Source organism: Lissotriton vulgaris, chromosome 11 (assembly GCF_964263255.1).
Source record: "Lissotriton vulgaris chromosome 11, aLisVul1.2, whole genome shotgun sequence".
Classification (NCBI taxonomy): domain Eukaryota; kingdom Metazoa; phylum Chordata; class Amphibia; order Caudata; family Salamandridae; genus Lissotriton; species Lissotriton vulgaris.
In genome coordinates this window covers 68,911,448-69,055,626 of record NC_141699.1, presented here as the reverse complement: position 1 = coordinate 69,055,626, position 144,179 = coordinate 68,911,448, and positions in this window count along the sequence as shown.

The following is a 144,179-nucleotide window of genomic DNA, read 5'->3' as shown; positions in this document are numbered from 1 at the left end:
CTAGGTCATCCTGTTCTAGGATGGCTATCAGGATAGGAATGGTGGGGTGTCTGCCCCTTTTTAGCCCCCTTGCAATGCACAAGGCACTCAAGTCTTTGTGGCTAAGTTTGTCATAGCTGGAAGCTGCCTTGGTGGGGTCAACTACCGCAGGGACAGAGCTGGGAGCTCCACCTGCGTCATACATGACTGCTAGTGAGGTGTAAGTGGTGCACTTACCTACACTAAGTGTTTTCCTACTGTACCTTGCTAGTGAGTTGTAGTCAGGGTGTGCTAATCCCTTTTATCTACAACTACTAGGTTCAGTAGAACTTAATATGCTAAGCTTTTGATTTATATGTACCTAAGGTACTTGATGTGATCTTTCAATTTGATAAAAGATTGCAATGGTAAAACAACAGCAAGCTCAAATCCGCACCGCTGCGCACCAATGTGAGAAGTTGGCCTGATATATGATGTTTCCAATTCTGGAACCACCTTGTATCAGTCCAAACAACCCTTATGGTGTCTGGTTGTAAGTCAACCTTATTAGACAAGCTATCCTAGGGGTAGCATGGACTAAGCAGCCTTAAAGGTTTAACTTAAGAGGTCGTGTTAAGCGAGCTGTTTTACCACATACAATCCTGTAATATCAAATGAAAGGACACCACACAAGTATATATTATAAAAATATATGTGTTTATTTCTAAAATAATCCCCAGTACTCTTTATGAGCAAAGGGGCACAAGCGTTAAATCAAAAGCACAGTATAACATACAAAGTTGCACAATTATGGATGAGGGCGGGTGGCCACTCAAACCATATATTAAGAAAGTGGTATAAGAGATACCAATCGAACAGTGGTTAGGCCTAGGGCCTAGGGAATCGCTGGGAGCAGTCGGGACTAGCAATGCTGAAGTCGGGAAAAGCCCGCGGGATTCGGGTGCAGCACGTAAAGTGCGGCTTGCACCAATGCAATGTCAATGGTGCGTAAAAGTTACACAAAGTTAGTTTAAAGATACTTCCGCTGAACCTAGAGGAACAAAACTTAAGACACAGACCCTAGAGGTGTGTACCAGTGTAGGGACACCGGCGTTGCAATGTTACCTCACCCACAGGAAGCGGGTGCACAGGGTCGAAGTGGCGTCGGGTTTTGACACGCAGGCTCTTGGTGCTTGGAGCTGAAGATGCTGCAGGCGATGGGAAGCAGAAGTGTCCGGTGTGATCCAAGGGTGGATAGAAGTCGAGAAGTATCTGAAAGCAGAGGGGACAGAGTCTGGGCCACTCAGCAGTGACCAGGGTGGAACCAGGACGGAACCAGGCAATGTCGGGCGCAATCAGATGGTTGTCGAGGAGCTTCTCTCTGCTGTCACGTGGGCTCTGGGGCATCTGCGACGTCCAGGAGCAGGTCACGATCTGTCCCACGCAGGCTCTCGCCGTCAGCGCCGTCGGCTTCAAGATTGGAGCAAACAACTCTTGTGAAGTAGTGTGGCTCACTGGTTAGAGGCGGCAGACCCGAGAGCAGAGGACAGCCCGGGACCAGGGTTCGATTCCCGGCGCGGCAGGTTCCTGGACCAGGGTCAGCGGACTCGATAATTCTCTCGCCTCGGTGCCCACTCTGATCAGCGATCACACTCGGCAACTCTGGGCATTAGCTTGCCTCATCTTCACTAACGGCCCCACCAGACCGCCGGGGATGCCTGGTCTCACCCTGGAGATACCCATTAGGGACCATCTCTCAGGGAAGCCAGGAAGGGTTTCGCAGCGGTCGAAGCGCGGAGATACTCCCCCGGGAGTGATTCTAGCGCTATATAAACACGCAATTAAATTAAATTAAATTAAATTGGCAAAAGCAATCCACGCGGAACTGGGTGATTGCTTTTCACTCGGACCAGGAGGGTCAGAGCGGGTGCTCCTTTTCACAGGAGCTGGTGCAAATCTAGAGCAACCAGAAAAGCAGGTTGGTTTAAGTTTTTCGTCGGCACAGGGGCCACAAGCCAGCTGGCAAGTGACCGGGCCAACGCGTCGAGCCAACACAAGCAGAAGGGCCCCACGCAGCACTCGAGTGTGGAGGGGGTGGCTTCGGTGCAAGAGCAGCTCAGGGTTGGGGCTTCTCAAACCTCGGTGTACAGCTTCGAGGGTCACTCGTGGGCTGCACAGTCAGCATCTCGTGGCCTTTTCAAGATGGCGTGCCCCACGCTTCCGGTCGCCTCCACGGGTCTCAGCTCTGCATAGACTGTGGTTCGGGTTGGAGGAAGGCAGGCAAGCTTGATCTCGTCGATCTCTGTCGCTCCAGTTCCGGCGGGAACTGCAACAAAGCAAGGGTCGAGGTGCTGGATGGTGCCTGTTTGCACAGGGTGGTCACTCCTTGATCACAAGGGAGATTCTTCAGTCTTCTACGTTGAGTAGGATGTCGAAGGGTCCAGAGTTTCGTTTCTTATGTTTCTTCAGGATAATCTGAGCTGCATTGGCACTGCTCCCACTCTTATTCGAATCTGGTGGGCTGGATTACCTGCTAGGTCCCCTCCTATGGGTGGGACCCAGGAAGGGGGTGGATACACCCCTTTCCTTTGATCCAGGCCACGCTGGGACAGGGGCTGGTGTGCCCCAGAACCGGTTTGGCCGGATCCTGCAAGGGGCAGCCTTGTGCTCCCCAGGCAGTGTCTGGTTTCTTTCAAACCTCCCTGCTACAATCCACTATCTCCTGTCTGGGGTGGTGTAACACCGCCCTGCGACAGGAAACCCTTTGTCCAAGCCACCATTTGCTGAGTTTCGGTCAGCAGCAGGAGGCCAGACCCGTGTCTGTGGCAGAAGCATCCATTTTGTGGATCTGAGGCTCTTTTTAAAATCAACCGCGTTTCAGTAAAGTAACATGTCTTCTCCCTCTAGAGGGGTAAGAATGCTATCCCCGTCGACAGGACTGTCGAGGGGATAGTATTCCAAATCGTATGACACCTTACACGACATGTTTTGATAAAGCCAAACCAAAGTTACAATATAACCGCGAGGATTATAATGCACTTAATAGTATATGGTATGGCATTATCCCGGATCAGCTTAGGGAGTCGTTCCCGACAGCTGCAGACAGGCTCAGCTCATGCTAGAGCTCCATCTCACATTAAACCACGCACTCTGCCTCCAAGATTGATAAGGCCTTCCATAGGAGTGACTCACAGGTTTCTATGTGTCCAGATATAGGTTTAGATATAGGTATACTATATCTAAGCAAGGGGTGATTACACCAACTTGCCCCAGCTGAGTGATCAGCCAGTTGTGTCAATTTAAGAACCAGCCAGGGGTGGCAAAAGATATGCTGCAGCCCCTGGTAGGCCTTGGTGGTACCTATGCCCTGAGCACCTATAGTGCATGGTACAGGGGCTGACAAGGAGTCCATTTCCAATTGTGGTATGTACCTATAGCACATGTATTATGAATTTAGAGAGAGAACAGCAGGCTGGGGGTCTGATTAGCAGGCCCACAGCCTCAGTAAGTCGAAAACCAGTGAAGCAAAAAGCAAAAATTGGGGTGACCATAGGATAGCAGACCCTACTCTCCTACAGGTATAAGTTGTTATTCCATAGAACCTGGGTGGAGTTACAAAATCCTGTTTGGGTATAGTTTGCTATTTCATTGGCACTGGGTGGAGTTAGTTTGTAATTCCGTTGGCATTGGGTTGAGTTACAAAATCCTGCTTGACTATAGGTTGTTAATCTGTTGCCACTGAGTGGATATACAAGACCCTGTTTGGGTATGGTTTGGTATACCGTTGGCACTGGGTGGAGTTACAGGATAATATTAAGGTATAGTTTGTCATTCCGTTGACACTGAGCGGAGTTACAAGATCATGCTTGTGTATAGCTTTTTTTTCCGTTGGCACTGGGGGGAGTTACCAGATCCTGTTTGGGTATAGTTTGTCATTCCGTTGGCACTGGGCGGAGTTACAAGATCCTGCCTGGGTATAGTTTGTTATTTGATTGTCACGGGTGGAGTTATAAGATCCTGTTTGGGTATAGTTCATTATTCTGTTTGCACTGGGTAGAGCTACAGGATCCTGTTTGGGTATACTTTGTTGTTCCATAGGACCTGGGTGGAGTTACAAGATCCTATTTGGATATAGTTATTCCGTTGACTCTGAGTGGAGTTAAAAGATCATGCTTGGGTATAGTTTGTTATTCCCTTGGCACTGGTTGGAGTTACAAGATCCTGTTTGGGTATAGCTTGTAATTGTATAGCTTGTAATTCGGTTGGCACTGGGTGGAGTTTCAAGATCCTGTTTGGGTATACTTTTTTATTCTGTTGACACTGATTGTAGTTACAAGATCCTATTTGGGTATAGTTTGTTATTCCGTTGGCACTTGATGGAGTTACAAGACTCTGTTTGGGTATAGTTTGTCATTCCATAGGACCTGGGTGGAGTTACAAGTTCCTGTTTGGGTATAGCTTGTAATTCGTTTGGCACTGGGTGGTGTTTCAAGATCCTGTTTGGGTATACTTTTTTATTCTGTTGACACTGATCGTAGTTACAAGATCCTATTTGGGTATAGTTTGTTATTCCGTTGGCACTTGATGGAGTTACAAGACTCTGTTTGGGTATAGTTTGTCATTCCATAGGCAACTCTAAATGGGAGCTCAGAGGGAAAATTGGACTGGGTCGCCCTCCACTCAAACATAAACCAACAGCAAAAGACCCTGTCCACAGGACGTTAATTGTGTCAGTTACTTAAATAATAGAACAGTCTGTGCATACTGATAACTATTATCATCCCCTACATATTTTTTATATTCGTAAGGGGACAGTTCACTGCACCTCGCCCATAGGTTTCTAAATTCAAGCTAAAAGGCCAATCTTCCTTGACAGATACACAGAACACCATGTAGATAATTTCTGACACCTCTAATCAGTACCGGACATCCACACCATCAGTGTTGGACCAAGTTCCACTTAGAAAAAATGTGCAAGAAACGAATGACACCTCACGGAAACACCACCAACGGGGTAACTGGTATGTAATCTTCAGACAGGCCCCTGTCTCATCATTGGTAGTCATCCGATTCTCAAAGAAAGAAGAGGGAAAGTGTCCAAAACAAACAACCAAAACGTGCAACAAACAGTGGAAGCAGAAAGCATCTTCTAGTGACAAACAAAAACATAAATTAGTGCATAAAACTCAGCATTCAATTCCCTTCAATAACTTTATTCATAGATAAATGAATGTCTGCTGTTGAGATAAAAAGGCTGGTAGCTATTCATGCATACCATTACCTATTGCCAATGCCGACATGTTTCAGTGCCACAACAATTTTGGCAGATTCATCAGGGCTGTACTATATACTGCCACTCCAGTCTTGGACACTTGTTCTGTGTTAACCAGAGACAGCCTGACTGCTCATACCGGCTGCCTGGGAATCAAAGGAGATGCAGAAGTACTCCTAACGTGAGTCTCCGCCTTCACTTAGCTTCTAGCAATCGTGAAATCGTGTATCGAGCGCCTCGTCTCGTTCTAACGATACACGATTTCACGATTATGAAGGGAATTGAATGCTGAGTTTTATGCACTAATTTATGTTTTTGTTTGTCACTAGCAGATGCTTTCTGCTTCCACTGTTTGTTGCACGTTTTGGCTGTTTGTTTTGGACACTTTCCCTCTTCTTTCTTTGAGAATCGGATGACAACCGATGATGAGACAGGGGCCTGTCTGGAGATTACATACCAGTTACCCCGTTGGTGGTGTTTCCGTGAGGTGTCATTCGTTTCTTGCACATTTTTTCTAAGTAGAACTTGGTCCAACACTGATGGTGTGGATGTCCGGTACTGATTAGAGGTGTCAGACATTTTCTACATGGTGTTCTGTGTATCTGTCAAGGAAGATTGGCCTTTTAGCTTGAATTTAGAAACCTATGGGCGAGGTGCAGTGAACTGTCCCCTTACGAATATAAAAAATATGTAGGGGATGATAATAGTTATCAGTATGCACAGACTGCTCTATTATTTAAGTAACTGACACAATTAACGTCCTGTGGACAGGGTCTTTTGCTGTTGGTTTTTGTCATTCCATAGGACCTGGGTGGAGTTACAAGTTCCTGTTTGGGTATAGTTTGTAATTCTATTGGCAAAGGGTGGAGTTACAAGATCCTGTTTGGGTATACTTTTTTATTTAGTTGAAACTGGATAGAGTTACAAGATTCTATTTGGGTATAGTTTTTTATTCCAGTGGGACTTGATGGAGTTACAAGATCCTGTTTGGGTATAGTTTGTCATTCCATAGGACCTGGGTGGAGTTACAAGATCGTGTTTGGGTATAGTTTGTAATATCATTGACACTTGGTGGAGTTACACATTCCTATTTGAGTATAGGTTGTAATTCCATTGGCCCTGGTGGAGTTACAAGATCCTGTTTGGGAATATTTTGTTATTCCATTAATGTTGGGTGGAGATAAATGATCCTGTTTGGGTATAGTTTGTTATTCTGTTGGCACTTGGTGGAGTTACAAGATCCTGTTTGTGTATATTTTGTCATTCTATAGGACCTGGGTGGAGTTACAAGATCCTGTTTGTGTATAGTTTGTTATTCCGTTGGCACTGGGTGGAGTTACAAGATCCTGTTTGTGTATAGTTTGTTATTCTGTTGGCACTGGGTGGAGGTAAATGATCCTGTTTGGGTATACTTTTTTATTCTGTTGGCACTGGGCGAGTTACAAGATCCTGTTTGGGTATAGTTTGTTATTTCGTTGGCGCTGGGTCGAGTTACAAGATCTTTTTTGGGTGTTGTTTGTCATTGCATAGGACCTGGGTGGAGTTACAAGATCCTGTTTGGGTATAGTTTTTAATTCAGTTGGTGGAGTTACTAGATCCTGCTTGGGTATATTTTGTTATTCTGTTGGCAACAGGTGGAGTTACAAGATCCTGTTTGGGTATAGTTTGTTATTCTGTTGGCACTGGGTGGCGATAAAGATCCTGTTTTCATATAGTTTGTTATTCTATTGGCACTAGAGGGAGTTTAAGTTCCTATTTGGGTACAGTTTGTAATTTCATTGGCCCTGGTGGAGTTACAAGATCCTGTTTGGGAATATTTTGTTATTCCATTGATGTTGGGTGGAGATAAATGATCCTGTTTGCGTATAGTTTGTTATTCTGTTGGCACTGGGTGGAGTTACAAGATCCTGTTTGGGTATAGTTTGTTAATCTGTTAGCACTGGGTGGAGGTAAATGATCCTGTTTGCGTATAGTTTGTTATTCTGTTGGCACCGGGCGAGTTACAAGATCCTGTTTGGGTATAGTTTGTTATTCTGTTGGCACTGGGTGGAGGTAAATGATCCTGTTTGCTTATAGTTTGTTATTCTGTTGGCACCGCGTGGAGTTACAAGATCCTGTTTGGGTATATTTTGTCATTCCATAGGACCTGGGTGGAGTTACAAGATCCTATTTGTGTATTGTTTGTTATTCCGTTGGCACTGGGTGGAGTTACAAGTTCCTGTTTGGGTATAGTTTGTTATTCTGTTGGCACTGGGTGGAGGTAAATGATCCTGTTTGGGTATACTTTTTTATTCTGTTGGCACCGGGCGAGTTACAAGATCCTGTTTGGGTATAGTTTGTTATTTCGTTGGCGCTGGGTGGAGTTACAAGATCTTTTTGGGGTATTGTTTGTCATTGCATAGGACCTGGGTGGAGTTACAAGATACTGTTTGGGTATAGTTTTTAATTCAGTTGGTGGAGTTACAAGATCCTGCTTGGGTATAGTTTGTTATTCTGTTGGCACTGGGTGGAGATAAAGATCCTGTTTTCATATAGTTTGTTATTCTATTGGCACTAGAGGGAGTTCAAGTTCCTATTTGGGTACAGTTTGTAATTCCATTGGCCCTGGTGGAGTTACAAGATCCTGTTTGGGAATATTTTGTTATTCCATTGATGTTGGGTGGAGATAAATGATCCTGTTTCCGTATAGTTTGTTATTCTGTTGGCTCTGGGTGGAGTTACAAGATCCTGTTTGGGTATAGTTTGTTAATCTGTTAGCACTTGGTGGAGGTAAATGATCCTGTTTGCGTATAGTTTGTTATTCTGTTGGCACTGGGTGGAGTTACAAGATCCTGTTTGGGTATACTTTTTTATTCTGTTGGCACCGGGCGAGGTACAAGATCCTGTTTGGGTATAGTTTGTTATTCTATTGGCACTAGAGGGAGTTCAAGTTCCTATTTGGGTACAGTTTGTAGTTTCATTGGGACTGGGTGGAGTTACAAGACCCTGCTTGTTTGAGTATAGTTTTTAATTCAGTTGGCACTGGGTGGAGTTACACGATCCTGTTTGAGTATAGTTTTTAATTCAGTTGACACTGGGTGGAGTTACAAGACCCTGTTTGGGTATAGTTTTTAATTCAGTTGGCACTGGGTGGAGTTACACGATCCTGTTTGGGTATATTTTGTTATTCCGTTGATGCTAGGTGGTATGACGAGACTGTATATGAGTGAAGTGAGTTACACTATTAGTGCTGGGTGGAGTTTGGAGACCTGTATGGATGCAGGGTGTAAATGTTTGGGGGCTGGGTGGAGTTAGGAATACGCTTAGCTGAATTAACATGTAAAAATGTTTCAAGTATTCATGACTGAGTATTAAAGCTGTTCTTGCCTCCATAAAAGAATAGGCCAGAGATGATCATAAAATATGTGTGATAGTAGAAAAGATTTTTTGTATTTCATTTGCACAAGCTCCAACTTCTAGAGCCTTATATTGTCCGAAGAAAGCATTATTTTAAGAATGGCGTTTTTAGCAGGATTAGATTTCTCGGTCTCAGATTCTTCAGTTAACAAATTATGGCCACTTATTCTGGTACATAAGACGTCATAAGTGACTTTCCTCAAGCTCATTTCTGGTTATTAAAATTTTAAGACATCTGCATGCCCTCTGGTTCAGACTTAGTTTTCTCTCATATCCAAAGTATTGTAGAAACACTTGAGACGCCCCCTTTCCAGATTGCGCTTTGCAGACACTAGAAACGACTTTTTGTCACTGACAAGGAAGTTGGTCCAAATCCATTGCTTTGCACAGAAAGATACGTTGGAGGCAGCGCGCTTCTCAGTAATAAGAAGTGCACTGTACCATCTTCACGCGGTACCAGTGTTACACACTATGAAGTTGCTGTATTGTAGCACCCTGGGTGTTCGTTTTATAATAAGTACATGTTGGTGCGATCCTTCTATAGGCGAGTGCTGGCTACCTGGCTCAGAAGTACTTAATGCAGCATGGGAAGCGTTAGGGTAACAAGGATGCCGCGGACCCCGGTGCAAGCAAGGAAAATGGCACCTTTTACAGCTGCTCGGGTAATAAAATACAGCATTTTTCGTGATTCAATGGGCCCCTGAGGCCTCACTGCATCTGCTGCACCAATGGTGGCTACCCCTCCGAAAGGAAGGAGGCTTTGGGGTACAGACACCTTCACAACCATGCACTGCCTGAACTAGGGATGGGGAGTCTTTCTTCGCTTTCCGTTGTCTGACAATGGAAACATGTGCAACTATCCGACACCACCATTTTGCCGAAGTTTGTTGATAACTCCGGAAGGTATTTGCCAATGGAGAAAACAGACTTCACCAGGCCCCTCCCACTCGCAGGCTGCATGACTCCGCCCCAGTGCATATTTGGCATCCTCTTCGCAGTGGCCTTTCTTAAATTCCTGTATATTTCACCCCTTCCAGTTATGATTCAGAGGTGCAGTCACAGGACAGAAGGCTCCCAGATGCTTCCGCCCCCGCCTGGACCAACTTACTCTCCAGCTACAAACGCTTCTCCAGACGCTCTTCGTAAGAGGGGTGCAGTCAGGCTGGACTGGGAACTTAAAACAGCCCTGGCAAAAATAATAAATTCGGCCCCCATGTGCAAACATGCTCATGTACGCGCTAGAGCCAGAGCAAGTCCTTCAAAGTTGCGTGGGATCGCGTCATGTGCCACCCCCCCCCCCCCCCCCCCCCTCCCCCTCCTGGGGCTCCAGCCTCCCGGGGATGGCCCGCCTGCCCGACTCTCCTGTCCGGCCATGATATACCTTTCAATAAAATCTTTAAATCAAAAAAAAAAAAAAAAAACTTCGATTCTTAAGACTGACCTCTGACCCTCTGCATATGGAAGTCGTCATCCTAAGGTGACGGAGGAATGAATGAAGGATTTTCTAGAGAGTTCCGGTTTGATTACACTGATTTGTAGCATTGGTATAGCGCCTCCTTCCCCTGACAGACGCGTCGAGGTGTGTTGTGTGACTGACTGGCAAAGCTTTGGCCTGTAGACTGTACTATGAGGAAGAGTGCTGGTGTGGCGCGTGACTCGGAGGCTCGCCCGCTCTTCTTATTGGCCCTCCAGCAGAAATATGCAAATTGTCCTGATGCCTTTTACATTTTATTTAATCGGACAAATCGAGGTAATGTCTATAAAAAGTGTACATTACTGGACTTGGATAAGCGCTTCAAAGCCAGGCCTGGCACAAAGGGGCACTTACGGATTTAAACTATGGGCGAATATTGCATCCTTTGCGGCCAGTTTTGAGTAAACTCTTTCACGTGGTCCAAGGGCAACATATGATTAATGCAGTTATCAAACAATATTCACATTATTTCCCTAGATCTCGGGGACCCTGAGTTTACATGGAGTACGGGGAGGAGTCAAGCCAATCAAAAACGGGAAGAGGGGTGGGGGTTATAAATGAATCTTTTGCTTGGAGGCAGGGTCGGATTGGGATCACAATTCGGCCCGGGCACTGACGAAAAAAGTGGCCCACATTCAAGAGGCGTGGCCCATATTTAAGGGGCGTGGCCCACATTCAAGGGGCGTGCCCTTTCATGAAACACCATTTGCACAGACAAGGAATGAAAGTGGGAGGATACTGTTCTTGCACATGACACAGGGCCAAGGTGACAATGGCCTACATGCTGAGCAACTAAAAAAAATAGCAAGGCCCCTTTTTGTCACAAAATTATTCCAGCCCTCCAGCACAGGAGCACCTGAAAAGCAGCAAAGCCCCTGCTATTACTAACCTACTCAGCCCTCCCCAGACCTTCAGCTCAGGAGCACATGAACAGAGGTAAGGCCCCTGCAATTAGTAAATTAATCAGCCCTCCAGGCCTTGGGAAAATGTCCTGGCAGGGGAGCACAAAACACAGCTTTCTGGGTCATCCAAGGTAGCCAGGTAGCCAGGTAGCCAGGGGGGAGGCTGAGGTGAAGCTGGTGCATGGGAAGTGCCTTCCCTGTGTGTTCTGGCAGTTTGAGTGTTTAACATTTACTGTAGTATTACCCTTGTACCTGTGTATGGTACCCTTTTGTAACTTGCACACGTCACTTTTCTCTTGTAACACACGGTTTGCTACCTCTCACATTTGTTTGCTTTAGATACTTGCACAAGTGCTACCATTGCCTACGTAACGTTTGTTCTTGTGCTGGAGTGTCTGCCATTAATTGCAGTATTATACCTTTACTTGTACTTTGTACGCTTTTGTAACCTGCACACATATCTCTTTTTCCTCCTGTAATGTATCGTTTGCTCCTCTTGTATTTTGGTTGCTCACTATTGTCACTTTTGATTCATGTAACTTAACGTTTGCTTTTGTAATTTGTCCACTTATAATTTTCTCCTCATGTATTATTGCTGTTCCTAGTGTGAAGCGCTCTGACACCTTCGGGTAAAGTCTGCGCTATATAAAATTGCATAAATAAATAAATAAAACAAAAAAAATCCAAACATCACCAGGCCCCCACAGCAAGACCCATTCTTCCTCGCCCACTATGCCCTGATTGTGAAGGTCTGTGGGCGAGGTGTTAAGACCAACACCGTTTCTGGGCTGCGTGGGAGCCAGGGGGCCGAGGTGCAAATGGCTCAAAGGCCTGAGAAACACCTGGCCCCCAGGGAGGCCGATTATTGCAAACAATCACCCCTCCCCATCCCAGCCTCAGCTTGATTGCAGCTGACAATCGCTGTCTGGCCGCACAGCGAGGCTGCTTTCATTTTCTCAGTCTCCGTCTCCGTGCACTCTGTGGGCCGGTTTTTTTTTCTCCCCTTTCCTAGTCCACTCTCTGTGGACTGGGACAGGGGAGAAAAAAAACGGCCCACAGAGGGCACGGAGGCACCGGCCCTTCGGCCCATTCCCGAATGCCCGCCTTGCCAATCCGCCCCTGCTTGGAGGGAGAAAAGTAAACAGGTAGAGTGTCTGCTGTGCAAATATGCATAACTACCCTGACAGTAACGTCCTTCCGATGGAAGAACTCCTGATCGCAGAGATACAGCGCTTCGAAGGCTAAACAAGGCACGTGGGGGAGAAGATTTCTTTATTTAGAGGTCTTATAAACAGGGACATCCTAAGGAATTTGGGGGCCCAGGGCCAAACGGATTTTGAGGGCCCCTGTTCAGAACAGTTTTGAATTTCTGATCCTGTTTCAGCGCTACTATGCCATCTTTGACCAGGTCACTGAAAATGCACAGACTCACTCATCCAAATTCTAATTGTGTTTATTTCTAAAATACAGGGACAGTGATGTGTGTTTTCAATACTGTACCACAACAGCAGCTTACAAATATTACTGCAAAAAACCTCTCGAGACCCCCTCCCATTTCTCATACATGGGGTCTGGTTTTGATCTAAAAGAAAAATATTTATGGATGTTTGATGAAACTTAAACACGACATTTGTCTGAAAAATGCCCGTAATAGACTCTCACACATCACCCACATTAAACATAAATTAAAAGTAAACTGTATTTAAAAGAATTTGTTTAAAAATTAATTAGTCAAAGTCATCAGGGCAAGACTCTGAAGAACAGCACTGGCTCTGTAAGGGGGCCACTTGAAAGGCTGGGGCCCTGGGCAAGAGCCCACTTTGCCCATACGTTAAAACGTCTCTGCTTATAAAGCACTCAGCTACTCCATTGGGGTTTATAGCGGTAAAAACGTAAAGGTAGGTCTATCCCTGTCCCACTAATTTAGAACAGCCCGGTCCTTATCTGTTTTCAGAAGATCTTCAATAATGGACAATTTCTCAGAGATTCAGCGAGGGGATTCCATAGCGTAGTGCCCTGAAGCGCAAAAGACCGGCCTACCATACTTGTGCGTCCGACAAAAGGGACAATGCACGCAAAAGTTCCATAGAACAGAGGGTCTGAGAAGGTTGGTAGGCTTTCACAAATTCTTGCAGATATTGTGGGCCAACCTCTGCTCTTGGTTTGTGCACACATCACAAGGTTTTGAAATGAATTCTCTTCTCCCACTGTGAGCCAGTGGAGTTCCCGTGGAAGCCCGAGGCTGTGGCACTTTTCTGGAGTCTATAGAGCATCCTCGCCGCCGAGTTTTGGACCACCTGCAACTGTTTAATGGAGGCTTTATCCGCTCCCAGATATATTACGTTGCTGTAATCCAGCCTTGACATAATAAGTGCCTGAATCACCGTCCTTTAATCTGGGAATCGTAGCTGCCAAATAATTTTCGGCAGCCATTTAAGGACAGCGAAGCATTTGGCGGCCACCTTCGTCACTTGTGGTTTCATGAACAATTTGTCATCCAACGTATGCCCAGATTCTTCACCTTGGACTCTGGCACCGAAAGAGGACCCCTACTTCCTGGCCAATGTTGTGGACCCCAAAGGGAAGGATTTTTTTCCAGTACCAGTACCTCGGTCTTATCTCCGTTGAGCTTGAGTGAATGGTTATTCATCCACTCTGCGACCAATCCCAGAAAGGAGTTCAAGACCTCTGACTTGTGTCTCCGCGCAGATGACAATGAGAAGATGATTGCATGTCATCTGCATATGAGAATAAAGTGTGACCACAATTTTCCTCCAAGTCCGCAAATGGGCGAACATAGATGTTGAATAGTGCCAGACTTAGGGACGATCCTTGGGGAACTCCTTCCAGTCAGGGGGTGCCACTTGGAGGAGACAGTGGCTGAAAACACCTTAAACATCTGGTCCCTTAGGAAGAATGTCATCCAAGAAAGGTCTGCTCCCTGAAGTCCCAACTCAGCCAGCATCTTCAAGAAAGTTGCATCAGACACAGTGTCGAATACTGCACTGAGCTCGAGTAATATCAGTGCAGCTGTCTTGTCCCATCTAGGAGTCTTCTAAGATGTTCTGTGACTCCTAGCAGGGCAGACTTGGTACTGTGCCCCCTCCTAAACCCTGATTGGGAAGGGTGAAGGCAGTCTTTGGTCTCCATAATTCTTGAGAGTTGTCTATTGACATGTTTCTCCATTATCTGAGCCATAATGGGAAGTATAGACCAATTATTCTGGACCAATTATTCCGGTCTAGATTAAATTTCTTCAAAAGGGGCTAGACCATGGCATGTTTCCATGCCTGTGGCATCTGTCCCTGCTCTAAAGATCAATTGAGGAACCCTACCAGGAACTACAGATTGCCCGACTCTAGGACACTCATTTTGGCAACACGAATGGGGTCTCTGGGTGAGCCTGATCTGATTGTTGTTTCTATTTATTTATTTGTATTGAATGCATTTTTATAAAAGGCGGACTTTACCCGAAGGTGTCAGAGCACTGTTCCCCGAGGTACTACATGGCGGGGAACCTTCTTACCGTCCTGTATTTAAGGCCATTTGAATATCCACCAACCTTTTGAGAAAGAAACATGCCAGTTCCTCACACTGAGACTGCGTCAGCACTGGCACTGGAGGTATCCTATTGGAACCAGAGAGGTCCTTCACCACTCCGAAGAGAGTTTTTGAACAATTATTAGCCGCATTAATTTGGTTCAAATAAGACATGGCCCGGCCTGCTCCTCCTAGTCTATGACCGTTTTAGGGTTGATTTATATCTAGGCTTACTCGCCGCATCAAATCCAATCCTCCAAGGTCTCCACAGGTCCTTACATCTCGACTTCTCTATCTACAATGCCTCTGAAAACCAGGAGGCTGGCGGATGGGATCTGAGCTATATCTAGTGTATCCCGCAACCAGTCATTAATTATGGGCCGACCCAGCTCCACTCCTTGCATCAATCTGGGCAGTGGATTCCCTAATTGACTATTAAGGCCTGTGATGTCTAATCTCGACCACAGCCTCAGCTTGCTCTGAGGCCTATCCCCACTCTAAGCGGTCCATTACCTGTTCACAGTGAGAAATGTACCATATAGGGATCTGACCACACTGGTGGCATAGCAGGACCCTCGTCCAATGATTTTATATATATATTTATTTCCGAAGTTTTATATAGCGCGAACTTAACCCGAAGGTTTCAGGTATCAGAGCGCTTTACATGAGAAGCAGTTGCGTTACGCAAGGGCACATTCATTTTTGGTAGGCACTGGGAGATTAAGTGATTTGCCCAGAATCCCAGGATGTTGAGCTGAGACTCGAACCCGGTTCCCCAGCGCCAAGGTCGGCCGCACGGGACCCACGTCGGGCATACCCTGCCAATTTAGGGCGAACAATGCTAACGCAACAAGATGATGGCCAGAGTGCTGAAACTTTTTAACCACTCAACCCCGTTTGCCCCTACTCGCTGCGCCACTGGATTCAAGCTAGCCGGGCTGAGGGGGGTGATACCCCGAAACCGATCCCAGGATGCTTGTTTCTGGTCCAAGGGGGAACCTGGCCTGGCAATTCGGGCTGGACGGTTCCGATGGGGACCTGGGTCAGAACGGATTTGTATATGGCTGGGTCTAAATGGGGGTGGCGTGGTGAGCAAAATACCGATGGATTAAACCCAGATCTGTGACTGGGAGTAAGTGTTTGACAAGTTTCACCACTTCGTCCATATTTTATTTTGAGATGTTGTTATGGTGCTATGATGCCATTGTGGTGACAAGATAAAACGTGATTTGTAAACGTCACCAGGAAACCGAGCAGGGCATTGGGGAACACGATAAAACCCATACCTTTTATGTGTGCTTAAAATGGCATAAAAACAGAACCAATAGAATTCCAACTGTTTGGAATTCGTCATTTACGTAAAACATGTAATCGTAGTAATATCCCAGAAATAATTCTGCCGGGTGACGTAATTCCCATGAATTATGAGTGTGGAAGCAGCTGCTGTTTGCGCGGGCCCGTGTGATCGTGTGTGGTTATAACTTGTTTCATGGAGATTTTTTTATATTGCATTTCGCTATTTGTTCCAAATCGAGTTAAGGGAAATATTTTTACAGCGTTTGTCTATATACATAACTGGTGAAAATAAACTTTTGGGTGTTTCTAATAGGCCGAAAGTGCCAACTACAGCTGTTCAGATTTTCTTTACCCTCAACAAGAAAAAACCCTCAAGGGGTGGGGGAGGGGTGTCTTGAAACTATCTCTTGTTTTGTTCTGTTTCGGCTTTGCCCTCAAAACATTCCACGCCCTAAAATTCCGCCCTGGGAGCAGGTATGGCACCCATTAGGGGGGGATTAGCCGCTCTGTCCCACCCCTGCCCGGGCACTGCCCGTGGGAAACCAGACTGTGGTATGCGGCCCTGGGTGTGTCAAAGGTGTGCGTGTCAAGGGGCGTGGGGGGAGGGAGTGCTTCTAGCGCCTCAATAGCGCACGCATAGACACAGCCACACACCTCCCCCTACCAGCGATCCATCCCGGTGCGCACAGACAGGCGCATCCGGCTCTCCTCGAAGCACCCACGGCACAGAAACTGCTAAGACAGCAGGCCACGTACATGTCCAGAGAGGCCTAACTCACACACACACATAAACACACAGAGTGCATAATACAAGCAACACTATATGCAAAACACACCGCCATACACACAGAGTGCATAATACAAGCAACACTAGATACAAAACACACCGCGGCACACATACAGAGTGCATAATACAAGCAACACTAGATACAAAACACCCCGCCGCACACACAGAGTGCATAATACAAGCAACACTAGATACAAAACACACGGCCGCACACACAGAGTGCATAATACAAGCAAATCCTATATGCACAACACACCGCCGCACACACAGACTGCATAATACAAGCAACACTATATGCAAAACACACCGCCACACACACAGAGTGCGTAATACAAGCAAATCCTACATGCAAAACACACCGGCACACACACAGAGTGCATAATACAAGCAACACTAGATACAAAACACACCGGGGCACACACACAGAGTGCATAATACAAGCAACACTAGATACAAAACACACCGCCACACACACAGAGTGCCACACACACAGAGTGCATAATACAAGCAAATCCTACATGCAAAACACACTGGCACACACACAGAGTGCATAATACAAGCAACACTAGATACAAAACACACCGCCGCACACACAGAGTACGTAATACAAGCGAATCCTACATGCAAAACACACCGCCGCACACACACAGAGTGCATAATACAAGCAAATCCTATATGCAATACACACCGCCGCACACACAGAGTACGTAATACAAGCGAATCCTACATGCAAAACACACCGCCGTACACACACAGAGTGCGTAATACAAGCAAATTCTACATGCAAAACACACCACCGCACACACAGAGTGCATAATACAAGCAACTCATACATGCAAAAAACACCGCTGCACACACAGAGTGCATTATACAAGCAACACTATATGCAAAACACACCGCCACACACACAGAGTGCGTAATACAAGCAAATCCTACATGCAAAACACACCGCCACACACACAGAGTGCGTAATACAAGCAAATCCTACATGCCAAACACACCGGCACACACACAGAGTGCATACTACAAGCAACACTAGATACAAAACACACTGCTGCACACACAGAGTGCGTAATACAAGCAAATCCTACATGCAAAACACACCGCCGCACACACAGAGTGCGTGATACAAGCAAATCCTACATGCAAAACACATCGCTGCACACACAGAGTGCATAATACAAGCAACACTTTATACAAAACACACTGACACACACAGAGTGTGTAATACAAGCAAATCCTATATGCAATACACACCGCCGCACACACAGAGTACATAATACAAGCAAATCCTACATGCAAAACACACCGCCGTACACACACAGAGTGCGTAATACAAGCAAATTCTACATGCAAAACACACCACCGCACACACAGAGTGCATAATACAAGCAACTCATACATGCAAAAAACACCGCTGCACACACAGAGTGCATTATACAAGCAACACTATATGCAAAACACACCGCCACACACACAGAGTGCGTAATACAAGCAAATCCTACATGCAAAACACACCGCCACACACACAGAGTGCGTAATACAAGCAAATCCTACATGCAAAACACACCGGCACACACACAGAGTGCATACTACAAGCAACACTAGATACAAAACACACTGCTGCACACACAGAGTGCGTAATACAAGCAAATCCTACATGCAAAACACACCGCCGCACACACAGAGTGCGTGATACAAGCAAATCCTACATGCAAAACACATCGCTGCACACACAGAGTGCATAATACAAGCAACACTTTATACAAAACACACTGACACACACAGAGTGTGTAATACAAGCAAATCCTATATGCAATACACACCGCCGCACACACAGAGTACATAATACAAGCAAATCCTACATGCAAAACACACCGCCGTACACACACAGAGTGCGTAATACAAGCAAATTCTACAAGCAAAACACACCACCGCACACACAGAGTGCATAATACAAGCAACTCATACATGCAAAAAACACCGCTGCACACACAGAGTGCATAATACAAGCAACACTATATGCAAAACACACCGCCACACACACAGAGTGCGTAATACAAGCAAATCCTACATGCAAAACACACCGCCACACACACAGAGTGCGTAATACAAGCAAATCCTACATGCAAAACACACCGGCACACACACAGAGTGCATACTACAAGCAACACTAGATACAAAACACACTGCCGCACACACAGAGTGCGTAATACAAGCAAATCCTACATGCAAAACACACCGCCGCACACACAGAGTGCATGATACAAGCAAATCCTACATGCAAAACACATCGCTGCACACACAGAGTGCATAATACAAGCAACACTATATGCAAAACACACCGCCACACACACAGAGTGCGTAATACAAGCAAATCCTACATGCAAAACACACCGCCACACACACAGAGTGCGTAATACAAGCAAATCCTACATGCAAAACACACCGGCACACACACAGAGTGCATACTACAAGCAACACTAGATACAAAACACACTGCCGCACACACAGAGTGCGTAATACAAGCAAATCCTACATGCAAAACACACCGCCGCACACACAGAGTGCATGATACAAGCAAATCCTACATGCAAAACACATCGCTGCACACACAGAGTGCATAATACAAGCAACACTTTATACAAAACACACTGACACACACAGAGTGCGTAATACAAGCAAATCCTACATGCAAAACACACCGCTGCACACATCCTACATGTAAAACACACCGAAACACAAACAGTGCATAATATAAGCTACACTAGATGCAAAACACGCCGCCACACACACACTGAGTGCGTAATACGAGCAAATCCTACATGCAAAACACATTGCCGCACACACAGAGTGCATAATACAAGCAACACTTTATGCAAAACACACTGACACACACAGAGTGCGTAATACAAGCAAATCCTACATGCAAAACACACCGCTGCACACACAGAGTGCGTAATCCAAGCACATCCTACATGTAAAACAGACCGACACACAAACAGTGCATAATATAAGCAACACTCGATGCAAAACACACCACATTCACAACCAGAGATGGATCACCCTGCTACAGTGATCTGCTCCTCCCAGGTCATTATCAGCTCTGGTTCTAGTCCTGGAGCTTAGTCTAATGGCTTCATGCATTCTGAGTATTGTAGTCTTCATTTGCTTCCATTCCACAAATTAGACTAACACATCTGAAATTCATGATTTGTAGGAGAAATGCTCAGGCTGGAGACAGTGTCCACAATGACCCGAGTGAGGTGAGCATTCTACACCCTGACAATAGAATTGGCTCTTTCCCACATAACCACCACACGCAAACATAAATATACGGCATATCCCTCTGTATATAAGCATTTATTTGGACTATAGCTATGTACTTGCATATGTCTCTTGCTTTTTATAAATTTGAATAATAATTATGTGTTTAAAAATATAGATATTCTTTAGTTCTACTTAAAAATTGTACATATTACTTATAGTTACATTATTCTATGTTTTAAGATGTATATAAGTGACTGCATAAATAAGTAAATCTTTTATCTTAACTATTTATCTACAATTGCTTCACTATTGAATTACAAAAAATAAAAACAAATTAATTTAAAGTACAATAACACTTGCAAGCCAAAGTTTATTAAACACAACTTTAATCTACATATATTACCTTCCTTATGCATATATATACCTTCCATGTACTTATGTATCTATATATTTATGACTTTTCTTCTAATTCATCATACAACGCACTTCCCTATTTTTCATCAACTCTCTGACTCATCTCAAACCTCATTCTACTACTCTTTCCAATGCACTACCCTATTTCTTACCCTATGTGTCTATCAATATATCCTCTACCTCCACTGTCTAATTCATCCCAAACCCCATACTCCTACTATGATCCCCAGAATAACCCTTTCTAAACTCTTCCTTCATCCTCCCCTCCTTACATCATCTCATACCTCTTCCATTATGCAGATCACCTAAACAAGCCTTTCTAAACTCTTCCCTCTGACTCTGCCCCCTCCGCCTCTCCTTTACTCATCCCATACCCCCTCCTTCTGCAATATACTCCAAAAAACAAAACACATTCAAGACCCTTTCCTTCTCTATCCCTCCACTGTCCCTTTTCAATCCAAAGAACAGACTAACATGTCCACCACTCAAATTAATTTCATATTTCCCTATACTAACTCCCCACTAATTGTGTTTGGTTTCTAGAGTAGCGTGCTACTAACTGAAAAGCTCTTTAACACCTCATCAGTGGTGCCAAGCACTATAAAAATACAAACCTTTTTCCTCTTCTGTCACTCCACTATCCTTCGCAATCCAAATAACAGACTTACATATCCACCGCTCAAATTACTTTCATATTTCACTATACTAATTCACAACTAATTCTTTATGGGTTCTGAGTGTAGCATGCTATTCACAGAAAAAGCGCTTTTGACGCCTTGTCAGGAGTGGTAAGTGCTATATAAATGCAATTAAAATATATTTTCAAATACACACAATACGACATGTGGCATGACACCTTCATTCAATAGTGGCTTTTTAACAAGAAGCACTTTGCATTACTGGACTTGTATTTTCACAGTCACATTTAAAAGTAGTGGCAGAGCTCTCAAATGTCCCAGATTCATGGGAGTAGTTCATGTAGTCCAGGTTCTTTTTTTAAAATTCTGGAATCACTGATCACGTTCAGTTAATAAAAAATCCGAACTACAAGTCCCAGAATGCAAATAATAAAAATGGACTGGGCAAACTTCCCACACCTAGAAATAGAAAAATTGAGAGCCCTATAAGGGCTTAAAAGTCCCCATGTGTAAAGTGTATTGGCTAAACAGCCATGCCTGGCTTAATGTATCACATTTGTCACAGGACAACTTAGCAGGTCTCCCTGTGAAGAAAAAAGGAGTGTCCTTTTCGGACAGTGATGTGCTAGCTTCTGTCTCTTATCGTCATCAGCTCCATTGCCCACCTAAAGCTAAGCAGGCCTCTGGATGCTAAAAGGAAGCAGCCTGGATAATGCTTTAATTCCAGTCCCATATTGCACCAAGCATATCTTTAAACATAGAATGAAACGATGACTGATCCCTATCAATACACAACTATTCCAGCCTAGGCTTTCCTTTTGCACATCATTTATTTCATGTGTGGCTGAGTGACTGGCTCAATTAAACCAAACAATGACTATATATTTTGTTTGTGGAGTTTTATATAGTGTGAACTAGACCCGAAGGTATTAGAGCGCTTTACATGAGCACCATTTTTGTTACAAATACATTAATTTTTGTTAGGCACGGGGAGATTAAGTGATTTGCCCAGAATCACAGAATGTTGAGTGTCCCTGCCGAGACTCGAACCCGGTTACCCAGATCCAAAGTTGACCGCCCTAACCGTAAGGCCACATTCTCTCCCCATGACTATGAATGGAAGGAGGGTGCTGGGATGTGAGGGTGGGAGCACACTGCCTCTCATCCCAGCAATTAATTTGTCCCAATGCATCATGGTAAATGCAGTGCATGTTAACACTTACTTCAGTAGTAGTCTTTAATTTTTCACACATGTTGGTACAGCTTGTGCTGTGTAATGGTTATGAATAGTTTGTTGGGGGAGATGTCCTATGTCGTTCAGTTATCTAATGAATCCATTCAACTAGTTTTATGTGTGGAAGGGGAAATGGAAACTCCTCCCCCAAGATTTGTTTTAATAAATGGGACTCAAATATTAATTTTCATGAAAATTTCCCCAACACATTGGCTAAAAAAGTGCAGGCTTTCATGGATACTTTTTTACCAAATTGCTAGCAGTAGTGGAAGCGATGTCACACACCTTTTAATCCCAATGCAGCCCTACCACGTTTCTCAGGTCCATTGTGATGTGATTCTCCAGTCAAGGTTTTTTTCTTTAAATTCTGGGACTTGTAGTCTTGTTTATTTCATTATAAAACAGGACTACAAATTCCAGAATTCAAAGGAAAAAAACCAGGACTGAAGCAGCTCATCACACACAGACCTGGAAAACTTAGCAGCTATGCTGATGTCATGAAAGGGTTAACCCCTCAAATCCCCTCAACCATTTCTGTTTGGAGCTGAGGGCCTCCGGGAAGGAGGAGAAGAGGAAAACAAAGATTGTAAGCTGACTCCAGTCCATTTTACTTTCTATGTCTGCTTTCATGCCCCCTGACATGGGTGGTGGCAGCAAAGACAGACCTCTCCAGTTTCCCAGGTCCTGGTGGGAGTAGCTCATCCAGTCCAGGATTTTTTGCTTTGCATTCTGGTGCTTGTAGTCCTGTTTGCGCTATTATAAAATCACGACTGTAGGGTAAAAACCCGGAAATCATAACCTACTCACCCATGGGCAGGGAAATGTGAGAGCTTTGCCGGAGGACTAGTCAGTGCAATGAGCTTATACCACTTGGTGCCTTAAATTGATGTCAAAGTGGATTTGACTGACTGACAAGTAGAAAAATGCAAAAAGTATTCCAGTACTTCAGACTCTGGCACAGTACCCAGAAGCAATACTTCTCAATTACAAATTGTGCACGTGCCTTTCTTATGTTTATGAGCAGCTACCATGGGGCTGCTAGGCCCTGCCATGTATCCCAGTCCATGTGTGAATAGTTGCTCGAGTTCAGATTTTTTTCTATGCATTCTGCACATGTAGTCTTGTTTATTCCATTATAAAACCTGAACTGCAAGTCCCAGAATTCCGAGAAAGAAACCTGGAGCTGAGCAGCTCATCATGCACCTGGGAACCAGACAGTAACTGCTGCTTTAGGGGCTTGCTGACTTGAAGAGCCATAGGCCCAGCCAGTCCCAAAGGGTGCTCATTGGCGTCCAGAGAACCTATTGTGATGCAATGTCAACATCATGCTTGAAACCTCCATCTGGAGCGGGCATTTTAGCCAACACTACATTGCATTATGTGACGTTTAATTTTGACTTTTAACATTGCAAGCACTGACTTAGAAAATATGCTTGCTAAAATGACAAGCATGCCTGAAGTTTTCAACTACATGATGGCCCATGTGGCAAGTTTATCTGCGGGGGAGGTGAGGCATTGTGAGACTCCAGGGGGCAGATTTACAAGCCCCTTGCGACACTTTTACGCCGCTGTTGCGTCACTTTTGTGACGCAGTGGCGGCGTAAACAATGCGCCACATTGCGACTTATTTACAACGTGACGCATCTAGGCAGATGCGTCACGTTGTAAAGCCCTGCGCCACATGAAACCTTCAGTTTTACGACGCTGCTGCGTCAAATCCTTACGCCTGCTTGAAGCAGGCGTAAGGAGTGACGCACCATGTTATGTATGGGTGGCCCCTGTGCATTGCAGGAGTTGCATCGTGCTTGCGACGCGACTCCAGCAATGCGCCGCCCATACGCCACAAGATGCATCACGCATCTTCTCTTCCTGGCACCATGGTGCGCCGCATTGTAAATGCGGCGCATCTGCGGTGGCGCAAGGAGGGGATTGCATGACGCATCTGTTCTGGCGCATCCCTGCTGATTTGCAGAGATGCGCCAGAACATGTAAATATGCCCCCAGGTTTTTTGTTGCCTGTACGACCACTACAACCCTGGGACTAAGGTAGGGTTGCCACCTTTTTTCTGCTGGCTTCCATAAAAAAACACTGGCCAATCTGGTGAAAAACGGTCAAGGTGGCAACCCTTATGCTGAGTCTTGTCAGATAACATTTCAGCTTGTTGTTTTACCTCTCCCCAGGGCTCTAGCCACTGGGTGACAAAGTATTAGCTTGCTCTGTAGCGGAGCTCAGTGGATGGTGCAAGCCTAAGAGGAAGGAACTCTACACTTGCTAAGACCCATATGTGAGCACTTTATCCCGTCCCTGTTTTTCTTTGCGTCATGGTACTGGCAGTCCTGAATTTATGTTATGATACAAACAAATGGGACTGGCCTTACTAGTCGCACGTGGTCCTGAGAAACGTGGTCTTGCGCCTATGCTTCACCCCGCGCTCCGTGTGGCTCTCTTTCATCTGTTTGCTTCCCTGCCCGCTCTGGGTTGGACTGGCCTACATAAGACCTGCCAACCCACACCGTGCCACTGTGTAACACACAATATCGGCTCCCATCACACTGTCTCCCGACATCACACGGTGGCAGATAAAACGAGCTGAAAAACACTGTAAATAAGGATTTCAGCTTTGTGATGACCAGGACAGATGACGACAGACGCTGGACACTAGGACCCTGTGGGTCACAGGGTGGTGACCAGGTCACCGGACACCACTTCCTGTCGGGGGACAGGAAAGGACATTATGCAGCAGGACGAGGACGAGGACAGGCGTGCCATGACAGACTGATGAGCGAACGAAATAAAGAAGCATAAGTGCACCTACCAGAATTGTGTCTCGAGTGATTACTGACCGTCGGGTACACGACATCTGGCGACGAAGGACGGATCCGGTCCCTGCGTGCAGGAAGCCAGAAATCGCAGTTTTAAAACCAGGAGCCCACCCTGGATCGCGTTGCGGCCAAGAAGAAGAGGGAAGAGTGAAGCGCCGTCCAGCCATCAGCAGCGACGTGGGAGCCCACCCCGACCGCCGCAAAAGAAAAGAACAACAGAGCCGGTAAGCGCTAGCGCGAAGAGCGCGAAGAGCGCGAAGTTTGAAGAGCTCAAAGCCAGCGCGAGCTCTCGCGAGAGTCTCGGCGGCCATATTGGGGCCAGGCGTGGGAGCCAATCAAAACGAAGAATAAGCGCGGCGGCCATTTTGAAGTCAGGCAGCGCCCGGATTGGCCAAGAAGTCTTGCGAGAGTCTCGGCGGCCATCTTAGAGTCAGGCGCGAGAGCCAATAAGGAAGCAGGAAAGTTGGGCGGCCATCTTAGAGTCAGGAAAAGATCGAAAACAAAGGAAAAAGCGCCGATTACAAAGAAAAAGGAATAAAAAAGGGCAGATTAGAAAGAAAAAAGGAATAAAAGCGCAGGCAAAGACAAAAGAAAGAAAATAAAGCATAAACAAAGAGAGAAAATAAAAGAAAGACTGAAAGAAATCAAAGAAAAAGTGTCACCACAAAAGAAGAACAATAAAGAAAGAACAAAGGAAATATCAGGAGAAATAACTAGAAACAAAAGAGTCTAGAGAAAATGCCAGACACAAAATCGCAGAGTGCACAATTCCGCAGACCAGTGCCTTTCGTCGTATCGGAACCACAAGTGGGCATCCGGTGGGAAAAGTGGATCATAAAATTTGAACGGTACCTGAAGGCGACTGACGTGGTAGATGAGAAAAAGTTGGATCTACTGTTAAACCTAGTGGGGGATGAGGTGGAGGACCTCCTCATAACATTACCACCGAGTGAATTAGAAACCTACGACAAATTAAAAAAGTGTCTGACTGCCAAGTTCGACCCGCAAAGAAACGTCGACTTTGAGAGATATTCTTTCCACATGGCATATCAGCAGCCAGAAGAGTCAATGGATGACTTCGCAACGAGGCTGAGAAAGCTAGTAGCATATTGCGAATTTGAAAAGTACGACAACGAGCAGGCACTTCGTCTCAAAATGATAGAAGGCTGCCGAGACACGGAATTTCGCACAAGACTATTAAAAGAACCGATCACCTTGGAGAAAATTCTTGACCTTGCGAGGGCAGAAGCAAGAGCGATGATACAAGCGAAACAGATGGATCGAAAGGGAGAACAAATACATAGAATGACAGACACCGGCAAGAAAGGGAACTGGAAAGGAGGACACAAGGAACAAGCGGCGAAGAAACAAAGTTCCCAATGCTACAGATGCGGCCTGGAATTCCCTCACAGAGGACCATGCCCAGCATTTGGCCAAACATGCAGAAAATGCAACAGAAGCAACCATTTCGCCACTATGTGCCAAGGTGGACAATTCAAGAGTGAACGTGGCAGACCAGGAAAACCAAGAACAACAACAACAAAACATGTAAGGCACATGGACGCGACGGAGAGGAGCTCGTCGGGGGAATCAGAAGAAGAAGAGGAAGAAATAACAAGAAAAGTAGAACGCCTATATCTCATGACCACGGATGAAGAGCATGAAGAAGAACATATCAGGCTAATAGACAGGAAGTCAATAAAGAAGACGGATTGGGTGACAATTGAAGTAGGGCCACATCAAACAAAATTTGTACTGGACAGCGGAGCCACGTGCAACATCATGTGTGCCACCGAGGCTTTGAACTGCCAACGTCCATTAAGGGGCGTGAAAACATCGCAGGACATCCGCACCAGACTCAGCAAGCTTTATTTTTTGGAGGAGGAGTGGGCTTTGGGGCAGGGGGGGAAATGTGCCTCTTATGTACTTCTTGGCACGAGGTCCCGCCCCCTCCAAGACCCTGCACCCTCCTCACAGAGTGAGATTTTTGTTCAAGTTGGCAGGTCTGCTACAGGGTATTCAGGCAAAGCCTGAAAGGCTGGTCTGACAGGTCAGTGTGTGGGCCGTTTTTTTGGCTGTTTGTGGGCTTGTGTTATCGTCTGTTGGGCCGGTTTTTACTGTCGATTTCCCTGATATTAAAACAAACGTTGCCTGCAGCAAGCTCAAATCAATGCAGTCTTCCATGCCTTGCTAAACATGTACATAGCATGTCTTTATAAGTTCAAAACTGCCCTCATTTGCACACATTGGACACTTATATAGCTAGTTAATTCACTAATAAAGACCGCTTTATTTTGCGGCCTATTTTTTGTACCAGTCCGACCCTGAGGCTATGATCCATGTTGCTCTCTCTCGCTTGTGTGCTTCTCTCTCCCCCATGTTCTGTGTTGCTCTCACCAGTATGTTTTTTAATGTGCGCCTGTACTGTCCTCTCCCTCCTGTGCCTCTCCCCTGCCCTCCTTGTTATTCCCTCTCTCTTTTCCCTTGCCTCCTCCCAAACACCCCAGCTCGCTCCTCTGATGACCACTTATTCCACCTCTGTTTTTAGGTCGAGCCTGGACAGCGCATATGCTGCGAAGCATACTGTATTCGGGTACGGACTTGAAGCTCCGCCCACTCTCTCCCATATTTTTAATTGGCTTTCGTAATTTTCCTTTGTAAAGGTTGGCTTCTGATTCGTTAATAGGCTTGCTAGTCCCTCCTTAGTACCGCCTTGTCTTCATTTGTAACCTCCCACGAGGACTGGCCTTTTACTTGTCTAGTTACACATATGTTATCACATATGTTGTCAGCACTATTTTCTTTAATGATTTTCTCCTGCAGCACAACATGGGCAGCGTGCTGCACTGCTTACCACAATCTTACAATATTGAAAAAATAGACTGCAGCGAAATGCCATGAAGAAAAGAAAGTTGCGGCTCGGCCAAATCTATTTCTTCAATATTGTAAGCTTTTAGTAAGCAGCGGCTGCTTACAATAATCTAACAATATTGAAAAAATCAACTTTGGAGAGCTGCACCTTTCTTTTAATTGGCACGGCTCTCTGTAGCTGACTCCTCCTCCTCCCCGTTCGCTCCTCTCTTCCACTGCAACAGGAAGCAATACAATAGGTCTCGCACTTGCGAGAGTTTTAACCAATTGGCATTGTAAATGACAATGCTTTGTATTTATCTGTTTTAAAAACAAACACATAAATAAAATGCATTGCCATATACAATGACAATACCTTAAACTCTCGCAAATGCGAGACCTATTGCATTGCAAATGCTTGTTATTGTTGGAGGGCCATGCAGCAATTTACTGACGGCCTTCACACTTTAGATTTAAAACCACTTTGACACTTTCCCATCCTTCTCATATAGGCAAATAAAAAACATGGCGCCTGCGCCACGTGCATACAAAATGTCCCTGGACACGTCACCCAGGCCTTTTTTTGCTGCTTGCGTAATTTCGATGCTGTACTGACGTTAGCAGGGCCTATGGGACTCAAAGCGAGGCCTTTGGCTTTGCCAAGGCTTGTTATCTGCCTTGCTTGCTTCTCCCAGTTAGCGCGCTAGGCGCTCCAGCTCGCAGCCAATGAGGAGATTGTATCAACAAAGCGCCGTGATACCAGACTAATGCTACAAGCACAACAAACAAATGCATTAATATCATGACGTGTTCAGAGGGTTGCCATGGTTTCCTTCCATGGAGTCACGCGGACTCACGCACCTGATAACAATAATGTGGTGACAGATGAGCCTAGGACTGGAAGCGCTGCATCCTGATGCAGTGAAGTGGGTGGCAAACCTGTACCGCATAACTGTGTCACATAGTAACACCGCCTGATACACAAGGAACGTCACACACCGAACTGCCCTTTGCAGCTTACGTCATACTCTTTCATAAAAGACCAGTGACTAGTGCGTCATCTTATCCGCCATGGCGGAACGAAAGGTCGAGTATAAAATTAAAATATTAATAATAATAAGACGTGTTTATTGTTGGTAGTCCTTCGCACACAGACCTCTGCGGCAGGCGCACAACCGACTGAGTTATGTCAATTTCAAAATCACATTTGTTAGGAAAAACATTTTTGTATGCGGTCTCAGTGGCAGATAAAAATATAAAAGTCTTTTTTTAAAATCATACTAATATAGCGAGGGCTTAATACTTCCGTCTGTCGCTTCTATGCGCTGTAAATAACGTAGAAACACAAACAGGGCAGTTGGTCGCCTGGCTTCGTTTCAGAGCATCTTCTGTCTCGCTCACCACCCGTGGTTGGAAGTCTGAAACAGAAAAAAATGACACCGTAAAGCCTTGCACTCGTTATTATCAAGGGCCTAACACTGGATGCGTTTTCACCAGCCCTCCGGTGAGAGACGAGAGGCAGGTGAGAGGGTAATAGTGAAAATTAGGAACAACTCGGATTCAGACTACCCACAGTGCCGCACAATTATAGGAGATGGGTGGAAGCAGTAGGTAGAAAGAGAGGGGATGTTATAGAGGGGGGGGGGGGAGTTTGAGAAAGAGTGACTGAGGATGATGGGGGGCCGAGGGAAGCGTGGAGAATGCCGGAGATGATGGGAACAAAAGGGGGTGGTGATGGACGGAGCATCTGAACCAATCAAACATTCGAACCCAGTCAACAGATCTGGGTTTAATCCATCACCGTTCTTTAGCCCACTCTGCCACCCCAGTTCAGACATGGCCATATGCAAATCAGTCTGACCCTGTGCCTCATGGGAACCGTCCAGCCCGAACTGCCAAGCCATGCCTTCCCATGACCGGAAACAAGCTTCCGAGGACCGGTTTCTGGCATTACAGCCGTCTTCAGCCAGGCTTGCTTGAATCCAGTGGCAAAGTGAGCAAGGGACTCACGTCTGAGCATACCCTGCCACACTTATGGCAGCCAAAAGCGGTACAAAAGGGGGTGGTGATGGACGGAGCATCTGAACCAATCAAACAATCACACCCAGTCAACAGATCTGGGTTTAATCCATCACTGTTCTTTAGCCCACTCTGCCACCCTAGTTCAGACATGGCCATATGCAAATCAGTCTGACCCTGTGCCCTTCCTAGGACCAGTTTCTGGCATTACAGCCATCTTCAGCCAGGCTTGCTTGAATCCAGTGGTAAAGTGAGCAAGGGACTCACGTCTGAGCATACCCTGCCAATTTATGGCGACAAAAGCGGTACAAAAGGGGGTGGTGATGGACGGAGCATCTGAACCAATCAAACACTCACACCCAGTCAACAGATCTGGGTATAATCCATCACCGTTCTTTAGCCCACTCTGCCACCCCAGTTCAGACATGGCCATATGCAAATCAGTCTGACCCTGTGCCTCATGGGAACAGTCCAGCCCGAACTGCCAAGCCATGCCTTCCCTGGACCGGACTCAAGCTTCCTAGGACCGGTTTCTGATGAGTGGAAGCAGGAAAGAGTGAGAGAGAGACCCCAAGGAAAGGTGGAGAACATTCTTTTTTTATACTTATTTTTTAATATAGTACTGCAGATTTTATCACAATAATTAGCATTTACAATTCTCATAATCTGCCCATAGGACCATTTCTGCATGCGGGGTGTACCAAGGTTTACTCACCCTGGCTCCATTTGTGTGCAGTAGTGTTCATTAAAATCCGAATGCAGGAATTACAGAAGAAAGAAGGATTTAAAAGGAGAAAACAAACCAACATCTGGCAGCAGTGACTGGCGACGGTATTTCTCTAAAAACACAATTACCAGATATTTTGTTCATTTGCGGGGCCGGGTATCTGCCTCCCGCTCGAGGGGTATTTGGTCGGTAAATAGGGTGAAAAAACAATATTCTTAACTCTGCACCAGTGCCACCCTTTCCTTCCTTTGATGTAACTTCCAAGAGACTCGTTCTAGTTCTTTCGCAGCCTCATCATTTCAGAACTGAAGCATTTTCAATATTATATCCAACGGTAGTTGTTGCTTATTTATCTCATGCAACGAACAACCATTGACAAAGCCAATAGTCCTGACTTGTTGTAGGTGTAAGGTTACTTGTTGTATTATATATCTGGATGCAATGATAGAAGCAGCAAAATAACAGCTGGAGGGCACATTAAGCTAAGCACAGATTTTTACCTGGCGTGATTTTAAGCCACACCCTTAAGTACATTGACCACACCCCTTTGGGAGACCCCCACTTTTTTCATCCCACTTAAACCCCTGGGGAGATGATACATTCAGAGACATAGACAAAAGAAGAAAGAGGGAGAGACCCCAAGAAATGGGTGGCGGCTTGAGCGGGAGAGTCCTTAGGGTAAGGATGGAGCGAAAGTGAGAGATAAAGTGGAATCGACAGGTGGACGCGAGAGGGAGGCCAAAAGCTTAAGGGGTGGATTAGCCTCTGGGAGGGGTTCGCTCTGAAGTAGGCACTTGTTTAAGGTGAGGTATGGGGAGGTGTCCCTATTAGGAGTGAGCAAGTCTGTAGGCCAGGGAGGGAGATCCGTGATTGGCCTTTGTGAAATTTTGGAACTGATGGCTGGCCTAGGGCCGTGAACTGGTGGTTGGACTCGGGCCGTGAACTGGTGGCTGGCCTAGGGCCGTGACCTGGTGGTTGGACTCGGGCCGTGAACTGGTGGCTGGCCTAGGGCCGTGACCTGGTGGTTGGACTCGGGCCGTGAACTGGTGGCTGGCCTAGGGCCGTGACCTGGTGGTTGGACTCGGGCCTTGAACTGGTGGCTGGCCTAGGGCCGTGACCTGGTGGCTGGCCTAGGGCCGTGACCTGGTGGTTGGACTCGGGCTGTGAACTGGTGGTAGGCCTCATACTTCTCAACTGTTTACACTCCAAGGAAGATAAAGTCAGACATTTAGGAGGGCGATCCCAATAAAGTCAATGGCAGTAAATCATATTTCAAGGGTGATGAGTTTTGAGGCAAGAGCTGCTGACGTCTATGAGGACATTTTGCTTGTTGAGACTGGGAATAAATTCAAAAGGGGTGAAACCTTTCAATCCTGGAGTAGAGGTGCGAGCTAAAGTTAAGCCGCGGTTGGAGTGAAAGCCGGAACAGACCATGGCCCATGTTAGTGCTGCTAGTAGGACTTCGTTACGGTGGGACCTGCTGGCTAGCCTTGGTTATGGGTCAGAATAGGCAGTAGACCTTGGTTAAGAAAGTGGAATATCTTGGTTATGGTTGAGATTCAACTGTAACTCTTTCTTGTGTTGGGAGCTGGTGGTAGGCTTTGGTTAGGGTTAAGATGCTAATGAGCCTCATTAGGGTAAGATGTGCTGCTTTGTCTTGGTCAGCCTGAACTTTCTTGTATGCTTAGTCCTGGTTAGAGCTGGTGGCAGGCCTTGTTTAGGGGTAAGATGCTGGTGATGCTTGGTTAGGGTAAGATATGGTGGGTGACCATGGTTAATGTGAGAGCTACTTATATGCTAGGGCCTGGTTAGAGCTGGAGGTAGGCGTTGATTCGGGTTAAGATGCTGATGAGCCTCATTAGGGTAGGTAATGCTGGTTTGTCTTGGTTCAGAAAAGGGGGTGGTGATGGACAGAGTTTCTGAATTAAGCAGAATACTCCAACCCAGTCAACAGATCAGGGCTTGATCCATCACCGTTTTTTAGCTCACTGCACCATCCCAGCTCAGAACCTGGCTACATGCAAATTAGTCTGTCCCTGTCCCAGTGCATCATGGGAACAGGGCAAACCAAACTACCAAGCCAATTCTTTCACTGGGAAGGAAACAAGCTTCCGGGGACCGGTTTCTGGCATTACAGCCGTCATCGGCCCGGCTTGCTTGAATCCTGATGGTGCAATGAGCAAGGGACTCACATCTGAGCATACCCTTCCACGCTTATGGTGGACAAAACGATTCAGAAAAGGGGGTGGTGATGGACAGAGTTTCTGAAATAAGCAGAATACTCCTACCCAGTCAACAGATCAGGGCTTGATCCATCACCGTTTTTTAGCTCACTGCACCATCCCAGCTCAGAACCTGGCTACATGCAAATTAGTCTGTCCCTGTCCCAGTGCATCATGGGAACAGGGCAAACCAAACTACCAAGCCAATTCTTTCACTGGGAAGGAAACAAGCTTCCGGGGACCGGTTTCTGGCATTACAGCCGTCATCGGCCCGGCTTGCTTGAATCCTGATGGTGCAATGAGCAAGGGACTCACATCTGAGCATACCCTTCCACGCTTATGGTGGACAAAACGATTCAGAAAAGGGGGTGGTGATGGGCAGGCCTTGTTTAGGGGTAAGATGTTGGTGATGCTTGGTTAGGGTAAGATATGGTGGGTGACCATGGTTAATGTGAGAGCTACTTATATGCTAGGGCCTGGTTAGAGCTGGAGGTAGGCGTTGATTAGGGTTAAGATGCTGATGAGCCTCATTAGGGTAGGTAATGCTGGTTTGTCTTGGTTAGCCCGACACCTGCTTGTATGCTTAGTCCTGTTGAAGCGGGTGGTAGGCTTTGTTTAGTGTTAAGCTGCTGGCAATGCTTGGTTAGGGTAAGATATGGTGGATGGCCTTGGTTAATGTGAGAGCTACTTGTATGGTTGGTGCTGATTAGAGCTGGTGGTAGGCCTTGTTTAGGGCTGAGATTCTGGTGAGCCTCGGTTAGGGTAAGATATGCTTGTAGACATTGGTTAGCGTCAGACCTGGTCAAATGCTTGGTCCTGGTTAAAGCTTGTGGTCAAACTTGATTAGGGTTGCAGCTGCTGGTAGGCTTTGGTTTAGGACAACACATATTGATATGCAAAAGAAACAATTGATGGACGGAATGCTGGACAATGCAAACATTCACCCCAGTCACAAAGATCTGGGTTTAATCAGGAAGAAGCTGAAGACCTGGCTGTTCGAGCAGTAGCGGCTCCCCCCCCCCCCCCCCCCCCCCAGCGCCTTGAGACCCTACGGGTATGTAGCGCGCTTTATAAGTGTCACTGATTGATTGATTGAATCCATCATTCTTTTGCTCACCACACCACCCCAGTTTGGACCAACCCGTATGCAAATCAGTCTTGACCCTCTTCCTTATGGGAACAGTCCAGCTGAACTTACCACCCGGCGAGAACGCTTAGATCATCCAGCAAGTCTCTCCTAAGTGTCCCTAGGGTACGTACAGCCAGAAACGGTGACAGGGCATTTAGCAAAACAGCTCCTGAAGCCTGGAACTCTCTGCCCCTCCAGATTAGGACAGAACCAGATTACCTGAGATTCCGCAGACAGCTAAAAACCTGGCTCTTCTAGCCCTGCCTATTGCCCTGTTCTGGGTCTCTGTCTGGAGGTTCTCTGCAAGCGCTCTGAGACCTTCGGGTGATTTATGCGCTATATAAATGCAAATGGAAAATGGAAATGGAAATGGAACTGCCAAGTCAGGTCCTCCCTGGACTCTAAACAAGCATCCTAGGACCGGATTCAGGTCATCACCCTTCATCAGCCAGGCTAGCTTGAATCCAGTGGTGTAGGGAGCACGGGGCCCACGTCTGGGCATGGCCGGGCAGGGCAGTTAGTCCTAGTTAGATGTGGGAGTCCCCGGGAGCTTGTTGTGGGGATCAAGTGGAGCAGTAGGCCCTGGTTCTGGTGAGAGCTGGTGGAAGCTAGGTCTTGGTTAGTTCAAGAGATGGTGTTAAGCCTTGGCCGGGGGTACATTTGAGTCTACGCTGGTTAGGCGTGAGTCAATGGTACCTTGTTGTGTGAGAGCTGCTAGTGATAGGCCTTCTTTAGGCCAGAGGCTGCTGGTAGGCCTTGGTTAAGGGTGAGAGTCGGCAGATCCTCCTGGTTAGGAGTGGGAGTCCCTGGTAGCTTGTTGTGGGGATCAAGGGGGGCAGTAGGCACTGATTCTGGTTAGAGTTGGTGGAAGCTAGGTCTTGGTTAGTGCAAGAGATGGTGTTAAGTCTTGGCCGGGGGTACATTTGAGTATACGCTAGTTAGGTGTGAGTTAACGGTATCTGGTTGTGTGAGAGCCGCTAGTAATGGGCCTTCCTTAGGCCAGAGGCTGCGGTTAGGCCTCGGTTAGGGGTGAGAGCTAGCAGTTTGTCCTGTGTAGGAGTAAGAGTCCGGGTCGCTTGTAGTGGTGAGGGGGGCAGTGACAGGTCTTCCTTCGTGGTGTTAACTGAAGGGTGCTGGGCATTCTTCGTGGGTGACACACAGACCTGCAATAAAGTGTACCAGTATATATATATATATATATATATATATATATATATATATATATATATATATATATATATATATATATATATATATACACACACACACGCACACACAGGGGAAGCCTCCTCCCGCCAGAGCCCGGGAGCCCGTCCTGCCCCCGCCACCGGTTCCTCGAAGGCGCGCCTGGGCTCGGCGCCACAGGTGTGACGGGCCGTGTATTTCAGGAATGGCAGAAGCTGGCACGGCTCCGGCGGTGACTCAGACCGGCTCACCCGCCCTGACAAGATCAGAGTGAACACAGCCAAAGACAAACACGCTTCCTTCTCAGAGAGGCAGCTCCCGTGACAGGCACGCATGGCAAGGCTTGCTCTGGCTGCCAGGCCCTGCCACTCCCGCTCCCAGGCTGGGCACGGAGGGCGCGGCCCGCCTGGTTTCCAGGAACCCAGCTGGCACGCAGAGGCGCGTGCTGCGGGGCCATGCAGCCCAAGGCTGCTAGGGCCAGGGGGCACGACAAGGGCACAAGATGGCGGTGCTGCTCAGGCCTGGGCTCGCACTGCTCTGGGCACGACTGTGAACGCTGGGAGCTGGCCTTAGGGCTAGTGGGCTAAGGTCAGGGTGTAATTGTGACGTCAGGGGTGGACTGTAAAACAACTACCAAGAAATGCCCTTGAAAGTTAATAAACCAGCATTGCCACCGTCCCAACTTTAAGAGCCATCAACGTGCACTAGTCCATAAGGAAATATACAATTTTCTCAACTTCTGTGGGCATTGTACCCATAAGGCAAGAAACCGTATGAATCATGTGATACACTGTTTGCATCAACAACCCATGGAAACTGCTGGAAGCCATTCAGGTGTCTGAGCTCCTGTGAGCACGTCCGCCGCCCTACCAGCACGTAGGCCTCTCTGGCAACCTGTGTGGCACAGGTGGTACGCAGAGGCACTACCTGTCCAACCAGTCTGAACCCAGCCTTTCTGTGGCTGGGCTTGGGTGAAGCTGGAATGCTGCTCCCCCACCTTCCCGCGAGGCCTCCTTGCGCCCGCCACATGAAGACGTGGCAGCTGACACAGTTTTTCTGGTCTACTTTAGGTCTCTACTTTTTAGGTCCGACCCAGCCTCGTGTTTCTGTTTTTTAAAAACATGACAAAAATAGATTCACACATATATGCATAGAAGGCCTTTCGGTCAGCTCTAATCGCCTATTGGTCTGCTCAAGTGTCATTCAGATTTTGCTTCTTCCCACCACAGCCTAAAGCATGGGGTGACGGGTCAGAAAACTTCAGCCATTGGCTGTCTGCACTGTGAGTGAAGAGTGCGTGCTCAACCTCCTAAAAAGTACTCCATTTCAACCCCTAGGCTGGTAGGCCTAGCTCTGTTTTTGTTTCTGTTTGCATTACATTTATATATTTATCCAATGTATCAATATTTTTGCTTTTTATTATTTTTGCAGTTTTAATATCTATTCTATATTTTTAATAAATAAATAAAAAACATAGCATTGTGCTGCATAAAAGTCTGTTATGTTTGTTATCTATGTTGTTAACATTTGCTGTTGTGGGGTACTCTGACTCAGATGCTCTACAATCTACATCCCCATCCCCATGCTCTACATCTACAGCCACATCTCCAGCCACCTGAGAGACCTGCACTGGCTCCCCGTCAGCAAGAGGAGGACGTTCAGACTCCTCACCCACGCACACAAGGCTCTCCACGACCAGGGCCCCAAGTACCTCAACAACCGCCTGACCTTCTACACGCCCACCCGCCAGCTACGGTCGACCAGCCTCGCCCTCGCCGCCGTTCCATGCATCCGCAGAGCCACCGCCGGAGGAAGATCCTTCTCACACCTGGCAGCCAAGACATGGAACTCCCTCCCCATCCACCTTCGGCTGACCCAGGACCATCTAACCTTCAGGAAGCTACTCAAGACTTGGCTCTTCGAACAGTAGCGGACCCCTCTCCCCCAGCGCCTTGAGACCCTTCCGGGTGAGTAGCGCGCTATACAAATGTCATGATTGATTGATTGATTGGTTATGTTTGATGTGAACATTTACTGTTGTAAAGCGCTCTGCTACCTTCCGGTCTAGTTAGCGCTATATAAAACTCTCAAATAAGTGAATAAATAAATTGCAAGTTTGCTAAAGCCAGACCTATTGTCTATGCCAACGCTTGTTAGCATTGTTTGCAGCTATAAACTTTTCTGCTCTTACTAGCACATTTATTTGGTTACCACTATGTAATAAGAGGCCTTGAAGGAAGTATAGGCAATTTACATGCTTTGATGTATTCATTTGCATAGGTTAACTGGGCACCTTTCAATTGCTGATTGTTGTGTTCTAGTGTTAAACTGCTACTAACTAACAAGATGAAACGTTTGCACTGATAGTATTAATTTGTATTAAAATGTTGAATAGTTTAATGCTGCTGCCACAAAATTGTGCTGCATTATGCTGCAAAACTTCACAACTTCTTGCCGCATAATTTAGTCAACACTGCTACATGATTTAGTTATCTCTTACCCCATCATTTCCAGAGGCTCTGGCTAAAAACTACAATATTGGAAACCGTGTTACAGCAGGAGACTGCTTTACTGCCTGATGGTGGACAGGGGTTACACGCCCCCGTTGTCGATGTCACGTTTCAAGTGCCTAGATGTCTCCTCTCCTAGGCGCTTCTTGTAGTTGTAACTTAAATAGGTGCCTCCATAATTGTCTCTCAGGTGGAGAAACAGCTGAACAGGACACGCTCTTTCAAACATGCACTGTCGAGTCTGTCTCCTGAACAATGAAATGAGTCATATTTGAATGACTTCAGCGCGCCCGTCTCTTAAATAATACTTATTTAATATTATATAACGGGGTGCAATCTCCCACGAAGTCGTTCTGTTGGAAATCAGACCCTGGAAGGTTAGGATCTAATTCACAATATTTGTGTAAGAGTTGTTTTTCGTGTTTTTTTTTGTTGGTGAAAGCTGACGCGAATCATAAACGTCCTCTGTTGCTTTGGTGATTAGCCAATTAACATGTTGCTTCCGTTTGTTTTTCCAAGAAAAATCTAACAATTAAAAGCTGGTTCAGCATGAACTTTCTGGAGATGTATTAAGTATCTTTGAGGACCGGAAGACGAGGTGAGTCACTTTAAGGCTTACTATCGGAGTGACAGGCTTTACGAAGGTTATCTGAGAGGCGAGCTCAGCCAGAATAAACTCTGGGGTTTTTATTCTGATTGAGCTGCGCTGCGATCATGTTCCCTGCCAGGTGTTATGTAAACAAGGCGGAGTGATATCAGGAACTGTGATCAGGCTTGTATCAGCTTACACGCAGGAGCCAATCGAAACGCAGCATCCTGGCATCGCACAACAGGCTGATTTACCATTGTTGATATTGTCCAACTCAATGGCTTTCATGTTGTCACCCTTGGAAGGATGAAAGGCCGAGTCTGCCGTACTCAGATTCGAACCAGCAACCCGCAGATGATTTATTGCATTACTGTGTTTGGTGAATTTGGTAAAGTGCCACATTTGGTCTTTTAGGCACTTGAGAACCCCTCAGAGCCAGGAGCCAGGAGACAGAAAGGGAAATGGGAATGGGTGGAGATGGCAACAGTGAGTGAGCTAGGCTGGCAGCGAGTGAGCTAGGCTGGCAGTGAAGGAGCTAGGCTGGCCGTGAAGGAGCTAGGCTGGCAGGAAGGGAGCTAGGCTGGCAGCGAGTGAGCTAGGCTGGCAGTGAAGGAGCTAGGCTAGCAGTGAGGGAGCTAGGCTGGCCGTGAAGGAGCTAGGCTGGCAGGAAGGGAGCTAGGCTGGCAGCGAGTGAGCTAGGCTGGCAGTGAAGGAGCTAGGCTAGCAGTGAGGGAGCTAGGCTGGCCGTGAAGGAGCTAGGCTGGCAGGAAGGGTGCTAGGCTGGCAGCGAGTGAGCTAGGCTGGCAGTGAAGGAGCTATGCTAGCAGTGAGGGAGCTAGGCTGGCCGTGAAGGAGCTAGGCTGGCAGGAAGGGTGCTAGGCTGGCAGCGAGTGAGCTAGGCTGGCAGTGAAGGAGCTAGGCTAGCAGTGAGGGAGCTAGGCTAGCAGTGAGGGAGCTAGGCTGGCCGTGAAGGAGCTAGGCTGGCAGGAAGGGAGCTAGGCTGGCAGTGAAGGAGCTAGGCTAGCAGTGAGGGAGCTAGGCTAGCAGTGAGGGAGCTAGGCTAGCAGTGAGGGAGCTAGGCTGGCCGTGAAGGAGCTAGGCTGGCAGGAAGAGAGCTAGGCTGGCAGGAGGAGAGCTAGGCTGGCAGCGAGGGGGCTAGGCTGGCAGTGAGGGTACGAGGTGGCAGTGTGGGCACTAGGGTGGCAGTGAAGATAGTAGTATGGCAGTGAGGATAACAGGGTGGCAGTGAGGATAACAGGGTGGCAGTAAGGGTAATAGGGTAGCACAGAGGGTAACACAGTGACTGTGAGGATAACAGGGTAGCAGTGAGGAAGACAGGGTGGCACAGAGGGTAACAAGGTGGCAGTGAGGGTAACATGGTGTAAATGAGGGTAACAGGGTGGAAGGGTGGGAGACATTGGTGCCTGACTGGAGTTGCCTGCACCTGTCTACCTTCCCCTCACAGGACCTGATTCCCAAAGGTAAACTTACACTTCTGTGTACGTTTACGATTTTTTGCAATTCACAAAGCAATTTTACAAGTAGTATCTTTACGACTGCACAGTCTCCACACTCGTGGCAGAGACTACGCACATAAAAAGATAGGGAGCCACAAAGCAATTTTACGAGCAGTATCTTTGAGTGCCTATATTTTTATGTGCAGACTCGTCGGTCATACAGATACTACTTGTGAAATTGCTTCGTGAATTGCAAAAAATCTTAAACTTACACTTACGTTTTCCTTTGTGTATCAGACAAAAGTGTCTGGAGACAGACCCTACTCTGCTCCCAGTCTTTGCCCATACATGATACATTAGCCAACAGAGCCCCAAGCTGAAGATCCGTCTCTAGGGAGAGGTTGAATGTACTTGGGACATGGACTAGGCTTCCAAGAACAGCCCCCGTCATGTCCCTAGGTCCTGTGGGATCTGAAGAGGGCCGCAGGACTCAAGGGAGTTTTCTCTGCAGGTGAAAATCCACTAACAATGTTGAAAAATTGATGTTCCAAGGCTAGGATTGCTTTGAAAGTTTGGGAATACCATCAAATATGAACATTTGTAAGCATTCCCAAACTAGAATCTGACTCATCCCACCCTGGAGACGGTGGGAGGTTTCCTCCAGCACAGGACTAGTGTAACCCTCTTTCCTGGAAGGGATGAGCACAGATCATTACGTCGGTGTGGCCGTATAGAGGAAATAGAAGCAAAATCTACAAATCACGTGATTTCCAATGGAATCCATGTGGGGACCTGCACAAGGCACAGCTTTTCATTTTGATTCCCCAAAAAATTGGTGCATTCCAAAGCAGAGTAAATCTGTGGGTGCGCAGAGAAGAGGTGTGGCGCCGCGGCCAGTGCGACTGACGCTGGAATCTGGGGATAACGGTTCGATCCCCGGTGCCGGGGGCAGATTAGCCTAGCACCATGTGACTCTGGGCAATAGCTTGCTTAATCTTCCCGACGGCCCCCAGCGCCTGGAGACCCTTACGGGTGATTGTTCGCGCTGTACAAATGTGGATTATTATTATTTATTACTATTTTTGTGAATAAGGCCTAGAACTTCCACATTCATAAGGTTTCCTGGCAGAGGTAGTCAGTCAATCCAGTTTTTCCCCTTTACATTCTGGGACTTGTAGTCCTGTTTTTCCTGTGACTGCTCGCCCCTGAGGGTGTTTGGGAAGTGCCCCACCTTCTTTTTCACCCATTACCGGATCTGACAGAGTGCAGTGACGCCTCATCGGAATGTCCGGGAAAAACTGACATTGGAAGGTATCCCTTCCTGCACATAAACAATCCTTCTCGTAACACAGACACTTTTCTTTGCACTATGGTGCATGCATGCCTGCGCTGGCGTTAGACAGCACACACTGGGCACACGCAAGCAGAGAGCAGGAATGCTGCTTATCTTTGTAAATATGCTTCAGTTCAGCTCTCTCCCTTTTACACAACACAGCACAGAGAGTATTGCGTGGATTAATCGTAAATATGCCTCTCCATTCGGTGCTTCCTTCAGGCATGTGCACTTAGCACAGGTGTATAAACCTCTTGATTTTAATGCACATCACAAGCAAATAGTATTCTTTTTTTAAAATTTTTATTTGAACCTTATGAGTCGTGCAATCAAGTACAGGTACGGGCCTACAACCTTCTCGGCCGGCCGTGAAACAAGGTAAAAGTATAGCATCAATACGGAAAATCAGAGCAGTTCAAAAGCCGGAACGATATATGTAGCAGGAAACAACATTTGGACATACGGTCAGGTCCGAAATCAGGATAACAGAGGTTCATTTTTAATATAGAGAACTGAAAAAATGCCATACAATCACACGTGGTCCTATAACACAGCGCGCAAGTCAGGATATCCACCATTAATATAAGTACAGACGAAGTAGTGAGGTTAAGGCACACAGATCAGGAGGGACGTTGGCACAAATCCAAGGAAGAGCAAATCCCGACCCCACCCCTCAAAACAATACACGGTACAGGAACCACGAATGATGACGACACTATAAAAGGACAAAAGACTAAAGGGCCATGGAAACGAAGAACGGACAAACCCCACCCCCCTACCCCCACCCTGCACACCCGCGGAAGGCCAAGGCCTACCCCCCCAGCAGCGTGCCTGTCGCCCTAATGGAACCCGAAATTTAGAAAAGAAAGAGAGAAAAGACAAAAAGCGTTGATGGAGGAGGGCCCTCAAAGTTGCCGCCCGGCCCCGCCCCTCATCCCTGCACGTGGGGAAATTCCAAAAGCAAAATGGAGTATCACGGAGAACGTCAAATACCAAGTACATCTATTATACAATCCCAGTACTAACACACCCAAAGCAACGTCAGTTAACATGAGGGCCACCAAAACCGAAAGTGCATCATAACCTTGGCCTCGTTTAGCAACGGAACCACCCAATGACCCCTTGTCAAACAACATACAGTACTTTTTGGAGGATCTGGAGGATCCGAGCGAATCAGGCCCGAGTAATACCAAAAAAGGGGGTAGCAGCTCGAGTCCATCCAGACGTATGCAGCTGAAGTCAAAGGGCGGCAATACCAAGTCCGCGAGTGCCACAAAGTCCAAGCACAGTAGTACCATCCATAGTGAGGAAAACGCGCTGTACGGCATATGCCGCGATGTTGTTGGGGCGGTCCGAAAAGAAGAACAGCAGCGCGACCCTAAGATCAAGTTAGGCACATGTCCCAAAAAGGCACTCACTTGTACATCCGCACTGTTCAGGGAGGATGAAGCAACCAAATTTCTCGGCAGTTCCCAGAACCCAGGCGGGCACAGAGTCCTCCCCAAAAAGATTGACACGGGCACCTCGGCACTACATTGAAATCGGACTATGCCCATGCATAGCGGTGGAACCGCAATGGCGGCCAGTCGTCGATCCAGGTCACAAGCATCACGATTCAGGGACTCGCGTAGATCCGTTAGGGCGGCCAAGACATCTTTGGGTGTGGGCTCTCTTGCGTGCCACCAGCATCCCAGCTCCGTATTTACGGCAGCCGTCCGATCAGGATCCAGCCCGTGATGAGGGGTGTCAGCCGCCATCTTTGTCAAGTCGGCCCCGTCCCTCTGCACCTCACTGTAGGGAACGGCCCCAGCACCGGGCGCTGCTAAATGTACGCCCGGAACAAAATGTTTATGAGGCGGGTTCCCCCGGGAGAGTCACCAAAAGGCTAGACAAAAGACCCTACCACTCCCTGGGGGCAGCCCGCCTATATCGGGGGCGATCTTCGGTTATGTCCGGGTGCGGAGTCCGAAGAGGGGGGTCAGGAGCCACACACCCCCCTCCACTCCCATACGCCTTCCAGGCCCCCTGGGCTCTTCGACAAGGGACCGGGCCGATGCTGCCGTCAGCGGCGCTCCAAGACAACGGCACCCTCTGACCGACTCCTCACCACACAAGGCGGCCGCTGTTGTTGGAGTCGCGGCCGGCTGCCCGCCGCAATCGACACCCCGGCTTCGTCACCGCATGGGCCTCTGAGCGATGGGTGGGAAATTCTCCGGATTCACAGCACGCAGGAGTCTCAGGAGCGAGTGGTAAGTGAACACTCTCCTTCTAGTATCCAGATACACTGTTGTAGTTCAGAACGAACCGCAGGATGGGCGTGCAGGGAGATGGGGCTCACGGAGCCGAGCGGCTATGCGGCCATTTCGGTTGCTGGCTTGGCTCCTCCTCCCGCAAATAGTATTCTTATTGACACAAAGCAAAGGTACTATTGACTTAAAATTACTTTAATCTGAACAAATAGTACAGGTAAAGAAGGATGTCGAAAAATAATAATAAAGGATGAAGAATGGAAGTAAAGTATTGGGCACCAGCCCTGGCAGTGAAGTGTGCTTCTTTTTAGGTGGTTGTGCACATATGATTAAGCACTGTGTCATCACTCACAGTGCAAGACTGCCAGGGATGGAAGAGAGGGCCCAATCCCTATTCTGTATAATTTGGTGAGCTGTAGGAAAATGTGAATGACAGCTGAACAGACCAATAGATGAAGATTGCTAACCAAAACCCCTCTGCATACCTGCCAATTTTCGAATAATTTGCATCATGTGATTTTAAGGGTAACAAGGGGGTGCTACCTTGGAGGGGACGGGACCAAGGAAAGGGGGTTGGAGGTTTTTGGCCCCTAGCACGGAAGGAGCACCCACCCACCCACTGCCAACAAAAAACGAATGCCTTTGTAGTACCTTTCCTTGTGCTGGGGGGAACCTAAGTGCATTGCTACAGTGCAGAGGCTGCAGACACAAGCTGGAAACCACTACGTGCAATGGTTTCCAGATCACCTCATGGTTAACCGTGTGATGGTCTCTACCAGGGAGCATCTGATGAGTGTCAAGACTGTGCCACCGGTCACCCTCTGTGATTGGGGCTGGTCTGACTCTGTATGTAAACATGTGTCTATTTTTTTATTATGATTTTTTTTTATAGGGCATAGATTTTGGGTCCTTTGATTCGAAAATTCAACGTGGCTCCACCATAAGGATGCTAAAACTGAGACTCATGGGTGAAAATAAATAATTATCCAGCTACCAAGATGAGGGCCAGTTGAGGGCCCTGAGAATGCTCTTGGGGTGCTGAACCCCAGTTTGATTACCCTACCCTGCAGCTCTCTTAATGTGAACAAAGGCTTGGACAGAGACCAGTTTCTCGGAATTCAGCACATTTCCTCAGAATCTTAATTTTTTTTTATATTTTCCTCTCAGCTTAGCCTCCGAAGCTTTGCAAGTCGCTGACAGGGTGTTTCGCAATAGATGCAGGTATGAATATGTTTCATCTTGAAATAAACTGCATATTTTCTGTGAGGGTTTAAGGAGGGTGCCTGTTAACACCTCCGCTGCATAAGGCCAGAGAGGCACGCCTTGTTCGGTGGGAGAACTTGCTGAGTAAGCACCAAGGGTTAGGCAAATCAAAGCACGAATACACCAGATTACCACTTACATGGCAGGAATATAGGGGCCTCCTGTCCCTTCCTCAATTACTGAAGTCTGAGTAATTCCCTCCTCTAGCTTCAGGTCTCACCCTTTCCTTGGAAGCCTTTTTCACTTCCTCCTTTAGGGCCGTCTTCCCTTAAAGAATGTGCTTTCTTCCGAGTAGCAGTACTCGCGGAACACATACTAGAGCATACCGACTGCAGGCCCGTTGGATATTATCAAGGCAAGGGTCTTTCCTATACTTAGAGGGTCCGTAGCCAGGGCCAAAGAACAGTAAATTCAGACTGAACACATGATCTTGTCCTTAATACCAATCTGGTGTACACGGTCTATTTGAAACAAAGCAAATACAAAACCTTCAGAAATGTCCCCATCCACGCTTAGAGGTAAATAACTTTTATTCATATAGAGAAGGATCCATAAGGTGCATGTTTGGAATGCATAAAAGATATTTGTAGTAATGTCCTGAAGAGGCCTATAAGCAACCACAAAGGCTGAAACTTGTCAACAGTTTTATTACATGTTTCTTTTTTTTTTTTTTTTAAATCTCTTTATTCGCATCAGGTCGGTACACATAAGCATACAGTCACATAGCGTGTGGAGAAAATCAGCGATATCATTAACAAGAATACAAAATGAATCGTAGTTAGGTGTGACCAACAATATGATGAGCAGTGCAACACATTCTAGAAACTCCATTTTCCGTTTTCTAGTTCTGTCAGTAATACGCACATGTACAAAGACGATGCAAAGAGATAAACAAAATGCAAAAATCCATCAAACAGAGAAATGCCAACAAGGGAGAGAGAGCGAACAACAACACTTTGATCATGACAAGGTGGTAATAGCGGTTGCATGGGTGACCACGGGATGCCGGTGTAACCAAGAAGTGAATGTCAGCAGAACGGGTACGGCAAACGGGGAGTATTACAGGTTTCTTTCAAAGAAAAGAATGGTTACTTGCAGCTAAGAACAAGCATAAAACCTTCAAAAGTTATTCGATTTGTACATTATTTTAACGTTGTCTCAATCAGCAATCAATGAACATCGAACTCTAGATGTTGTGGTTTAAAGCACAATACAAGGACTCTTTACAAAGAAAGTTTAGTCGTTGAACTAATGTTTGTATTTATGCATCTGGATGAAGTCGTATAAAGATACAAATACACTTGTTTGAATATTACACATGATGTTTCTTGAACTATATAATGCATGAACCAGCGATAGATTACAAAGTTTAGTATGGAATACATATAGAATAATTTATGAAACAGTGACGTGATGCAGTGTTTGCCCTTGGCCTGAGAAATAGAGCGAATCTATCCCAGGGTGACAACACATTTTAAATAGCATCTTTTCGTTCTCTCCGGCTCCTCTCGCTCTCTCTCTCTCTCACACTCGATCTCCTCAAATCTGGCTTTCCTCTAAAAATCCTCCTCCTTGCCATAAATCTCTAACTCTCGCCTCTGAGGCCTCACCCCTTTCTTCCGCAGTCTGTGCTATTTTGTGAGTACTCTCTCTTCATTGAGTAGCCTTTCCTTTGTGAATAACATTTGTAGGGCAGCTCTTTTCTCTGTGTCTACTCTCCTCCGTTGATACTCTCTCTCCTCTGTGCGTATACACCCTCGTCTTCGGAGACTCTCTCTCCTTTGGGCCTATACTCTCTCGTCTTCTGATACTCTCTCTCCTCTGTGCGTACACGCCCTTGTCTTCAGAGACTCTCTCTCATTTGGGCCTATACTCTCTCGTCTTCGGATACTCTCTCTCCTCTGTGCGTATACACCCTCATCTTCGGAGACTCTCTCCTCTGGGCATATACTCTCTCGTCTTCAGATACTCTCTCTCCTCTGTGCGTATACTCTCTCGTCTTCGGATACTCTCTCTCCTCTGAGCGTATACGGCCTCGTCTTCGGAGACTCTCTCTCCTCTAGGCATATACTCTCTCGTCTTCGGATACTCTCTCTCCTCTGTGCGTATACGCCCTCATCTTCGGATACTCTCCTCTGTGCGGATATTCTCTCGTTTTTGGATACTCTCTCTCCTATGTGCGTACACGCCCCAGTCTTCGAATACTCTTTCTCCTCTGTGCGTATACTCTCTCGTCTTCGGATACTCTCTCTCCTCTGTGCGTATGGTCGCTCGCCTTCAGATAGTGTCTCTCCTCTGTGCGTATACGCCCTAGTCTTCGGATACTCTCTCTCCTCTGTGTATATACGCCCTCGTCTTCGGAGACTCTCTCTCCTTTGGGCCTATACTCTCTCGTCTTCGGATACTCTGTCTCCTCTATGCGTATACGCCCTCATCTTCGGAGACTCTCTCTCCTCTGGGCATATACTCTCTCCTCTTCAGATACTCTCTCTCCTCTGTGCGTATACTCTCTCGTCTTCGGATACTCTCTCTCCTCTGAGCGTATACGCCCTCGTCTTCGGAGACTCTCTCCTCTGGGCATATACTCTCTCGTCTTCAGATACTCTCTCTCCTCTGTGCGTATATTCTCTCGTCTTCGGATACTCTCTCTCCTCTGTGCGTATACGCCCTAGTCTTCGGAGACTCTCTCTCCTCTGGGCATATACTCTCTCGTCTTCGGATACTCTCTCTCCTCTGTGCGTATACGCCCTCATCTTCGGATACTCTCTCTGTGCGGATATTCTCTCGTTTTTGGATACTCTCTCTCCTTTGTGCGTACACGCCCCAGTCTTCGAATACTCTCTCTCCTCTGTGCGTATACTCTCTCGTCTTCGGATACTCTCTCTCCTCTGTGCGTATGGTCGCTCGCCTTCGGATAGTGTCTCTCCTCTGTGCGTATACGCCCTAGTCTTCGGATACTCTCTCTCCTCTGTGCGTATACTCTCTCGTCTTCGGATACTCTCTCTCCTCTGTGCGTATACTCATGCGTCTTCAGATCCTCTCTCTCCTGTGTGCTTATGCTCGCTCGTCTTCAGACAGTCTCTCAGTGTGCATTTGCCCTCGTCTTCGGATACTCTCTCTCCTCTGTGCGTATCAGGGCACAAGTTCTAAAAAAAGAAGTGGGGGGACTAACCTAGTTAATCAGTATGCAAGTGACATCACGGTGCGTGAACTCACGGCATGTGACTTCGCGGTGCGTGACATCATGGCACATGACATCACAGCGAGTGATATCACAGGAAGTGGCGTCATAAGAATTGACATCAGATCTTAAGCCCTCACATATATGTTTAACATGTCTATTATGAGTACATCGGAGCACATTTTGAGCATACAGGAAAACCCTCCTGATTTAGGCAGAAGATTCACACTTTTGTAAGCTACTCATAAAACAATGTTGCATTTTGATAGCGTAAACTTTCTTTACCCATTGTGCTTCTACAAGAAAAAATTGTGATATTTAAATTATTACAACGTCTCCTCAGGGGTAGTAAACTCTATATAAATGCTATTTATTTTGTGTAAATACTGGGAAAGACAAACACATCTGGCATTCTTACAGTGCATACATATCTCCTAAACAGAGCCTGACAAAGTGAAAAGCTGCCTCTCTTCAGTATGTGTTAAGTGCTAACAAGATGTGAGACTTTGTTTCCCCTCTGTTGCATTTGTATCTAGGTGTGAAACTCCTGCCTGTTCCCCATCAGGAGACTCGAACAAAAGCAGGCCTGATGACCCCTCAGAAGGGGCCTTTGTTATGGGCCCTTTAGGAGTCTTAACTAAGAAAGACCCCTCCGCACCTGCACGTTGTTGCGGATCGAAAGCAGACAACAACGTGCAGGCACTGCTGAATGTGTCCCGGTGTTTGCAAATTATACTGGTACGAATTCAGCCTGTTTTTCAGTGGGGCCCAACTTCTTGGCAGGGTGGACAGCGTCCACCCTGTGAAAATAGTGGGTGGACACCGTCCACCCGTGTGTACCCCTCACTTGTGCCCTGGTGCGTATACTCTCTTGTCTTCGGTTACTCTCTCCTCTCTGCGTATATGCCCTCATCTTCGTATACTCTCTATCCTCTGATAATGCTCTCTCCTCTGTGAGTACCATCAATAGGATGACTCTGTCTGCACTGCTTACTTTGTCCTCTGGTGTTACTCTCTGCTTTGTAAGTACCATCTATGGGACAACTCTCTCCACACTGCATGCTCTCTCTCTCCTCTTGTGATACTCTGTCCTCTATAAGTACTGATAGGGCTGAGGTTCCACATATAATTTATTCTGGCACACTCTGTGGCGAATTGGCAGTGTAGAGGGAAGAGATATACAGTAACCACTACTTACAACACAATTTGCGGGCCCAATAATTCATGACTCCTTAGAATCACAGACTCCAATTTCCAATGTAATTGATTTATTACAAAGCCAAAAGTAGTTGGACATACAGACACCTCAAGACAAGGTTGTAAAAATACATCGGAATTAATACAAAGCCGAACCTACGGGTGAAGTTGACTCGATGAAGCATGAACAGAGTGACTACTTCCAGAAACAGAAGGCAGGCAATAAGTGCCGCCAAGTCTAAGTCAGACTTCATCACCGGTTCATAAGTGAAAAGCATTAATCTATCCCTACACTATCACTAATGTGACTTCCCTACTTAGCATTTTCTCCCAGGTAAGTTAGGAAAAAGGTGTCAGCGCGTGAAGACTTCCTAAGAAATACACCCATGTTGTATTGGTCAGGTGGCATAAGCTACGGAGCACGTTCTAATGTGTAATCTTCTTCTAGTGTCTCCCGCTCTTCTCCTAGCTTCCGGGGTAAAATACAATTTCAGGCCTACAGAAATCGGCCAACATAAGAAAATGGTGTACAAGCCTCATGAAGCTACGTATAAATGGATGGTTACTGAGCATTTCTAAATTTCCACGTTACATGAGCACATCAAATACGTGAATAACTAAGTAGCATACACAGTTCGATGCACATTACAAATTAATCTGCGCTCTATCAGTACCAATTATTGGACGACTCTATCTCCCCTGGTAATACTGTTCTATGTAAGTACCACCTATGGGATGACTCTCTCCACACTGCACACGCTCTCTCTCTCTCTCTCTCCTCTCTCTCTCTCTCTCTCTCTCTCTCTCTCTCTCTCTCTCTCCTCTGGTGATACACTCTCCTCTGTGAGCTGCAGACTTCGCCTGCTGTCTCAGGACCAAGACACCACCTGGAGCTCTAACAATCCACTTCCTTCCTAATCAACAACTACCACAGCTACGGTGGACTGCACACAGCTCACTAGGTCATTTCATACGCACCAACAGCATTGTAATGCAGTGCATAACTCATTCAATGCGCCTCAAGGCCAGCCCACAGGAACCAGAGCAAACTGGGCACCATCAGTATATGCACCCCATACCTGGCCTAGAACGGCCCTTAGAGTACTGCATCGCTCTGTCAATGCGCATCATACGTAGCTCACTGCAACCCTACTTATTGTGATCAGCTTCTCAATGCGCCTCGCGCTAGGACCTTGCCCATAGTTTACCAGAACACCCCATAGCTCTGTCAAAGAGCCTCATACCAGACTCCCATCTTGCCTCACCCCAAGCAGAATTAATATTCTGGGTTTACAGACGACTCCGCCAGTGCACCTCTTATCCAACCTACACAAGCCCTTATTTGTCTTGAAAAATGGTTAGCTCTTTAATTTACCTTATACCTGATCCACAGCAAGTCTAGCACATCTGGGACTCCAGACATTTCTGTAAACGCTTGTCACGCGTGACACACATCAGACACATCTGCACACCGTAATCAATGCAGCTCGTGCCACCTCTTACTCTTCCCGTCTCCAAACAGCTTTTATTAGGGCACTGCCTCACTGTCCCAGAAAAGCTGTGCTGTTCCAGGGCCCTTTACTGATCAGCCTCTCCAAGCACCACTTCCAGTGATCCTCACAGAGCTCTGACTGCTCTGACCCTCCTTAATTTGAGCCAGTGGTTTCCGGTGCTCAGCACCAGCACTTAATTGCCAGCACCAGGGCTTATGACTGTCTGCCACATGGCAGTGGTGTCTGCCAATTTAGGTACGAGTGCAACAACTTTTGTTTATTAATTCAATTTACATTTTTAATGATTATTATTAGCGTCCAAAGCCATTCTTATAGCTTTGGAGCCCTGTAATAGTAGGAATTGTCACACTTTTAAGAGTGTGATTATTAGTAGTGTGTTGGTGCTGTCATTGGCAGTGCTGCCAGGGGCAATGGGTGGTACAAGCTCTTGTGTCCTCCTGTCGAGGGCCCTGCACTATTTTGTTGACAAAATAATCGTCTATGATGTGTGGAACATTACGCAACACAACACAACATAGCTCTTTCTTTTCCTGCCGACTCTATACAACTGGAGCCAATGGAGAGCTTTGACTCTGGATGAATTATATGTGGTGCCCCCACCCCCAGATCCCCTTTGTAGAGCCTTCATCCTCATCGGTTTCTTCAGCTGAGAGTCATGATGGAGGAGTCGGGTGCCTCTGGTCGGCAATATTCTATTCTATAGTTTTGGTAGAGCGCAAACAGCTGCCCCAGCAATGAGGCGTCCCGGCGCTAAGAACCCAGATCCTAGCCTGAGCGGAGAAACAAGGATGAAGGGAAAATTACGGGAAAGGGAATAGAAACGTTTTCACTGCTTTCCGGAATGCCGGTAGGCTTTCAATGGAGCGAATGTGTTGCGGCAAGTCATTCCACAGCTTGGCTCCAAGGAACCTGAAGGAGCGGCCGCCCATGCGGCAGAGTTTTATGCGTGGGACGCATAGAAGGTTTTGGTTAGAGGATCTTAGGTTCCGAGACGGCGCGTAGGGAGTGAGAAGTGGTCGAAGCAGAGGGGGGGTATTGAGTTTGAGGATTTTGAAGGACATAATGAGGGTCTTGAATATGATAACGACACTCACATTTTCTTGCAAAATCCTCCCTTGGTGATGTCCATCATCCAACTTACTTGGCCACAAAACTCGATAAAAAAAAACCCCTATTATCCAGACAATTCAAATCTAACTTCACTCAGACATGGCTGTCTGACCTCACCCTGCATCTCGCTCCTGAGTGAAAGTTCTTGGCCTTTTGGTTTCATCAACATCTTTCCATGAGTGTGCATATATTACTCAATCTTTAAAAGGTGCTTCTCACGCTTCATTCTCTGAAATAAGCTAACACCATTCCTAAATGTCAAGGACCTCTGTTCATTGGTTCAATTTCCTGTGATCTCTTCTATTGACTTTGGAAACTCTGCCCTGATTGGGCTTCCGAAACCGTAATGGCGCCTCTTGAAGCAGTGATATACTCAGCAGTTCGACTAACATCTGGAAAGACACAGTTTGATCACTTCCTCCCTGTGTTGAAGGATCTCCACTTGCTTCCAATAGAGGCCTGAATTGATTCCAGATTGGCTTGCACAGTTTCCTAGGTACCCTGTCTTCAACATCTGCTGTACCTTGCATGGAAAATCCTGGGATGCTTTTAAGTAATCCACCATTTTCCCATCTAAATAATATTCTTTCTACTTATCGCATTACGCTTCTTGGCTCAACGCTGTCAGGCCCTGAATCCATACACTGTGAACTGATTTCTACCCTCATCATCCTCCTCCTCACTTCCTTAGTTCTCCTGACCCGCTCTACTCTCATCGGCTCCCTCCTTGCCTCTCCTGCTCCCTCATTTCCAACCAGCCGACGTGAACCTAAAATCAACTACCAAGTACTCACTCCATTCACAAGTCACCCGACTCACTCCTTTTACCTCTTGTCCTCTCCTTTCCTTCCCACTAGTCCCTGTTTCTCCGCTCATCTGTGGATGTTGTCTCTTCAGAGTTCAAGGCCTCGGGTGAACTCACCACTTCCTGGGTTGTGACTACAATACAATCGAAGGTCTGTAGTGAAGCATGTCAGAAGACACGTGTCTTAGGGGACTTTAAGAAGTTTAGAAAACTAAATTTGGTGGAAAGGCCACCACAAATTGCATTGAAATTGTTCATTCTGGATCTCATCATTGCAAGCACCAGTGCAGTTGTTTGAGCTTAAAGCAACCGGGTAGCTGAAAGGGTAAGTAGGAGTAAGTAGCTGGTACCATGCGTGTCTACTACAATTGCTTCCATGTACAATAATTGGAAGCTACACTCATGAAGTATTCATGGGTTGTGAACTTTGGTGATGGAGGTGGGGGTGGCACATGAGCTGGAGTCACTAGGGTGGAGGAGAATAAGGAATGCCTGGTCCCATTAATGATACCTCAGTTAAAGCACTGATACTCATTATTGGGCCCGCAGGTCACATGCGTCCTGCCAGACCTTTTGTTGACGCCCTCCTAGTGGGCAGCAGCAGAGAATGAGCGCGAGCAACAGCTTACATTTTGCAACAGAGTATGTTTCTTTTTCTAAATGATTTTACAGAGTTCTGAAAACTAGACAGCAGAAGGTGTGAATTACAGTTGCAGGTCGGTTGATTTGACTGTACATCAATAGGAAGGGGGCAGCAGAAACGTATTAGGCCCTTAAATCAGGCACTGCTATAGTTTGAACTTCATTGTTTCTCTTGCCTACAATTTTGAAACCTAAAAAAAAGACATTTCATAATCGATATTCTGTTAAACAGGCGTGTTTCTGCTGCACAATGTGACACGATCCATTATTGTAATATTTGTCCCCATCCCCTTTTGGGTCGTGTTTTGGACTGGGTATTTCTTTTCATATATAGGCACGTGGCTGCTAGGTGACCCCCCACAGGTGTGACACCATCAGCCAGCAATCGTTTTCATCCAGTGGCATAAAAAAACATCTAGAACAATATCCCTGTATCTATCAGGACCGCCCGAGCCAGGTTCATTTTAGGAGAGCACAAATACACACATTTTTAAAGAACACTGGAGCAGCGTGCAGCAAAAGTCCCCTTCTGTGCTTCGAACCCAGCTTCTCGTCCTTGACTGTACCCCGCACCGCGCTCTGCTGGCGTTTGGCGCTATGCAAATACCACATATATACATGTAAATCATTTGCATCTGGTGGTTTCGCTTTTATCATTGCTAGAGTGCACTCAGGATTCCCTGCAGCTCTGGATGAAAGGCCAGGCCTGTGGGCAGTGGGTCCACTTGACAGCTTCCGGTGCACTGCGCTCATGTGGATGATAGGCCAGGCCTGTGGGCAGTGGGGCCGCTTGACAGCTTCCGGTGCACTGCGCTCACGTGCGCATCTGCTCACCAGCAGGCCTAATGAGAGTGTGATATTAGAGTCCCCCATTAAAGAGCACGGTGCCTCATAAGTGCACTGTCAGCACGTGCTCAGATGTCTCATTCCCCCTTGGGTTTCATTATTCTCACGTGCGCAGAGTTCTGAGGCGCATGCGCAGTACTATAAGCCTGGCAGAAGCCGTGGAACCAGCTGCTTCCGTGAAGCTCACTGTCCGCGTATGCGCACTTGGTGCCGAGTGAGGTGGTGAGGGTGTCCTCTGGCTGCTGGAATTACAAAATCAATAAATTAAATGTAAAGAGTAATTAATCCGCCTCACTTGAATCGAAGGAATTTCTCCACCCCACACATATAGATTTCCGACCGAAACACAGCACGGAAACTGTGTTGATGACGGTGGTTGAGGATAGGGTGACCAACTGGCATAGGTGCAAATTCAGGACGGTGAGTGTAAAAATTCAGGACAAAAGGTCAAAAGTCAGGACAAAACTTCGGGACAAAAGGTAAATTTTACAGACACGTCAAAGGTGGTCGCGCTATAGTATATAAGTAAGTAAATAGACAACCACCTAAGTACAAGTCAAAATAAGCTTATATTAGGTTGAGACAATCATGCACGTCACAGTTTTTCAGTATTAATGCACCTTGCTACCTTAGACGATTCAAAATTTGCATCTCGCTCCAGCAGGTACATTAGTCACCAGACAATGGTGAACCACATCTGAATATAAGCAGCAACCATAGCTTTGTTGAACATATTATTTAAAATACCTCAGTTCTAGAATGATGGGACAGTAAAAGAACGATAACCTGTGCTTTTTATTAACTTGTTTTTCAGCCTTCTTTAAACTTTTTTCACGTAGCAGCATAGGCGTTTTACCTTTTTTTTCTTCGAACAGATTGCCCTGCTGTACACGGAGGTAGGAGGAGGCCTCCACATGGTTTAACCCCCCCCCCCTGACTCCCCCCATTGACATTCTGTATGTGGCAATTACCTAGCATACATAATGACAATGGGCGGGTGGGGCTGCTCCTGTGCTCCAGGAGGAGCGCGAGGCGCCCCCATCAAAGAGGGACAGGGGGGGGTGAGGCCTCTCACAGGCGAGCAGTGCTGCTCCCTGTGATGGCCATAATTACGGACAAAAGGCGTCCGCAAAAGGGATCCTCACAGACAACGGACGTGAGGTCCCAATAACGGACGGTCCGTGAAATTTACGGACGGTTGGTCACCCTAGTTGAGGAGCTCAGGTCTTTCCTTGATCAAAGAGGCTCAGGGGCCACCATCCTGCTAGACCTTAGTGCAGCTTTCGACACCGTGGATCACCACACTCTCTTTCAGGGAGTCTCAAACGTCGATATCCAAGACAGAGCGCTAGAATGCTTGCATCTTTTCTGGAGAATCGTGCCTTCCAGGTTTTGCATCAGTCCTGCTGTTCAGCTAGTCTCTCTCTTAGCTGTGGGGTCCCTTAGGCTCCTTCCTGAACCCCACCTTGCTTAACCTTTACATGCTCCCCCATGCCGAGCTCGTCCGTTCATTCGGACTGTCATTGGTTTCAAAGGCCGAAGACACGCAGCTGCATGTCAATCTCTCCGGATCCCAGCTCCGATCATTGATCTCTTACTCTGTGTCTTCAGGAAGTAGTCAGCTAGATGGGTGGTGGCAAATTAAATCTTACTGAGGACAAAAAGGAAGTGATGCTCTGGGCAATAACTTTGGGAGCAACCTCCCGATCCCTCTACCTGACGTCCTGAGCAAGCTCCCTCCCGCCACAAATGCGATAAAAAGTCTTGCGATGTGGCTGGATGCCACACTCATGATGGACCATCAAGCGAAAAAGCTTGCTGACCCCTGTTATGGCATCCTACGCCTGTTGAGAAAGCTTCTCACTGTTCTTCCGCTCTCAGATAGGGTGGTTATACTGATAGCGACCATAAAGATATAGCAGGTACACATTGGGTTGTTACAGCGTGAATAAGCATGATGGTATTAACGAAGAGTAAAAGTATGTATATGAAGGATTGAAGATCTGAGGAAGAAAGTGTGGAATACAAGTGAACATGGAAGAGGGATGGTAGGCTTAGATAGGTTTTTTTTACATAGAGGGGGTTACAAACAGGATTTGAGCCTTGTGATTATACATGTCAATCATGTAGAAAAGCACAAACTGGGGAGTTGGGGATCGGGTGAGACGGGTGGTGTAATTAAAAGGTTGAAAAATGTGGGACATGGGGATTGAAACCATGGTTACGTCATTTGGGAGTGGGATAGAAGTTTACCGATGGGCACATTTTGATTTAGAAGGGGGTTTATAATACATTATAATACAAAGTTTGCGTTTTATTTTTGATTATGCATTGCATGGGGCTGATGTGTATTTTTTGATACTTGTAGATACCCCTGAGGAAGGTCTTAATTTAGACCGAAATGCATTGGGTGAAGAAAATGTGCGGTAGGAATGAAGACAGATAACGTGCCTGGATATAGGCCCGGATGGGCAATTCCAGAGTCATTCATAATGCGTGAAATGGTTGATCTTCATTTCCTTGACGTAACGGATAAAACTGGATGAACTCAGAAAATAAAATTTTGAATAACTTTGGTAACACTTCTGAGTACGTGTAGATATGTCACAAATGTGCATACAGGCTGTGCAACTCTTTTGGGACACGGAAGCTTGCAATAACTGTTTTTGTGTCAGGCTTGTTCTTGACAATTTCTTTGCAGGTTTTTTTTTTAAAATAAAAATTTATGTATGAGTAGACTGTCAGGCAGTGCTCCTCATACATGACCCACAGCAGCTCTGACAGTGCACCTCATACATGACCCACAGCAGCCTTGTCTTTTAAGAGACCTCTTTCAGCTCTGCCAGTGCACCTCATAGATGACCCACAGCAGCCGTGTCTATTCAGAGACCTCTTTCAGCTCTGCCAGTGCACCTCATACATGACCTATAGCAGCCCTGTCTATTCAGAGACCTCTTTCAGCTCTGCAAGTGCACGTCATATATGACCCACAGCATCCCTGTCTAGTCAGAGACCTCTTTCAGCTCTGCCAGTGCACCTCATAGATGACCCACAGCAGCCGTGTCTATTCAGAGACCTCTTTCAGCTCTGCCAGTGCACCTCATAGATGACCCACAGCAGCCCTGTCTATTCAGAGACCTCTTTCAGCTCTGCCAGTGCACCTCATACATGACCCACAGCAGCCCTGTCTATTCAGAGACCTCTTTCAGCTCTGCCAGTGCACCTCATACATGACCTATAGCAGCCCTGTCTATTCAGAGACCTCTTTCAGCTCTGCAAGTGCACGTCATATATGACCCACAGCATCCCTGTCTAGTCAGAGACCTCTTTCAGCTCTGCCAGTGCACCTCATACATGACCTATAGCAGCCCTGTCTATTCAGAGACCTCTTTCAGCTCTGCAAGTGCACCTCATAGATGACCCACAGCAGCCCTGTCTAGTCAGAGACCTCTTTCAGCTCTGCCAGTGCACCTCATAGATGACCCACAGCAGCCCTGTCTATTCAGAGACCTCTTTCAGCTCTGCCAGTGCACCTCATACATGACCTATAGCAGCCCTGTCTATTCAGAGACCTCTTTCAGCTCGGCAAGTGCACGTCATATATGACCCACAGCATCCCTGTCTAGTCAGAGACCTCTTTCAGCTCTGCCAGTGCACCTCATACATGACCTATAGCAGCCCTGTCTATTCAGGGACCTCTTTCAGCTCTGCCAGCGCACCTCATACATGACCTATAGCAGCTCTGTCTATTCAGAGACCTCTTTCAGCTCTGCAAGTGCACGTCATATATGACCCACAGCATCCCTGTCTAGTCAGAGACCTCTTTCAGCTCTGCCAGTGCACCTCACATATGACCCACAGCAGCCCTGTCTATTCTGAGACCTCTTTCAGCTCTGCCAGTGCACCTCATACATGACCTATAGCAGCCCTGTCTATTCAGGGACCTCTTTCAGCTCTGCCAGCGCACCTCATACATGACCTATAGCAGCCCTGTCTATTCAGAGACCTCTTTCAGCTCTGCAAGTGCACGTCATATATGACCCACAGCATCCCTGTCTAGTCAGAGACCTCTTTCAGCTCTGCCAGTGCACCTCACATATGACCCACAGCAGCCCTGTCTATTCTGAGACCTCTTGCAGCTCTACCAGTGCACCTCATAAATGACCCATGCAGCTCTACCAGTACACCTCATACATGACCCATGCAGCTCTACCAGTACACCTCATTCATGACCCACAGCAGCCCTGTCTACTCAGAGATCTCTTTCAGCCCTGCCAGTGCACCTCATACATGACCTATAGCTGCCCTGTCTGATCTAAGACCTCATGCAGCTCTGCCAATGCACCTCATACATGACCCACAGCAGCCCTGTCTATTCAGAGACCTCTTTCAGCTCTGCCAGTGCACCTCATACATGACCCACAGCAGCCCTCTCTATTTAGAGACCTCTTTCAGCTCTGCCAGTGCACCTCATACATGACCTATAGCAGCCCTGTCTATTCAGAGACCTCTTTCAGCTCTGCCAGTGCACCTCATACATGACCTATAGCAGCCCTGTCTATTCAGAGACCTCTTTGAGCTCTGCCAATGCACATCATACATGACCTATAGCAGCCCTGTCTATTCAGAGACCTCTTTCAGCTCTGCCAGTGCACCTCATAGATGACCTATACCAGTCCTGTCTATTCAGAGACTTCTTTCAGCTCTGCCAGTGCACCTCATACATGACCCAGGGCAGCCTTGTCTATTCAGAGACCTCTTGCAGCTCTGCCAGTGCACCTCATACATGACCCAGGGCAGCCTTGTCTATTCAGAGACCTCTTTCAGCTCTGCCAGTGCACCTCATAGATGACCCACAGCAGCCCTGTCTATTCAGAGACCTCTTTCAGCTCTGCCAGTGCACCTCATACATGACCCAGGGCAGCCTTGTCTATTCAGAGACCTCTTTCAGCTCTGCCAGTGCACCTCATACATGACCTATAGCAGCCCTGTCTATTCAGAGACCTCTTTCAGCTCTGCCAGTGCACCTCATACATAACCCACAGCAGCCCTGTCTATTCAGGGACCTCTTTCAGCTCTGCCAGTGCACCTCATACATAACTCAGGGCAGCCTTGTCTATTCAGAGACCTCTTGCAGCTCTGCCAGTGCACCTCATACATGACCCAGGGCAGCCTTGTCTATTCAGAGACCTCTTTCAGCTCTGCCAGTGCACCTCATAGATGACCCACAGCAGCCTTGTCTATTCAGAGACCTCTTTCAGCTCTGCCAGTGCACCTCATACATGACCTATATCAGCCCTGTCTATTCAGAGACTTCTTTCAGCTCTGCCAGTGCACCTCATAGATGACCCACAGCAGCCTTGTCTATTCAGAGACCTCTTTCAGCTCTGCCAGTGCACCTCATACATGACCTATATCAGCCCTGTCTATTCAGAGACTTCTTTCAGCTCTGCCAGTGCACCTCATACATGACCCAGGGCAGCCCTGTCTAATCTGAGACTTCTTTCAGCTCTGCCAGTGCACCTCATACATGACCCACAGCAGCCCTGTCTATTCAGGGACCTCTTTCAGCTATGCCAGCGCACCTCATACATGACCTATAGCAGCCCTGTCTATTCAGAGACCTCTTTCAGCTCTGCCAGTGCACCTCATACATGACCCACAGCAGCCCTGTCTATTCAGGGACCTCTTTCAGCTATGCCAGCGCACCTCATACATGACCTATAGCAGCCCTGTCTATTCAGAGACCTCTTTCAGCTCTGCCAGTGCACCTCATACATGACCTATAGCAGCCCTGTCTATTCAGAGACCTCTTTCAGCTCTGCCAGTACACCTCATAGATGACCCACAGCAGCCCTGTCTATTCAGAGACCTCTTGTGGCTCTGCCAATGGACCTCATACATGACCTATAGCAGCCCTGTCTATTCAGAGACCTCTTTCAGCCCTGCCAGTGCACCTCATAGATGACCCAGAGCAGCCCTGTCTAATCTGAGACCTCTTTGAGCTCTGCCAATGCACATCATACATGACCTATAGCAGCCCTGTCTATTCAGAGACCTCTTTGAGCTCTGCCAATGCACATCATACATGACCTATAGCAGCCCTGTCTATTCAGAGACCTCTTTCAGCTCTGCCAGCGCACCTCATACATGACCCACGGCAGCCCTGTCTATTCAGGGACCTCTTTCAGCTCTGCCAGCGCACCCCATACATGACCTATAGCAGCCCTGTCTATTCAGAGACCTCTTTCAGCTCTGCCAGTGCACCTCATAGATGACCCACAGCAGCCGTGTCTATTCAGAGACCTCTTTCAGCTCTGCCAGTGCACCTCATAGATGACCCACAGCAGCCCTGTCTATTCAGAGACCTCTTTCAGCTCTGCCAGTGCACCTCATACATGACCCACGGCAGCCTTGTCTATTCAGAGACCTCTTTCAGCCCTGCCAGTGCACCTCATAGATGACCCAGAGCAGCCCTGTCTATTCAGAGACCTCTTTCAGCTCTGCCAGTGCACCTCATACATGACCTATAGCAGCCCTGTCTATTCAGAGACCTCTTTCAGCTCTGCAAGTGCACGTCATATATGACCCACAGCATCCCTGTCTAGTCAGAGACCTCTTTCAGCTCTGCCAGTGCACCTCATAGATGACCCACAGCAGCCATGTCTATTCAGAGACCTCTTTCAGCTCTGCCAGTGCACCTCATAGATGACCCACAGCAGCCCTGTCTATTCAGAGACCTCTTTCAGCTCTGCCAGTGCACCTCATAGATGACCCACAGCAGCCCTGTCTATTCAGAGACCTCTTTCAGCTCTGCCAGTGCACCTCATACATGACCTATAGCAGCCCTGTCTATTCAGAGACCTCTTTCAGCTCTGCAAGTGCACCTCATAGATGACCCACAGCAGCCCTGTCTATTCAGAGACCTCTTTCAGCTCTGCCAGTGCACCTCATACATGACCTATAGCAGCCCTGTCTATTCAGAGACCTCTTTCAGCTCTGCAAGTGCACGTCATATATGACCCACAGCATCCCTGTCTAGTCAGAGACCTCTTTCAGCTCTGCCAGTGCACCTCATACATGACCTATAGCAGCCCTGTCTATTCAGAGACCTCTTTCAGCTCTGCAAGTGCACCTCATAGATGACCCACAGCAGCCCTGTCTATTCAGAGACCTCTTTCAGCTCTGCCAGTGCACCTCATACATGACCTATAGCAGCCCTGTCTATTCAGAGACCTCTTTCAGCTCTGCAAGTGCACGTCATATATGACCCACAGCATCCCTGTCTAGTCAGAGACCTCTTTCAGCTCTGCCAGTGCACCTCATACATGACCCACAGCAGCCCTCTCTATTTAGAGACCTCTTTCAGCTCTGCCAGTGCACCTCATACATGACCTATAGCAGCCCTGTCTATTCAGAGACCTCTTTCAGCTCTGCCAGTGCACCTCATACATGACCTATAGCAGCCCTGTCTATTCAGAGACCTCTTGCAGCTCTACCAATGCTCCTCATACATGACCTATAGCAGCCCTGTCTATTCAGAGACCTCTTTGAGCTCTGCCAATGCACATCATACATGACCTATAGCAGCCCTGTCTATTCAGAGACCTCTTTCAGCTCTGCCAGTGCACCTCATAGATGACCTATACCAGCCCTGTCTATTCAGAGACTTCTTTCAGCTCTGCCAGTGCACCTCATACATGACCCAGGGCAGCCTTGTCTATTCAGAGACCTCTTGCAGCTCTGCCAGTGCACCTCATACATGACCCAGGGCAGCCTTGTCTATTCAGAGACGTCTTTCAGCTCTGCCAGTGCACCTCACACATGACCCACAGCAGCCCTGTCTATTCAGAGACCTCTTTCAGCTCTGCCAGTGCACCTCATACATGACCCAGGGCAGCCTTGTCTATTCAGAGACCTCTTTCAGCTCTGCCAGTGCACCTCATACATGACCTATGGCAGCCCTGTCTATTCAGAGACCTCTTTCAGCTCTGCCAGTGCACCTCATACATAACCCACAGCAGCCCTGTCTATTCAGGGACCTCTTTCAGCTCTGCCAGTGCACCTCATACATAACTCAGGGCAGCCTTGTCTATTCAGAGACCTCTTGCAGCTCTGCCAGTGCACCTCATACATGACCCAGGGCAGCCTTGTCTATTCAGAGACCTCTTTCAGCTCTGCCAGTGCACCTCATAGATGACCCACAGCAGCCTTGTCTATTCAGAGACCTCTTTCAGCTCTGCCAGTGCACCTCATACATGACCTATATCAGCCCTGTCTATTCAGAGACTTCTTTCAGCTCTGCCAGTGCACCTCATAGATGACCCACAGCAGCCTTGTCTATTCAGAGACCTCTTTCAGCTCTGCCAGTGCACCTCATACATGACCTATATCAGCCCTGTCTATTCAGAGACTTCTTTCAGCTCTGCCAGTGCACCTCATACATGACCCAGGGCAGCCCTGTCTAATCTGAGACTTCTTTCAGCTCTGCCAGTGCACCTCATACATGACCCACAGCAGCCCTGTCTATTCAGGGACCTCTTTCAGCTATGCCAGCGCACCTCATACATGACCTATAGCAGCCCTGTCTATTCAGAGACCTCTTTCAGCTCTGCCAGTGCACCTCATACATGACCTATAGCAGCCCTGTCTATTCAGAGACCTCTTTCAGCTCTGCCAGTGCACCTCATACATGACCCACAGCAGCCCTGTCTATTCAGGGACCTCTTTCAGCTATGCCAGCGCACCTCATACATGACCTATAGCAGCCCTGTCTATTCAGAGACCTCTTTCAGCTCTGCCAGTGCACCTCATACATGACCTATAGCAGCCCTGTCTATTCAGAGACCTCTTTCAGCTCTGCCAGTACACCTCATAGATGACCCACAGCAGCCCTGTCTATTCAGAGACCTCTTGTGGCTCTGCCAATGGACCTCATACATGACCTATAGCAGCCCTGTCTATTCAGAGACCTCTTTCAGCCCTGCCAGTGCACCTCATAGATGACCCAGAGCAGCCCTGTCTAATCTGAGACCTCTTTGAGCTCTGCCAATGCACATCATACATGACCTATAGCAGCCCTGTCTATTCAGAGACCTCTTTCAGCCCTGCCAGCGCACCTCATACATGACCCACGGCAGCCCTGTCTATTCAGGGACCTCTTTCAGCTCTGCCAGCGCACCCCATACATGACCTATAGCAGCCCTGTCTATTCAGAGACCTCTTTCAGCTCTGCCAGTGCACCTCATAGATGACCCACAGCAGCCGTGTCTATTCAGAGACCTCTTTCAGCTCTGCCAGTGCACCTCATACATGACCCACAGCAGCCCTGTCTATTCAGGGACCTCTTTCAGCTATGCCAGCGCACCTCATACATGACCTATAGCAGCCCTGTCTATTCAGAGACCTCTTTCAGCTCTGCCAGTGCACCTCATACATGACCTATAGCAGCCCTGTCTATTCAGAGACCTCTTTCAGCTCTGCCAGTGCACCTCATACATGACCTATAGCAGCCCTGTCTATTCAGAGACCTCTTTCAGCTCTGCCAGTGCACCTCATAGATGACCCACAGCAGCCCTGTCTATTCAGAGACCTCTTGTGGCTCTGCCAATGGACCTCATACATGACCTATAGCAGCCCTGTCTATTCAGAGGCCTCTTTCAGCCCTGCCAGTGCACCTCATAGATGACCCAGAGCAGCCCTGTCTAATCTGAGACCTCTTTGAGCTCTGCCAATGCACATCATACATGACCTATAGCAGCCCTGTCTATTCAGAGACCTCTTTGAGCTCTGCCAATGCACATCATACATGACCTATAGCAGCCCTGTCTATTCAGAGACCTCTTTCAGCCCTGCCAGCGCACCTCATACATGACCCACGGCAGCCCTGTCTATTCAGGGACCTCTTTCAGCTCTGCCAGTGCACCCCATACATGACCTATAGCAGCCCTGTCTATTCAGAGACCTCTTTCAGCTCTGCCAGTGCACCTCATAGATGACCCACAGCAGCCGTGTCTATTCAGAGACCTCTTTCAGCTCTGCCAGTGCACCTCATAGATGACCCACAGCAGCCCTGTCTATTCAGAGACCTCTTTCAGCTCTGCCAGTGCACCTCATACATGACCTATATCAGCCCTGTCTATTCAGAGACTTCTTTCAGCTCTGCCAGTGCACCTCATACATGACCCAGGGCAGCCCTGTCTAATCTGAGACTTCTTTCAGCTCTGCCAGTGCACCTCATACATGACCCACAGCAGCCCTGTCTATTCAGGGACCTCTTTCAGCTATGCCAGCGCACCTCATACATGACCTATAGCAGCCCTGTCTATTCAGAGACCTCTTTCAGCTCTGCCAGTGCACCTCATACATGACCTATAGCAGCCCTGTCTATTCAGAGACCTCTTTCAGCTCTGCCAGTGCACCTCATACATGACCCACAGCAGCCCTGTCTATTCAGGGACCTCTTTCAGCTATGCCAGCGCACCTCATACATGACCTATAGCAGCCCTGTCTATTCAGAGACCTCTTTCAGCTCTGCCAGTGCACCTCATACATGACCTATAGCAGCCCTGTCTATTCAGAGACCTCTTTCAGCTCTGCCAGTACACCTCATAGATGACCCACAGCAGCCCTGTCTATTCAGAGACCTCTTGTGGCTCTGCCAATGGACCTCATACATGACCTATAGCAGCCCTGTCTATTCAGAGACCTCTTTCAGCCCTGCCAGTGCACCTCATAGATGACCCAGAGCAGCCCTGTCTAATCTGAGACCTCTTTGAGCTCTGCCAATGCACATCATACATGACCTATAGCAGCCCTGTCTATTCAGAGACCTCTTTGAGCTCTGCCAATGCACATCATACATGACCTATAGCAGCCCTGTCTATTCAGAGACCTCTTTCAGCCCTGCCAGCGCACCTCATACATGACCCACGGCAGCCTTGTCTATTCAGAGACTTCTTTCAGCTCTGCCAGTGCACCTCATACATGACCCAGGGCAGCCCTGTCTATTCAGAGACTTCTTTCAGCTCTGCCAGTGCACCTCATACATGACCCAGGGCAGCCCTGTCTAATCTGAGACTTCTTTCAGCTCTGCCAGCGCACCTCATACATGACCCACGGCAGCCCTGTCTATTCAGGGACCTCTTTCAGCTCTGCCAGCGCACCCCATACATGACCTATAGCAGCCCTGTCTAATCTGAGACTTCTTTCAGCTCTGCCAGTGCACCTCATACATGACCCACAGCAGCCCTGTCTATTCAGGGACCTCTTTCAGCTATGCCAGCGCACCTCATACATGACCTATAGCAGCCCTGTCTATTCAGAGACCTCTTTCAGCTCTGCCAGTGCACCTCATACATGACCTATAGCAGCCCTGTCTATTCAGAGACCTCTTTCAGCTCTGCCAGTGCACCTCATACATGACCCACAGCAGCCCTGTCTATTCAGGGACCTCTTTCAGCTATGCCAGCGCACCTCATACATGACCTATAGCAGCCCTGTCTATTCAGAGACCTCTTTCAGCTCTGCCAGTGCACCTCATACATGACCTATAGCAGCCCTGTCTATTCAGAGACCTCTTTCAGCTCTGCCAGTACACCTCATAGATGACCCACAGCAGCCCTGTCTATTCAGATACCTCTTGTGGCTCTGCCAATGGACCTCATACATGACCTATAGCAGCCCTGTCTATTCAGAGACCTCTTTCAGCCCTGCCAGTGCACCTCATAGATGACCCAGAGCAGCCCTGTCTAATCTGAGACCTCTTTGAGCTCTGCCAATGCACATCATACATGACCTATAGCAGCCCTGTCTATTCAGAGACCTCTTTCAGCCCTGCCAGCGCACCTCATACATGACCCACGGCAGCCCTGTCTATTCAGGGACCTCTTTCAGCTCTGCCAGCGCACCCCATACATGACCTATAGCAGCCCTGTCTATTCAGAGACCTCTTTCAGCTCTGCCAGTGCACCTCATAGATGACCCACAGCAGCCGTGTCTATTCAGAGACCTCTTTCAGCTCTGCCAGTGCACCTCATACATGACCCACAGCAGCCCTGTCTATTCAGGGACCTCTTTCAGCTATGCCAGCGCACCTCATACATGACCTATAGCAGCCCTGTCTATTCAGAGACCTCTTTCAGCTCTGCCAGTGCACCTCATACATGACCTATAGCAGCCCTGTCTATTCAGAGACCTCTTTCAGCTCTGCCAGTGCACCTCATACATGACCTATAGCAGCCCTGTCTATTCAGAGACCTCTTTCAGCTCTGCCAGTGCACCTCATAGATGACCCACAGCAGCCCTGTCTATTCAGAGACCTCTTGTGGCTCTGCCAATGGACCTCATACATGACCTATAGCAGCCCTGTCTATTCAGAGACCTCTTTCAGCCCTGCCAGTGCACCTCATAGATGACCCAGAGCAGCCCTGTCTAATCTGAGACCTCTTTGAGCTCTGCCAATGCACATCATACATGACCTATAGCAGCCCTGTCTATTCAGAGACCTCTTTGAGCTCTGCCAATGCACATCATACATGACCTATAGCAGCCCTGTCTATTCAGAGACCTCTTTCAGCCCTGCCAGCGCACCTCATACATGACCCACGGCAGCCCTGTCTATTCAGGGACCTCTTTCAGCTCTGCCAGTGCACCCCATACATGACCTATAGCAGCCCTGTCTATTCAGAGACCTCTTTCAGCTCTGCCAGTGCACCTCATAGATGACCCACAGCAGCCGTGTCTATTCAGAGACCTCTTTCAGCTCTGCCAGTGCACCTCATAGATGACCCACAGCACCCCTGTCTATTCAGAGACCTCTTTCAGCTCTGCCAGTGCACCTCATACATGACCTATATCAGCCCTGTCTATTCAGAGACTTCTTTCAGCTCTGCCAGTGCACCTCATACATGACCCAGGGCAGCCCTGTCTAATCTGAGACTTCTTTCAGCTCTGCCAGTGCACCTCATACATGACCCACAGCAGCCCTGTCTATTCAGGGACCTCTTTCAGCTATGCCAGCGCACCTCATACATGACCTATAGCAGCCCTGTCTATTCAGAGACCTCTTTCAGCTCTGCCAGTGCACCTCATACATGACCTATAGCAGCCCTGTCTATTCAGAGACCTCTTTCAGCTCTGCCAGTGCACCTCATACATGACCCACAGCAGCCCTGTCTATTCAGGGACCTCTTTCAGCTATGCCAGCGCACCTCATACATGACCTATAGCAGCCCTGTCTATTCAGAGACCTCTTTCAGCTCTGCCAGTGCACCTCATACATGACCTATAGCAGCCCTGTCTATTCAGAGACCTCTTTCAGCTCTGCCAGTACACCTCATAGATGACCCACAGCAGCCCTGTCTATTCAGAGACCTCTTGTGGCTCTGCCAATGGACCTCATACATGACCTATAGCAGCCCTGTCTATTCAGAGACCTCTTTCAGCCCTGCCAGTGCACCTCATAGATGACCCAGAGCAGCCCTGTCTAATCTGAGACCTCTTTGAGCTCTGCCAATGCACATCATACATGACCTATAGCAGCCCTGTCTATTCAGAGACCTCTTTGAGCTCTGCCAATGCACATCATACATGACCTATAGCAGCCCTGTCTATTCAGAGACCTCTTTCAGCCCTGCCAGCGCACCTCATACATGACCCACGGCAGCCTTGTCTATTCAGAGACTTCTTTCAGCTCTGCCAGTGCACCTCATACATGACCCAGGGCAGCCCTGTCTATTCAGAGACTTCTTTCAGCTCTGCCAGTGCACCTCATACATGACCCAGGGCAGCCCTGTCTAATCTGAGACTTCTTTCAGCTCTGCCAGCGCACCTCATACATGACCCACGGCAGCCCTGTCTATTCAGGGACCTCTTTCAGCTCTGCCAGCGCACCCCATACATGACCTATAGCAGCCCTGTCTATTCAGAGACCTCTTTCAGCTCTGCCAGTGCACCTCATAGATGACCCACAGCAGCCGTGTCTATTCAGAGACCTCTTTCAGCTCTGCCAGTGCACCTCATAGATGACCCACAGCAGCCCTGTCTATTCAGAGACCTCTTTCAGCTCTGCCAGTGCACCTCATACATGACCCACGGCAGCCTTGTCTATTCAGAGACCTCTTTCAGCCCTGCCAGTGCACCTCATAGATGACCCAGAGCAGTCCTGTCTATTCAGAGACCTCTTTCAGCTCTGCCAGTGCACCTCATACATGACCTATAGCAGCCCTGTCTATTCAGAGACCTCTTTCAGCTCTGCAAGTGCACGTCGTATATGACCCACAGCATCCCTGTCTAGTCAGAGACCTCTTTCAGCTCTGCCAGTGCACCTCATAGATGACCCACAGCAGCCGTGTCTATTCAGAGACCTCTTTCAGCTCTGCCAGTGCACCTCATAGATGACCCACAGCAGCCCTGTCTATTCAGAGACCTCTTTCAGCTCTGCCAGTGCACCTCATAGATGACCCACAGCAGCCCTGTCTATTCAGAGACCTCTTTCAGCTCTGCCAGTGCACCTCATACATGACCTATAGCAGCCCTGTCTATTCAGAGACCTCTTTCAGCTCGGCAAGTGCACGTCATATATGACCCACAGCATCCCTGTCTAGTCAGAGACCTCTTTCAGCTCTGCCAGTGCACCTCATACATGACCTATAGCAGCCCTGTCTATTCAGAGACCTCTTTCAGCTCTGCAAGTGCACCTCATAGATGACCCACAGCAGCCCTGTCTAGTCAGAGACCTCTTTCAGCTCTGCCAGTGCACCTCATACATGACCTATAGCAGCCCTGTCTATTCAGAGACCTCTTTCAGCTCTGCAAGTGCACCTCATAGATGACCCACAGCAGCCCTGTCTATTCAGAGACCTCTTTCAGCTCTGCCAGTGCACCTCATACATGACCTATAGCAGCCCTGTCTATTCAGAGACCTCTTTCAGCTCGGCAAGTGCACGTCATATATGACCCACAGCATCCCTGTCTAGTCAGAGACCTCTTTCAGCTCTGCCAGTGCACCTCATACATGACCTATAGCAGCCCTGTCTATTCAGAGACCTCTTTCAGCTCTGCAAGTGCACCTCATAGATGACCCACAGCAGCCCTGTCTATTCAGAGACCTCTTTCAGCTCTGCCAGTGCACCTCATACATGACCTATAGCAGCCCTGTCTATTCAGAGACCTCTTTCAGCTCTGCAAGTGCACGTCATATATGACCCACAGCATCCCTGTCTAGTCAGAGACCTCTTTCAGCTCTGCCAGTGCACCTCATACATGACCCACAGCAGCCCTCTCTATTTAGAGACCTCTTTCAGCTCTGCCAGTGCACCTCATACATGACCTATAGCAGCCCTGTCTATTCAGAGACCTCTTTCAGCTCTGCCAGTGCACCTCATACATGACCTATAGCAGCCCTGTCTATTCAGGGACCTCTTTCAGCTCTGCCAGCGCACCCCATACATGACCTATAGCAGCCCTGTCTATTCAGGGACCTCTTTCAGCTCTGCCAGTGCACCTCATAGATGACCTATACCAGCCCTGTCTATTCAGAGACTTCTTTCAGCTCTGCCAGTGCACCTCATACATGACCCAGGGCAGCCTTGTCTATTCAGAGACCTCTTGCAGCTCTGCCAGTGCACCTCATACATGACCCAGGGCAGCCTTGTCTATTCAGAGACCTCTTTCAGCTCTGCCAGTGCACCTCATACATGACCCACAGCAGCCCTGTCTATTCAGAGACCTCTTTCAGCTCTGCCAGTGCACCTCATACATGACCCAGGGCAGCCTTGTCTATTCAGAGACCTCTTTCAGCTCTGCCAGTGCACCTCATACATGACCTATGGCAGCCCTGTCTATTCAGAGACCTCTTTCAGCTCTGCCAGTGCACCTCATACATAACCCACAGCAGCCCTGTCTATTCAGGGACCTCTTTCAGCTCTGCCAGTGCACCTCATACATAACTCAGGGCAGCCTTGTCTATTCAGAGACCTCTTGCAGCTCTGCCAGTGCACCTCATACATGACCCAGGGCAGCCTTGTCTATTCAGAGACCTCTTTCAGCTCTGCCAGTGCACCTCATAGATGACCCACAGCAGCCTTGTCTATTCAGAGACCTCTTTCAGCTCTGCCAGTGCACCTCATACATGACCTATATCAGCCCTGTCTATTCAGAGACCTCTTTCAGCTCTGCCAGTGCACCTCATACATGACCTATATCAGCCCTGTCTATTCAGAGACCTCTTTCAGCTCTGCCAGTGCACCTCATACATAACCCACAGCAGCCCTGTCTATTCAGGGACCTCTTTCAGCTCTGCCAGTGCACCTCATACATAACTCAGGGCAGCCTTGTCTATTCAGAGACCTCTTTCAGCTCTGCCAGTGCACCTCATACATGACCTATGGCAGCCCTGTCTATTCAGAGACCTCTTTCAGCTCTGCCAGTGCACCTCATACATAACCCACAGCAGCCCTGTCTATTCAGGGACCTCTTTCAGCTCTGCCAGTGCACCTCATACATAACTCAGGGCAGCCTTGTCTATTCAGAGACCTCTTGCAGCTCTGCCAGTGCACCTCATACATGACCCAGGGCAGCCTTGTCTATTCAGAGACCTCTTTCAGCTCTGCCAGTGCACCTCATAGATGACCCACAGCAGCCCTGTCTAGTCAGAGACCTCTTTCAGCTCTGCCAGTGCACCTCATAGATGACCCACAGCAGCCTTGTCTATTCAGAGACCTCTTTCAGCTCTGCCAGTGCACCTCATACATGACCTATATCAGCCCTGTCTATTCAGAGACTTCTTTCAGCTCTGCCAGTGCACCTCATACATGACCCAGGGCAGCCCTGTCTAATCTGAGACTTCTTTCAGCTCTGCCAGTGCACCTCATACATGACCCACAGCAGCCCTGTCTATTCAGGGACCTCTTTCAGCTATGCCAGCGCACCTCATACATGACCTATAGCAGCCCTGTCTATTCAGAGACCTCTTTCAGCTCTGCCAGTGCACCTCATACATGACCTATAGCAGCCCTGTCTATTCAGAGACCTCTTTCAGCTCTGCCAGTGCACCTCATACATGACCCACAGCAGCCCTGTCTATTCAGGGACCTCTTTCAGCTATGCCAGCGCACCTCATACATGACCTATAGCAGCCCTGTCTATTCAGAGACCTCTTTCAGCTCTGCCAGTGCACCTCATACATGACCTATAGCAGCCCTGTCTATTCAGAGACCTCTTTCAGCTCTGCCAGTGCACCTCATACATGACCTATAGCAGCCCTGTCTATTCAGAGACCTCTTGTGGCTCTGCCAATGGACCTCATGCATGACCTATAGCAGCCCTGTCTATTCAGAGACCTCTTTCAGCCCTGCCAGTACACCTCATAGATGACCCACAGCAGCCCTGTCTATTCAGAGACCTCTTGTGGCTCTGCCAATGGACCTCATACATGACCTATAGCAGCCCTGTCTATTCAGAGACCTCTTTCAGCCCTGCCAGTGCACCTCATAGATGACCCAGAGCAGCCCTGTCTAATCTGAGACCTCTTTGAGCTCTGCCAATGCACATCATACATGACCTATAGCAGCCCTGTCTATTCAGAGACCTCTTTGAGCTCTGCCAATGCACATCATACATGACCCAGGGCAGCCTTGTCTATTCAGAGACCTCTTTCAGCTCTGCCAGTGCACCTCATACATGACCTATGGCAGCCCTGTCTATTCAGAGACCTCTTTCAGCCCTGCCAGCGCACCTCATACTTGACCCACGGCAGCCCTGTCTATTCAGGGACCTCTTTCAGCTCTGCCAGCGCACCCCATACATGACCTATAGCAGCCCTGTCTATTCAGAGACCTCTTTCAGCTCTGCCAGTGCACCTCATAGATGACCCACAGCAGCCGTGTCTATTCAGAGACCTCTTTCAGCTCTGCCAGTGCACCTCATAGATGACCCACAGCAGCCCTGTCTATTCAGAGACCTCTTTCAGCTCTGCCAGTGCACCTCATACATGACCCACGGCAGCCTTGTCTATTCAGAGACCTCTTTCAGCCCTGCCAGTGCACCTCATAGATGACCCAGAGCAGCCCTGTCTAATCTGAGACCTCTTTGAGCTCTGCCAATGCACATCATACATGACCTATAGCAGCCCTGTCTATTCAGAGACCTCTTTGAGCTCTGCCAATGCACATCATACATGACCTATAGCAGCCCTGTCTATTCAGAGACCTCTTTCAGCCCTGCCAGCGCACCTCATACATGACCCACGGCAGCCTTGTCTATTCAGAGACCTCTTTCAGCCCTGCCAGTGCACCTCATAGATGACCCAGAGCAGCCCTGTCTAATCTGAGACTTCTTTCAGCTCTGCCAGTGCACCTCATACATGACCCACAGCAGCCCTGTCTATTCAGGGACCTCTTTCAGCTATGCCAGCGCACCTCATACATGACCTATAGCAGCCCTGTCTATTCAGAGACCTCTTTCAGCTCTGCCAGTGCACCTCATACATGACCTATAGCAGCCCTGTCTATTCAGAGACCTCTTTCAGCTCTGCCAGTGCACCTCATACATGACCCACAGCAGCCCTGTCTATTCAGGGACCTCTTTCAGCTATGCCAGCGCACCTCATACATGACCTATAGCAGCCCTGTCTATTCAGAGACCTCTTTCAGCTCTGCCAGTGCACCTCATACATGACCTATAGCAGCCCTGTCTATTCAGAGACCTCTTTCAGCTCTGCCAGTACACCTCATAGATGACCCACAGCAGCCCTGTCTATTCAGAGACCTCTTGTGGCTCTGCCAATGGACCTCATACATGACCTATAGCAGCCCTGTCTATTCAGAGACCTCTTTCAGCCCTGCCAGTGCACCTCATAGATGACCCAGAGCAGCCCTGTCTAATCTGAGACCTCTTTGAGCTCTGCCAATGCACATCATACATGACCTATAGCAGCCCTGTCTATTCAGAGACCTCTTTCAGCCCTGCCAGCGCACCTAATACATGACCCACGGCAGCCCTGTCTATTCAGAGACCTCTTTCAGCCCTGCCAGTGCACCTCATACATGACCTATAGCAGCCCTGTCTATTCAGAGACCTCTTTCAGCTCTGCCAGTGCACCTCACACATGACCCACAGCAGCCTTGTCTATTCAGAGACCTCTTTCAGCTCTGCCAGTGCACCTCATACATGACCTATAGCAGCCCTGTCTATTCAGAGACCTCTTTCAGCTCTGCCAGTGCACCTCATAGATGACCCACAGCAGCCTTGTCTATTCAGAGACCTCTTTCAGCTCTGCCATTGCACCTCATACATGACCTATAGCAGCCCTGTCTATTCAGAGACCTCTTTCAGCTCTGCCAGTGCACCTCATACATGACCCACAGCAGCCCTGTCTATTCAGGGACCTCTTTCAGCTCTGCCAGCGCACCCCATACATGACCTATAGCAGCCCTGTCTATTCAGAGACCTCTTTCAGCTCTGCCAGTGCACCTCATAGATGACCCACAGCAGCCCTGTCTATTCAGAGACCTCTTTCAGCTCTGCCAGTGCACCTCATACATGACCCAAAGCAGCCTTGTCTATTCAGAGACCTCTTTCAGCTCTGCCAGTGCACCTCATAGATGACCCACAGCAGCCGTGTCTATTCAGAGACTTCTTTCAGCTCTGCCAGTGCACCTCATACATGACCCACAGCAGCCCTGTCTATTCAGAGACCTCTTTCAGCTCTGCCAGTGCACCTCATACATGACCCACGGCAGCCTTGTCTATTCAGAGACCTCTTTCAGCCCTGCCAGTGCACCTCATAGATGACCCACAGCAGCCTTGTCTATTCAGGGAACTCTTTTAGCTCTGCCAGTGCACCTCATACATGACCCATAGCAGCCCTGTCTAATCTGAGACCTCTTTGAGCTCTGCCAATGCACATCATACATGACCTATAGCAGCCCTGTCTATTTAGAGACCTCTTTCAGCTCTGCCAGTGCACCTCATAGATGACCCACAGCAGCCCTGTCTATTCAGGGAACTCTTTCAGCCCTGCCAGTGCACCTCACACATGACCCACAGCAGCCTTGTCTATTCAGAGACGTCTTTCAGCTCTGCCAGTGCACCTCATACATGGCCTATAGCAGCCCTGTCTATTCAGAGACCTCTTTCAGCTCTGCCAGTGCACCTCACACATGACCCACAGCAGCCTTGTCTATTCAGAGACGTCTTTCAGCTCTGCCAGTGCACCTCATACATGACCTATAGCAGCCCTGTCTATTCAGAGACCTCTTTCAGCTCTGCCAGTGCACCTCATAGATGACCCACAGCAGCCTTGTCTATTCAGAGACCTCTTTCAGCTCTGCCAGCGCACCTCATACATGACCTATAGCAGCCCTGTCTATTCAGGGACCTCTTTCAGCTCTGCCAGTGTACCTCATACATGACCTATAGCAGCCCTGTCTATTCAGAGACCTCTTTCAGCCCTGCCAGTGCACCTCATACATGACCTATAGCAGCCCTGTCTATTCAGAGACCTCTTTCAGCCCTGCCAGTGTACCTCATACATGACCCATCGCAGCCCTGTCTAGCCAGAGACCTCTTTCAGCTCTGCCAGTGCACCTCATACATGACCTATAGCAGCCCTGTCTATTCAGAGACCTCTTTGAGCTCTGCCAATGCACCTCATACATGACCTATAGCAGCCCTGTCTATTCAGAGACCTCTTTCAGCTCTGCCAGCGCACCTCATACATGACCCATCGCAGCCCTGTCTAGCCAGAGACCTCTTTCAGCTCTGCCAGTGCACCTCATAGATGACCCACAGCAGCCCTGTCTATTCAGAGACCTCTTTCAGCTCTGCCAGCACACCTCATACATGACCCATCGCAGCCCTGTCTAGCCAGAGACCTCTTTCAGCTCTGCCAGTGCACCTCATACATGACCCAAAGCAGCCGTGTCTATTCAGAGACTTCTTTCAGCTCTGCCAGTGCACCTCATAGATGACCCACAACAGCCCTGTCTATTCAGAGACCTCTTTCAGCTCTGCCAGTGCACCTCATAGATGACCCACAGCAGCCCTGTCTATTCAGAGACCTCTTTCAGCTCTGCCAGTGCACCTCATACATGACCCACAGCAGCCTTGTCTATTCAGAGACCTCTTTCAGCTCTGCAAGTGCACCTCATAGATGACCCACAGCAGCCCTGTCTAGTCAGAGACCTCTTTCAGCTCTGCCAGTGCACCTCATACATGACCTATAGCAGCCCTGTCTATTCAGAGACCTCTTTCAGCTCTGCAAGTGCACCTCATAGATGACCCACAGCAGCCCTGTCTAGTCAGAGACCTCTTTCAGCTCTGCCAGTGCACCTCATACATGACCTATAGCAGCCCTGTCTATTCAGAGACCTCTTTCAGCTCTGCAAGTGCACCTCATAGATGACCCACAGCAGCCCTGTCTATTCAGAGACCTCTTTCAGCTCTGCCAGTGCACCTCATACATGACCTATAGCAGCCCTGTCTATTCAGAGACCTCTTTCAGCTCGGCAAGTGCACGTCATATATGACCCACAGCATCCCTGTCTAGTCAGAGACCTCTTTCAGCTCTGCCAGTGCACCTCATACATGACCTATAGCAGCCCTGTCTATTCAGAGACCTCTTTCAGCTCTGCAAGTGCACCTCATAGATGACCCACAGCAGCCCTGTCTATTCAGAGACCTCTTTCAGCTCTGCCAGTGCACCTCATACATGACCTATAGCAGCCCTGTCTATTCAGAGACCTCTTTCAGCTCTGCAAGTGCACGTCATATATGACCCACAGCATCCCTGTCTAGTCAGAGACCTCTTTCAGCTCTGCCAGTGCACCTCATACATGACCCACAGCAGCCCTCTCTATTTAGAGACCTCTTTCAGCTCTGCCAGTGCACCTCATACATGACCTATAGCAGCCCTGTCTATTCAGAGACCTCTTTCAGCTCTGCCAGTGCACCTCATACATGACCTATAGCAGCCCTGTCTATTCAGGGACCTCTTTCAGCTCTGCCAGCGCACCCCATACATGACCTATAGCAGCCCTGTCTATTCAGGGACCTCTTTCAGCTCTGCCAGTGCACCTCATAGATGACCTATACCAGCCCTGTCTATTCAGAGACTTCTTTCAGCTCTGCCAGTGCACCTCATACATGACCCAGGGCAGCCTTGTCTATTCAGAGACCTCTTGCAGCTCTGCCAGTGCACCTCATACATGACCCAGGGCAGCCTTGTCTATTCAGAGACCTCTTTCAGCTCTGCCAGTGCACCTCATACATGACCCACAGCAGCCCTGTCTATTCAGAGACCTCTTTCAGCTCTGCCAGTGCACCTCATACATGACCCAGGGCAGCCTTGTCTATTCAGAGACCTCTTTCAGCTCTGCCAGTGCACCTCATACATGACCTATGGCAGCCCTGTCTATTCAGAGACCTCTTTCAGCTCTGCCAGTGCACCTCATACATAACCCACAGCAGCCCTGTCTATTCAGGGACCTCTTTCAGCTCTGCCAGTGCACCTCATACATAACTCAGGGCAGCCTTGTCTATTCAGAGACCTCTTGCAGCTCTGCCAGTGCACCTCATACATGACCCAGGGCAGCCTTGTCTATTCAGAGACCTCTTTCAGCTCTGCCAGTGCACCTCATAGATGACCCACAGCAGCCTTGTCTATTCAGAGACCTCTTTCAGCTCTGCCAGTGCACCTCATACATGACTTATATCAGCCCTGTCTATTCAGAGACCTCTTTCAGCTCTGCCAGTGCACCTCATACATGACCTATATCAGCCCTGTCTATTCAGAGACCTCTTTCAGCTCTGCCAGTGCACCTCATACATAACCCACAGCAGCCCTGTCTATTCAGGGACCTCTTTCAGCTCTGCCAGTGCACCTCATACATAACTCAGGGCAGCCTTGTCTATTCAGAGACCTCTTTCAGCTCTGCCAGTGCACCTCATACATGACCTATGGCAGCCCTGTCTATTCAGAGACCTCTTTCAGCTCTGCCAGTGCACCTCATACATAACCCACAGCAGCCCTGTCTATTCAGGGACCTCTTTCAGCTCTGCCAGTGCACCTCATACATAACTCAGGGCAGCCTTGTCTATTCAGAGACCTCTTGCAGCTCTGCCAGTGCACCTCATACATGACCCAGGGCAGCCTTGTCTATTCAGAGACCTCTTTCAGCTCTGCCAGTGCACCTCATAGATGACCCACAGCAGCCCTGTCTAGTCAGAGACCTCTTTCAGCTCTGCCAGTGCACCTCATAGATGACCCACAGCAGCCTTGTCTATTCAGAGACCTCTTTCAGCTCTGCCAGTGCACCTCATACATGACCTATATCAGCCCTGTCTATTCAGAGACTTCTTTCAGCTCTGCCAGTGCACCTCATACATGACCCAGGGCAGCCCTGTCTAATCTGAGACTTCTTTCAGCTCTGCCAGTGCACCTCATACATGACCCACAGCAGCCCTGTCTATTCAGGGACCTCTTTCAGCTATGCCAGCGCACCTCATACATGACCTATAGCAGCCCTGTCTATTCAGAGACCTCTTTCAGCTCTGCCAGTGCACCTCATACATGACCTATAGCAGCCCTGTCTATTCAGAGACCTCTTTCAGCTCTGCCAGTGCACCTCATACATGACCCACAGCAGCCCTGTCTATTCAGGGACCTCTTTCAGCTATGCCAGCGCACCTCATACATGACCTATAGCAGCCCTGTCTATTCAGAGACCTCTTTCAGCTCTGCCAGTGCACCTCATACATGACCTATAGCAGCCCTGTCTATTCAGAGACCTCTTTCAGCTCTGCCAGTGCACCTCATACATGACCTATAGCAGCCCTGTCTATTCAGAGACCTCTTGTGGCTCTGCCAATGGACCTCATGCATGACCTATAGCAGCCCTGTCTATTCAGAGACCTCTTTCAGCCCTGCCAGTACACCTCATAGATGACCCACAGCAGCCCTGTCTATTCAGAGACCTCTTGTGGCTCTGCCAATGGACCTCATACATGACCTATAGCAGCCCTGTCTATTCAGAGACCTCTTTCAGCCCTGCCAGTGCACCTCATAGATGACCCAGAGCAGCCCTGTCTAATCTGAGACCTCTTTGAGCTCTGCCAATGCACATCATACATGACCTATAGCAGCCCTGTCTATTCAGAGACCTCTTTGAGCTCTGCCAATGCACATCATACATGACCCAGGGCAGCCTTGTCTATTCAGAGACCTCTTTCAGCTCTGCCAGTGCACCTCATACATGACCTATGGCAGCCCTGTCTATTCAGAGACCTCTTTCAGCCCTGCCAGCGCACCTCATACTTGACCCACGGCAGCCCTGTCTATTCAGGGACCTCTTTCAGCTCTGCCAGCGCACCCCATACATGACCTATAGCAGCCCTGTCTATTCAGAGACCTCTTTCAGCTCTGCCAGTGCACCTCATAGATGACCCACAGCAGCCGTGTCTATTCAGAGACCTCTTTCAGCTCTGCCAGTGCACCTCATAGATGACCCACAGCAGCCCTGTCTATTCAGAGACCTCTTTCAGCTCTGCCAGTGCACCTCATACATGACCCACGGCAGCCTTGTCTATTCAGAGACCTCTTTCAGCCCTGCCAGTGCACCTCATAGATGACCCAGAGCAGCCCTGTCTAATCTGAGACCTCTTTGAGCTCTGCCAATGCACATCATACATGACCTATAGCAGCCCTGTCTATTCAGAGACCTCTTTGAGCTCTGCCAATGCACATCATACATGACCTATAGCAGCCCTGTCTATTCAGAGACCTCTTTCAGCCCTGCCAGCGCACCTCATACATGACCCACGGCAGCCTTGTCTATTCAGAGACCTCTTTCAGCCCTGCCAGTGCACCTCATAGATGACCCAGAGCAGCCCTGTCTAATCTGAGACTTCTTTCAGCTCTGCCAGTGCACCTCATACATGACCCACAGCAGCCCTGTCTATTCAGGGACCTCTTTCAGCTATGCCATCGCACCTCATACATGACCTATAGCAGCCCTGTCTATTCAGAGACCTCTTTCAGCTCTGCCAGTGCACCTCATACATGACCTATAGCAGCCCTGTCTATTCAGAGACCTCTTTCAGCTCTGCCAGTGCACCTCATACATGACCCACAGCAGCCCTGTCTATTCAGGGACCTCTTTCAGCTATGCCAGCGCACCTCATACATGACCTATAGCAGCCCTGTCTATTCAGAGACCTCTTTCAGCTCTGCCAGTGCACCTCATACATGACCTATAGCAGCCCTGTCTATTCAGAGACCTCTTTCAGCTCTGCCAGTACACCTCATAGATGACCCACAGCAGCCCTGTCTATTCAGAGACCTCTTGTGGCTCTGCCAATGGACCTCATACATGACCTATAGCAGCCCTGTCTATTCAGAGACCTCTTTCAGCCCTGCCAGTGCACCTCATAGATGACCCAGAGCAGCCCTGTCTAATCTGAGACCTCTTTGAGCTCTGCCAATGCACATCATACATGACCTATAGCAGCCCTGTCTATTCAGAGACCTCTTTCAGCCCTGCCAGCGCACCTAATACATGACCCACGGCAGCCCTGTCTATTCAGAGACCTCTTTCAGCCCTGCCAGTGCACCTCATACATGACCTATAGCAGCCCTATCTATTCAGAGACCTCTTTCAGCTCTGCCAGTGCACCTCACACATGACCCACAGCAGCCTTGTCTATTCAGAGACCTCTTTCAGCTCTGCCAGTGCACCTCATACATGACCTATAGCAGCCCTGTCTATTCAGAGACCTCTTTCAGCTCTGCCAGTGCACCTCATAGATGACCCACAGCAGCCTTGTCTATTCAGAGACCTCTTTCAGCTCTGCCATTGCACCTCATACATGACCTATAGCAGCCCTGTCTATTCAGAGACCTCTTTCAGCTCTGCCAGTGCACCTCATAGATGACCCACAGCAGCCGTGTCTATTCAGAGACCTCTTTCAGCTCTGCCAGTGCACCTCATACATGACCCACAGCAGCCCTGTCTATTCAGGGACCTCTTTCAGCTCTGCCAGCGCACCCCATACATGACCTATAGCAGCCCTGTCTATTCAGAGACCTCTTTCAGCTCTGCCAGTGCACCTCATAGATGACCCACAGCAGCCCTGTCTATTCAGAGACCTCTTTCAGCTCTGCCAGTGCACCTCATACATGACCCAAAGCAGCCTTGTCTATTCAGAGACCTCTTTCAGCTCTGCCAGTGCACCTCATAGATGACCCACAGCAGCCGTGTCTATTCAGAGACTTCTTTCAGCTCTGCCAGTGCACCTCATACATGACCCACAGCAGCCCTGTCTATTCAGAGACCTCTTTCAGCTCTGCCAGTGCACCTCATACATGACCCACGGCAGCCTTGTCTATTCAGAGACCTCTTTCAGCCCTGCCAGTGCACCTCATAGATGACCCACAGCAGCCTTGTCTATTCAGGGAACTCTTTTAGCTCTGCCAGTGCACCTCATACATGACCCATAGCAGCCCTGTCTAATCTGAGACCTCTTTGAGCTCTGCCAATGCACATCATACATGACCTATAGCAGCCCTGTCTATTTAGAGACCTCTTTCAGCTCTGCCAGTGCACCTCATAGATGACCCACAGCAGCCCTGTCTATTCAGGGAACTCTTTCAGCCCTGCCAGTGCACCTCACACATGACCCACAGCAGCCTTGTCTATTCAGAGACGTCTTTCAGCTCTGCCAGTGCACCTCATACATGGCCTATAGCAGCCCTGTCTATTCAGAGACCTCTTTCAGCTCTGCCAGTGCACCTCACACATGACCCACAGCAGCCTTGTCTATTCAGAGACGTCTTTCAGCTCTGCCAGTGCACCTCATACATGACCTATAGCAGCCCTGTCTATTCAGAGACCTCTTTCAGCTCTGCCAGTGCACCTCATAGATGACCCACAGCAGCCTTGTCTATTCAGAGACCTCTTTCAGCTCTGCCAGCGCACCTCATACATGACCTATAGCAGCCCTGTCTATTCAGGGACCTCTTTCAGCTCTGCCAGTGTACCTCATACATGACCTATAGCAGCCCTGTCTATTCAGAGACCTCTTTCAGCCCTGCCAGTGCACCTCATACATGACCTATAGCAGCCCTGTCTATTCAGAGACCTCTTTCAGCCCTGCCAGTGTACCTCATACATGACCCATCGCAGCCCTGTCTAGCCAGAGACCTCTTTCAGCTCTGCCAGTGCACCTCATACATGACCTATAGCAGCCCTGTCTATTCAGAGACCTCTTTGAGCTCTGCCAATGCACCTCATACATGACCTATAGCAGCCCTGTCTATTCAGAGACCTCTTTCAGCTCTGCCAGCGCACCTCATACATGACCCATCGCAGCCCTGTCTAGCCAGAGACCTCTTTCAGCTCTGCCAGTGCACCTCATAGATGACCCACAGCAGCCCTGTCTATTCAGAGACCTCTTTCAGCTCTGCCAGCACACCTCATACATGACCCATCGCAGCCCTGTCTAGCCAGAGACCTCTTTCAGCTCTGCCAGTGCACCTCATACATGACCCAAAGCAGCCGTGTCTATTCAGAGACTTCTTTCAGCTCTGCCAGTGCACCTCATAGATGACCCACAACAGCCCTGTCTATTCAGAGACCTCTTTCAGCTCTGCCAGCGCACCCCATACATGACCTATAGCAGCCCTGTCTATTCAGAGACCTCTTTCAGCTCTGCCAGTGCACCTCATAGATGACCCACAGCAGCCCTGTCTATTCAGAGACCTCTTTCAGCTCTGCCAGTGCACCTCATACATGACCCAAAGCAGCCTTGTCTATTCAGAGACCTCTTTCAGCTCTGCCAGTGCACCTCATAGATGACCCACAGCAGCCGTGTCTATTCAGAGACTTCTTTCAGCTCTGCCAGTGCACCTCATACATTACCCACAGCAGCCCTGTCTATTCAGAGACCTCTTTCAGCTCTGCCAGTGCACCTCATACATGACCCACGGCAGCCTTGTCTATTCAGAGACCTCTTTCAGCCCTGCCAGTGCACCTCATAGATGACCCACAGCAGCCTTGTCTATTCAGGGAACTCTTTTAGCTCTGCCAGTGCACCTCATACATGACCCATAGCAGCCCTGTCTAATCTGAGACCTCTTTGAGCTCTGCCAATGCACATCATACATGACCTATAGCAGCCCTGTCTATTTAGAGACCTCTTTCAGCTCTGCCAGTGCACCTCATAGATGACCCACAGCAGCCCTGTCTATTCAGGGAACTCTTTCAGCCCTGCCAGTGCACCTCACACATGACCCACAGCAGCCTTGTCTATTCAGAGACGTCTTTCAGCTCTGCCAGTGCACCTCATACATGGCCTATAGCAGCCCTGTCTATTCAGAGACCTCTTTCAGCTCTGCCAGTGCACCTCACACATGACCCACAGCAGCCTTGTCTATTCAGAGACGTCTTTCAGCTCTGCCAGTGCACCTCATACATGACCTATAGCAGCCCTGTCTATTCAGAGACCTCTTTCAGCTCTGCCAGTGCACCTCATAGATGACCCACAGCAGCCTTGTCTATTCAGAGACCTCTTTCAGCTCTGCCAGCGCACCTCATACATGACCTATAGCAGCCCTGTCTATTCAGGGACCTCTTTCAGCTCTGCCAGTGTACCTCATACATGACCTATAGCAGCCCTGTCTATTCAGAGACCTCTTTCAGCCCTGCCAGTGCACCTCATACATGACCTATAGCAGCCCTGTCTATTCAGAGACCTCTTTCAGCCCTGCCAGTGTACCTCATACATGACCCATCGCAGCCCTGTCTAGCCAGAGACCTCTTTCAGCTCTGCCAGTGCACCTCATACATGACCTATAGCAGCCCTGTCTATTCAGAGACCTCTTTGAGCTCTGCCAATGCACCTCATACATGACCTATAGCAGCCCTGTCTATTCAGAGACCTCTTTCAGCTCTGCCAGCGCACCTCATACATGACCCATCGCAGCCCTGTCTAGCCAGAGACCTCTTTCAGCTCTGCCAGTGCACCTCATAGATGACCCACAGCAGCCCTGTCTATTCAGAGACCTCTTTCAGCTCTGCCAGCACACCTCATACATGACCCATCGCAGCCCTGTCTAGCCAGAGACCTCTTTCAGCTCTGCCAGTGCACCTCATACATGACCCAAAGCAGCCGTGTCTATTCAGAGACTTCTTTCAGCTCTGCCAGTGCACCTCATAGATGACCCACAACAGCCCTGTCTATTCAGAGACCTCTTTCAGCTCTGCCAGTGCACCTCATAGATGACCCACAGCAGCCCTGTCTATTCAGAGACCTCTTTCAGCTCTGCCAGTGCACCTCATACATGACCCACAGCAGCCTTGTCTATTCAGAGACCTCTTTCAGCTCTGCCAGTGCACCTCATACATGACCCACAGCAGCCCTGTCTATTCAGAGACCTCTTGTGGCTCTGCCAATGGACCTCATACATGACCCACAGCAGCCCTGTCTATTCAAAGACCTCTTGCAGCTCTGCCAGTGCACCTCATACATGACCCATAACAGCCCTGTCTATTCAGAGACCTCTTTCTGCTCTGCCAGTGCACCTCATAGATGACCCACAGCAGCCCTATCTATTCAGAGACCTATTTCAGCCCTGCCAGTGCACCTCATACATGACCCACAGCAGCCTTGTCTATTCAGAGACCTCTTTCAGCCCTGCCAGTGCACCTCATACATGACCTATAGCAGCCCTGTCTATTCAGAGACCTCACACAGCTCTGCCAGTGCACCTCATAGATGACCCACAGCAGCCTTGTCTATTCAGAGACCTCTTTCAGCCCTGCCAGTGCACCTCATACATGACCTATAGCAGCCCTGTCTATTCAGAGACCTCTTTCAGCTCTGCAAGTGCACGTCATATATGACCCACAGCATCCCTGTCTAGTCAGAGACCTCTTTCAGCTCTGCCAGTGCACCTCATAGATGACCCACAGCAGCCGTGTCTATTCAGAGACCTCTTTCAGCTCTGCCAGTGCACCTCATAGATGACCCACAGCAGCCCTGTCTATTCAGAGACCTCTTTCAGCTCTGCCAGTGCACCTCATAGATGACCCACAGCAGCCCTGTCTATTCAGAGACCTCTTTCAGCTCTGCCAGTGCACCTCATACATGACCTATAGCAGCCCTGTCTATTCAGAGACCTCTTTCAGCTCGGCAAGTGCACGTCATATATGACCCACAGCATCCCTGTCTAGTCAGAGACCTCTTTCAGCTCTGCCAGTGCACCTCATACATGACCTATAGCAGCCCTGTCTATTCAGAGACCTCTTTCAGCTCTGCAAGTGCACCTCATAGATGACCCACAGCAGCCCTGTCTATTCAGAGACCTCTTTCAGCTCTGCCAGTGCACCTCATACATGACCTATAGCAGCCCTGTCTATTCAGAGACCTCTTTCAGCTCTGCAAGTGCACGTCATATATGACCCACAGCATCCCTGTCTAGTCAGAGACCTCTTTCAGCTCTGCCAGTGCACCTCATACATGACCCACAGCAGCCCTCTCTATTTAGAGACCTCTTTCAGCTCTGCCAGTGCACCTCATACATGACCTATAGCAGCCCTGTCTATTCAGAGACCTCTTTCAGCTCTGCCAGTGCACCTCATACATGACCTATAGCAGCCCTGTCTATTCAGAGACCTCTTGCAGCTCTACCAATGCTCCTCATACATGACCTATAGCAGCCCTGTCTATTCAGAGACCTCTTTGAGCTCTGCCAATGCACATCATACATGACCTATAGCAGCCCTGTCTATTCAGAGACCTCTTTCAGCTCTGCCAGTGCACCTCATAGATGACCTATACCAGCCCTGTCTATTCAGAGACTTCTTTCAGCTCTGCCAGTGCACCTCATACATGACCCAGGGCAGCCTTGTCTATTCAGAGACCTCTTGCAGCTCTGCCAGTGCACCTCATACATGACCCAGGGTAGCCTTGTCTATTCAGAGACCTCTTTCAGCTCTGCCAGTGCACCTCATACATGACCCACAGCAGCCCTGTCTATTCAGAGACCTCTTTCAGCTCTGCCAGTGCACCTCATACATGACCCAGGGCAGCCTTGTCTATTCAGAGACCTCTTTCAGCTCTGCCAGTGCACCTCATACATGACCTATGGCAGCCCTGTCTATTCAGAGACCTCTTTCAGCTCTGCCAGTGCACCTCATACATAACCCACAGCAGCCCTGTCTATTCAGGGACCTCTTTCAGCTCTGCCAGTGCACCTCATACATAACTCAGGGCAGCCTTGTCTATTCAGAGACCTCTTGCAGCTCTGCCAGTGCACCTCATACATGACCCAGGGCAGCCTTGTCTATTCAGAGACCTCTTTCAGCTCTGCCAGTGCACCTCATAGATGACCCACAGCAGCCTTGTCTATTCAGAGACCTCTTTCAGCTCTGCCAGTGCACCTCATACATGACCTATATCAGCCCTGTCTATTCAGAGACTTCTTTCAGCTCTGCCAGTGCACCTCATAGATGACCCACAGCAGCCTTGTCTATTCAGAGACCTCTTTCAGCTCTGCCAGTGCACCTCATACATGACCTATATCAGCCCTGTCTATTCAGAGACTTCTTTCAGCTCTGCCAGTGCACCTCATACATGACCCAGGGCAGCCCTGTCTAATCTGAGACTTCTTTCAGCTCTGCCAGTGCACCTCATACATGACCCACAGCAGCCCTGTCTTTTCAGGGACCTCTTTCAGCTATGCCAGCGCACCTCATACATGACCTATAGCAGCCCTGTCTATTCAGAGACCTCTTTCAGCTCTGCCAGTGCACCTCATACATGACCTATAGCAGCCCTGTCTATTCAGAGACCTCTTTCAGCTCTGCCAGTGCACCTCATACATGACCCACAGCAGCCCTGTCTATTCAGGGACCTCTTTCAGCTCTGCCAGTGCACCTCATACATGACCCAGGGCAGCCTTGTCTATTCAGAGACCTCTTGCAGCTCTGCCAGTGCACCTCATACATGACCCAGGGCAGCCTTGTCTATTCAGAGACCTCTTTCAGCTCTGCCAGTGCACCTCATAGATGACCCACAGCAGCCTTGTCTATTCAGAGACCTCTTTCAGCTCTGCCAGTGCACCTCATACATGACCTATATCAGCCCTGTCTATTCAGAGACTTCTTTCAGCTCTGCCAGTGCACCTCATAGATGACCCACAGCAGCCTTGTCTATTCAGAGACCTCTTTCAGCTCTGCCAGTGCACCTCATACATGACCTATATCAGCCCTGTCTATTCAGAGACTTCTTTCAGCTCTGCCAGTGCACCTCATACATGACCCAGGGCAGCCCTGTCTAATCTGAGACTTCTTTCAGCTCTGCCAGTGCACCTCATACATGACCCACAGCAGCCCTGTCTATTCAGGGACCTCTTTCAGCTATGCCAGCGCACCTCATACATGACCTATAGCAGCCCTGTCTATTCAGAGACCTCTTTCAGCTCTGCCAGTGCACCTCATACATGACCTATAGCAGCCCTGTCTATTCAGAGACCTCTTTCAGCTCTGCCAGTGCACCTCATACATGACCCACAGCAGCCCTGTCTATTCAGGGACCTCTTTCAGCTATGCCAGCGCACCTCATACATGACCTATAGCAGCCCTGTCTATTCAGAGACCTCTTTCAGCTCTGCCAGTGCACCTCATACATGACCCACAGCAGCCCTGTCTATTCAGGGACCTCTTTCAGCTATGCCAGCGCACCTCATACATGACCTATAGCAGCCCTGTCTATTCAGAGACCTCTTTCAGCTCTGCCAGTACACCTCATAGATGACCCAGAGCAGCCCTGTCTAATCTGAGACCTCTTTGAGCTCTGCCAATGCACATCATACATGACCTATAGCAGCCCTGTCTATTCAGAGACCTCTTTGAGCTCTGCCAATGCACATCATACATGACCTATAGCAGCCCTGTCTATTCAGAGACCTCTTTCAGCTCTGCCAGTGCACCTCATACATGACCTATAGCAGCCCTGTCTATTCAGAGACCTCTTTCAGCTCTGCCAGTGTACCTCATACATGACCTATAGCAGCCCTGTCTATTCAGAGACCTCTTTCAGCCCTGCCAGCGCACCTCATACTTGACCCACGGCAGCCCTGTCTATTCAGGGACCTCTTTCAGCTCTGCCAGCGCACCCCATACATGACCTATAGCAGACCTGTCTATTCAGAGACCTCTTTCAGCTCTGCCAGTGCACCTCACACATGACCCACAGCAGCCTTGTCTATTCAGAGACCTCTTTCAGCTCTGCCAGTGCACCTCATACATGACCTATAGCAGCCCTGTCTATTCAGAGACCTCTTACAGCTCTGCCAGTGCACCTCATAGATGACCCACAGCAGCCGTGTCTATTCAGAGACCTCTTTCAGCTCTGCCAGTGCACCTCATAGATGACCCACAGCAGCCCTGTCTATTCAGAGACCTCTTTCAGCTCTGCCAGTGCACCTCATACATGACCCACTGCAGCCTTGTCTATTCAGAGACCTCTTTCAGCCCTGCCAGTGCACCTCATACATGACCTATAGCAGCCCTGTCTATTCAGAGACCTCTTTGAGCTCTGCCAATGCACATCATACATGACCTATAGCAGCCCTGTCTATTCAGAGACCTCTTTCAGCCCTGCCAGCGCACCTCATACATGACCCACGGCAGCCTTGTCTATTCAGAGACCTCTTTCAGCCCTGCCAGTGCACCTCATAGATGACCCAGAGCAGCCCTGTCTAATCTGAGACCTCTTTGAGCTCTGCCAATGCACCTCATACATGACCTATAGCAGCCCTGTCTATTCAGAGACCTCTTTCAGCTCTGCCAGTGCACCTCACACATGACCCACAGCAGCCTTGTCTATTCAGAGACCTCTTTCAGCTCTGCCAGTGCACCTCATACATGACCTATAGCAGCCCTGTCTATTCAGAGACCTCTTTCAGCTCTGCCAGTGCACCTCATAGATGACCCACAGCAGCCCTGTCTATTCAGAGACCTCTTTCAGCTCTGCCATTGCACCTCATACATGACCTATAGCAGCCCTGTCTATTCAGAGACCTCACACAGCTCTGCCAGTGCACCTCATAGATGACCCACAGCAGCCCTGTCTATTCAGAGACCTCTTTCAGCTCTGCCATTGCACCTCATACATGACCTATAGCAGCCCTGTCTATTCAGGGACCTCTTTCAGCTCTGCCAGCGCACCCCATACATGACCTATAGCAGCCCTGTCTATTCAGAGACCTCTTTCAGCTCTGCCAGTGCACCTCATAGATGACCCACAGCAGCCCTGTCTATTCAGAGACCTCTTTCAGCTCTGCCAGTGCACCTCATAGATGACCCACAGCAGCCCTGTCTATTCAGAGACCTCTTGCAGCTCTGCCAGTGCACCTCATACATGACCCATAGCAGCCCTGTCTAGTCAGAGACCTCTTTCAGCTCTGCCAGTGCACCTCATACATGACCCAAAGCAGCCTTGTCTATTCAGAGACCTCTTTCAGCTCTGCCAGTGCACCTCATAGATGACCCACAGCAGCCGTGTCTATTCAGAGACTTCTTTCAGCTCTGCCAGTGCACCTCATACATGACCCACAGCAGCCCTGTCTATTCAGAGACCTCTTTCAGCTCTGCCAGTGCACCTCATACATGACCCACGGCAGCCTTGTCTATTCAGAGACCTCTTTCAGCCCTGCCAGTGCACCTCATAGATGACCCACAGCAGCCTTGTCTATTCAGGGAACTCTTTTAGCTCTGCCAGTGCACCTCATACATGACCCATAGCAGCCCTGTCTAATCTGAGACCTCTTTGAGCTCTGCCAATGCACATCATACATGACCTATAGCAGCCCTGTCTATTTAGAGACCTCTTTCAGCTCTGCCAGTGCACCTCATAGATGACCCACAGCAGCCCTGTCTATTCAGGGAACTCTTTCAGCCCTGCCAGTGCACCTCATACATGACCTATAGCAGCCCTGTCTATTCAGAGACCTCTTTCAGCTCTGCCAGTGCACCTCATAGATGACCCACAGCAGCCTTGTCTATTCAGAGACCTCTTTCAGCTCTGCCAGCGCACCTCATACATGACCTATAGCAGCCCTGTCTATTCAGGGACCTCTTTCAGCTCTGCCAGTGTACCTCATACATGACCTATAGCAGCCCTGTCTATTCAGAGACCTCTTTCAGCCCTGCCAGTGCACCTCATACATGACCTATAGCAGCCCTGTCTATTCAGAGACCTCTTTCAGCCCTGCCAGTGTACCTCATACATGACCCATCGCAGCCCTGTCTAGCCAGAGACCTCTTTCAGCTCTGCCAGTGCACCTCATACATGACCTATAGCAGCCCTGTCTATTCAGAGACCTCTTTGAGCTCTGCCAATGCACCTCATACATGACCTATAGCAGCCCTGTCTATTCAGAGACCTCTTTCAGCTCTGCCAGCGCACCTCATACATGACCCATCGCAGCCCTGTCTAGCCAGAGACCTCTTTCAGCTCTGCCAGTGCACCTCATAGATGACCCACAGCAGCCCTGTCTATTCAGAGACCTCTTTCAGCTCTGCCAGCGCACCTCATACATGACCCATCGCAGCCCTGTCTAGCCAGAGACCTCTTTCAGCTCTGCCAGTGCACCTCATACATGACCCAAAGCAGCCGTGTCTATTCAGAGACTTCTTTCAGCTCTGCCAGTGCACCTCATAGATGACCCACAACAGCCCTGTCTATTCAGAGACCTCTTTCAGCTCTGCCAGTGCACCTCATAGATGACCCACAGCAGCCCTGTCTATTCAGAGACCTCTTTCAGCTCTGCCAGTGCACCTCATACATGACCCACAGCAGCCTTGTCTATTCAGAGACCTCTTTCAGCTCTGCCAGTGCACCTCATACATGACCCACAGCAGCCCTGTCTATTCAGAGACCTCCTGTGGCTCTGCCAATGGACCTCATACATGACCCACAGCAGCCCTGTCTATTCAAAGACCTCTTGCAGCTCTGCCAGTGCACCTCATACATGACCCATAACAGCCCTGTCTATTCAGAGACCTCTTTCTGCTCTGCCAGTGCACCTCATAGATGACCCACAGCAGCCCTGTCTATTCAGAGACCTCTTTCAGCCCTGCCAGTGCACCTCATACATGACCCACAGCAGCCTTGTCTATTCAGAGACCTCTTTCAGCCCTACCAGTGCACCTCATACATGACCTATAGCAGCCCTGTCTATTCAGAGACCTCTTTCAGCTCTTCCAGTGCACCCCATAGATGACCCACAACAGCCCTGTCTATTCAGAGACCTCTTTCAGCTCTGCCAGTGCACCTCATATATGACCCAGAGCAGCCCTGTCTAATCTGAGACTCCTTTCAGCTCTGCCAGTGCACCTCATAGATGACCCACAACAGCCCTGTCTATTCAGAGACCTCTTGCAGCTCTGCCAGTGCACCTCATATATGACCCAGAGCAGCCCTGTCTAATCTGAGACCTCACACAGCTCTGCCAGTGTACCTCATGCATGACCCACAGCAGCCTTGTCTAATCAGAGACTTCTTTCAGCTCTGCCAGTGCACCTCATAGATGACCCACAGCAGCCGTGTCTAATCTGAGACTTCTTTCAGCTCTGCCAGTGCACCTCATACATGACCCATAGCAGCTTGTCTATTCAGAGACCTCTTGCAGCTCTGCCAGTGCACCTCATACATGACCCATAGCAGCCCTGTCTAGTCAGAGACCTCTTTCAGCTCTGCCAGTGCACCTCATAGATGACCCACAGCAGCCCTGTCTAGTCAGAGACCTCTTTCAGCTCTGCCAGTGCACCTCATAGATGACCCACAGCAGCCCTGTCTAGTCAGAGACCTCTTTCAGCTCTGCCAGTGCACCTCATAGATGAACCACAGCAGCCCTGTCTATTCAGAGACCTCTTTCAGCTCTACCAGTGCACCTCATAGATGACCCACAGCAGCCCTGTCTATTCAGAGACCTCTGGCAGCTCTGCCAGTGCACCTCATACATGACCCATAGCAGCCCTGTCTATTCAGAGACCTCTTCCAGCTCTGCCAGTGCACCTCATACATGACCCATAGCAGCCCTGTCTAATCTGAGACTTCTTTCAGCTCTGCCAGTGCACCTCATACATGACCCATAGCAGCCCTGTCTAGTCAGAGACCTTTTGCAGCTCTGCCAGTGCACCTCACACATGACCCACAGCAGCCCTGTCTAGTCAGAGACCTCTTTCAGCCCTGCCAGTGCTCCTCACACATGACCCACAGCAACCGTGTCTATTCAGAGACCTCTTTCAGCTCTGCCAGTGCACCTCATACATGACCCATAGCAGCCTTGTCTATTCAGAGACCTCTTTCAGCTCTGCCAGTGAACTTCATATATGACCCAGAGCAGCCCTGTCTAATCTGAGACCTCACACAGCTCTGCCAGTGCACCTCATAGATGAACCACAGCAGCCCTGTCTATTCAGAGACCTCTTTCAGCCCTGCCAGTGCTCCTCACACATGACCCACAGCAACCGTGTCTATTCAGAGACCTCTTTCAGCTCTGCCAGTGCACCTCATACATGACCCATAGCAGCCTTGTCTATTCAGAGACCTCTTTACCTCTGCCAGTGAACCTCATATATGACCCAGAGCAGCCCTGTCTAATCTGAGACCTCACACAGCTCTGCCAGTGCACCTCATATATGACCCAGAGCAGCCCTGTCTAATCTGAGACTCCTTTCAGCTCTGCCAGTGCACCTCATAGATGACCCACAACAGCCCTGTCTATTCAGAGACCTCTTGCAGCTCTGCCAGTGCACCTCATATATGACCCAGAGCAGCCCTGTCTAATCTGAGACCTCACACAGCTCTGCCAGTGTACCTCATGCATGACCCACAGCAGCCTTGTCTAATCAGAGACTTCTTTCAGCTCTGCCAGTGCACCTCATAGATGACCCACAGCAGCCGTGTCTAATCTGAGACTTCTTTCAGCTCTGCCAGTGCACCTCATACATGACCCATAGCAGCTTGTCTATTCAGAGACCTCTTGCAGCTCTGCCAGTGCACCTCATACATGACCCATAGCAGCCCTGTCTAGTCAGAGACCTCTTTCAGCTCTGCCAGTGCACCTCATAGATGACCCACAGCAGCCCTGTCTAGTCAGAGACCTCTTTCAGCTCTGCCAGTGCACCTCATAGATGACCCACAGCAGCCCTGTCTAGTCAGAGACCTCTTTCAGCTCTGCCAGTGCACCTCATAGATGAACCACAGCAGCCCTGTCTATTCAGAGACCTCTTTCAGCTCTACCAGTGCACCTCATAGATGACCCACAGCAGCCCTGTCTATTCAGAGACCTCTGGCAGCTCTGCCAGTGCACCTCATACATGACCCATAGCAGCCCTGTCTATTCATAGACCTCTTCCAGCTCTGCCAGTGCACCTCATACATGACCCATAGCAGCCCTGTCTAATCTGAGACTTCTTTCAGCTCTGCCAGTGCACCTCATACATGACCCATAGCAGCCCTGTCTAGTCAGAGACTTCTTTCAGCTCTGCCAGTGCACCTCATAGATGACCCACAGCAGCCGTGTCTAATCTGAGACTTCTTTCAGCTCTGCCAGTGCACCTCATACATGACCCATAGCAGCTTGTCTATTCAGAGACCTCTTTCAGCTCTGCCAGTGCACCTCATAGATGACCCACAGCAGCCCTGTCTAGTCAGAGACCTCTTTCAGCTCTGCCAGTGCACCTCATAGATGAACCACAGCAGCCCTGTCTATTCAGAGACCTCTTTCAGCTCTACCAGTGCACCTCATAGATGACCCACAGCAGCCCTGTCTATTCAGAGACCTCTGGCAGCTCTGCCAGTGCACCTCATACATGACCCATAGCAGCCCTGTCTATTCAGAGACCTCTTCCAGCTCTGCCAGTGCACCTCATACATGACCCATAGCAGCCCTGTCTAATCTGAGACTTCTTTCAGCTCTGCCAGTGCACCTCATACATGACCCATAGCAGCCCTGTCTAGTCAGAGACCTTTTGCAGCTCTGCCAGTGCACCTCACACATGACCCACAGCAGCCCTGTCTAGTCAGAGACCTCTTTCAGCCCTGCCAGTGCTCCTCACACATGACCCACAGCAACCGTGTCTATACAGAGACCTCTTTCAGCTCTGCCAGTGCACCTCATACATGACCCATAGCAGCCTTGTCTATTCAGAGACCTCTTTCAGCTCTGCCAGTGAACCTCATATATGACCCAGAGCAGCCCTGTCTAATCTGAGACCTCACACAGCTCTGCCAGTGCACCTCATAGATGAACCACAGCAGCCCTGTCTATTCAGAGACCTCTTTCAGCCCTGCCAGTGCTCCTCACACATGACCCACAGCAACCGTGTCTATTCAGAGACCTCTTTCAGCTCTGCCAGTGCTCCTCACACATGACCCACAGCAACCGTGTCTATTCAGAGACCTCTTTCAGCTCTGCCAGTGCACCTCATACATGACCCATAGCAGCCTTGTCTATTCAGAGACCTCTTTCAGCTCTGCCAGTGAACCTCATATATGACCCAGAGCAGCCCTGTCTAATCTGAGACCTCACACAGCTCTGCCAGTGCACCTCATAGATGAACCACAGCAGCCCTGTCTATTCAGAGACCTCTTTCAGCCCTGCCAGTGCTCCTCACACATGACCCACAGCAACCGTGTCTATTCAGAGACCTCTTTCAGCTCTGCCAGTGCACCTCATACATGACCCATAGCAGCCTTGTCTATTCAGAGACCTCTTTCAGCTCTGCCAGTGAACCTCATATATGACCCAGAGCAGCCCTGTCTAATCTGAGACCTCACACAGCTCTGCCAGTGCACCTCATATATGACCCAGACCAGCCCTGTCTAATCTGAGACTCCTTTCAGCTCTGCCAGTGCACCTCATAGATGACCCACAACAGCCCTGTCTATTCAGAGACCTCTTGCAGCTCTGCCAGTGCACCTCATATATGACCCAGAGCAGCCCTGTCTAATCTGAGACCTCACACAGCTCTGCCAGTGTACCTCATGCATGACCCACAGCAGCCTTGTCTAATCAGAGACTTCTTTCAGCTCTGCCAGTGCACCTCATATATGACCCAGACCAGCCCTGTCTAATCTGAGACTCCTTTCAGCTCTGCCAGTGCACCTCATACATGACCCACAGCAGCCCTGTCTATTCAGGGACCTCTTTCAGCTATGCCAGCGCACCTCATACATGACCTATAGCAGCCCTGTCTATTCAGAGACCTCTTTCAGCTCTGCCAGTGCACCTCATACATGACCTATAGCAGCCCTGTCTATTCAGAGACCTCTTTCAGCTCTGCCAGTGCACCTCATACATGACCCACAGCAGCCCTGTCTATTCAGGGACCTCTTTCAGCTATGCCAGCGCACCTCATACATGACCTATAGCAGCCCTGTCTATTCAGAGACCTCTTTCAGCTCTGCCAGTGCACCTCATACATGACCCACAGCAGCCCTGTCTATTCAGGGACCTCTTTCAGCTATGCCAGCGCACCTCATACATGACCTATAGCAGCCCTGTCTATTCAGAGACCTCTTTCAGCTCTGCCAGTACACCTCATAGATGACCCAGAGCAGCCCTGTCTAATCTGAGACCTCTTTGAGCTCTGCCAATGCACATCATACATGACCTATAGCAGCCCTGTCTATTCAGAGACCTCTTTGAGCTCTGCCAATGCACATCATACATGACCTATAGCAGCCCTGTCTATTCAGAGACCTCTTTCAGCTCTGCCAGTGCACCTCATACATGACCTATAGCAGCCCTGTCTATTCAGAGACCTCTTTCAGCTCTGCCAGTGTACCTCATACATGACCTATAGCAGCCCTGTCTATTCAGAGACCTCTTTCAGCCCTGCCAGCGCACCTCATACTTGACCCACGGCAGCCCTGTCTATTCAGGGACCTCTTTCAGCTCTGCCAGCGCACCCCATACATGACCTATAGCAGACCTGTCTATTCAGAGACCTCTTTCAGCTCTGCCAGTGCACCTCACACATGACCCACAGCAGCCTTGTCTATTCAGAGACCTCTTTCAGCTCTGCCAGTGCACCTCATACATGACCTATAGCAGCCCTGTCTATTCAGAGACCTCTTACAGCTCTGCCAGTGCACCTCATAGATGACCCACAGCAGCCGTGTCTATTCAGAGACCTCTTTCAGCTCTGCCAGTGCACCTCATAGATGACCCACAGCAGCCCTGTCTATTCAGAGACCTCTTTCAGCTCTGCCAGTGCACCTCATACATGACCCACTGCAGCCTTGTCTATTCAGAGACCTCTTTCAGCCCTGCCAGTGCACCTCATACATGACCTATAGCAGCCCTGTCTATTCAGAGACCTCTTTGAGCTCTGCCAATGCACATCATACATGACCTATAGCAGCCCTGTCTATTCAGAGACCTCTTTCAGCCCTGCCAGCGCACCTCATACATGACCCACGGCAGCCTTGTCTATTCAGAGACCTCTTTCAGCCCTGCCAGTGCACCTCATAGATGACCCAGAGCAGCCCTGTCTAATCTGAGACCTCTTTGAGCTCTGCCAATGCACCTCATACATGACCTATAGCAGCCCTGTCTATTCAGAGACCTCTTTCAGCTCTGCCAGTGCACCTCACACATGACCCACAGCAGCCTTGTCTATTCAGAGACCTCTTTCAGCTCTGCCAGTGCACCTCATACATGACCTATAGCAGCCCTGTCTATTCAGAGACCTCTTTCAGCTCTGCCAGTGCACCTCATAGATGACCCACAGCAGCCCTGTCTATTCAGAGACCTCTTTCAGCTCTGCCATTGCACCTCATACATGACCTATAGCAGCCCTGTCTATTCAGAGACCTCACACAGCTCTGCCAGTGCACCTCATAGATGACCCACAGCAGCCCTGTCTATTCAGAGACCTCTTTCAGCTCTGCCATTGCACCTCATACATGACCTATAGCAGCCCTGTCTATTCAGGGACCTCTTTCAGCTCTGCCAGCGCACCCCATACATGACCTATAGCAGCCCTGTCTATTCAGAGACCTCTTTCAGCTCTGCCAGTGCACCTCATAGATGACCCACAGCAGCCCTGTCTATTCAGAGACCTCTTTCAGCTCTGCCAGTGCACCTCATAGATGACCCACAGCAGCCCTGTCTATTCAGAGACCTCTTGCAGCTCTGCCAGTGCACCTCATACATGACCCATAGCAGCCCTGTCTAGTCAGAGACCTCTTTCAGCTCTGCCAGTGCACCTCATACATGACCCAAAGCAGCCTTGTCTATTCAGAGACCTCTTTCAGCTCTGCCAGTGCACCTCATAGATGACCCACAGCAGCCGTGTCTATTCAGAGACTTCTTTCAGCTCTGCCAGTGCACCTCATACATGACCCACAGCAGCCCTGTCTATTCAGAGACCTCTTTCAGCTCTGCCAGTGCACCTCATACATGACCCACGGCAGCCTTGTCTATTCAGAGACCTCTTTCAGCCCTGCCAGTGCACCTCATAGATGACCCACAGCAGCCTTGTCTATTCAGGGAACTCTTTTAGCTCTGCCAGTGCACCTCATACATGACCCATAGCAGCCCTGTCTAATCTGAGACCTCTTTGAGCTCTGCCAATGCACATCATACATGACCTATAGCAGCCCTGTCTATTTAGAGACCTCTTTCAGCTCTGCCAGTGCACCTCATAGATGACCCACAGCAGCCCTGTCTATTCAGGGAACTCTTTCAGCCCTGCCAGTGCACCTCATACATGACCTATAGCAGCCCTGTCTATTCAGAGACCTCTTTCAGCTCTGCCAGTGCACCTCATAGATGACCCACAGCAGCCTTGTCTATTCAGAGACCTCTTTCAGCTCTGCCAGCGCACCTCATACATGACCTATAGCAGCCCTGTCTATTCAGGGACCTCTTTCAGCTCTGCCAGTGTACCTCATACATGACCTATAGCAGCCCTGTCTATTCAGAGACCTCTTTCAGCCCTGCCAGTGCACCTCATACATGACCTATAGCAGCCCTGTCTATTCAGAGACCTCTTTCAGCCCTGCCAGTGTACCTCATACATGACCCATCGCAGCCCTGTCTAGCCAGAGACCTCTTTCAGCTCTGCCAGTGCACCTCATACATGACCTATAGCAGCCCTGTCTATTCAGAGACCTCTTTGAGCTCTGCCAATGCACCTCATACATGACCTATAGCAGCCCTGTCTATTCAGAGACCTCTTTCAGCTCTGCCAGCGCACCTCATACATGACCCATCGCAGCCCTGTCTAGCCAGAGACCTCTTTCAGCTCTGCCAGTGCACCTCATAGATGACCCACAGCAGCCCTGTCTATTCAGAGACCTCTTTCAGCTCTGCCAGCGCACCTCATACATGACCCATCGCAGCCCTGTCTAGCCAGAGACCTCTTTCAGCTCTGCCAGTGCACCTCATACATGACCCAAAGCAGCCGTGTCTATTCAGAGACTTCTTTCAGCTCTGCCAGTGCACCTCATAGATGACCCACAACAGCCCTGTCTATTCAGAGACCTCTTTCAGCTCTGCCAGTGCACCTCATAGATGACCCACAGCAGCCCTGTCTATTCAGAGACCTCTTTCAGCTCTGCCAGTGCACCTCATACATGACCCACAGCAGCCTTGTCTATTCAGAGACCTCTTTCAGCTCTGCCAGTGCACCTCATACATGACCCACAGCAGCCCTGTCTATTCAGAGACCTCCTGTGGCTCTGCCAATGGACCTCATACATGACCCACAGCAGCCCTGTCTATTCAAAGACCTCTTGCAGCTCTGCCAGTGCACCTCATACATGACCCATAACAGCCCTGTCTATTCAGAGACCTCTTTCTGCTCTGCCAGTGCACCTCATAGATGACCCACAGCAGCCCTGTCTATTCAGAGACCTCTTTCAGCCCTGCCAGTGCACCTCATACATGACCCACAGCAGCCTTGTCTATTCAGAGACCTCTTTCAGCCCTACCAGTGCACCTCATACATGACCTATAGCAGCCCTGTCTATTCAGAGACCTCTTTCAGCTCTTCCAGTGCACCCCATAGATGACCCACAACAGCCCTGTCTATTCAGAGACCTCTTTCAGCTCTGCCAGTGCACCTCATATATGACCCAGAGCAGCCCTGTCTAATCTGAGACTCCTTTCAGCTCTGCCAGTGCACCTCATAGATGACCCACAACAGCCCTGTCTATTCAGAGACCTCTTGCAGCTCTGCCAGTGCACCTCATATATGACCCAGAGCAGCCCTGTCTAATCTGAGACCTCACACAGCTCTGCCAGTGTACCTCATGCATGACCCACAGCAGCCTTGTCTAATCAGAGACTTCTTTCAGCTCTGCCAGTGCACCTCATAGATGACCCACAGCAGCCGTGTCTAATCTGAGACTTCTTTCAGCTCTGCCAGTGCACCTCATACATGACCCATAGCAGCTTGTCTATTCAGAGACCTCTTGCAGCTCTGCCAGTGCACCTCATACATGACCCATAGCAGCCCTGTCTAGTCAGAGACCTCTTTCAGCTCTGCCAGTGCACCTCATAGATGACCCACAGCAGCCCTGTCTAGTCAGAGACCTCTTTCAGCTCTGCCAGTGCACCTCATAGATGACCCACAGCAGCCCTGTCTAGTCAGAGACCTCTTTCAGCTCTGCCAGTGCACCTCATAGATGAACCACAGCAGCCCTGTCTATTCAGAGACCTCTTTCAGCTCTACCAGTGCACCTCATAGATGACCCACAGCAGCCCTGTCTATTCAGAGACCTCTGGCAGCTCTGCCAGTGCACCTCATACATGACCCATAGCAGCCCTGTCTATTCAGAGACCTCTTCCAGCTCTGCCAGTGCACCTCATACATGACCCATAGCAGCCCTGTCTAATCTGAGACTTCTTTCAGCTCTGCCAGTGCACCTCATACATGACCCATAGCAGCCCTGTCTAGTCAGAGACCTTTTGCAGCTCTGCCAGTGCACCTCACACATGACCCACAGCAGCCCTGTCTAGTCAGAGACCTCTTTCAGCCCTGCCAGTGCTCCTCACACATGACCCACAGCAACCGTGTCTATTCAGAGACCTCTTTCAGCTCTGCCAGTGCACCTCATACATGACCCATAGCAGCCTTGTCTATTCAGAGACCTCTTTCAGCTCTGCCAGTGAACTTCATATATGACCCAGAGCAGCCCTGTCTAATCTGAGACCTCACACAGCTCTGCCAGTGCACCTCATAGATGAACCACAGCAGCCCTGTCTATTCAGAGACCTCTTTCAGCCCTGCCAGTGCTCCTCACACATGACCCACAGCAACCGTGTCTATTCAGAGACCTCTTTCAGCTCTGCCAGTGCACCTCATACATGACCCATAGCAGCCTTGTCTATTCAGAGACCTCTTTACCTCTGCCAGTGAACCTCATATATGACCCAGAGCAGCCCTGTCTAATCTGAGACCTCACACAGCTCTGCCAGTGCACCTCATATATGACCCAGAGCAGCCCTGTCTAATCTGAGACTCCTTTCAGCTCTGCCAGTGCACCTCATAGATGACCCACAACAGCCCTGTCTATTCAGAGACCTCTTGCAGCTCTGCCAGTGCACCTCATATATGACCCAGAGCAGCCCTGTCTAATCTGAGACCTCACACAGCTCTGCCAGTGTACCTCATGCATGACCCACAGCAGCCTTGTCTAATCAGAGACTTCTTTCAGCTCTGCCAGTGCACCTCATAGATGACCCACAGCAGCCGTGTCTAATCTGAGACTTCTTTCAGCTCTGCCAGTGCACCTCATACATGACCCATAGCAGCTTGTCTATTCAGAGACCTCTTGCAGCTCTGCCAGTGCACCTCATACATGACCCATAGCAGCCCTGTCTAGTCAGAGACCTCTTTCAGCTCTGCCAGTGCACCTCATAGATGACCCACAGCAGCCCTGTCTAGTCAGAGACCTCTTTCAGCTCTGCCAGTGCACCTCATAGATGACCCACAGCAGCCCTGTCTAGTCAGAGACCTCTTTCAGCTCTGCCAGTGCACCTCATAGATGAACCACAGCAGCCCTGTCTATTCAGAGACCTCTTTCAGCTCTACCAGTGCACCTCATAGATGACCCACAGCAGCCCTGTCTATTCAGAGACCTCTGGCAGCTCTGCCAGTGCACCTCATACATGACCCATAGCAGCCCTGTCTATTCATAGACCTCTTCCAGCTCTGCCAGTGCACCTCATACATGACCCATAGCAGCCCTGTCTAATCTGAGACTTCTTTCAGCTCTGCCAGTGCACCTCATACATGACCCATAGCAGCCCTGTCTAGTCAGAGACTTCTTTCAGCTCTGCCAGTGCACCTCATAGATGACCCACAGCAGCCGTGTCTAATCTGAGACTTCTTTCAGCTCTGCCAGTGCACCTCATACATGACCCATAGCAGCTTGTCTATTCAGAGACCTCTTTCAGCTCTGCCAGTGCACCTCATAGATGACCCACAGCAGCCCTGTCTAGTCAGAGACCTCTTTCAGCTCTGCCAGTGCACCTCATAGATGAACCACAGCAGCCCTGTCTATTCAGAGACCTCTTTCAGCTCTACCAGTGCACCTCATAGATGACCCACAGCAGCCCTGTCTATTCAGAGACCTCTGGCAGCTCTGCCAGTGCACCTCATACATGACCCATAGCAGCCCTGTCTATTCAGAGACCTCTTCCAGCTCTGCCAGTGCACCTCATACATGACCCATAGCAGCCCTGTCTAATCTGAGACTTCTTTCAGCTCTGCCAGTGCACCTCATACATGACCCATAGCAGCCCTGTCTAGTCAGAGACCTTTTGCAGCTCTGCCAGTGCACCTCACACATGACCCACAGCAGCCCTGTCTAGTCAGAGACCTCTTTCAGCCCTGCCAGTGCTCCTCACACATGACCCACAGCAACCGTGTCTATACAGAGACCTCTTTCAGCTCTGCCAGTGCACCTCATACATGACCCATAGCAGCCTTGTCTATTCAGAGACCTCTTTCAGCTCTGCCAGTGAACCTCATATATGACCCAGAGCAGCCCTGTCTAATCTGAGACCTCACACAGCTCTGCCAGTGCACCTCATAGATGAACCACAGCAGCCCTGTCTATTCAGAGACCTCTTTCAGCCCTGCCAGTGCTCCTCACACATGACCCACAGCAACCGTGTCTATTCAGAGACCTCTTTCAGCTCTGCCAGTGCTCCTCACACATGACCCACAGCAACCGTGTCTATTCAGAGACCTCTTTCAGCTCTGCCAGTGCACCTCATACATGACCCATAGCAGCCTTGTCTATTCAGAGACCTCTTTCAGCTCTGCCAGTGAACCTCATATATGACCCAGAGCAGCCCTGTCTAATCTGAGACCTCACACAGCTCTGCCAGTGCACCTCATAGATGAACCACAGCAGCCCTGTCTATTCAGAGACCTCTTTCAGCCCTGCCAGTGCTCCTCACACATGACCCACAGCAACCGTGTCTATTCAGAGACCTCTTTCAGCTCTGCCAGTGCACCTCATACATGACCCATAGCAGCCTTGTCTATTCAGAGACCTCTTTCAGCTCTGCCAGTGAACCTCATATATGACCCAGAGCAGCCCTGTCTAATCTGAGACCTCACACAGCTCTGCCAGTGCACCTCATATATGACCCAGACCAGCCCTGTCTAATCTGAGACTCCTTTCAGCTCTGCCAGTGCACCTCATAGATGACCCACAACAGCCCTGTCTATTCAGAGACCTCTTGCAGCTCTGCCAGTGCACCTCATATATGACCCAGAGCAGCCCTGTCTAATCTGAGACCTCACACAGCTCTGCCAGTGTACCTCATGCATGACCCACAGCAGCCTTGTCTAATCAGAGACTTCTTTCAGCTCTGCCAGTGCACCTCATAGATGACCCACAGCAGCCGTGTCTAATCTGAGACTTCTTTCAGCTCTGCCAGTGCACCTCATACATGACCCATAGCAGCTTGTCTATTCAGAGACCTCTTGCAGCTCTGCCAGTGCACCTCATACATGACCCATAGCAGCCCTGTCTAGTCAGAGACCTCTTTCAGCTCTGCCAGTGCACCTCATAGATGACCCACAGCAGCCCTGTCTAGTCAGAGACCTCTTTCAGCTCTGCCAGTGCACCTCATAGATGACCCACAGCAGCCCTGTCTAGTCAGAGACCTCTTTCAGCTCTGCCAGTGCACCTCATAGATGAACCACAGCAGCCCTGTCTATTCAGAGACCTCTTTCAGCTCTACCAGTGCACCTCATAGATGACCCACAGCAGCCCTGTCTATTCAGAGACCTCTGGCAGCTCTGCCAGTGCACCTCATACATGACCCATAGCAGCCCTGTCTATTCAGAGACCTCTTCCAGCTCTGCCAGTGCACCTCATACATGACCCATAGCAGCCCTGTCTAATCTGAGACTTCTTTCAGCTCTGCCAGTGCACCTCATACATGACCCATAGCAGCCCTGTCTAGTCAGAGACTTCTTTCAGCTCTGCCAGTGCACCTCATAGATGACCCACAGCAGCCGTGTCTAATCTGAGACTTCTTTCAGCTCTGCCAGTGCACCTCATACATGACCCATAGCAGCTTGTCTATTCAGAGACCTCTTGCAGCTCTGCCAGTGCACCTCATACATGACCCATAGCAGCCCTGTCTAGTCAGAGACCTCTTTCAGCTCTGCCAGTGCACCTCATAGATGACCCACAGCAGCCCTGTCTAGTCAGAGACCTCTTTCAGCTCTGCCAGTGCACCTCATAGATGACCCACAGCAGCCCTGTCTAGTCAGAGACCTCTTTCAGCTCTGCCAGTGCACCTCATAGATGAACCACAGCAGCCCTGTCTATTCAGAGACCTCTTTCAGCTCTACCAGTGCACCTCATAGATGACCCACAGCAGCCCTGTCTATTCAGAGACCTCTGGCAGCTCTGCCAGTGCACCTCATACATGACCCATAGCAGCCCTGTCTATTCAGAGACCTCTTCCAGCTCTGCCAGTGCACCTCATACATGACCCATAGCAGCCCTGTCTAATCTGAGACTTCTTTCAGCTCTGCCAGTGCACCTCATACATGACCCATAGCAGCCCTGTCTAGTCAGAGACCTTTTGCAGCTCTGCCAGTGCACCTCACACATGACCCACAGCAGCCCTGTCTAGTCAGAGACCTCTTTCAGCCCTGCCAGTGCTCCTCACACATGACCCACAGCAACCGTGTCTATACAGAGACCTCTTTCAGCTCTGCCAGTGCACCTCATACATGACCCATAGCAGCCTTGTCTATTCAGAGACCTCTTTCAGCTCTGCCAGTGAACCTCATATATGACCCAGAGCAGCCCTGTCTAATCTGAGACCTCACACAGCTCTGCCAGTGCACCTCATAGATGAACCACAGCAGCCCTGTCTATTCAGAGACCTCTTTCAGCTCTGCCAGTGCACCTCACACATGACCCACAGCAACCGTGTCTATTCAGAGACCTCTTTCAGCTCTGCCAGTGCACCTCATACATGACCCATAGCAGCCTTGTCTATTCAGAGACCTCTTTCAGCTCTGCCAGTGAACCTCATATATGACCCAGAGCAGCCCTGTCTAATCTGAGACCTCACACAGCCCTGCCAGTGCATCTCATAGATGACCCACAGCAGCCCTGTCTATTCAAAGACCTCTTGCAGCTCTGCCAGTGCACCTCATACATGACCTATAGCAGCCCTGCCTATTCAGAGACCTCTTTCAGCTCTGGCAGTGCACCTCATACATTGACCCACAGCAGCCCTGTCTATTCTGAGACCTCTTGCAGCTCTGCCAGTGCACCTCATACATGACCCATAGCAGCTTGTCTATTCAGAGACCTCTTGCAGCTCTGCCAGTGCACCCCATACATGACCCATAGCAGCCCTGTCTAATCTGAGACCTCTTTCAGCTCTGCCAGTGCACCTCATAGATGACCCACAGCAGCCCTGTCTAGTCAGAGACCTCTTGCAGCTCTGCCAGTGCACCTCTTGCATGACCTATAGCAGCCCTGCCTATTCAGAGACCTCTTTCAGCTCTGCCAGTGCACCTCATACATGACCCATAGCAGCCCTGTCTATTCAGAGACCTCTTTCAGCTCTGCCAGTGCACCTCATAGATAACCCACAGCAGCCCTGTCTAGTCAGAGACCTCACGCAGCTCTGCCAGTGCACCTCATACATGACCTATAGCAGCCCTGTCTATTCTGAGACTTCATGCAGTGCTGCCAGTGCACATAAGACATTGTCAGAGAAGCCCTGTCTTTTCTGGTACCACATAAACTCTGCCAATGGACCTCACACATGATGGCAATGCTTCTTACTACTCCAGGATAACACACAGCTTTGTGAATGGACCTCACACATGACCCACAGCAGCCCTTCCTCTTGTGAGATCTCTCACAGCTCTTATTTGTCTGAAACCTCCTTGGCGGTGCAATTACCTGGTCCATACGCGGGCTGCACCGCTCTAGAGCTGTGCATAGCTCTGTCAATGCACCCCGCCCTGGCATCGCCCCTACTGTCAATGCACCCCGGCCTGGCATCGCCCCTACTGTCAATGCATCCCAGCATGGCATCGCCCCTTCTGTCAGTGCACCCCGGCCTGGCATCGCCCCTACTGTCAATGCACCCCAGCCTGGCACCGCCCCTCCTGTCAATGCAACCCCAGCCTGGCATCGCACCTTCTGTCAATGCACCCCGGCCTGGCATTGCCCCTCCTGTCAATGCAACCCGGCCTGGCATCGCCCCTCCTGTATATACACCCCAGCCTGGCAGCATCGCCCCTACTGTCAATGCACCCCAGACTGGCACCCCTCTCCTGTCAATGCACCCCAGCATGGCACCGCCGCTCCTGTCAATGCACCCCGGCCTGGCATCGTGCCTCCTGTCAATGCACCCCGGCCTGGCAGCATTGCCCCTCCTGTCAATGCACCCCGGCCTGGCATCGCTCCTCCTGTCAATGCACCCCAGCATGACAGCATCGCCCCTACTGTCAATGCACTCCAGCCTGGCACCGCTCCTCCTGTCAATGCACCCCGGCCTGGCATCGCCGCTCCTGTCAATGCACCCCAGACTGGCATCGCCCCTCCTGTCAATGCACCCCAGCCTGGCAGCATCGCCCCTCCTGTCAATGCACCCCGGCCTGGCATTGCCCCTCCTGTCAATACACCCCAGCCTAGCAGCATCGCCCCTCCTGTCAATGCAACCCGGCCTGGCATCGCCCCACCTGTCAATACACCTCAGCCTGGCAGCATCGCCCCTCCTGTCAATGCACCCCGGCCTGGCAGCAGCGCCCCTCCTGTCAATGCACCCCAGCCTGGTAGCTTCGCCCCTCCTGTCAATGCACCCCAGCCTGGCACCGCCCCTCCTGTCAATGCACCCCAGCCTGGCATCGCCCATCCTGTCAATGCACCCCAATCTGGCATCGCCCCTCCTGTCAATGCACCCCAGCCTGGCATCGCCCCTTCTGTCAATGCACCCCAGCCTGGCACCGCCCCTCCTGTCAATGCACCCCAGCCTGGCATCACCCCTCCTGTCGATGCACCCTAGCCTGGCATCGCCCCTCCTGTCAATGCACCCCAGCCTGGCATCGCTCCTCCTGTCAATGCACCCCGGCCTGGCATCGCCCCTCCTGGGATTGCACCGCAGCCTGGCATCGCTACTACTGTCAATGCACCTCAGCCTGGCATTGATCGCCCCTCCTGTCAATGCACCCCAGGGTGGCATCTCCACTTCTCTTAATGCACTTCGGCCTGGCATCACCCATCCTGTCAATGCACCCCTGCCTGGATCGATCACCCCTCCTGTCAATGCACCCCAGCTTGGCATCGCCCCTCCTGTCAATGCACCCCGGCCTGGCATCACCCTTCCTGTCAATGCACCCCAGCCTGGCATCGCCCCTCCTGTCAATGCACCCCAGCCTGGCATCGCCCCTCCTGTCAATGCACCCCAGCCTGGCATCGCCCCTCCTGTCGATGCACCCTAGCCTGGCATCGCCCCTCCTGTCAATGCACCAGAGCCTGGCATCGCCCCTCCTGTTGATGCACCCCAACCTGGCATCGCCCCTCCTGTCAATGCACCCCGGCCTGGCATCGCTCCTCCTGTCAATACACCCCAGCCTGGCATCGCCCCTCCTGTCAATGCATCCCAGCCTGGCACCGCTCCTCCTGTAAATGTACCCCAGCCTGGCATCGCCCCTCCTGTCGATGCACCCCAGCCTGGCATCGCCCCTCCTGTCAATACACCCCAGCCTGGAATCGCCCCTCCTGTTGATGCACCCGGCCTGGCATCGCCGCTCCTGTCAATACACCCCAGCCTGGCATCACCCCTCCTGTCAGTGCACCCCGGCCTGGCATCGCCCCTCCTGTCAATGCACCCCGGCCTGGCATTGCCCCTCCTGTCAGTGCACCCCAGCCTTGCATCGCCCCTCCTGTCGATGCACTCCAGCCTGGCATCGCCCCTCCTGTCGATGCACCCCAGCCTGGCATCGCCCCTTCTGTCAATGCACCCCAGCCTGGCATCGCCCCTCCTGTCAATGCACCCCGGCCTGGCATTGCCCCTCATGTCAGTGCACCCCAGCCTGGCATCGCCCCTCCTGTCGATGCACTCCAGCCTGGCATCGCCCCTCCTGTCGATGCACCCCAGCCTGGCATCGCCCCTTCTGCCAATGCACCCCAGCCTGGCATCACCCCTCCTGTCAATAATGCACCCCAGCCTGGCATCGCCCCTTCTGTCAGTGCACCCCAGCCTGGCATCGCCCCTCCTGTCAATAATGCACCCCAGCCTGGCATCACTCTTCCTGTCAATGCACCCCAGCCTGGCATCGCCCCTCCTGTCGATGCACCCCAGCCTGGCATCGCCCCTTCTGTCAATGCACCCCAGCCTGGCATCGCCCCTCCTGACAATGCACCCCAGCCAGGCATCGCCCCTCCTGTCGAATGGCCCCAGCCTGGCATCGCCATCCTTATGACCCAGGAGTGACTCTCTTCTTTCTACGAACACGGCTCGTGTGAAGCCTTTCTCGGTAAGAGCCGTGTTTACTGTAATTGCGGCTTGAAGTTGCCAGGGTTTCTTTTGGAGGTCTACGGAGACGGCCGGGTGGGGCTGGGGGTGAAGGGAGGAGGGGGTATATGGAGGGCGTTTGGGTGTGGAGGGAAGGGGTTGCATCTTAGCTCTGGGGGCTCAGGGGAAGGCTCCCCCCAGCTCTGGCTTCCACCCCCACACTGGTCTCAGATCTGCAGGCCCGGTTTTAATAATGCATGCAGCATTCCTCCCACCCACCCACACACTGTGCCCCCCCTTCCTTCCCTGGCATCGCCGGCTTCACACACGATGGGAAAGGGGTTTCCTAATTGATCCCAGGTGAGGCCTTGGTTTCCTCATCTGGGCAGCTACAGGAAGGACGTGACTTGTAACTGGGCCCACAGCCAGGGGCACGGGGAGGGGGTGATGGGGGCGGGGGGGTGGAGGGAGCTGCAGCCAGGGGCACAGAGAGGGTACTGCAGCGAGGGGCACAGAGAGGGTACTGCAGCCAGGGGCACAGAGAGGGCACTGCAGCCAGGGGCACAGAGAGGGCACTGCAGCGAGGGGCACAGAGAGGGTACTGCAGCCAGGGGCACAGAGAGGGTACTGGAGCCAGGGGCACAGACAGGGTACTGCAGCCAGGGGCACAAGAGAGCACTGCATCCAGGGGCACAGTGAGGGTACTGCAGCCAGGGGCACAGGGAGAGCACTGCAGGCAGAGGCAAAGAGAGGGTGCTGGAGCCTGGGGCACAGAGAGGGTACTGGAGCCAGGGGCACAGACAGGGTACTGCAGCCAGGGGCACAAGAGAGCACTGCATCCAGGGGCACAGTGAGGTGGTGATGGGGGCGGGGGAAGGGGGTACTGCAGCCAGGGGCACAGAGAGGGTACTGCAGCCAGGGGCACAGAGAGGGCACTGCAGCCAGGGGCACAGAGAGGGCACTGCAGCCAGGGGCACAGAGAGGGCACTGCAGCCAGGGGCACAGAGAGGGCACTGCAGCCAGGGGCACAGGGAGGGCACTGCAGCCAGGGGCACAGGGAGGGTACTGCAGCCAGGGGCACAGAGAGGGTACTGCAGCCAGGGGCACAGAGAGGGCACTGCAGCCAGGGGCACAGAGAGGGCACTGCAGCGAGGGGCACAGGGAGGGCACTGCAACGAGGGGCACAGGGAGGGCACTGCAGCCAGGGGCACAGAGAGGGCACTGCAGCCAGAGGCACAGAGAGGGTACTGCAGCCAGGGGCACAGAGAGGGTACTGGAGCCAGGGGCACAGAGAGGGCACTGCAGCCAGGGGCACAGAGAGGGCACTGCAGCCAGGGGCACAGAGAGGGTACTGCAGCCAGGGGCACAGAGAGGGCACTGCAACGAGGGGCACAGGGAGGGCACTGCAGCCAGGGGCACAGAGAGGGCACTGCAGCCAGGGGCACAGAGAGGGCACTGCAGCCAGGGGCACAGAGAGGGTACTGCAGCCAGGGGCACAGAGAGGGCACTGCAACGAGGGGCACAGGGAGGGCACTGCAGCCAGGGGCACAGAGAGGGCACTGCAACGAGGGGCACAGGGAGGGTACTGCAGCCAGAGGCACAGAGAGGGTACTGCAGCCAGGGGCACAGAGAGGGCACTGCAGCCAGGGGCACAGAGAGGGCACTGCAGCCAGGGGCACAGAGAGGGCACTGCAACGAGGGGCACAGGGAGGGTACTGCAGCCAGAGGCACAGAGAGGGTATTGCAGCCAGGGGCACAGAGAGGGTACTGGAGCCAGGGGCACAGAGAGGGTACTGGAGCCAGGGGCACAGAGAGGGTACTGCAGCCAGAGGCACAGAGAGGGTACTGCAGCCAGGGGCACAGAGAGGGTACTGGAGCCAAGGGCACAGAGAGGGTACTGCAGCTCGAGGCACAACGAGGGTACTGCAGCGAGGGGCACAGAGAGGGTACAGGAGCCAGAGGCACAGAGAGAGTACTGCAGCGAGGGGCACAGAGAGGGTACTGCAGCGAGGGGAACAGAGAGGGTACTGCAGCCAGATGCGTAGAGAGAGCACTGCAGCCAGAGGCACAGTGAGGGTACTGCAGCCAGGGGCACAGGGAGAGCACTGCAGCCAGGGGCACAGAGAGGGCACTGCAGCCAGGGGCACAGGGAGGGTACTGGAGCCAGAGGCAAAGAGAGGGTACTGGAGCCTGGGGCACAGAGAGGGTTCAGGAGCCAGAGGCACAGAGAGAGTACCGCAGCCAGGGGAACAGAGAGGTTACTGCAGCCAGGGGCACTGAGAAGGTCCTGCATCCAGTGGCACAGAGAGAGTACTGCAGCCAGTGACAGAGAGAGGGCACTGCATCCAGGGGCACAGAGAGGGTACCGCAGTCGGGGCACAGAGCGGGTACTGCATCCAGGGGCACAGAGAGGGTACTGCAGCCAGGGGCACAGAGAGGGTACTGAAGCCAGAGGCACAGGGAGAGTATTGCATCAAGAGGCACGGAGAGTACTGCAGCTAGGGACACGGGGAGAGTACTGCAGAGTGGCATAGAGAGTACTGCAGAGGGGCATGGAGAGTACTGCAGCTAGGGGCACAGGGAAAGTATTGCCTCGAGGGGCACGGAGAGTACTGCAGAGGGGCTTGGAGAGTACTGTAGCCAGGGGCACAGGGAGAGTAGAGCCTAGAGGGGCACGGAGAGTACTGCAGCCAGGGGCACAGGGAGAGTACTACAACGAGGGGCACAGAGAGTACTGCAGCTAGGACACAGGGAGAGTATTGAATCTAGGGGCACAAAGAGTACTGCACGGAGGGGCACAGGGAGAGTATTGCATCGAGGGGCACGTAGAGTACTGCAGCCATGGGCACAGGGGAAGTATTGCATCGAGGGGCACGGAGAGTACTGCAGCCAGGGGTGCAGGGAAAGTGCTGCATTGAGGGGAACGGAGGGTACTGCTGCCAGGGTCAGGGGGAGAGCACTGCATCGAGGGGCACGGAGATTACTGCCGCCAGGAGCACAGGGAGAGTATTGCATCGAGGGGCACGGAGAGTACTGCCGCCAGGGGCACAGGGAGAGTATTGCATCAAGGGGCACGGAGAGTACTACAGCCAGGGGCACAGGGAGAGTATTGCATCCAGGGGCACGGAGAGTACTGCAGCCAGGGGCACAGGGAGAATATTGCATCCAGGAACACGGAGAGTACTGCAGCCAGGGGCACAGGGTGAGTATTGCATCGAGGGGCATGGAGAGTACTGCAGCCAGGGGCACAGGGTGAGTATTGCATTGAGGGGCATGGAGAGTACTGCAGCCAGGGGCACAGGGAGAATATTGCATCAAGGAACACGGAGAGTACTGCAGCCAGGGGCACAGGGTGAGTATTGCATCGAGGGGCATACTGCAGCCAGGGGCACAGGGTGAGTATTGCATTGAGGGGCATGGAGAGTACTGCAGCCAGGCCCCGATATCCAGACATACTGGGACGCGATCGTGGAACTGCTAACGCGCAGCACTAATGAAAATGTGCCGCGCACGTTGGAAGCTTGCATACTAGGACTCTACAAACGCACCAAACTTAATAATGTACCAGCCAGGTTTTGGGACCTGGGACTTATCACGGCCAAGCGCCTACTCACCAAGCGCTGGAAGGCCAACACGTCCCCACATGTTCAGCACTGGTACACGTCTTTTACCAACTGGGCGCGGGCGGAAAGTACAGTGCTACACCGAGAGGAAACAGCGGGACTCAGGAAATTCCCCATTGCACAGCTCTAGGATGACGCACTGAAGTCCTTTCAGCAGGCGAGTTCGGAACGAGGGATCACCTGAGGTGGACCATATCAGAACTAGCTTCCTGGTCTAAGACACAGCGGGGACACTGGGTGCCAGTGGCTCCCCCACACCTTTCTCCCTTCTACGACATGGCCCATGCCAGGGCTTTTGCCACTTTAAAGTAATTGCACCCCGCGCATATGCATCGCACCACACTTGCAGCCCCTCACGCTCAGAATCATTGGCGCTTCTCTGTCTACCTGATACAACAGCACAGTTTCTCAACCTCCCCGTCTTCTAAGAGACAGAACTTTGTCCCACTCTTTCTGTGTGACTGGCGCGACTGTCACACCCTTGAAAGACCGCATAAACGCCCCTGAAACGGCCCCCCTCGCGCACCTGCTACTATCTCGACTCATCCCGACCTCATGTTATAAGTCCCCATCTATTGCTGCAACCCCCCCCCTGTTCTCGTACCCACAGACGCCTCAACCCCTTGAAAGCCCTTTCCTTCCCACCATCCCTTGTCACAGTTCATGTACTTATTTACACATTTACTGTATTCTGAAAAACAGGACCTATTACACGGCTAGTTGGGCACTGTGTACCATGCGAATGTGACATTGATAAACGCATCTCTGCTAATACTCACTGATTCCTCTTCGCCCACGAGACGCAAGACACGTTCCACGCAACTCGTGGGATGTGGTTGAGGAATATGCTCTACAATCGCACGCAGACAGTCCTACGTTATAACTTCCAACCCTGACCATCATAGCACCACCTGCACTGTTGGGGGGTGGTGTACATATTGAGACACCTGACATGCCGGGTACGGCTACGACAATTACTTCCCCTTACAGCCACTAGATACGACTACTCCTTTGGATTGGTGCAGCGCACCATTGCTCTAATTGTCTGCTATACCTCTTATATCGCATGTGACTGACCTGTGATTCTCATAATTCTGATTTCACTGTCTCTTATTGTCATGGATGTTAAACATAGTTGATCACGGACTGCTGGCAGTATATCCAAGTCACCGGAGATACATTATCACATAAACAACAAAAAAACGCAAAAGCCATAGGCCTGTATATTCCTCGAACTACCTACGGTATGCTGAATACATGTTTTCTTCTGTTATGTCGCCGGACCCCAGGGTTGGTGGCTACAGCGGCTGTGTTATTCCACTATTAATCCATGTACCTTATGCTGCAGACAGCCGGCCCATAGAGGTTGTAGGCTTTGAATCGTGTTATTTACAACATGTACAATAAAGGTCTTTAAAAAAAAAAAAGGAGAGTACTGCAGCCAGGGGCACAGACAGAGCATTGCATCGAGGGGCACGGAGAGTACTGCAGCCAGGGGTGCAGGGAAAGTACTGCATTGAGGGGCACGGAGGGTACTGCAGCCAGGGGCACAGGGAGAGTATTCCATCGAGGGGCACGGAGAGTACTGCAGCCAGGGGTGCAGGGAAAGTACTGCATTGAGGGGCACGGAGGGTACTGCTGCCAGGGTCACGGGGAGAGCACTTCATTGAGGGGCACGGAGAGTATTGCAGCCAGGGGCACAGGGAGAGTATTGCATCGAGGGGCACGGAGAGTACTGCAGCCAGGGGGAGAGTACTGCATCTAGGGGCACAAAGAGTACTGCACAGAGGGGCACAGGGAGAGTATTGCATTGAGGGGCACGGAGAGTACTGCAGCCAGGGGCACAGGGAGAGTATTGTATCGAGGGGCACGGAGAGTACTGTAGCCAGGGGCACAGGGAGAGTATTGTATTGAGGGGCACGGAGAGTAGTGTAGCCAGGAGCACATGGACAGTATTGCATCGAGGGGCACGGAGAGTACTGCAGCCAGGGTCAGGGGGAGAGTACTGCATCTAGGGGCACAACGAGTACTGCACAGAGGGGCACAGGGAGAGTTTTGCATCGAGGGGCATGGAGAGTACTGCAGCCAGGGGCACAGGGAGAGTAATGCTACGAGGGGCACGGAGAGTACTGCATCCAGGGGCACAGGGAGAGTATTGCATTGAGGGGCACGGAGAGTACTACAGCCAGGGGTGCAGGGAAAGTACTGCATTGAGGGGCATGGAGGGTACTGCAGCCAGGGGCACAGACAGAGCACTTCATCGAGGGGCACGGAGAGTACTGCTGTTAGGGGCACAGGGTGAGTATTGCATTGAGGGGCATGGAGAGTACTGCAGCCAGGGGCACAGACAGAGCATTGCACGAGGGGCATGGAGAGTACTGCTACCCAAGGTCAGGGGGAGAGTACTGCATCGAGGGGCATGGAGAGTACTGCAGCCATGGGCAGGGGGAGAGTACTGCATCGAGGGGCACAGAGAGTACTGCAGCCAGGGGTACAGGGTAAGTATTGCATCGAGGGGCATGGAGAGTACTGCAGCCAGGGGCACAGGGAGAGTATTGCATTGAGAGGCACGGAGAGTACTGCAGCCAGGGGCACAGGGAGGGTACTGCAGCAGGAGGCACAGGGAGAGTATTGCATCGAGGGGCACGGAGAGTACTGCAGCCAAGGGCACACAGAGAGTAAACCAGGCAGGGCACAGGGAGCGTATTGCATCGAGGGGCACTGAGAGTATTGCAGCCAGGGGCACAGGGAGATTATTGCATCGAGGGGCACGGAGAGTGCTGCTGCCACGTTCAGGGGAGAGTACTGCATCGAGGGGCACAGGGAGCGTATTGCATCGAGGGGCACGGAGAGTACTGCAGCCAGGGGCACAGGCAGAGCATTGCATCGAGGGGCACGGAGAGTACTGCAGCCAGAGGCACAGAGAGGGTACTGCAGCCAGCGGCATAGAGAGGGTAGTTCAACCAGAGGCACAGAGAGGGTGACTGCAGCGAGTGGCACAGAGAGAGTAAAGCAGGCAGGGCACAGAGAGGGTATTGCAGCCAGGGGCACAGGGAGAGTATTGCATCGAGGGGCACAGAGAGTACTGCAGCCAGAAGGCACAGGGAGAGCGTTGCATCGAGGGACACGGAGAGTACTGCAGCCAGGGGCACAGGGAGAGCATTGCATCAAGGGGCACAAAGAGTACTGCAGCCAGGAAAATTGGGTGATGGGACTATAAGCAAATCCTTTGTATGGATGTAGACAGCTTCAGCTGTCTGTTGGCAAACCAACTCAGTATGGACTTTGAGTGGGCTTTATTTTCAACTCTTGTTCATGGTTCAATGGCTTTCTTTTCTCTGTCAGTTCCAGGCTCCTGATTCATTGGGTTTCTCCCTGGTCTTGTTTTCTTCACCTGAAGGAGCATTTCAGTTCCACTATAGTTTCTTTGAATGAGCTATTGTCTTCCATTGCTGATGTCAGGACTTTGCATAGAAGTAAATGTCTCTGTCCTTCCCCTCACCCCCCCCCCCCCTTCCCGGTTTTCCCTTTCCTGCTCCTCTGCACTCTTTATTAAAGATTTGGCTTCACCCTTGTACCCACTTCCCCCATATTTTCTGCGATGACCACCCCTTGATTTATCATGGTTGGAAAACCATTCAACAATGGCCTCAAGTGCACCTGCGCAGTGGCTGCCTGCGCAGTGACTTATGCTTTTAGAAAAATCATCCCAAAGTGGCCCTCGAAGAGTGCAGGCATGTTTATCCGCTGCCTTGGAAACATTTTCCTCAAAGCAAGGTGGCCAACGTGCTTGCGCGTGCACACAAACACCCACACACACACGGGCACATCAGCAATCTAGGTAAAAACAAGTACCAGTCAAATTGATTGGTGTCATAGGCAAGGCCTATTGGCTTTGCCAATGCTTGTTTAGGCTTGATGTCAATATAGGTGGGGGTGAGACAGCAAGCAGCTCGAGCAAAAAATCAGGGACCCATAGGTCAAAGTTCACAGTCATAAATTTGCTGGTAGCTAGGCATCTCCATTTAGGCCTTGGCTAGGCTGGCCATGCGCTGTCTCTTTGGGCTTATAGCACGCAAATCCATATTCATTTGTTCCTTTGTTTGACCTTCGAAAATCCTTGCTTTTCTGTGGCGAATTGGTTATATTTATCCCTCCTTTTGGTGTTATGTTCCCTCCCATGGAGCCTGGCCCTATTACATGTAGTCTTTCCCTACTGGCCATTTATGTTAATTTTGGCGCAATATTTTTTTTTCGATTGCCTCCGCTCGTCTTTTCAAATGTTGTGTTTTTTGGCTTTCCGAACCATCGCGCTAAGCTGATAGCATTTTTGTTTCCAACAACTCCATGTTGCTTAGTGTGTTGGTTCAGATTGTCTGCTTTTCATCCAAACATGTTCACCTGATGGGAGTTTAACAATGAATGCCGTATAGATAATAAACTGTAATGTAAACATCTTCCTCAAACCACGTTCAAATGCAATTTCATTTTATTTTTTTACATTAAACTTTATAATCACTACAGGAATCTTTGCTAAAGTTACGCCGGGTCAACAGAAAGCACGTGCTGTGTGTACAACAGCCACGCATCACTTTCTATTCAAGGCAGGAAGGAAGGATTTTGAATTCATTGGGCTGCGCTGATTTTACATGTGGTGAAGTAAGTCAGTGGCAGCTGGTGTCAGGGCTGAGTGGTGAGCAGCAAAAGGAGGGATTAGAGGAGATGACATACTACATAAAAAAGAAAAGAAGAATGTTCCTTACCTTCAGCCAGCTGCAAAACGCTCTTCTGCTCCTCTGCAGACAGGCTCCCAGAATCCTCTGCAACCAATCCTGATGCTGCACTAAGCAGCATGAGAACATCATCAGGATTCTCCTGAGTGCCCTCGATTTGTGCTCCCACGGAGACTGGGAGAATGTGTCTGCTGACTCCAACCCTGCAACCCAGCTCGTGTTGGAGACACCTTTAGTGCGAATGTCAGTGTGACAGGAAGCATCAGGAGAACCAGGAAGGTCAGCAGGAGTGCCCCGGGGGCACTACACCGCCTCTACTTGTGCTGACTCTGCTCACATCTGAAGGGCGGAGCTTGGCAGAGTTAAAAAAGCCGGAAGCACCTACTGGTGGTGTGGGACGCCGAGGAAGTGAGACAAAGATAAAAATCCATGGTTCAGCGGAGCCCTAAACGAAGAGAGACGCAAACTCAGATCAATGGAACGAAAATGGAAACAACGTCCTTCCTCCCTCCATCTTAAACTACTCAGGAAAGCCAGAAACTCATACAATAAAAGTATTCTACACTCAAAAAAGACTTCTTCAAATCAGAACTAGAGAATGCCAAAAATAGACCAAAAAAAACTCTTCGAAATTCTGAAACAACAATCAAACAAACTCGCTAAATCCGCACTTGTAACTTCAACCGCACAGCTGAGTAGTGAAGAATTCTCCTCATTCTTCACAGCAAAAACAAATTCCCTCCTACTCGAACTAAGTATGGGGGCAAGCAACTCAGCTGCCTCAAAGATCACCCTAGACGTCAATCCGGTACAACATGAGCTAACCCTACCCAAGAATAACTCTCACTGGTCTACTTTCAAACTTTACGATTCCCATGACATCAGCAAAATTATCACGACTACCAAACTCAACAACCACTTCAATAACCCTGTCCCGTCAAATTGCCTACCCCACATCTACCATATCATCACCCCTCTATGGACCAAAATCATCAATGCCTCGTTAACACAAGGTCACATACCGGACTGCCTTAAAACCGGACAAGTCACCCCTATCATCAAAAAACCGACAGCTAATACCTCAGACCCCAACAACTTCCGACCAATAACCAACATTCCCATGCTAGCTAAGGTCTTGGTAAAATGTGTGCAGCATCAACTGAACAAACACATCCCAAATTTCAATCTAATGAACATCCATCAGTCAAGGTTCAGACTTGGTCATAGCACTGAAACAGCCATCCTGCATATGGTAGAGAACGCCCTCTTAGCCCAGACAGCAATAAAACCTGCCTATTAGTCCTGCTCGACCTCTCCTCAGCCTTCGACACGCTCAATCATGACAAACTCCTAAGAAGACTACAAAACAGGATGGGTCTATCTGGCACAGTCCTTCTATGGCTCAAATCTTTTCTGGAAAACAGAACACAATCATTCATGTCCAACAAGATTCTTTCACTCTCCTCACCTAACTTAGTAGGAGTACCACAAGGCTCCACCCTATCCCCCACTCTATTCAACTTATATGTCGAACCACTTAACGATCTACTACAGCAGGCGAACATCTTTTACCACATGTACGGGGATGATACCCAACTTTACATCAAGATTACCTCCATCGAAGAGATACAGACAATAAATCTAGCTCTCGAAAAAACAGTCCAGTGGTTAGCAAACAGCTTCCTCAAGCTAAACTCCCAAAAAACTGAATTCCTTCTAATCTCACCCCTCAACAACTCCCAGGAAACAAAGAAATGGACCAAAATGATCACTGCTCTGAACTGTACACCAACATTGGTGGACTCTACAATATCGCTTGGAATCACACTGGATAAGAACCTTAACATGCAAACTCACATCAACCTGATGGCTAAAAATGCTCGCTTTCACCTCAGCTATCTCAGAAAAATGAAGCCATTTATCGAAAACTCGGACCTCAAAACTGCAGTCCAGTCCTTAGTTATTTCAAGGCTGGAATACGGATGTTCTACCCTCTCAGGGCTGCCAAAAATCTCAACCGCCCCTCTAAAAGCATGTCTCAGCTAGACTCATAACAGGATCTAAGAAATTTGACCACATATCACCACACCTAAAAGCACTCAATTGGCTCCCTTACAAAGCTCGTATTCACTTAAAGATGGCTTGCATCACGCACAAGGCATTACTCCACAACACCCCACAATACCTAGCTCAGAAACTTACCTTATCTGGAGGAAACAGACACTCTAGGAGTGCAGACAATCTACTCCTGAAACCATCGCGGTTCAACAAGATCAAAACCTCCAACAGAGCATTTTCGGGAGCGGCACAGGAATCTGGAACTCACTTCCGCCATCAATCAGAAAAATCGTCTCAATACCTCTCTTCAGAAAAGAAGCAAAACTATTCCTGAAGAACAAATTCCTCACTTAAACCTGGACAATCACCACTCTAACTCACAATCTCAAAACTTAACTACATGCGCCATCCACAGATAGTTAGATGCTAAGACTTGCATAGTCTCAAAGTGACTTTTATATCTCAGAATTACTTTCTTCTCTGCTTTTACTTTGAACTAAGTTATGCTGTACTGATCACTGTTATAACATGTTTTTGTATGCCACGTGCGCACTATATGTGATATCTAATATATTGTTCATTATGTAAAGCGCTCTGATACCCTGCCTTGGGTCTGGCTAGCGCTATAGAAAACTCTACCAATAAAATAAAGAATGGAGAACCACAGCAAGAGAAATGCAAAGAAACCGGAGGAAGGAGAATAAGGAGTCAGAGGAGGAGGGAAGTCGGGACGACGGCAGGAGGATCCACGGAGGAACCGGGACGTGCTCCAAGGAAGGCCCTACGGATGAAACAGCCGGGACCCTGTCAGCGGGTCCCAGCCTCAGGCAAGTGATCGTCGAAACCGTGTGCACCGTGGTGGGGTGGTGGTGCACACAGTCAAGTTTCTCGGGTCTCTACGGACCCCCCTTGTTCTCCCCTTTTCTCTCCCCCCCCTCCCCTCTCACCAGACAACATAGCGAATCAAGAGGGAGGCAATCCTGTGACGGGGCGGGCTAGGGACGTGAACCAGGGAACCCATAATACTTCCGTCGGGAACCACCTGAATATAAAGGGCCCGGGGACAGTAAAAGTATTAGAGGTCCTCAGCAGAACTCTTCCCCCCGTTCGTTTGTTTGTTTATTTCATGGGTGGTCGGGGTACACTCCAAAAAGGGACTCAGAAGTAGAGAGTCTTATTGTTAAGGAAGGGACAGAGACATTGACCGTCTTGTATTCTTTTTACCGAGGGCACGCCCGGCGGGACACAACCCCGGAGGAAGAAAAGCAGCCGAGACAACAGTCATTGGAGGGAGCAGACGTCCCCAAGGCCAAGAAGCGAAACCAAGATCCCACGTACTCGCGGCATAATGTATCCCTGTTCTGTGAACCCTAATAAAAACCCTACTTTGCATACCGACCCAGTGCCTCGTCCGGTCTGTGGGGGGGCGTGACAGTCAGTTTGGCTGTCCTGAGATGGCCGGCCAAACCCACATGTGCACTGAAGGCAGTGCATACCACTCCCCTCCAGTGCCTGTCATACCCCTGGCCCACCCCCAAGACTCAGCACACTTAAAAGAAAGCAACAATATATGCGTACTGATTTGTGGTAAAAGCTCCATCTGTCATCCCCTGCAGGTAGGATATTTGCTGGCAGACATGCCTGACGCCTGACGCCCCTCATCTAAATTAGCATAACACACTCAGGGGTATATTTTCAAAGATCTTGTATAGGGCAGTGCAGCAAGTCATTTTGCCCTACACCAATTCAAAAGCGTAGGAATTCACTGTATTTACAAGATATGGTGCATTCCTGTCCTTTCAGTCAGCGCTCAATTAGCAACTGTGCGCCAACGCAGGCACCCTTGCACCATGTTGCAAGGGTGTCTGAGTTGTTCGTATGATTGTTTTGGGGCATAAAAGCACACCTTCAGGCACAAAAACAATCACACGAGGAATTTTCCTCTTTCTTTGTGCTGCTGAATGCAGCACACATGCCAGTTTTTGTGAAAAAGGGTGCCTTTCCTTTTGGGGCAATGGGGATCCACTGGGTGTGACCCCTATAATATTGGGGTGACCACTACGCTGCCCTGGCCAGGGTGGAGGAGATGAGGCTGAAGTGGCATTGGTTGAAGGGCCCTACATTACAGCCCTGCTATAAGCATGAATGCTTGTGTTGCTTGTGCAGCTGGGGTACACACCTGAGTTACTCCCTCACTGTCCTTGAAGGAGGGGACTGGTTCAGGCAGTGATAGGGGATCTGATATTGTCTTGGAGAGAAAGGATTTGATCTATATTTCTTGGAGGCAATCGTTATTGGGTGGACCACCACGGTTTGTTGATAGATGCAGGTGAATGTGCCTCAGATGAAGTTTCAGAAACCCTGGAGTGGGCAAGCGGTTGTGGGGGATCCAGGGTGATCTCCTGCAGCAGGAGAGACCAGATCTGTGGAACCTCCCGACATACCTGCAGCGAGGACACCGTCAACCTGGAGACGAAGAACTGCAAATAAGAAGGCAACAGGCCTTCTTCGGGTGCACACCCAGGATCTGGAACGACATTCCCATATCCATCAGGACCAGCCACCCTTCTCCAATGAGGAAAGAGCTGAAGACGCCCCTCTTTAAAGAGCACTACAACATGATGCAGTAACAGTCCATTGTCGTGCTCTCAGAACCCTGCTAGATAGTTGACCATTTCTTTGTCTTGACCCTATACAATGGTCCACTACCTTCCTGCCGGGTTCATGCTGTAGAAACACCACCTATATACTATCCTGGTCTGTACATAATACCAGAGCATCAACTAATGACCATTTCAAATTGTTGTATACTGTATGGAGCTAATGTAACTCTGTAAAATGTTTAAATAAAATAAAAAAATAAAAAAATATTTTTAAACTAATTACAATCCAAAACAGGAGCATGCACTTATTTCCAGAGCCCAGGTTAGTCTGTGCACATGGACAGACTTGGTTAGGCAGCAAGACAACAACTGTAAGCATTGCCACTGTAGGTCGGAGTGTGGTCACTCCTGGGTCAGTCCATCCCCAGAAGGCACTCCCACGCTTAGGGTTGGGGCTGGTGCACACACATGATGAATGGTCCCTAGTCACATATGCAGATATTCAAGGGCTGTCGGGCTTTGGACCGTGCACTGAGCAGGATGAAGGGTGTTTCAGGCCCGCACTGGGGGTTTGAAGGTGGAAGGCAAAGAAACCTTGGCAAAGAGGTTGAAAGGAGAGGACGGCATTGTGAGAAGTTGGCCCGATATGCAGCGTTCGCTATTCTAGCGACCACTATGCATCGGTCCAAACGACCCTTATGGTGATTGGTTGTAAGTCAACCTTAGACCAGCTATCCTAGTAGCGTGGATACGAGCAGTCTTCGGGCTAAACTCTAGAGGGCGTGTTAAGCCAGCTGTTATACCATCACATACCCCTTGAACACCAAGTGAAAGGACACCACACAAGTGTTATGAAAATAAACAGTGTATTTATTAGAATCACAACAGCCCTGTACTCTTTATGAGGACAGGGTACTAAGCACAGAACAAAACTCTTAGGAAAATACTTCAAGTGCACAATTAAAACAAGTGCCCGAGGGCACGGAAAGTTCTAGTGGTCTCGGGCGGACCCGATAAGGCAAGTCGAAAGCGAGGGACTCAGGACCCTTAAGTAAGGAGGCTATGCAGACACCGTAGTGTCAGAGTTACCTAGCTACAAGGGCTGCGGCTGCACAAGTCTTACAGGCGTCGGGGGTCTTCGCTGACGAGCCAGGAGCCGGAAGGAAGGAGTTGCTGGCCGGCGACCAGTGATGAATAGTTCGTATAGATCCAAGCCTGGATCAGAGATCGATGATACCTGAAAGCAGAGGGGACCAAGTTCGTACTACTAGCCAGTAGTCAGAGGGTACCAGGAAGGCACCGGATGGCCGTCACCTCGACTAGGTGAGTGGGCGACGCTAGGCTCTGCAGTCTCACGGACCAGGAGGCGTTGTCGGCGACCAGGATGGAGGTGCGAGCTGTCCCACGAAGATTGATGCTGTCGGCGTCGCTGGGCCCAGGATGGGGCAACAAGCCTTGGTAGATTTCAGGGCCACGTGGTGGGCCTAAAATGGCGTCTTGAGTGGACCAGGAGGGTCCGTGGTGCTCCTCTCGTAAAAAGGAGCAGAGGCTAGTCTGGAGCAACCAGACCAGCAGCGTTGGTTGTCGTTCGTCGTCAAAGGGTCACAAGCCAGCGGCTAGTGATCGGACAACGTGCTGAGCAGCGGCAGAAGGGCCCCACGCAGATCGTGGAGATGCTGGGAGACTGCACTTCGGTGCTGAAGCTGCTCAGGGTCGGGGCTTCTCGGACCCCAGAGCACTCACCAGAGAATTCCTTCGGTGGTCGTGCTGATTTAAGAAAGCGTGCAGGTTTTGATGATGGCCGGTCCCTCGAGGTCTCGTCGCACCCACAGATCTCAGCTGAGCTGACGATGTGGGTAGAGGTCAGAGGTTTTTCTGTACCTTGGCTATGGATAAAAAACCAGTTACAGCTACTTCCCTTCCCCAGTCTATATCCTTTAAAGCTTGGCACAATGTCAACCAGTTGGACCTAAAAAACCACCTGGATGATACTTGCCCGCTAATCTCGGCTAACCCCAACCTGGCCATACAACAACTCCACGACATGTTGGGACATGCCATGAATTCATTAGCCCCCATTAAGAAATTATCGAAGAACAGGTCCACCCCTACCGCACCATGGTACACGGATGAACTAAAAGCACAAAAACAACAGAACAGATACTGGGAAAGACAGTGGAGAAAGTCTTATAATCCAACAAGTAAAATCAAATACAAGGATGCTTTGGCAACATACAAAGCCATGATTATAAAGGCAAAAAAGAGTACTACATGATGCAAATTGAGCAGGCAAAGAACTCTAGCAAAAAATTATATGACATAACTAAAGTGCTCTCGGGTAATACCCCTGATCTGACCCCACCTCAAACCCAAGACATGTGTGATGCCCTGGCCGACTTCTTTTTCACGAAGGTGGATGATATTTATCAATCTTTTTTGGCTAAAATCACGCACATTAAGGTTCCCAATATTAGTCAGGAGGACTCAGAACCGACAGTAACTTCATCCTTCACTGACTTTCTACCACTGACAGAAGATCAGGTATTAAAAATTGTGTCGACAATCAAAGCTGGATCCAAGCTGGATCCTTGCCCACTATCGGCGCTCTTACCGGTGATGGACTCGATCATACCAGTCCTGACACAAGTCTGCAATTCCATTCTGCTCTCAGGGATATATCCCCTTAATCTAAAAACCACACTGCTCAAACCACTGTTAAACAAACCAGGAGCCGATAAGTCAGAACTAAAAAACTATCGACCCATTGCCAGTCTACCGTTCATGGCCAAAGTGGTGGAAAAGGCCATGAACATACAATTAACTGAGTATATAGAAACCCATAAGAAGTTAGATGACACTCAGTATGGTTTTCGGAAATACCATGGGACTGAAACTGCCCTTATTAAAGCATCCGAAGATATAAGAATAATAAGAGACCAAGGCGGTACAGCGGTGTTGGTACTGCTGGACCTTTCAGCAGCTTTCGACACGGTCGACCATAGTATTTTGGTCGACCGTGTCGGGAAAATGGGCATCTCCTCCACGGCATGAGCTCTCCTTGCTTCCTTTCTCTCTGAGAGAACGCAGGCCGTCACTCTTGGCCCTTACCAATCTGCTAAACTGTCACAACCGTGTGGGGTACCTCAAGGCTCATCCCTGAGTCCGACACTTTTTAATATCTATGTGTCGGACCTGGCCAATGTCATCAAGGCACATGGGATGAGCCTAACCTCCTACGCGGACGACACTCAATTGGTGATGGCTATAAGAGGTGATGGAGAAGAGGTAGCTAAAAGATTCCAGAGAGGACTGATGGAATTAGGTGAGTGGATGGCAGCGAATTGCCTAAAACTTAATTCGGAAAAAACCGAGGTAATGATTTTTGGACAACTCTCACCAGAATGGCCTGCCTCGTGGTGGCCCCAAACTTTTGGTGCCCCCCCCAATCCGGTGACTAAAGTAAGGAACTTAGGAATACTTTTTGATAACCATTTAAATTTCATGGACCATGCTAGCAAAGTGGCCTCTATAGCCCATCACAAACTACGCATGATTCGAAAGATAAGTCCTTATCTTCCTACCACCGCCATTAAAACTCTGGTGAGCTCACTAGTCCTGACATCCCTAGACTACTGCAATGGGCTTTTTATCAACTCCCAAGTTAGAGTTATAAAAAAACTGCAGACCATACAGAATGCAGCAGCACGTCTTATTCTGGGAATTCCTAAATTTGCTCCTCTCTCTGACGCCATTCCTAAACTACACTGGCTGACGATTCAGAACAGAGCTAGATTTAAATCACAGTGCATTGTTTACAAAGCACTAAATAAACAGGGCCCGCAGTTCCTTAAGACCATCTACGTCCTTATCAACCTATACGCTATTTGCGTTCCACCAACAGCAACCAACTAATGGTACCTCGCACCAAAACTGTGATGTGGGGAGACCGACGGTTTGTGGTAGCAGCTTCCAAACTGTGGAATACTCTACCCCAGGACATTAGAGCATGTCCCACACTACTCCAATTCCGCAAAAAATTGAAAACTTGGCTGTTCAATAAATAAGTTCTCGGTATAGAATAGTGGTCTGAGCAAGGCAGCTTAACATCAAGCTGGCAAATTAATTAGCGCCAAGACACCCTAGGGTATATGCTGCGCTTTATAAATGCCAATAAAAAAAAATAATAATAAAAAAAAAAAAAAAGAGGTGCCAGGGAGTCGGTTCTCGTCGAGCTGGGTCGTCGGATTCCTGAGGAAGGACTTGCAGCAAACCGCAGAGTTCTTAGATGGTGCACGCTGGTGCAGGGTGACTACTCCTTAGCCACAAGGGAGAAATCTTGAGAAGAGTCTCGAATGTCCTTTCGTAGAAAGTAGTTCTTGATTCAAAGATGATCTAATTTGGAAGGGTCCCCGCTCCGGCCTTTATCCTAAAGAAAGGGGTGGGTACATGACTAGGTCCTGCCCTAGGGGTGGGACCAGGAAGGGGGGTAGTTACACTCCTCTCCCCTGCCGGACTTTCCCCAGGTCAGGGGCTGCGCGCCCCTGGAACTGGTTCTAACCGGCAGATGCGTAGTGAGCACCGGGGTGCCACTCCACAGTCACCTTCCTGCAAAGCCCTACCTACCCAGAATACACAAACCCTGTCTGGGACGGTGCGAACACCGCCCCTGACAGGAAACCCTTTGTCCAAGCTCTCCTCGCTGGAAGGACTCCCAGCAGCAGGAGGTCAGACTCGTGTCTGTGGTGGCAGCATCCATTTTGTGGAGCTGAGGCTTCAGTTAACTTTAACCGGGGTTCACAGTTACGCACATGTCGTGTCCCTCTAGAAGGGTGGAATGCTAACCTCGTCGCCAGAATTGGTGAGGGGGCAGCATCCCGATTCGAATGACACCTTACTCGACATGTCTTGATAACGCTATACCGAAGTTACCGATATGATACGCGTTATCATGGAACAGCCATTGGGTCTTGGTTCCGCAAGCTGCAACCGGGCTCGGCTCGTGCCAGAGCCCGGTTCACACGATTCCACGCACTCTGCCTTCAGGATTGTTAAGGCCTGCCATAGGAGTGACTGATAGGAACTCGGGTGTCCATTTTGAGTTTAGATATAGGGATACTATACCCACAGCAACGGGCGAGTACGCCACGTTGCCCCAGCTGTCGTGCAGCCAGTTGTGTCAGATTTGGATGGCCAGCCAGGGGTGGCATAATACATGCTTAAGCCCCTGTAGGCCCTGGGTTCACCGATGCCCTGAGTTACAGGGTCTGACAGGGTGGCCCAGTTCCAATTGGGTAATGCACCTAAGGTACACGCATCAATTTAGTGAGAGAACAGCTAGGCTGTGGGTCTGATTGGCAGGCCCACAGCCCGAGAAAGTCGTAAACCAGTGAAACAAAAGCAAAAAGTCCGGGTGATCATAGGATTGCAGACCCTACTCTCCTACATGACCCCCCCCAAACGTTGGGACAATAAACTAACCTTGACCAGGTGAGTCTTCTTGTTCTAGGTGGAAATACCTGGAGAGCCCATCTGCATTGCCATGATCAGTGCCAGGTCTATGCTCCACTGTTAAGTCCATCCCCTGTAGGGAAATGGACCACCTAAGCAGTTTGGGGTTTTCACCCTTCATCTGATTTAGCCATAGGAGGGGCTTATGGTCCGTCTGAATCTTGAAATGAGTGCCAAACAAGTATGGCCTCAGTTTCTTCAGATAAACACAACAATAGTCCCTGGCAAGAAAATAAATAAGTGCCAATGAATATAGACTCAATCAGTACTATATTGGTGAAAACGTACCCAGCCGGGCAGAGGTTTTCAAAGTTTATATTTCAGTCAAGAAAAATGTCAAACATATAAACACCTTCAACAAATCACGTAGGTGGGGCACAAGCCTGTACCCAACCACGAACATACATAGACAACAACATACACAAAGGGCTTGCAAGGCAAAACCAACAGTCTCTGTGAAATTCCAATTTTGAACAGAGAATTACTTGTGGGTACCATTACATAATTATACATTGAGAGTTCCAAACGTATATGGTACACAGTGGGTCGACGACGTTTCGGACCCCCTTGCTAAATAATGGGGTCCATCATCAGGACAAAGCAATGGTTGCCTTTTTTAGTTTTAAGCCTCTTTAGCCAGAATAGTACTGGGCAGGCTCAATTAAGAGCGCGCTGGAGGTTCGTTATATCAGGAGAGTGAGAATCCGAAATGTGGGATTCAAGGGTTAATTTCACGTGTCCAAGAGTTAATTTCACGTGTCCAGGGGCGGAGGAGGATCGTTCCGCTTGTACCTTTTGAGCCGGAAATTGCCGGGAGCGCCGGATCGCGCTGGGTTCCTGGAACCAGGGGGGGAGCCGGATCAGTCGGCAATGCTGGACTTCCTGGTTCCAAGTCCAGCATTGCCGACTGATCCGGCTCCAAGCGGAACGATCCTCCTCCGCCCCTGGACACGTGAAATTAACTCTTGGACACGTGAAATTAACCCTTGAATCCCACATTTCGGATTCTCACTCTCCTGATATAACAAACCTCCAGCGCGCTCTTAATTGAGCCTGCCCAGTACTATTCTGGCTAAAGAGGCTTAAAACTAAAAAAGGCAACCATTGCTTTGTCCTGATGATGGACCCCATTATTTAGCAAGGGGGTCCGAAACGTCGTCGACCCACTGTGTACCATATACGTTTGGAACTCTCAATGTATAATTATGTAATGGTACCCACAAGTAATTCTCTGTTCAAAATTGGAATTTCACAGAGACTGTTGGTTTTGCCTTGCAAGCCCTTTGTGTATGTTGTTGTCTATGTATGTTCGTGGTTGGGTACAGGCTTGTGCCCCACCTACGTGATTTGTTGAAGGTGTTTATATGTTTGACATTTTTCTTGACTGAAATATAAACTTTGAAAACCTCTGCCCGGCTGGGTACGTTTTCACCAATATAGTACTGATTGAGTCTATATTCATTGGCACTTATTTATTTTCTTGCCAGGGACTATTGTTGTGTTTATATGATAAGCTCCCCGAGGTCCCTCGCTGATACTAATTGGGGTCCCCTTGTTGTTTAAAATAGATACTCAGTTTCTTCAGGGCCCACACCACAGCGAAGGCCTCCCTCTCTATAGCTGACAAATTTTTCTCTCTGGGGGTCAGCCGTCTGCTTATAAAAGCAATGGGCTGGTCTTGACCATCAAAATTCAGTTGAGATAGAACAGTTCCCACACCCAACTCAGAAGCATCTGTTTGGACAATGAATGGTTTGGAGTAGTCTGGACTCTTGAGGATAGGTGCCGTGCACATGGCCTGTTTTAGGTCATCGAATGCTTTTTGACAGCTCACTGTCCACTGAACCTTTTTTGGCATTTTCTTGCTCGTCAGTTCATTAAGCGGAGTCACAATCGATCCGTAATTTCTGACGAATTTCCGGTAGTAACCAGTCAGGCCCAAGAAAGCTCGAACCTGAGTCTGGGTGGTTGGAGGAGCCCAGTCCCTGATTGACTGTATCTTGCTCTCCAGTGGTTGAACCTGGCCTCCACCGACAAGGTGGCCCAAGTACACAACCTGTGTCTGCCCTATCTGGCACTTGGTAGCCTTGATAGTGAGACCTGCTGCTTGCAGAGCCTCTAACACTTTCTGCAGGTGGACCAGGTGATCCTCCCAGGTGGAGCTAAAGACAGCAATATCATTGAGATACGCCGCACAGAAGTCATCCAGCCCAGTGAGAACGTGATTCACCATCCGTTGGAAGGTGGCAGGTGCATTTTTCAAACCAAAGGGCATCACCACGAACTGATAATGCCCACCAGGGGTAGAAAATGCTGTCTTAGGCTTGGCGTCCTCAGCTAACCTGATTTGCCAATACCCAGCTGTCAGGTCAAACGTACTTAAGTAGTTGGCCGAAGCCAATCTATCGATAAGCTCGTCTGCCCTTGGTATTGGGTGGGCATCAGTCTTAGTGACTGCATTGAGACCCCTGTAGTCTACGCAGAACCTCATCTCTTTCTTACCGCCCGGGGTGTGAGGTTTCGGCACTAGAACTACGGGACTAGCCCAAGGGCTATCCGAGGGTTCAATGACTCCCAGCTCCAACATTTTCTGCACTTCAGTTTTGATGCAGTCTCTAACGTGATCGGGCTGCCTGTAGATTTTACTCTTGACGGGCAAGCTGTCCCCAGTGTCGACCTCATGGGTGCACCAATTAGTCTGACTGGGTGTTAGAGAGAACATATGCCGGAAGGATTGAAGAACCTGTTTACAATCCTCCTGTTGATGCTCAGAGAGGCTGCCGCAAAAGACAACACCATCTACCGATCCATCGTCAGGATTCTGAGTGAGCAGGTCGGGGAGAGGGTCACTCTCCTCCTCCTGTCCCTCATCTATGGCCATGAGCAAACTCATGTCCTTCCTGTCGACATATGCTTTGAGCCTGTTGACATGGAGCACCCTGTGGGGGCTCCGGGGAGTTTCAAGGTCTACCAGGTAGGTGACCTCTCCCTTTTTCTCCAGGATGGTGTAGGGCCCGGACCATTTGTCCTTGAGTGCTGCTGGGGCCACTGGCTCCAACACCCACACCTTCTGTCCGGGCTGGTAAACAGTCAAGACAGCCTTTTGGTCATGCCAAGCTTTCTGGAGTTCTTGGCTGGCCTTAAGGTTTTCGGATGCCTTCTCCATGTATTCAGCCATCCGCGAGCGGAGACCAAGCACATAGTCCACTATGCTGGTTGCAGGCTTTTTGAGAGGTCTCTCACATCCTTCCTTCACCAAACATAGGGGTCCTCGTACAGGATGCCCGTACAAAAGCTCAAAAGGGCTGTAGCCAACCCCCTTCTGTGGGACTTCTCTGTAAGCGAATAAAAGGCAGGGAATCAGGACGTCCCATCTACGCCGAAGCTTTTCAGGTAGTCCATGAATCATCCCTTTTAGGGTCCTGTTGAATCGCTCAACAAGCCCATTGCATTGTGGGTGATAGGGTGTAGTGAACTTGTAGTTGGCACCACATTCCTTCCACATAGCAGTTAAGTAGCTCGACATGAAGTTTGCACCTCTGTCAGAGACGACCTCCTTAGGGAAGCCCACTCTGGAGAATACTCCAACTAGGGCTCTCGCCACCACAGGGGCTGTAGTGGTCCTAAGGGGAATAGCTTCAGGATACCTGGTGGCATGATCCACTACCACCAGTATAAACTTGTGCCCTGATGCTGTTGGTGGTTCCATGGGACCGACGATGTCAATCCCCACCCGTTCAAAGGGCACCCCCACCACAGGCATTGGTATAAGGGGGGCCTTTGTAGCGCCACCTGACTTACCACTGGCTTGGCAGGTGACACAGGAGCGACAAAACTCCTTGGTATCTTCGTTCATATGAGGCCAGTGAAAGTGCGAGACAAGCCTGTCCCACGTCTTCGTCTGGCCTAAGTGTCCTGCTAAGGGAATCTCGTGGGGCAAGGTAAGGAGGAAACCACGCTGAGACAAGGGGATAACCAGCCTCCTGGTCATGCCAGGCTTGGGGTCTCTTGCCTCAGTGTACAGGAGTCCATCTTCCCAGTATACCTTGTGGGTACCTGTGGCGTTCCCAGCAGCCTCAGCAGCAGCCTGCTGTCTGAGGGGTTCAAGGGAAGGGCAGTCTAACTGGTCCTTTCCCAGGTCCTCTCGTGTGGGTCCCCCTGAGCCCAGAAACTCAACTTGATCAAGTTTGAGTTCTTTAGGTTCAGTTTCCCGCAATTCCTGGAGGTCAGCCTCTTCTGAGACCTGATCCTCGACCTGGGGCAAGGGGGAAGGCGAGGCCTTAACCCGACTGCTCTTCTTCTTTGGAGGTGTCTGGTCCGTTGTTCCAGGATCCAGCACCTGTTCAGTGGGGCATCGTCTGACCTGTGACCTAGTCACAGCAAGCACATGTGCTGGCAAGCCTAACATTTCCATGTGAGTCCGGTGCTCCACCTCTGTCCATTGCGATGACTCCAAATCATTGCCCAACAAACAATCCACTGGGAGGTCTGCTCTAACAACAACCTTTTTCAGGCCATTTACCCCTCCCCAGGAGAAAGCAACAATCACCATACTATGACTGGTAGTGACGTTGCTGGCATTGGTCACCAGGAAATCTGTACCTGCATGATCTGTCCAGGGTCCACAAAGTTAGGTGTCACCATGGTGACACTGGCACAAGTGTCCCTATAGGCTTGAGCCATTCTTCCATTAATTAAAGGCGTCTGTCGGTATTTGCCCAAAGTATTGGGACTGACATCGGGGGACATATCCACATCCCCCGTACAGACAAGGACAGCCTGAGTGAGCGTACCAACTAAGTTGTCACACCCCTCAGAACCCAAGGTTAACCCAACTAGTCCCTTCGGAGGCGCAGTACTACTGCTGGCTGTACTAGGGGGCACAGGTGCCTTAGGGGCTGCAGTAGCAGGAGTCTGCCCTCCTTTCTTGGTGCACTCACTAAACCAGTGAGTTTTACTTTTACAGTATTGGCACCACCTCTTCGATTGGCCTTCTTGATTCTTCTTTTTCTGGGAAGCCTGACCCCCCCCCTCTTTGGGTTGTTGGGGACCTGTCGAAGACTTCTGGTCAGTTTGTTCCCCTTTCAAATCTTTACCCTTCTGGTCTGCGTTCTTCTGACCACCCTGGTTCTGGCCCTGGTTTTGCTTAACCCTTGTTCTGACCCATCTGTCTGCCTTCTTTCCCAATTCTTGGGGAGAGGTCAGATCAGAGTCGACAAGGTGCTGATGCAACAACTGGTTCTGACAATTGTTTAAAATCTGTTCTCGCATGATCAAATTATACAATCCTGTGTAATCAGTAACCTTACTGCCCAGCAACCAGCCCTCCAAAGCCTTAGTGGCACAATCAACGAAATCAGACCAGTCCTGAGACTGAGTTTTCTGGGTATCCCTGAACAGCAACCTGTACTGCTCAGTGGTTAGGCCGAACCCATCAATCAGTGTGTTCTTCAGGACCTGGTAATTGTTAGCATCCTCGACTCTAGTAGTGAGGAGCTTATCTCTACATTTACCTTCAAAGGAGAGCCACAAGATAGCTGCCCACTGACTCGGGGGGACGCACTGTACAGTGCAGGCCCGCTCCAAAGCAGTAATCCATTTGTGGATGTCGTCCCCTTGCTTAAAGGGGGGCACTATCTTATTCAGGTGCTTAGTGTCTAAACTCCTGGGTTCCCGTGGGGGAATGCTGCCACCAGTGGGAATGGTCCCACTCAATTCTTGCTCTCTAGCAAAGGCGAGTCTTTCTTTGGCTAGGGCCAGTTCTTCCCTTTCGATCCGCAGATTGACTTCCCGCTCCTTCGCTTCGTACACTCTTCTCTGAGGGGATGTCATCCCTCTTCGAGCAGAGCCTCGAAAGCCATTGGTTCGAGCGGATCTGTTAGAGCCTCTCGACAGAGACCTAACTCGTCCACTCCCAATGTTAAGCTGGCCTGAGAGGGGCCCCAGGGGTCTCCTGGTACCATTCTCGTGCCGGCTTAAGTTGTCCCTAGTTAGCTGGCTAACCACTACTGGACCTTTGTCTGCCTCGTCCCCAGATGTCTCTGGCTCCTCTTCCTCCTCCTCGCCCTCTGCGGAGAGATGGATAAGGTCAGGGTCACCTCGGGTTCCCTCGAGGGGGGGCATATCCACTTCTGGATGAGAAGGGTCGGTGTTACCGGCCCTCCTTGCATCATAAGTCTCCAAGAGACCAATCAGAAACGGAATGGTAGGGTTTGCACCCTGTTTTAACTTCCGAGATGTACAGATCTGTCGCATCTCGTGGAAGCTAAGTGCGGCATATCTGGAGGTGACCTGTGGAAGGTCTACTGACACAAGGGGAGACTCAGAGTTTCCTCCTTTGTCTGACATGCTGCTTCTAGTGTGGTGTAAGTGATGCACCTACCTACACTATGGGTTTACCTACTGATCCCTTGCTAAGAGTTGTAGCCAAGGTGTGCTAAGCCTTGAGGAGCTACAACAGCTGGTTCAGTAGAACTCAGAGTATTCTAAGCTAAGTTATATGTACCTGGAGTACTTATGTGATCTTTCACAAGATATTCTTAGGATACGCGTGGTAAAACAACAGCAAGCTAAAATCCCAACCGCTGCTCACCAATGTGAGAAGTTGGCCCGATATGCAGCGTTCGCTATTCTAGCGACCACTATGCATCGGTCCAAACGACCCTTATGGTGATTGGTTGTAAGTCAACCTTAGACCAGCTATCCAAGTAGCGTGGATACGAGCAGTCTTCGGGCTAAACTCTAGAGGGCGTGTTAAGCCAGCTGTTATACCATCACATACCCCTTGAACACCAAGTGAAAGGACACCACACAAGTGTTATGAAAATAAACAGTGTATTTATTAGAATCACAACAGCCCTGTACTCTTTATGAGGACAGGTTACTAAGCACAGAACAAAACTCTTAGGAAAATACTTCAAGTGCACAATTAAAACAAGTGCCAGAGGGCACGGAAATTTCTAGTGGTCTCGGGCGGACCCGATAAGGCAAGTCGGAAGCGAGGGACTCAGGACCCTTAAGTAAGGAGGCTATGCAGACACCGTAGTGTCAGAGTTACCTAGCCACAAGGGCTGCGGCTGCACAAGTCTTACAGGCGTCGGGGGTCTTCGCTGACGAGCCAGGAGCCGGAAGGAAGGAGTTGCTGGCCGGCGACCAGTGATGAATAGTTCGTATAGATCCAAGCCTGGATCAGAGATCGATGATACCTGAAAGCAGAGGGGACCAAGTTCGTACTACTAGCCAGAAGTCAGAGGGTACCAGGAAGGCACCGGATGGCCGTCACCTCGACTAGGTGAGTGGGCGACGCTAGGCTCTGCAGTCTCACGGACCAGGAGGCGTTGTCGGCGACCAGGATGGAGGTGCGAGCTGTCCCACGAAGATTGATGCTGTCGGCGTCGCTGGGCCCAGGATGGGGCAACAAGCCTTGGCAGATTTCAGGGCCACGTGGTGGGCCTAAAATGGCGTCTTGAGTGGACCAGGAGGGTCCGTGGTGCTCCTCTCGTAAAAAGGAGCAGAGGCTAGTCTGGAGCAACCAGACCAGCAGCATTGGTTGTCGTTCGTCGTCAAAGGGTCACAAGCCAGCGGCTAGTGATCGGAAAACGTGCTGAGCAGCGGCAGAAGGGCCCCACGCAGATCGTGGAGATGCTGGGAGACTGCACTTCGGTGCTGAAGCTGCTCAGGGTCGGGGCTTCTCGGACCCCAGAGCACTCACCAGAGAATTCCTTCGGTGGTCGTGCTGATTTAAGAAAGCGTGCAGGTTTTGATGATGGCCGGTCCCTCGAGGTCTCGTCGCACCCACAGATCTCAGCTGAGCTGACGATGTGGGTAGAGGTCAGAGGTGCCAGGGAGTCGGTTCTCGTCGAGCTGGGTCATCGGATTCCTGAGGAAGGACTTGCAGCAAACCGCAGAGTTCTTAGATGGTGTCCGCTGGTGCAGGGTGACTACTCCTTAGCCACAAGGGAGAAATCTTGAGAAGAGTCTCGAATGTCCTTTCGTAGAAAGTAGTTCTTGATTCAAAGATGATCTAATTTGGAAGGGTCCCCGCTCCGGCCTTTATTCTAAAGAAAGGGGTGGGTACATGACTAGGTCCTGCCCTAGGGGTGGGACCAGGAAGGGGGGTAGTTACACCCCTCTCCCCTGCCGGACTTTCCCCAGGTCAGGGGCTGCGCGCCCCTGGAACTGGTTCTAACCGGCAGATGCGTAGTGAGCACCGGGGTGCCACTCCGCAGTCACCTTCCTGCAAAGCCCTACCTACCCAGAATACACAAACCCTGTCTGGGACGGTGCGAACACAGCCCCTGACAGGAAACCCTTTGTCCAAGCTCTCCTCGCTGGAAGGACTCCCAGCAGCAGGAGGTCAGACTCGTGTCTGTGGTGGCAGCATCCATTTTGTGGAGCTGAGGCTTCAGTTAACTTTAACCGGGGTTCACAGTTACGTACATGTGGTGTCCCTCTAGAAGGGTGGAATGCTAACCTCGTCACCAGAATTGGTGAGGGGGCAGCATCCCGATTCGTATGACACCTTACTCGACATGTCTTGATAACGCTATACCGAAGTTACCGATATGATACGCGTTATCATGGAACAGCCATTGGGTCTTGGTTCCGCAAGCTGCAACCGGGCTCGGCTCGTGCCAGAGCCCAGTTCACACGATTCCACGCACTCTGCCTTCAGGATTGTTAAGGCCTGCCATAGGAGTGACTGATAGGAACTCGGGTGTCCATTTTGAGTTTAGATATAGGGATACTATACCTACAGCAACGGGCGAGTAGGCCACGTTGCCCCAGCTGTCGTGCAGCCAGTTGTGTCAGATTTGGATGGCCAGCCAGGGGTGGCATAATACATGCTTCAGCCCCTGGTAGGCCCTGGGTTCACCGATGCCCTGAGTTACAGGGTCTGACAGGGTGGCCCAGTTCTAATTGGGTAATGCACCTAAGGTACACGCATCAATTTAGTGAGAGAACAGCTAGGCTGTGGGTCTGATTGGCAGGCCCACAGCCCGAGAAAGTCGTAAACCAGTGAAACAAAAGCAAAAAGTCCGGGTGATCATAGGATTGCTGACCCTACTCTCCTACAGACATGGCATCTGCCCGGCTGATGGCCAGACGTCGCAAGGAGTTTCCCAGTGCGCCCATGTGTTGCAGTGTCAAAGAAGAAGCCAGAGAGACGTGGTGGTACTATGGCCTTCGTCAGCCTGTGTGCGACATGTAAAGCATGACCTTTACGTGGTAGGAGAAACCAGCAACAGCAAAACCGTGGGGGTGAGCCACCTTGAGGGGAATAAGAGTGACACCACACACCAGTCACCCAGATAGATGGTGCTTCCTCGTGAGCTAAGGAGTGCCTAGTCCCCTTTCCCATTGAAAAAGTGAGACCTTTGAGCTGGGCTAATCCCAGGTCAGCGCCTAAATTAGTACGGATACCCAAGCAGTGCGCTACCCTAGTGGGCATCAGGGTTGCCTCTAGAATGGAAGGAAACCAGAGCTGCACTCAAACTTCTAAACAGTCTGTCCAGCATGGCATGTGTTGCACAGGTGGGCATGAGTTGACCCCAAAACACCCCCTGGACCTGCTAAAAGCTGAGTAAGAGGTCTGTCATAGCAGTCAACACTGTGCCTGGTCTGGCTCTTAGTCTGCTCTCCTGACCAGCCCTGGACCCAGGGGAAGACCCTAACTAAAGCTCCCAATCCTGGACTGCTGACCATCAGGGCAGAGGGTCTCCTGGTGGCATAGCTCCTCTCCATCACCCACCTCTGCGCTTTGTACAGGAGTGGTCCACGACTGGCCAGGAGTCCCAGGAGAGGTGACCAGCAGTCATTGAAACATCTCTGGCCTCGCTGCAGACTTCTTCCAGAAGGCGGTGCGGGTTGACGTCTTTGGAGCTAGACGCTATCTATTTCATTCACTCACCATCAGCATTTCAGCAGCTAGGGTGGGCGCAAGTGCCAGCAATTCTGGCCGCATCGCCTTTCATTTTATCTTCCAGAACACCAGAATGATCTGCAGGGTGGTAGAGTGGTCTACAGGGCCCCCAGTAACTGTACCCACTTGAGCAGTGAAGGTGTGGACAGGGGTGCAGGAACTTGTAGCTGTAGGGGGACTTCAGCAACCCTACTGGTAAAACTCCCTGGTCGAGTGTCTATATAGCTGTCCTGCAAGGGCGTCTGTTTGTACCAAGGATGAACGTTTGTGGGTTTGTGTTCATGTCCGGTGCGTGTTGAATGTTTAAGTTACCTCCTGACAAATCTTGTGTTGGGCCTGTATGTTTGCTTTACCTTGTGTTCATGTAATGTTTTGTGTGCAGGTGGGTAATTTTGCTGTGTGTTTTTGTGTTGCTTCTGCGTTGTTTCTGTCTTGTGTGTGTTCTTGTGTTGAGTGAATGTGTGTATTACCTGTATGCACGTGTTTATTTTAGTTGAGTCTGTGCATGATAAATGTGTATTGGTGGTGGGGGTCTGCGGGATTGTTTGAATTTTGTGTCGAGTGGCGTTTTCCCTTTTTGTTTGTAGATATGTGTGTAGTTGAGTATCTGTCTGATGTGTCATGGATGTGTGTTTGTGTTGTGTTCATACTTGATTTTTTTTGTGTTTGACTGCTCATGGTGATTATGCCTATTTGGGTATTACTGGTGAACTTGTGTTGTGTTTGTGCTGGATATATGATGTTAGGACGCATACATTTAGCACGCATACCATTACCACGCATTTTTTACAACGCAGGACCCATTACAACGAATGGCTTTACAACGCATTACACTACAACGCAAATACTATTACAACGCATACCATTACAACGTAAGTATAGGTAAGTATATAATATTTTAAAATAATGTAACTAATAATTATTTAAATATTTTAATTAATTATATTAATTTTTATTTAAGAATTTGTAAATATATATGTTAAAAATGCCCCTGTACCCCATAACCCAAACCTAGCCCTGAACCCTAAAATACCCCTGTACCCCATAACCCAAACCTAGCCCTGAACCCTAAAATACCCCTGTACCCCATAACCCAAACCCAGCCCTGAACCCTAAAATACCCCTGTACCCCATAACCCAAACCTAGCCCTGAACCCTGAAATACCCCTGTACCCCATAACCCAAACCTAGCCCTGAACCCTAAAATACCCCTGTACCCCATAACCCAAACCCAGCCCTGAACCCTAAAATACCCCTGTACCCCATAACCCAAACCTAGCCCTGAACCCTAAAATACCCCTGTACCCCATAACCCAAACCCAGCCCTGAACCCTAAAATACCCCTGTACCCCATAACCCAAACCCAGCCCTGAACCCTAAAATACCCCTGTATCCCATAACCCAAACCCAGCCCTGAACCCTAAAATACCCCTGTACCCCATAACCCAAACCCAGCCCTGAACCCTAAAATACCCCTGTACCCCATAACCCAAACCCAGCCCTGAACCCTAAAATACCCCTGTACCCCATAACCCAAACCTAGCCCTGAACGCTAAAATACCCCTGTACCCCATAACCCAAACCCAGCCCTGAACCCTAAAATACCCCTGTACCCCATAACCCAAACCTAGCCCTGAACTCTAAAATACCCCTGTACCCCATAACCCAAACCTAGCCCTGAACCCTAAAATACCCCTGTACCCCATAACCGAAACCCAGCCCTGAACCCTAAAATACCCCTGTACCCCATAACCCAAACCCAGCCCTGAACCCTAAAATACCCCTGTACCCCATAACCCAAACCCAGCCGTGAACCCTAAAATACCCCTGTACCCCATAACCCAAACCTAGCCCTGAACTCTAAAATACCCCTGTACCCCATAACCCAAACCTAGCCCTGAACCCTAAAATACCCCTGTACCCCATAACCCAAACCCAGCCCTGAACCCTAAAATACCCCTGTACCCCATAACCCAAACCTAGCCCTGAACCCTAAAATACCCCTGTACCCCATAACCCAAACCCAGCCCTGAACCCTAAAATACCCCTGTACCCCATAACCCAAACCCAGCCCTGAACCCTAAAATACCCCTGTACCCCATAACCTGTGGTAAATATTTGATTTACCGTCCTAATTTCTATGCAGGTAAGTACTTAAACAAAAATAACTCAATCGGAAAGAAAGACGCAGAGTCCGTGGTGTTAGAGTTCTTAGGGGTTTTATTCCTTAAAAAGGAATGGTTCTGGTACCGGATATCGGGTTCCTGACACCACTGGGGTGCAGGAAGGGATAGAGCCTACTTTATTGACATTACATTACTTTTATACTTAATATACACAATAGAAGTCAATGCAGAAGGCGTAACAGCTGAGAGAAACAAGATAAGAGTACACATGTGTTAGCAATACGTAATCAGAAGGCGTGAACTAAGGCGTGCACAGAGGTGTGTTCTAGAAACGTCACATGTAAGTGTCAGAAGTGGGTGGCTCTATGACAGAAGAGTGCAGAGTCAGCAGGAATCGGTAGCTAGGATGCGCGCGCAGCTGCATGACGTGTGATTGACGTAAAGTTGGAGGGTGCAGGGGACTTGACATTTACACTAGAGGAAAGAGACAGAAGTCTGGCAAGTCAGATCAACTCGTTCCTATATCATATCTGGTATCTGATGTTTGGGAACCATATTATCTAGAAGGAAAAGGTCTCTCGGACAGAGGCTATTCTATACTGACTGTGAGTGCGTGTATAAGCGTCTAGGTGTCTGCATGAGATGCGAGGGGGCATGGGCCTACCATGGTAACAGAGACTATGAATTACTTGGACGGAGACAGTGAGGCCGGGCCCTTTGCTCTGCAGCTGGAAGGATGTTTACTTAAACTAGTAGGCAGGAATGTATTTTTGAGGAGCGGAACAGATAATTCGAAGGTTGAATACAGTCTTGGCAGGCAACAGGCTGAGCTAAGCGCCGTGAGCCACGCAGGGAGTAAGGCAGAGGTCACGGGTACAGAGGCCGGCCCAGGCTGAGGCATTTCAGAGTCTGAAGGCAGGAAAAGGCTTGATGGCAGAATTCAGGGCCTACTTCGCCTGGGCTGGAAAACGTGTAAAGTACACCACAAAAAGACGTTGGCAAGGCATACTTAGAAACGGAATATTCAACCCATTGAGGGTGGATCTGAAAGAGGACATGTTAACGTTGGACGCAAATGTGTTTGCGTCTTCATAGCTGGCACAGGAGGGAAGTTACATGCACTTTAAGCTCGTACATGGAGACGGTGGGGTACACGTTAGGGAACATTTCTTGACCATAAAATTTATATTTCCTCATTCCCTCCTTGTTCCCTACGGACCCTTCATGATATATCGATCCTCATGAACCGATCAGTCTGTTCACGTAACATCATTTGCTCTTCTTTCTTCTTTTCGCGTTGTGCATGAAAACTGGAATGCGGAATACATGACGTGGCGCACAGACCGCAAATCGCTGGCCCACACTGTAGGCACAGGCAGCAACTGAATACTATGACAAGGGCAATGCCTAGGAAGGATAGGATCTTCCATCCCCAAGCAGTCAACGTTGTCCAGAACCAACCGGACCAAGTCCAGGTGCCTGGATTCTGATGTATCAAGCTTGCAATTTTATGAAGACGTGTGATAGCTTTATATACAGTTGGCGCGTTTTCTGGAATGAAAACACAGCAACTTGACCCGATGACCTTACAAGCTCCGCCTCTATCTGCCAAGATGACGTCAATAACAAGACGATTCTGAAGGACAACAACCCGCATGGCGGACTGCTCCTCTGTTAAGTTGCCTAGAGCGGAAGTAGTTTCATTCACTACTGCTTCGAGGGTTCTAGTTAATTTGCGTATCAGTTTACTATTAAAAACAGCACCTAAGTAGGGGAAGAAACCTTTATTAAAGTCTGTATATTGCTCCCATGCCGTTTCAGTATAGTCGACAATCGGGAGATCTCTTCTGAGTCTACTGTTTACTAGATTTGTATTTCTGTGATAATCAGGAGGGGCTAGGAAAACAGGGGGCAGAAGGAAGGCAATGTAACAGGTACCATCCCAATCTAGGGGTAAGCGTATGTATGTGGTATGGCCACAAACAAAGTAAGAATGACGAGTAGCTCTAAATGTAGACCTGCCCTGATCACTGAAGTCGACCACGGTAGTACATTTACTATGACCTAAGTGTACTGAACCCTTCTTTCTGAGACATAAATCACCAGTGACTGGTAATACTGACATAGCAGGGAGAACTGGTGCGGCTTCGGATTCAACAGTAAGAATCATGAGATTAATTGTGTAATTGCCTAATCCATATACTTCATTTTCTAGATCAGTTCCTGTCCTAGTGGGAAGTCCCTTCTTGTCAGGGTAGCAGGCGGTAAGCAGAACTAAGTTCAGGTTTCCCCAAACCCAATTTCCTTCGAAAATAGCAATATCAGAATCTAAAGAATTAATTAATCTAAACCATGCACCACAGGAGCCATTGTGAGTGAACGGGTACGGAAAAAGAGGCAGAACTCCCTTGTATTTCTGGTAGGGAGGGAGTCGGCCACATATCCAACAGTTGGTAGCATTGTTAGTCTGATGGGAGTGATGTAACATACTAATGAATGTATTGTTGCGCAGCGCAAGTCTGTAAGATAACTCGTGTAAGGGTAATTCACTAAAAGAATGTTCGGCAGAGACATTGTAAGCAGATTGTGAATGCTTGAAGATAGGGTAATATACAGGCAGCAATATACTAGCAGCAATAATCAGAAGGCTTAGGAAAAACAAAACCAATAATGTCACTATACAGTGACTACGGAGTGATTTACAATATGCACGTTTCTTGAGTTGTCGCTCTCTCTCTCTATCTCGATCTAGGGGATACATGTCAGAAACTAATTTAACCGATTCACCTAGGGGAGGACTTAAACAATTAAACTGTCTGACTTACTAGATCGTAATTTCGTTTTATACTCCTCTTGCGGAGTTTTCTCTCTCTTGGGAACTTTAAAGTCACTAGATTCTGGGCAGTCCTTTGAGGGGGTGGAAGAGTCAGTTTCTGGTAACAGTTCGTTGCATTTCTTAATATAACTCGTATGGATCCACCCCTTTCGGCCCTCAACCTTGATGGCGGTCCTCGTGGTCAGAAGGACGAGCTTCGGCTCCTGCCAGCGGGGCTCCAGCGGACTCCTCCTATCGAAGTTGCGGATCAGCACAGTATCACCGGGGCGGACATCGTGTGGCTTTACATCAGTGTTGTCGGGAAAGGCTGCGGCAACCTGTGAACGACATGATTGGAGTGCAGACATCAAGGAGGCAAGGTAATCTGTCAGCATATTACAATCAACATCAGTTATTTTCTTAGGCATGGGCGTCCCCCACATATTTGGTGGCCGACCGAAGACCACCTCATACGGGGATAGCCCTGATCTCGAATGAGGAACCATCCTCATATAGAACAATGCAACTGGCAGGGCGACTATCCAGTCGACCCCTTTCTCTTTACAAACTTTAGCAAGACGGGTTTTCAGTGTCTGATTGTGTCTCTCTACAAGGCCAGCTGCCTCGGGATGTCGGACGCAGTGGAATTTCCACTGATATCCCAGCAGGAGTGAAACCTGCTTCATGAGCTCGGACGAGAAGGGCTGTCCGTTATCTGAGTACACGATACGAGGCAAGCCGTACCGTGGGAAGAATTCTCGAACCAACTGCTTGGCAGTGGTCGGGGCAGTGTAGTCTGGGACTGGATATGCTTCTGTCCAACGGGAAAGTGCACAAACAATTACGAGGACGTACTTGAATCCTCGACAACGTTCCATCTGGATATAATCCATCTGGAGGACTTCAAAAGGGTGATCGGGAGGATGAAATCCACCTTGCTCTACAGGGACGCTTTTACCTGGATTGAACTGACAACAGATCATGCAAGTACGCACTTTCTGTTTTGCTGCTGCTCGTAAATGTTTGTTGTACCAGAGATTCTGTAAACTGTCTAACATGGCTTTTTCTCCCAGATGTGCTGGACTATGTGCTGTATTTATTATGACTTGAACCATAGAGTCGGGGAGAAACCATGTAGATTTTCCCTTCGTCATCCATCCCTGATCTGTCTGGACCCTCCTAGTTCAGTCCATTTCTTGATTTCATCTGAAGTGGCATGTGTCTGAATATCGATTACATCTAGTGTGGGATCCCTAACTGCCATACAATGTGTCGGTACTATTGCCTTTGTCACATCAGTTGCCTGGGTGTGAGTCAATGCGGTATGTTTTGCTGTTTGATCTGCCAGGTCGTTACCCTGGGAAATAGAGTCTGTAACTTTAGTATGTGCTTTACACTTCATGATGGATATGCCCGAAGGCAGATGTATTGCTTCTAACAGTGCTTGAATGAGGGGACCGTGTTGGATCTTGGCTCCGTGGGAAGTCAAGAAACATCGTTCTTGCCATAACATTCCGAAGTCGTGTACAAATCCGAAAGCATAACGTGAATCAGTGTATATGTTAACATTTCTGTTCTTGGCTAGTATACAGGCTCGGGTCAGAGCAACAAGCTCTGCTGCTTGAGCGGACAGTGTGTCAATACGATGTGTTTCTTTGACTTCGGTTTCAGTGGTTACTGCGTATGCGGCCACTAACTCTCCTGTACTTGTTCTCATACATGAACCGTCCACATAAAGTGTCAGGTCTGGGTTGGTCAGTGGAACATCTGTTAAGTCTCGTCGGGGCTTTGTTACTGCATTAATTATCTCTATACAATCATGTGGTGTTGAATCTGTCATAATTGAGGGTAACAGTGTTGCAGGATTTAGAATGCTACAGCGTCTGATTTCTATGTGGGGCTGGAAGAGCGTCAATTCATAACCTGTCAGTCGTGCTATAGTCAAGTGTTGAGTCTGGGTTCGGTTTAGAAGGACCTCTACAGAATGTGGAACCTGTACTGTCAATGGATGTCCTAATACAATTGAGTCGCTCTGTCTGATTGCTAAGGCTGTCGCTGCAACTGACTTTAAGCACGCAGTGAGTGCCTGGGCTACTAAATCCAATGTACTCGAAAAATAAGCGCAAGGCTTATGTGAACCTGCTTGGTCTTGAGTGAGGACAGACAACGCTGTACCATCACGTTCTGTAACAAAAAGCGTAAAAGGTTTGCTGTAACATGGTGTCGCTAAAACTGGTGCTTGACATAAAGCTTTCTTTAATTCCTCAAAAGCCTGTGTATGTTCCTGAGTCCAAGGAAGGGCAGTCGAAGTCGCTGCCTCCTGTGTTGTCAACTGAATGAGTGGTTTAGCTAGAAATGCATACTGGGGAATCCATTGTCTGCAGTACGAGGTGAGGCCTATAAAGGCCCGCACTTCCTTTTGTGTCTGGGGTTGTGGCATATTTACAATTAACTGGATGCGGTCAGGAGTGAGCTGTCTCCCCACTTTGGACAGCAAGTGACCCAAGTACACAACTTGCTGAACACAGAATTGTAGCTTTGAAGGAGACACCTTGTGTCCCTTGTCGGCCAGAAAATGTAAAACTATCAGTGATGCTTGTTCACATTCGGGTTCACTTCGTGCGGTGATCAGCAGATCATCGACGTACTGCAATAAGGCAGTGTTAACTGGCATTTGGATACAATCAAGTTGTCTTTTTAATGCTTGGCTGTAGATGCTGGGGCTTTCTGTGAATCCTTGAGGTGCGCGTGAAAATTTGAAACGTCGTCCATTTAAACTGAATCCGAAGAGATATTGGCTCTCTGGATCAATTGGCACACTGAAGAAGGCGTTCTTGAGGTCAATTACAGTAAAGAACGTCGCTTCTGAATCAATAGCAGTCAATAAGGATGAGATGTCGGGAACCACAGGGTACTGTGGAACAATGCATTTATTCAGTTCTCGTAAATCAATCACCAGCCGATATACTGGCGGTGCATTGGGATCAGTACGTTTAAGAATCGGAATAATAGGGGAATTACAGATATTGGAGTCGGTTTCTACGACCACTCCTTGGGCAATGAGCTCTTCAATGATTTCCAGTAAAGCCACAACAGCATCGGGTGGTAACTTGTATTGTCTGATTCGGGGTAAAACAACTCCTGGTTTGAGTGTAACACGGTAAGGCGTAATGTGCATGCAACCTACATCGGTTGGGCCTTGTGCCCACAGGTGTTTCGGTACATTTTTCAATCTGACATCAAACTCTCGTAATACATAGTGACCCTTGAAGTCACGCAGGAAAAGTCTAACTCCTTCCGGAGAACAACATATCACAGCTCCTAGAGCCTTCAGCGTCTTTATTCCTAACAAGTTTTCTGGACATGATTTCGTGAGTAACAAGTCTGTAACACGTGATAGTGGACCCACTGCTAGGGGGACGGGTTCTGACACTTCATTTACAATAGGCTGTCCTGAAAAACCAAGGGAAACATTCTGTGAGCCTGAGAGGGGTGCCCCTGGGACTTCATTATGGCTGATTGTTGTGCGGCTTGCCCCTGTGTCAATTAAAAGTTTTCTGTCTTTTCCCAATACTCGACTATGTACATAAGGACCCTCTTGATCTACAGGAATCTCTATAAGAGGCAAGCCAACCTCCCTCTCTAGGCTGTTTCATGTGCATCGCTGATAATCGGGATAATCAGATTGGGCATACTGGTACATTTGCTGTGAAACTTGCTGAGTCGCGGCAATGGGCTGTGGCTGTGATACAGCTACGGTCTGGGCGGTGTGTGATGAAGCATGCATAGGCTGTGTGTTCTGTGAAGTCTGTGGCTGGACCTGGTCTTGTCTAGGCTGACGCGGTCTTTCTTTAGTTTTACCTGTCGCTATATTGTGTTTCAGGACTGGACATTCATTTACGTAGTGGCCTGGCT